We start from the raw sequence: 106,109 nt of genomic DNA, 5'->3' as shown, positions 1-106,109 counted from the left end.
TTTTGGGAGGAGAGATTTGTGTGATCAACACATGGGGTTTTAGCCAGTTGCATTCAAAATGATCCCAAATTGAGTTCAGCAGGAGCAGTAAGGAAGCTGACCAGAGAAATCCAAGTGTGGATGCATTGGGCATGGGCAGATGCTGCTGCTGATTTAGTGGAAAATGTGAGTCCCGTTGAAGTGAACGCATTGAAAATCAGTTGGCTGTAATTGTTTTGAGCTGCAACCAAACCGTTGTGAAAGGCCAGGGACCGCGCTGTGTCACAGGCTTCTCTCTTTAATACAGCTGCCTGTCTTTGACGTGAAATGGAAGGAGTGGTGGTGGTTACTCTGATTGCTCCCTGCACACACGTCTTTCTGCACTGCTGTGGTCTTGCCCTCGTGCCATTTGTGTTACTGGGATACGAGAAGATGTGCGGTTCTGGATACAGAACAGGCAACAAAATGTGAGGCTGAGACAGTTGGGGTTGTTCAGCCTGGAGAAGAGAAGGCTCTGGGGAGACCTTAGAGCAGCTTCCAGTGCTGAAAGGGGCTCCAGGAAAGCTGGAGAGGGGCTCTTGGTGAGGGAGTGCAGGGACAGGACAAGGGGGAACCGTTTTCATCTGAAACGGGGGGGATTGAGATGTGATCTTAGGAAGAAATGTTTTCCTGTGAGGGTGGGGAGGCCCTGGCCCAGGTTGCTCAGAGCAGTGGTGGCTGCCCCATTTCTAGAAGGGTTCAAGGCCAGGTTGGATGGGGCTTGGAGCCCCTGGTCCAGTGGGAGGTGTCCCTGCCCATGGCAGGGGTGGGACTGGATGGTCTTTGAGGTCCCTTCCAACTCAAACCATTCCATGATTCCATGATTTCAACCTTTGCATGCTAATAGCCATTGTGGGAGAGCATCTCCATTTTGCAATGTCTAAGTTTAACAGCGTAGAGAGATATTTGACTGATGTTATGATAATTAGCTAATTACTTTTTCCACCAGAAATGTTGTAGCATAAATCTTGTCAGCCTTTTGGACAGGAGGTGCAGGGATGGCCACCCAAACCCACATCTCGTGGCGTTAGCAAACAGCTGCTGGGGCTCCCAGCAGGTACAGCTGGGGGCGGTGTGTGGCACCGAGGGGTCCCAGGGCATGTGCAGGATTGCTGGGAGAGACCTGGAACTGGACAACACCCCGTGAGTGAAGGGGGCTCTGGTAAGTCACTAAAGAGTTACTGGGGAGGGAGTTGAATGACAAAATGTCAATGGGTGAGCATGGAGAGCTTTGTTGGTTATTAACATTCTGGGCGTATTCACGTGGGAATGCTTGGTCTGTCCCAGTTGAAAATTCGTCTGATCCCTTAGAGAAGAGGTAACCAAAAAACTTGCAGATAGTCCCAGTTGGGCCAGGATTGCCCCACCAACGGTCCTGCAGGATAAACCCTGCTCCTGTTTTCCCTGCTGGCTCTCGGCCCCTGTCCCTGAGTTACCTCGGCATCAAACCACCTCCTGTGTGGAGAGGCTGGCAAGCCTGTACCTGTCCTCAGGCAACCACTGACCTGAGCGAGAGAGGGACAGCGTCTGCCGAAGCCTGTTTGGGAAGAACAGAGACCCCTTTCCTTGCTGTAATTCCCTCTCCCCAGCTCACGCAGTGACTGAAGCCCTTTGGGGCTCGGCTCCTACCACTGCCATCTGCAGGGCCCTGTTCTGCTGTTTTGCCAATCCCCTCCTCCCAGGAGCCGTCATTTCTGAAGTCAAACATTGAACCTAGGGACCTTCTAAAAGCAGCGAGTTGCCCTTTTGCTGTCTGCACTTTGAGGACAGCTGTCACAGATGGTTTCTGGTGCTCCATAGCCTTCACAGGGGTTGGTTAAAGAGAGAATTGACAGCTGCATGCAGTTTGCTGCCTTTGTACTCGCTGGTGACTCCAGCCTCTGGTCCCTTCTAAGCTGAGCAGAAACTGAATTATTTCATGCTTTGAAAAGCCAAGATGGTCATTCTGTGGCAGACGGACACGGGACATAAACCCCGGGAGGCAAAGCTGTGGGACTGACCCTGGGAAGGTAAGGCCCAGCCCTGATTTGGATGAGAGAGGCGGTGGGTATAACAGAAGGTGCCACGGATAGTTGGAGTTATTTCTTGTTGATTGCCCTGTGATTTCTTCTCGCTCCTGTGCAGGTGTGAACGTTGCAGCCCATCCGTCTTCCTGTGTTTGCCAGAGCAGTGGCTTCCAGCTCCATGCCTGGGCCTGGATTTGACAAACCTGACTCTTCTCTGCATGGTTTTAAGGGCTCTGCTGCATTGAGATAGATGCTGACACACGTTCTGGTGCTCTGATGAATAAGGCACCCCCGTGGTTTTCCAGATGTCGCTGTTTCTTCTCCACCCCACGTTTACCCTGCTGGAGGGAATAATCTGTTTCTGCCCCCACAGATTCCTGGCCGACAGACCTCATGCTGCTGGAGTGAAGCTCATAGCCCTTTGTACCGTCACACTCTGATGTGTAGGCTTAGCCTTGGTTTTCTAAATATTCCATTTGCTAGAAGGGCTTGTTTGGGTGATTCTAAATCCTGGCATTGTGTTGGGGTGGCCTGCTCAGAGGTGCTGTCACCCAACGCTCCCTTTACAGCAAGGGCCGATGCTCTCTTTCGCAGCCCGGTGCAGTCAAGGAGCGTAGCGAGAGCCACCCCTGTTTTCCTCATGCACAAAGGACTTCAGTCTGCTCGGACAGCCTCGCACAGAACCGATGGGTCATCCTGATAGTGTGCAGCAGCCTCTGAAGGAGTTTGGTTTGCCAGGCAGAGTCTGCAGCAGAGCTGAATTTATTCTTGATATAAGCTGACAGATCTTATCTGAGTCAGGGGAGCTCTGCCTCCTCTGTATGAGGAAAAAGTGCAGATAGAGGCTGCACATTGCACTTAGGATAATTCTATCTGCTTTTTCCTGCTGCAGGAGGAATCCTCAACCATAAAGGTCCTCCAGGTGGGTGAGATGCCTCCTAAGGGAGGCTCAGTGAGTCAAATGCTGCTCACGCTTGTGATGCTGGAGCAGATCAGAGGAAAGAGTGAAAAAGCGTTGGCCGTGGGAGTGTGTGGGGTTCTGTTCTGCTACAGGACCAACACACCGTGCATCCTGGTCCATTTCCCACGGTTTGCATGGCGTGGTGGTGCTGAAATGTCCACGAGTGCCGTGGTACCAGCAGAGCCGTGCGAAATGCTTTATGTTCTGCAGAAATGAAGGCTGAGTTGATGTGTGGGGTTGTGGATGAGCTGTGGGGCAATCTGGGAACACTCGCTGTAAACTTCTCTCTCTGTTACCTGTCCAGCAGACAAAAAATCAAGTCCAAGCTGGGCCCGAGGTTACCTGTGGGCTACTGGTAAGGACTAAGTGGAGCTACGGGAAGACAACCAGCTCGTGTGAGAGTTTAACCAGTACCAACAAGCAGAAAAACTGCTGGAACGTTCCTCAAGGGCCCCTCCTAATCACTGCTGTGGAGCTGGTGTTGGCAGGCCCTGTCTCCTCAGCTCAGTGCCTTTGGTGTTGGTGGGTTTTAACACCCTCCCCCCAACATTAATTCTTCAAAGTATTTTCACAGTGGTGTCTGCGCAGTGACCCTGGTCCGTGCTGCGCTCAGCTGGTCGCAGAGCCGGGCCACTGCTTGCAGCCTGCGAGATGCATTCCTACTCCTCTGTCTGGATTTCCCCACTGACTGCAGATTCCGCATCTCGATCTTGATTTCTTGTTTTCTTTTCTAGACAAATACTAAATGAGGTGGCTTCTCAGTTCTCTCTCACAGGTACCACTGCTGTGTTTGTCTGAGACAGCACTTGGATCTTGTTCCTTGTGCTTGGACCCAGTTCCTTGCAGGAGCTGAAGGAATTATATTCAGAAAGAATTAATTTAATGAGTTTTTTGTTGTTCTTGTTGCCCTTCCAACTCTTGTCTCCCAAAGTGAATAACCTCCAGCCTCTCAAAGAAGCGAGATGTTTTCCCTCTAGCCTGGAGGAAAGAAGGGGATATTGGTAATTCCAGCTCTGTGTCGCTGGGATGGGTCAGTGCTCAAACACTGCTGCTCTTCATATCCCTGTTCCAGCCTTGTGCTGTCTCTGCCTGGGTCTGCAGTTGGAAGGGATGGCAATAGTGTCCGGAAGAGGATGGGAGATGATTCCTTTGGCCTCGTCGGGTAAGGTTGCGGGCAGTGGCCTGAATAACCACCTGTGTTCTCTTCCCAGGCTTCCTTCCCTGCAGTGCTGAGAACGTGAGTCCTGCTCCGTGTGGTGGGTTTGCAGTGGCCCGTGGTGTTCAGGCGGCCCTTGTCACCCAGGGGGGTAGAGGGTAGGTTCCCTCTTGCACAGGGAGGGAAATGGCACAATTAAAACTTGATTAAAGTCCATAGCGCTTTGGCAAACAGGTAAAGCATTGCACCGTCCTCTGTCTAAATCGGTTCAGCGCATTGGATGCCTTTAGTAGCCACCGTGAAGCGAGGGATTGGCTGGGAGCAATGGAAGGTCCTGCAGAAGCGACGTGGCCCCTCTTCGTGGTCTGAGTGGAGGGACTGGTGGGCTGTGCCCCTGAGATCTCCTCTCCTGCGTGGTGCTCCCAGCGCCCGACGGCCCCGGTATTGTTGCTGCAGCTGGTGTTGTGAATCAGGCCGACGGCAAGCGCATCCTACTATCCGGCTATTTCACTACACCAGGGTTGCATCATACCACTTGCTTCGCTCTCCGGCTGGCTGCTGGAGTCCTGTCTCTCCTGGAGCATCGTTGACCCTGCTGTGTTTGACTCCCCCATGATTCCTACTGGTTTGGGCAAGTTAGTGGTTTTTGCTGCTCTGAGGTTCTACAATAAAGCCGTTTCTGCTGGGCATGAGTCCACTGATGCATCTGCTGGTTTGGGAGCGGAACCTGGTGAGCACTTTGCAGGAGGGGCTGCACATGGTGCTCGAGCAGGGCTGATTCCTCATCCCCTTCTCACCCTCCCCCGTGTTCGCACGGCTGGGGACGGGGGACGGCAGTGGTACCGCCTGCGCCGGTGCATTTTGTGCTGCAACGCCCAGGCGTTCCAAGGGCTGCACCACGTGGATACAAGAGAACAACTGTCCTTGGCTTCCCACGTACGCGGCTGGATGTCGGCCTGCGTGGGGCTTCGTCTGCTCCCACCAACAGCACTGGGGGGCTGAGGCGAGTCCTCGACGTGCAAAAGAGCCAGAGGTGCAGAGCGGGCAGCCCGAATTTTCCATTAACTTGCAAAGCACGGGGGGCTGAAATTCCAGTGGGCTCTGGTGCTGCCCTCAAATTTTATCGTCTGCTGTCTTCAGCGATCTTATCTGGAACTGCTGTAAGGGCACATGTGACACTGGCTGTGGAGGTACCAGAGGCGCCCGTCCCTCCCCTCGTCCTCACCTGCTGGTGGCCTCAGCCCGTGTTTTGTGTGAGGTGCGGAAGGGTTTAGGTGACGGGGGTGGGATTGGAGGGGAATCTTGAACCATAGGGGCTCGGTGGTTCCCCCTGCCCAATCCTGGGCAATCCTGGAGGAGCCGTGGCTGCTTCTGCTCCGTGTCCCCTGGCCTCTGCCTTCCTGATCCCAGCCCCTCAGCATCAGATCCCAGGCAGGGGCATCCCTCCAGTCCCTCGATGTCTCGCTCCCACCTTTCCGCTGGTTTCATGGTGAGATAAAGGGGCTGCTCCACCCCCGTGTCGCACCACGGCTCAGCGCTGCGGGCAGCGACTCTGAGGGGGGCCAAGACGGTTTACGGGATCTGCCAGGTCTGGGCCAGTATCTCAGGGAAGGGTGAGGGTGCGTGGGAGTCTTGCTCCCATTTTCCATAATAAATCCCAGTGGGAACTGAATGTTCCTGAGTCAGGGCCGGAGGCAAACTCAGCGCTGTGTTTCTCTGCCGATCTGTCCTTGGGAATTAATCTCAAATCCGTTATCATCGTGCCCATCAAGTGCTGGGAGTCAGCGATACTGATTACAGCGGGTTTGATATCCCTTCTGGCTATTTTTTTTCCCCCTGACCAGCTTGGGGTGGTTCGAGCCGATTCCTTTCCCCCGCTGGCAACAGCGGTGAGTGGGTGCCGGTTGCCTCGCTCCGGTTTTGCCGGCTATAAAGCCGGCGACCCCTTCTTTGCCCCATCCCTCGCCCGGCAGGCACCGCCAGCAGGGACAATGGCCGAGCTGCCTGTCCCCGAGCTGCCGGCCACCCTGTCCCGCTGCAGCGGCCGCTTCACCATCAGCACCCTGCTGGGTGCCGAGGAGGGCTGCCAGGGGCCTTACGCCCCTGCCGAGGGGCCCGGCTGCGACAGCGCCCACCCCACCCAGCTCTCCGGCAGCACCCTCTGCACCAGGACCTTCGGCTACAACACGGTGGACGTGGTGCCCGCCTATGAGCACTACGCCAACAGCGAGGGGGACGCTGGCAAGGGCAGGCCCTCGCTGGCCGACCTGCACTCCATCCTCAAGGTAAGGTGGGCTTCGCCCGCGCCGACGGCCTCCCATGGTCTGTGGTGTGGCACTGGGCGCCATGTCCGGGTGTGGCCCCAGGAGAAGCCAGAGGGATAACCCAGCTGTTTCCAGCTGTGCACTCAGTGCGAGCTCTCCCCTCAGCCGCGCTCCGCAGGGCCGCCATCAGCCCTTCACTCCTTCTCCTTGCCCACACAGCCCGACCCAGGCCACCTCTGCGCCCCCGCATCCGACCCGCAGCGGAGCAATGGCCTGCCAGAGGTCAGCTCGGAAGAGGCGGAGGGGGAGCCAGGCAAAGGCCCTGTGCCAGAGCCTGTCCGCTTCGGATGGGTGAAGGGAGTGATGGTGAGTGACTCGTCCCATCGGGATCATTTTCCTGTCCTCCTGCCCCAAAAGCCGGAGCGCAGCGTATTCAGCCCCCATTGTCACATAGAAGAGGGACCTGCAGGGCGAGGGAGGGGATCCTGACACCTTCCCTGCAGCCCTGCCTTCAACTCTGGAGTTCTCAGCACAGGGAGGACATGGAGCTGTTGGAGCGAGTCCAGAGGAGGCCACGGAGATGATCCAAGGGCTGGAGCACCTCCTGTACGAGGACGGACTGAGAGAGTTGGGGTTGTTCAGCCTGGAGAAGAGAAGGCTCCAAGGAAACCTTAGAGCAGCTTCCAGTGCTGAAAGGGGCTCCAGGAAAGCTGGAAGGGACTCTGGATCAGGGAGGGCAGAGATAGGGTGAGGGGGAATGGTTTTAAGCTGAAAGATGGGAGATTGAGATGAGAACTCAGGAAGAAATGTTTTGCTGTTCAGGTGGGGAGGCCCTGGCCCAGGTTACCCAGAGCAGTGGGGGCTGCCCCATCCCTGGAGGGGTTCAAGGCCAGGTTGGATGGGGCTGGAGCCCCTGATCCAGTGGGAGGTGTCCCTGCCCATGGCACGGGTGGGACTGGATGGGCTTTAAGGTCCCTTCCCACACAAACCCTTCCATGATTTTATGACTCACATCTTCTGCACGACTCTGCACTCTGAACCATCCCCTTCTCTCTGTGGTGCAGTGGATTTAGCTCAGAAGAGAGGAGAGCCAGTGCGGTGCTAACAGCCAACCCCCCTTTCTGCCCCCTAGATTCGCTGCATGCTGAACATCTGGGGAGTCATCCTCTACCTGCGCCTGCCCTGGATCACTGCCCAGGCCGGAATCGGTGGGTGCCGTGGCACTTTGTGGGTCAGGTGATGGTCAGATGGTGGAATTGGTCTTGCTGTGGCCTAAAACATCCAGAGGGAAGAGGGGGCAGAAATCCTGGCAGCGTCAAGAGAGGCGCAATGCCCGAGAGTGTGTGGGGCCAGGGGTCTCGGGAGGACGCAGGAACGAAGCAGTGCCCTCTCCCCGCAGCCCTGACGTGGCTCATCATCCTGATGTCTGTGACAGTGACCACCATCACTGGTTTGTCCATCTCTGCCATATCTACCAACGGCAAAGTGAAGTCAGGTAGCGCAGGCCCCCAGCACAGCCTCCAGTCACCCCAGTGCGGGGAGCAGGGGCCCCTCTAAAGGGCGAGGGGAGGGAGGCAGCTAACCCGTGGGGTGCTCCTGCTGCCTCAGGGGGCACCTATTTCCTCATCTCGCGGAGCCTGGGCCCGGAGCTGGGCGGCTCCATTGGGCTGATCTTCGCCTTCGCAAATGCTGTGGCCGTGGCCATGCACACAGTGGGCTTCGCCGAAACTGTGCGGGATCTGCTGCAGGTAAGAAAGTGGTGTGTGGTGTGCAGGGTGTCCCCTAGGGCCACTCCCCTCCGCCTCCTCCATCACTTATCAATAATTTTGTTAATGTTGGACCACCAATAATCAAATACTGGCTGCTAAAACCTGTGGAAACCCTGGTGGTTTGGCAAGAGAGAGGGATATTTCCATGTTCTGGATGGTTCCTCCTCCCCAGGAGCACAACTCCCTCATCGTGGACCCCACCAATGACATCCGCATCATTGGGGTTGTCACTGTGACAGTGCTGCTGGGCATCTCCCTGGCTGGCATGGAGTGGGAGGCCAAGGTAACCCTCATTTCTTCTGCTCACCTTATTCCCCTGGGCTGGTAAGAGCTGTTCCCTCTTGCCCACTGGTCATTTGAGGAGCGGAGGGTGCCCAAAGGTCCCCTAAAATGGGTGAGGCCTTCTCCTAAATCATTAGCCACCCTGTCGGTGCCTAAACTCGAGCCCCTCAGCTGGCTTTTCTGGTCTGGCAGGCACAGATACTGTTTTTCCTGGTCATCTTGGTTTCCTTCATCAATTACCTGGTGGGAACAGTGATCCCGGCCACCGCAGAGAAGCAATCAAAGGGTTTCTTCAGCTACCGAGGTGGGTCCACCACGGGTTGGGGTTACAGTCAACAGGAGCAAGTGCATTACTGGAGCCTGGCTCTTTGCTGCTGTTATTGGGGGAGAGGTTTGCCATGGGAAGGTGCTCCTCACTGAGAGATGTCATTAAAAGCATAGAGTCTTCCTTCTGCGGGACACTTGCCGCCAGTGGCATGCCTCCACCCAGCACAGAGACGCTTCAGCCAGGAGAAAGGTGGTTGGGAGGCACGAAATGCTTTTCCTCTGCTTCCTCCCCAGCCGATATCTTTGCCCAGAACTTCGTGCCCAACTGGCGCGGACCTGAGGGCTCCTTCTTTGGGTTGTTCTCCATTTTCTTCCCATCAGCAACTGGCATCCTGGCTGGGGCCAACATTTCAGGTGACTTGAAGGTAAGTTTTAAGCGTTGCTGCCTGGGCCACTGTTCCTCAGGGCTCAAGCCCCGTATTTCCCAGGGCTTTGATTTTGATCCAGCTTTTAGACTGTATTTTATTTCTCCTGGAAACTTTGGGGAAGGCTTAGCTGGGAGATGCTTTGCAGCTTTGTGTCAAAAGGAATTAGAATTCCTCTTGTGTAGCAGTGACAATGAAAATGCCATTTTAGCAGTGCCGCCAGAAAGCTGCCTTACATCTTTCTGCGACTCCTTTGGACAGGATCCTGCCGTGGCCATCCCCAAGGGCACCCTGATGGCCATCTTCTGGACCACCATGTCTTACCTGGTGCTTTCCGCTACGATTGGTAAGCAGCACATTCTCGGGTTGATGAGAACTGGGCAGGCTGGGAGGATGCAGGTGGTGGGATCTGGGAGCAGACCATGCACACCAGCGCCAATCCTCCAGGATGCCCAACCTCGCTCCTGCCCCCCTGGGTGCCAGTGTCCTCCTGGGTGGGCAGCACAGCTCACGGCGTTGCTCCCAGCCATCATGCTGTGCAGCAGCCCCATGGCAGGGACCTGGGAGATGCCGCAGGTGACAGGACGTGGGGCTGGGATGTGTCAGACTATGGGGAGATGCCAGCCCAACTCCGGGATGGCACGGGCACAGGCAGTGAGCAGGCTCTGCACTCCTCCAGGCTCCTGCGTGGTCCGGGATGCCTCGGGCAGCCTGAACGACAGCGTGGCGCTGGGATCACCGGGCTGTGAGGGACTGGCCTGCGCTTTTGGCTGGAACTTCACCGCCTGCACCCAGGAGCAGAGCTGCCGCTACGGGCTCAGCAACTACTACCAGGTGGTGCTCAGGACCACTGTCCCCACTCCAGCCCTGCTCCTGCCCCAGTTGGTGCTGCGCAGGATGGGTTTCATAGAATCATAGAATAGTTTGGGTTGGAAGGGACCTTAAAGATCATCCAGCTCCAACCCCCTGCCATGGGCAGCTCCCCCCCCCCGCCCTCCTCCCAGCATCCCTGGAGGCACCCACCCCTCTGAAAACCCCTGCCGTGGGGATGCGCTGGGGAGCATGTCTTCCCTGGGCTTTTGGACGTGGCTGGACTTCACCACCCAGATAATGTTGATGGGAAATGGGTGAGTGCTGAGGGCAGCGGTATGGGGTCAGAGGGCTGGAAATCCCTTCGGGCCAGGGCGGAGGCTGATGCGCTGGTGCTGCCGGGCTTTCTGACCGCCTGGTTTTGGGGCAGAGCATGAGCATGGTGTCCGGATTCGGCCCCCTCATCACAGCAGGGATCTTTGGAGCTACCCTCTCCTCGGCACTGGCCTGCCTGGTCTCAGCCCCCAAAGTCTTCCAGGTGAGGGGATGGCACATCCGTGTCCCCCAGCTCCCACCCCTGAGCCCAGCAGTGGCTGTGGGCAACTCTCCTGGGTGTGCGCTGGGTCCTGTGGGGCTTTGCAGCTGTCGGCAGCCCTGGGGACAGGAGCTCACTGCCATCAGCAAACACATTGAGGCACACTTGCTCGTCAGGGTGCGAGAGCTGCCACAGCTCTGCCACCTCTTGTCCCCGGCCCTGCTCGCTGTCCCTAATCCCTCTCTTCCCCACAGTGTCTCTGCAAGGACCAGCTCTACCCTCTCATAGGCTTCTTCGGGAAGGGCTATGGGAGGAACAGCGAGCCCATCCGCGGCTACGTACTCACCTACGTCATTGCTGTTGGTTTCATCCTCATCGGTAGGTGCTTACTGCCCCAGCGCCCTCCTGGTGCCCAGCAGCAGCCGGGTGGCTCAGTCCCCGCCACCACCAGCTCATTCTCCACCTTCTCCTTACCCCAGCGGAGCTCAACGCCATCGCCCCCATCATCTCAAACTTCTTCCTCTGCTCCTACGCCCTCATCAACTTCAGCTGCTTCCATGCCTCCATCACCAATTCCCCAGGTGGGCTGTGCCACACCAGGCTGTGCCGAGCAGGCAGCTCTCCGTCCGGCTCCCCGTCCTGGCAGCAGCTGCTCTGTGTGTTTGCGTGCAGGCTGGCGACCCTCCTTTCGGTATTACAGCAAGTGGGCTGCGCTCTTTGGGGCTGCCATCTCGGTGGTGATCATGTTCCTGCTGACCTGGTGGGCAGCTCTCATTGCCTTTGGCATCGTCATCTTCCTCCTAGGATACGTCCTCTACAAGAAGCCAGGTGCATGGTGGTAATCTGGCACTGGCAATGCCCCAGGAGGTGTCTGGCTCCATTACTAATCCATCTTCCCCACGTAGACGTCAACTGGGGCTCCTCCATGCAAGCCAGCTCGTACAACATGGCCCTCAGCTACTCGGTGGGGCTGAGCGAAGTGGATGAGCACATCAAGAACTACAGGCAAGGGCAGCTCGGCGCAGTGCTGGGCATGGAGAGAGCGGAATGTAGAGTCAGCCGCTGCAAAACCAGGATGGTTTCATGCCCATGGCCACCTCCTTGCCACCATCCTCAGTAACTGCAAGCCTTGGCAAAATGTATCTGTCTCCAAAGTCCTCTTTGCCGTATGAGCACAGATGGAAAGCAGGGCAAACCTTGCCTTCCTTGTACCAGGCAGACACAGAGGTGTTGGTCTCAGGTGATATGAAACAACTAAAGAATGAGGCTGGACCCTCAGCCACATGATTTGGTCTCATCCTAAATACATTTCCTGTTGTTGCTGCTGACCAGGCACAGGAGAAGAGACATGGCTGCTCTGGAGAGGCTCTGTGCCCCTAAAGTAGCAGCCTTCACCTCCTTCTCTCTCCCTGCCTGCAGACCACAGTGCCTGGTGCTGACTGGCCCTCCCAATTTCCGCCCGGCCCTGGTGGACTTCGTAGGCACATTCACCAAGAACCTCAGCCTGATGCTCTGTGGCAACGTGCTGATTGTGAGTCACCTACAAAAGCCAGTGGGTTCCTTGTTCTGGGGGTTGTGGCCACCCATGGGCAGTAGCCTAGGAAATCCAGCTGTGTCCTGCCGGGCTCACAGCGTGGGGACTGAAATGCGCTCATTTATGTGCTGCCAAATGATGAACTGTTTCATCTGGAAGCCTCTCCAGCTTGTTCGGCAAGATTGACGAAGCACAGGATGCCCCTTTGTGTCAACAGCTTCCCCTTGCCAACTAATTGCCAAAGCAAAGATGCGATAGGATGGGACAGTTGCTCAGACGATAGGGTGGTCCCGCCACCTTGAAGCCTCAAAAGCAACTGGAGACACATGGTGCAGCAAACGCCAGCTCTTCCGCAGCCGTGGGACTGCTGGCATTGTATGCTGTTGACTCCCAAAATCTGCTGTTCTTGCTGTGATTGCAGCCTCCCATGTGAGCAGTGGCTACCTCCAGGTCTTGCCAATGATTAGGGAAGATCAGAGCTGGAGGTCCTTCATGGCAAGACTACCAGCTGGAAGGGACCACCTGAGACCCTGCCCCTGCTCCCCACAGGGACCACGGAAGCAGAAGATGCCGGAGTCCTGCCTGACAGCAGATGGCCACACCAAGTGGCTTCTGAAAAGGAAGATCAAGGCTTTCTACACGGATGTGGTGGCGGAGGATCTGAGAAGTGGTGTCCAAATGTTAATCCAGGTAGACTTTGGCCATCAGCCATCAGGGCCCCTCCTCTTCCATCAAGGCTTGAGGGGCTCTGACCCCTCTCCCTGACCCCCGGGCACCTCACTTTGCATCACTCCCCTGCGGAGTCTGTCTGTCCCTGTATCTGTCTGTCCCTGCAGAGGGGTCTCACGGGGACACCTATCCGTAGGCTGCCGGCCTTGGGAAGATGAGACCCAACATCCTGGTGCTGGGCTACAAGAGGAACTGGCGAACAGCGTCCCCACAGAGCCTGGAGGACTACGTGGGCATCCTGCAGTATGGCCACATGGGCTCCTCTGGCACGCTGTGGTGGCCCCGCGGTTGGGTGCGGGGACACTGCAGCCACATGCTCAGGGTCTGGCTGTGCTGGCGGTGCTGCCCGACACGAGCCAGTGACCATTAACTGCCTTCTCCTCCCTCCTTCCAGTGACGCATTCGATTTCAAGTATGGCGTGTGCTTAATGAGAATGAAGGAAGGGCTGAACGTCTCCCGGGTGATGCAGGCTCACGGTAAGCAGTTTGGGTCACCCAGGGATGCTCGGAGCCACAGGACGTGCCAGCCGGCACTGTGTCTGCAGGCAAAGGCCACAGTGCTGGCAGGACATCCCTCCTGGGCTGGGACCGAAGGGGATGGGGAGACGGGAGGCTGCCCTGCTGCCCATGCTCTTCTCCTCCCTTCCCAGTTAACCCCCTGTTTGAGGCAGCGGAGCTCCCAGGGAACGGCACTGGCACCAGAGCAGCCCTGGGCACAGGTTGGTCCTGGCTCGGAGCATCCCTGGCTCTGAGGATTCTTTTTATAGAATCATAGAATCCCTAAGCTGGATAAGACCTTTGAGATCATCAAGTCCAACCGTACCCGTCCACTATTAAATCACATCCCTAAGCACTTCACCCACCTGTCCTGCAAACACCTCTGGGGATGGGGACTCAACCCCCTCCCTGGGCAGCCTCTGCCAGCACCTGAGAACCCTTTTGGGGAAATAGTTTTTCCTGATGTCTGATCTGAACCTGCCCTGGTGCACCTTGAGGCCATTTTGGGGGAGTCGGGTTTGCAGGTAGAGGCACGGGGAGCAGAGCTGGGGCCAGGAGGGAGCGGTGCCTCGGCTGTAGCCAGCAGTGCCACTTGCCGACACCAGGACCCTTGTACCCTGGCAGCAGACTCTGCCACCTTGACCAGTGTGCAGCAGGCCAGCACCGTCTTCCAGAGTGAGCAGGGCAAGAAGACCATTGACATTTATTGGCTCTTTGATGATGGAGGTAACCTTTATCTTTGGCTGCCGTGGCTCTTTGCTGCCCATCTGTCGAGCTAACGCGAACCCAGCACCTCTGTCGCAGTGCCCAGCCTCGTCCTGGGGAGCCTCCAGGGTTGCTGCTGCCGCGTGTCCCACCGGGTGTTTTGGGGACAGGTCTCACGCTGCTCATCCCGTACCTCCTGGGGCGCAAGAAGCGGTGGGGAAAGTGCAAAATTCGGGTGTTCGTCGGCGGGCAGATCAACAGGATGGACGAGGAGAGGAAGGCGTAAGTGGCAGTGACTGGGTGTGCCCCACAGTCCCTCTTGGCCGTGTAGCCACTACCGCTGTCCCCATGGGTGGGTGGCAGGAGCTGCTTCCCACCCTGGTGCCCCCAGGCTTCACTGTAACGGGCTCTGCTCCGGCTGCTCTGCCTCGGTCCTCAGAAATGCAGTGTGATTGCAGAGTGGGAAAAACCCCAGTGCAAAGCAGGGATGGCGGCAGGGGTTTGCCAGGGCAGATTCCTGCTCGAGCCACCATGCCCTGCTCGTCTTTGGAAAACGTGTCCTTTTCCTGCCGGCAGGATCGTCTCTCTGCTAAGCAAGTTCCGCCTCGGCTTCCATGAGGTTCACATCCTCCCCGACATCAACCAGAAACCCCGGCCGGAGCAGTAACCACCCTCCTCTCCTTCTCCCCACCCCAGCACCCCCAAACCAGCCCGGACCCCCTTCTCTGACCATCTGCTTGTCTTGCAGCATCAAGAGGTTCAATGACCTGATCGCTCCCTTCAGGCTGAACGATGGCTTTAAGGATGAGGCCATGGTGCATGAGATGAAGCAGGGCTGTCCCTGGAAGATTTCTGACGAGGAGTTTGATATAAACAGAGCCAAGGTAGCACGGGTGCTCCCACAGGACCTCCTGCTTTTGAGGTAAAATTCAGTCTTTTTGGAAACAGTTACTTTGCGTTTGTCAACCCTCTTTGCTTCATAGTCGCTCCGACAAGTGAGGCTGAACGAGATCTTGCTGGATTACTCGCGGGACGCGGCGCTCATAGCCATGTAGGTGCAAGCAATGCCCTCGTGCTGGTTTCTTGCCCCACAGAACTGGTCCCTGTGGATATTCCTCCCCCCACCCCCTGTCCTGCACAGGGACACCCTCGAGAGACCCCAGCACCACAGTGGGATGGTGCAGCACCTGGGGGAAAGCTCTTGGAGGGCACCAAGGGGTCCATCTTGGGTCCTGTTGTGGGGAGGACGTGGTGGTGCCCCTTCTAAGGGAAATAACCTGCAAATTAGCACCGGGCTGATGGAGGGGCTAAGGATGAAGCTCAGCTCGACAGGGTGGAGGGAAGTGTCCGTGCCTCACCCGGCCCCTTGCTGCCGCTGCAGCACACTGCCCATTGGCAGGAAGGGTCGCTGCCCCAGCTCCCTCTACATGGCCTGGCTTGAGACCCTCTCACAGGACCTGCGGCCCCCCGTCATCCTCACCCGGGGAAACCAAGAGAACGTGCTGACGTTTTACTGCCAATAAAGCCTCCAGGATCTCTGACGACTCAGGCTGTGAATGTTTCAGGCCAGTTTTGATCTCAGAGCAGACTGGACTCACCTGGGGGATCAGTGAAGATGTGCGGTCACCAGCTCTCAGGCGGTGCCAACTGCATGCAGCTGCCACCCTCTTACCGAGACTTGTTTTGCGAACTCAATTGTTGTAGGTTGTACATAGATATAAAATAACACAGCTCCCAGCGTGCAGGCATCCCTCCAGCCATGGGTCCAGCCTGAGCCACACGGACAAGGTGTGGGGTCCCACCCTAAGAGCAGCAAGGACACAGCGGGACCCCTGCCTGCTCCCCCATGGGATGGCAGGAGGATGGTGCCAGGAGAGGGTTAGATAGGACATAAGGCAAAGGTTCTTCACCCACAGGGTGGTAGAGCACCAGAACAGCCCCCAGGGAAGCAGTCATGGTGCTGATGATATTCCAGAAGCGTTTGGACAATGCACTCAGACACAGCTGGGGTTGTCCTGTGCATGGACAGGAGTTGGATTCAACAATCCTCGTGGTCCCCTCCAAGTCAGGACATTCTCTGTCTATGGCACCGGCAAAGACCGCGTCCCAGGGTGGGAACGGGAGCGCTGAGCCCAGGGGCTGTGGGGACCCTGCACGTCCACTTGGGTAAGGGGACTCCCAGGGACTTGAAAGAGGAGCAGCCCACTGCCACCGGCTGAGCAGGAGCATGGTGTCACCTCAGGCACTCGTACAGCCTCTGACAGAGAGCAATTAACCACCACACTTCCTAGCACAGAGTGCTGGGGGCAGGAGAAACCTACCCCATGCAAAGCAGGAGCGAGGCTCATTTCCAAACGAGCAACCCAGGCCCCCTTTTCGCACCACAGGAAAAACATACAACTTGGTTCACCTTGATCATTACAGAATTTACTGCTAATCACCACCAGGATTAGAAGTGTCAGTAGAAAAATAAAATTTACAGAGTTTTTCTATCATACAAAGATTTGTTCATGATAAACGCAGTCATTAGTGAGCTAGGAACCTGACTGGTACCTAAACCAGCCCAGCACAGAGGATGTTTGCACACAGAAAGCAGGGCCACGACTCAGCTCGAGCAGCAACGTTTCTCCGGGGCAGGCACCTTCTCCAAGAGGTGTTTCCTCAGCCACCGTTCCTGGCTGGGCTCCCTGGCCCGGGGCTCCCCGTGTTGCCTGGCCCAGCACACCTCAGCGCTGATGTTTTTGCAAGCTCTTTGCAGCTTTTGGCATGTTGGACTGAGCAAAGTCTACTGACACCTACTGAAAACTTAAGGGATTCCTCTCCTCGCTCAGGATAAGGGACACAAAGGACAGACAACACAGTGAGGGGAGGAAACTGCTGGCAGTGATCAATCTGGTGCACCAAGACTGCTCCTCCTCCCCATCTGGAACTGATTTTACCGGAGAGGGTGGCTGGGAAGGCAGCCAGGGGAGTGGAAGGTGACACAAAGAACTCGCCAGCAGTGCTAATACCTGTCAAGACAAGTCAGCAGCTGAGCGTTCACCTTCCACGCAAACATTCCTTGACAATTTTCCAGGGCCTGGACAAAGAGTGGCACCACCAGCTCCAACCACTCAACTTACAGTGGCCAAGCTGCTGATTCTTCAGGTAAAGCAGAACCCCCTCAAAACTGACTTTGGGAGACAACAATGGGTAGAAAACAGGTTTTCCGTTTGCTCGGCACCGAGTGATTCTACTGAGCAATTCTCTTTCATTTGTTCTGAGCTCTGAGCAGCCCGGATGCGTCCTGCGTGCCTCGGCCCCACCACTGCAGAGGGACCAGCCTCGTGCCCTAGCACACAGCACGCTGATACAAGTGCTTTCCCAGCACAAACGGCTTAGTCTGTGCTACTGAGGGATGCCAGGCACTGGGGCACGGGGAATGTGGAACACAGGGGCTGCCCAGGACACTGGTTTCTAGCATCACCTGGAAGGCAAGGCCAGACCTGCCCCCTCTAAGTCCCATGAGGGACTTTTAATCCATCCAGAAATGCACAGGATAAGTCATATAAACTAAACCAGGCATTCCAGACACATGCTGTGTACGCAGCCGTTTGAAATAAGAAGTGGGGATGAAGAAAGATCTCTAGAGAGACCATTATTCCTGTTTTTTCAATGGGGGCAGAAGTGAAGAGGGGAGGAGAGGCCTAACCTTCTCCCAGGGGATGCTGTGGTAGGAAGAATGGCTCCCTACAAGCAGCACAGCCTGTGGGATGCTCTGAAGATCCAGGGTTTAGTTTATGTTACGCTTCTTGGACCTCATACACCTAAGGGGAAGGACACACATTAAAGTCTTTCCTAAAATGCATGGCTTTATTCCCTGAACTAAAAAAATACCAGCAAATGGGCTAAAATTTAGACTAATCTCAATAAGCAGCTCCTGAAAAGCACCTCTTGCCAATGGCTCCACTCCGCAGAACTTAGTGCATGGAGAGAAATTTTTTCATAATAAGCACAGGGCTCTGCTGGGGTTTGTTTCAGCACAGAGGATTTGGGGTTCATGGCAGGCAACCAGCCTAACAAAACCTCGCAGGTACAGAAAGGGAGCTAGTTTGGAAACCAAAGGATTTGGGCAAAACCACAGGCTGGACACAGACGGTTCTTTGCCTTGACTGCCCCTGCAGTAGTCAGCTGGTAAGGAACATGCAAAGCCATGCCACCCACCTGAGTCCTCGGGGTTCAACCTCAGCTTCCCCAGGGGCCCTGAAACCCAGCTCCTAACAAGCACCCAGGTAGCACCCCAAGACCTCTGGTGCACGGTGAGAGGGCAGATGGAGGAGTTATTTAAAAGTCACTTAAAACCAAAACAGACTAAAACAATTCATCAGAGGAGATAATGCTGCCTGCAGGGAAGGGTTGGGCTGCAGCTGCCTTCACACGGCTCATCCCTGACAGACGCAGGAATCACCAGGCTCTTCCCAGGACCCTCACAGGCGTCCTACCCACCGGTGCACTGGGGGCTGGACGCCAAAAGCGCTGCGCACTCCCTGCCTCCACACTCAGGAAGCCCCAAGTTGCAACAACCCAGCGCCAGCCACACAGTTCACACCAGCGCAGCGCGTGAAGCACCAGCATGCTAAATTCTGTACGAGCCGGCCAGCAATGTTTACAGATCAGCAAAGACACCCATATCCGCCCCTCCAGTGTAAACATGTTCAGGAAGCGAAAGGAGAATGGGGAAGTTTAAAAATACACATCTCCAGAGCCTGTGAGCAACAGCACACACACACACAGGCGCCCTGGGATTTCTCGCATGGGCAGCGGAGCAAGGTGCTCATGCGGCTGAGCGTCACCTCTCAGGCAGAAGGGATGCAATGCCAGACAAGTGTCACCATCATAAAATTCATAAAACCAGAGATCCTTTTTACACTGCTGCATTCACGGTCACAGCTCTTGGCCACAAATCCACACTCCCATCTGCCTAAAAATTATTTTTAATTTTGCTGCTCCTAAATTAACTATGGCCAAGAAAATTTGGGCCAGGGAGAAAGCAAACCAAGTTTCTCATTTAAAAAATTCACATTAAAAGAGCTTCAGGTTCACTGCGAAGAAAGCAGCAAGAGGTCAAAGCATTAAGTGAGCTCTGAAGACACCTCATCGCTCTGTTCAACTGTTTCTATCCCAGAACAGCCAGCATCACATCTCAGTTCCATCTTGCTGCTACAACTCATCACTGGTAAAAGGTACCTGGGCCTTCCCCTCCAGAAGCCCTTTCCTTACCCTCCAGAGACTTAAAGTTTCACTTGGCACTTAATGTTACCAAAAAGTAACAAAATTCACAATGTCTAGCTTAAATTCAAGCCACTCTGGGGGCAGGAGCAGGTCTTCACGTATCCTTTAACCAGCGAGGCACGAGGCACGCCTCCAGCTGTGCTCCCTGGTGACTTGCTCCAGAGTCAGCGCAGGGGCAGATCCTTTGCTCTTCCACTGATTTGTGCTCTCCAGCGCCTGAGGAAGAGCTAGAGAGTGGCTAAAATGCGCAGAAACGAAACCACCACCACGCAGAACGTCTGCCCCACTCCCAAAATGAGGGCTTCAAAGGGAATCATTTTTTTCCCTGCAGCTCTGTAAACTCCAGCAATGGCAGCACCTGCGGAGAGGGGAAAAAGCCAAAATGTGACTGCATGATCGACCACCGTGAGACAGACACGGCTGTGCCACAGGGACGAAGGGAGACGTATCTGAGGACTTGAGGCTGGGGCAGAGAACAGGAGGGTTAGCAGAGGGGGCTCTGAAACCCCCTGTACTGGCCTCGGTTTACCGTGACAGACCTCAGCCAGTAACCAACACGTGCTGGTATCAGTGGGCAAACCAGTGGGGAAACTCAGCTGAGGCTTCCAGAGGGTGTGGAGGTTGGGCAGTTTTGGACACAAGCTCCTCACAACATGCTCTACACCACAGCTCATAAGCAGCAAATGTTACCTGTGTTTGGACAGACACCAAACTTGTAGAATCATGGAATGGTTTGAGTTGGAAGGGACCTCAAAGCCATCCAATTCAACCCCATGTCATGGGCAGGGACACCTCCCACTGGATCAGGTTGCTCAAAGCGCCATCCAACATGGCCTTGAATGCCTCCAGAGATGGGGGAGCCACCACTGCTCTGGGCAACCTGGGCCAGGGCCTCCTCACCCTCACAGGAAAACATTTCTTCCTAAGATCTCATCTCCATCTCCTCTCTTTCAGCTTCAAATCGTTCCCCCTTGTCCTATCCCTGCACTCCCCGATCAAGAGCCCCTCGCCCACTTTCCTGGAGCCCTTTTCAGTACCGGAAACTGCTTTGAGGTCTCCCCAGAGCCTTCTTTTCTCTATAACCCTAAACTGCCACAGTCATTACTGGCATTTTTACTGGCTGAGGTTGGTATTTCACCTGCCACAGTTGAAGTGTGGGGCAAGAGGGGGATGTAACCCAAACACTAATCTCCTTTCTCCCCTAAGAAACACGCCGGTTCAGCACATCGTCCCGAAGGCAATCCCTAATCCCTGCGGAGCCACCCCACCCCGACTGCCAAGAATCTACCGTACTCGTCAGGATGCCTGCGGTGATGGGTCCCACGATGCCCATCAGCAGGAGGCTCACGGACATGAACCGGCCGTACTTGTGGTGCCTGAGCGTGAAGAGCGCTAGCAGAGCGGCGGGGACGTGGAAGGAGAGGGAGGAGACGAGAGCCCATAGGAAGACGCCATACCACATCTCTGCAGAGGGAAGGGTGTTGAGGGTGACTCGAGGGGCCGGCAGGGTGGCTTGGTTTTAGAAGGGACAGCTCAGGGGGCCAGGAGTGGCTTGGGGGACCACGGCGACAGCACAGGGGCAGCACGGGTGGCTCAGGGGGGCAAGAGGGCAGCTTGGGGGACAGCGGGGGTGGCTCATATGGTGTAAAGGCAGCTCAGGGTCCACGGGGACAGCTCGGAGATAGCAGGGGTGGCTCATATGGTGTGAGGGCAGGTCGGGGCACTATAGAGGTGGCTAGAGGGGCTGAGACGGCTTCTCGGGAGGGCAGCGGAGGTGGCTCAAGGGGGTCATGGGGCAGTTGAGGGCGCGGGAGGCCGGCTCGGAGAGGCATGGGGACCATAGGGCGGCTCTGGGGGCAGCAAGAGCGGCTCTGGGGAGGGACACAGGAAGGGGTCTCGGGGGGCTTGGGAGCGTCCCGGTCCCCGCTCCCGGGCCGGTACCTGGAAAGGTGGCGAGCGGGCTGGAGTAGGTGGTGCCGTTGCCCACGCGGGGCACCAGGCGGAGGCTGAGGATCTGCTGCAGGAGCCCCCCGCCGCCCGGCTCGCCGCCCTCCATCCCCTCGCCGCCGCCGCCATCCGCCGCCCTCCGGCCGTCGGGCCCGGCCAACTGGGAGGCGCCGCGCCCTCACCGGCAGCGCCGCCCGCCAATGGCCGCCGCCCGCATAGCACGCCGGGAGCGGCCGCTTCCGGCCCGGCAGCTGCGGCAGGGGGGCGCTCTAGCCTGCGGGAGGGTCCCCCATCGCTGGTCGCCGGGGCGCGGGGGGCGCTCTAGCCCGCTGGAGGCTGGGCCATCTCTGGTTGCCGGGGGGCCGGCAGCATGTCGGGCTCCGAGCAGGGCTCCGAGCAGTATTCTTCGGCCGAGGACGAGGACTACGTGCCCTCGGGTGAGCGGCGGGGCCACGGCGCCCGACTCAGTCCGGTCTCTTTACCGGTCTCGGTCCTTGTGCCCGCCTTTTTCCCTGTCCCTTTCCCAGTCCCGTTCCTTTCCTGGTACTGGTCTTCGTCCTTTTCCCGGCCTCGGTCCCTTTCCCAGTGCTTTTCGTGGCCCCAGTCTCGGTCCCGGTCCCTTTCGTGGTCTCTCGTTCCCTTTCCCAGTCTTGGTTCCATTCACCGTCCCCTTTTTTGTCTCAGTCTCTTTCCCAGCCCCTTTCCTGGTCTTGGTCCCTTTCCCTGTTCTAGTCTCTTCCCCAGTCTTGGTCCCATTCACTGTCCCCTTCCCTGTCCCAATCTGTTTCCTGTCCCCTTTCCCAGTCTTGGTCACTTTCCCTGTTCCAATCTCTTCCCCAGACCTGGTCCTTTTCGCTGTCCTTTTCCCTGTCCCGGTCTTCTAGCCCCTCTCCTGGTCTTGGTCCCTTTCCCTGTCCTAATCTCTTTCATGGTCCGTGTCTTGGTCCTGGTCTCAGTGCTGACCAGCTGTGCTTGCAGGTGCGGAGTACAGCGAGGACGATGTGAGCGAGCTGGTGCGGGAGGATGAGGACACAGTGGTGGCCACCAACCCACTGCCTGCCCGCAGCAGGAGGAGCCCCTGCCACCCCACCAGCAGGTACAGCTTCCATAGGGACACATGTTCCCCAGAGGGAGAACCCACCTTAGTCTGGCCTGGGGCCACCAAGCTGCTGAGGAATGTGATTCCTCATTACGGTTTAGCATCAGAGTTGGAGATCCATGCCTGGAAGCCTTCACAGCAGTTGGTTATTCCCCTTTTAATGAGCCTTTTTACCTGCAAACTGCTTCTCACTTCTTTTGAGCCCCTCACTACAAGGACATTGAGGAGCTGGAGCACATCCAGAGATGGGAACGGAGCTGGGGAAGGGTCTGGAGCAGAAGGGCTCTGGGAAGTGGCTGAGGGACCTGGGGCTGTTCAGCCGGGAGAATAGGATGCCGAGGGGAGACCTCATCGCTCTCTGCAGCTCCTGGAAAGGAGGCAGGTGCTGTTCTCTTCTCCCAAGTAACAAGCAATAGGATGAGAGGAAATGGCCTCAAGTTGCACCAGGGGTAGTTTAGATTGGATATTGGGAAAAATTTCTTCGTTGAAAGCGTTCTCGCGCCCTGGCTGAGGCTGCCCAGGGCAGTGATTGAGTCACCGTCCCTGGAGGTATTTAAAAGACTGGTAGATGAGGTGCTCAGGGGTATGGTTTAGTAGTAGGCAGGTATGGTTGAACTCGATGATCTTAAAGGTCTTCTCCAACCACATGATTCTATGAGTCTCGGTGCCGCATACACATTGTTTGTTTGCATTTGCTTCCTGTCCTGCCCAAGTTCTTCGCGCCTCGTGTTCCCTATGATATCCCAGAGTCCATTATATCCTTACAGATCCCTGCACACACATGCCAGGCTGCTTCTGTGGCTGACCTGCCTCCCTCTCCCTGGATTTTCTGAACAGCATCACCTTTCAATTAAGTAGCTTCATCCCCAAGATTAGGGGAAACCTCCCAGGTGGGATGTCATAGTTAGAATATGAAATACTGTGTTGCTTCCCACATGCTTATGGATCAGCTCTGCGATAGTGTTGCAGCACCTCAATATGTTTATTTTTTGCGGCATCCACTTCCAGGAAGAGGAAGAAAGGACGTCTCCTGCTAGAGCCAGAGGAGAAGGAGGAAGAACAGGCTCAGCAGAATGAAGAGCAGGAGGAAGAGGATAATGCAGAGCAGGTGGAAAGAAACAGAGAAGAAGAAATAAAAAAGAAAGAAGATGCTCTTTGGGCCAGTTTCCTTAGCGACGTGGGACAGAAGCCCAAAGTAACACAAGCTAACAAGGTAACGGGGCCTTTACCCTGGGGGTGCGGGAAGGGCCTGGCGCTTTAGCACTTGCAGTGTTGATTCTAGATGTCAGTCAGAGCTGGGAAGAGGCTGGGTTTACCCTGCCCCAGCTCTCTGGAGCCCCACCCTGGTGCAAACTGTAAGCTGCTGGTTTCCTTCCAGCTTGGGAGGTCTGTGATCAGACATTGCTGCTCTTGGAGCTGCTTGTCAGCATCTCTGAGTGTCCCACAGAGCCCTCTTGGCTTCTCTTCCAGTTCTGGATTCCCCCTGTGTCATAGAAGCAGCACAGTGAGTTTTGGTTGGAGTTGTGCTTGTGGGCGCAGCTCTCCCCTGAGGCTCGTGCCTTCCCTGATGCTCAAAACCAAAGGGAGACTGTGTGTGTGAGTGGGGAAGCAGAAGAGCCAGCTGACACCTCTGCCTTGACCTTCAGCCGCGTGTAGTGAAGGGGTCTGGGAGATGCTGTGTGTTGGCATGGACAGGTGTAACAGGAGTGAATACAGCTTTCTCTGGTCACCTTTATTAACTCTGTTAATGTCCTCTCATTGTCTGCAGAGGTTTTCTGTAGAGAGAGTTCTGTGTGTAATCGGTTATCAAAAAGGATTTGGTTCTTATCAAATGCTTGTATGTGCCATGCAAGACCTTTCACACTGAGGGTGACGGAAGGGATGAAGGTACCAAAACTAACCCTCTGCTGCTAGAGTTGTCTTTTGTTTTTCCTGACTGATCAGCCAAAAAAGTGCTTTGTAGCAAAGGTCTGGACTCTTGACTGGCTAGTGCCTGGCAAGTACTGTGCAAAGCTCCTTTCTACAACTGTTGGGAGGTTGCAGAACAAGTGTGATTGTGTAATCTTTGTGTGCAGCTTTTAGAAGAAGAGTCCTTTTCATTGGAACCCTTGTGCTTCTCTCCACCTTGGTTGTTACTGGCTGAGCAGCTAAGATGGTTACTGATGGAATTAGAGAGGAGGAGAGAGGAAAAGTTCTCTTGAGAGCAATTCTGCTTTTATGGGCAGATTGCTGGGATGTGAGTGGTCCTTGAGAGTTCTTCCATGGCTTAGAATAATTTATGGAGAGGTGCAGTTCCTCTGTTCTCTTTGTGAACTTCTTTACTTGGATGTAATGTCTGCTGGAAGATCTCTGCAGTGCGTAGTTGATTTAGAGCAAGAAGTTTGGGGTTTGCTTTGATTATTTATAGAGTTTGAGGGTTTTTTTGTGTAGGCTGTTAAAATCTGTAGCTTTGACTGAGTAAATTAAGAGGCATTGTTAACAAATGGCTTAATAATGATAATTCCCTGTCACATCAGAGAGATGTTATTGACAAGTAGCTTAATATCTTCAGGGTTCTCTGTGAAGATCAGCTTTGCTTTTCCTACTGATGGGTTTTGTTGTTCTACATGCTTGAGTGAAAATAAACCTGTTTCTATGTAATCCACCCTGGCAGTTTTACTGCCTGGTGGTGCTTAGCTTAAAAGGACTGAGTCTCAGGCTTTTGCTTTCTTTCTGAATCACAGCCACGTAGTATTACTCCTTCCTACATTTAAGTACAATTTCACTTCTCATTTTGGGTCTATTTTAATCCTTGAGCTCCACTGAGAGCCTGGAGCCAAGGTGGAGAATTTTCTCCTGGTCGCAGGGGCGTTTGTTTCCTTCATCTTGTCTGTGTGGACTTGTTTTGACCATCCAGCCTAAGTCTTAGTGCTGCCCGAGGTCTGCCTCGGGTCCTTAGCCCCTTGAGGTCATAATTTGGCTTGGCCTCACAAGTTTTGCTTTCTCCTTCATATGTTTCACAGGCTGAAGAAGGGAAGAGTGGGAACAAGGTTCAGGAGAAACCGAAAGAGTCTGAGAAGCCAAAAGATTCAGGAAAAGTGACAATCACCAAAGTGTTTGATTTCGCTGGTGAGGAAGTCAGGTAAGCTGGCAGATGTGATGTGTCTGCTGCAGGCTCGGTGCAGACTGGGCAGACTAGAGATGTGCTGGGAAGCACAGTGTGTCCTGTTTCCTTTGCACTTTGTTTTTGTCATGAGAACACACAGACCTCAAGGAAAACGAGGCCAAGATTTTTCTGCCTTAGGGCTGCGGAGTGTCCTTATATCCAGACCTCAGTCTTCCATCAACTTTGAAGCATGCCTGTAAATTCACTTAGGCCTCCAAGTCTGGACAGTGTTGAAACTGGTTGGCAAAGCCTCCTGGTGGCAAGACAAGGAGAGAACCGTGCATGGCCCCACAGGGATGGCAGTCATGTATTTTATCCCTTCAGTCTAGTCCAGGCCCTGTGCTGGGGGCAGGATATTTGCTGGAACTTTCCCTGGTGATGTGCACAACCACTACAAAGATGCAGGCAATAAGAGACGTTTTGCTGAATGGACTAATAACCGAGCGATTTTACCTACGAAACAGTGGCAACAAAGGTGATGGGCAGGGTAAAATCATTCTTTAGGCTGTTTGCCTTGCAAGGTGCCTCTCGGGATGCGCTGTGAAAAGGGGCAGGTGTTTTATAAATGCATAAGACTAGAACTGAGGGGCCTGGGTGGACCCACTTGAGATCTGAATGCCCAGTGACCTTGTGGTTATTACTGTGGCAGGTAGGTTTTTGTCTGTAGTTGTAAACCTGGTTTTGTCAGAGGAGAATTTCCTCTCTGTGTTGTGTGGCAGCAGAGGGCAGCAGCTCCCAGCAATAACACCCAGCGCTGCCTGAATCTGGAGGAGGAAGCAGAGCAGGGGCTTCCGCTGCTCTTGCTTTTCCTGTCAGTGCTGCTGCCCGACCTGTTTGAAAAATCTGAAGAGAACCGTGAGTCATAGCAGCGACTGTCCTATTTCCCTGCACGATCCAGGCTGTAGGAATAACCTTCATTCGCTGGAGAAATTGCAAAGAACAGTGCCGCTGAAGCTTTTCCGAGAGACAGCATCCATCTGTCAGCGTGCCCTTTCTACAAAGGAAAGGGCAAGTCTTTCCCATGGATGGGGTAAAGTCTGTAGCAGAATTACAGACAGAAATCCGTCTTCTGATGTACACACCCCTCCTCAATTGCCAGCTTGCTTATTCCCAGTTTTCCTTTTTTTTTTTTTTCTGGTTCAAACACAATGTCTGACCAGGTGAGAATGGATGAGGCTGGAGGATAATCAGGGCTGTCATACAAAAGCCTTGTTGGGTTCTGACATATCACTAGATGGCATCCAGCAGGGCTGCTGCGTTCCTGGTGATGTGGGTTTGCATGAAACCAGCAATCTTACTGAAGTCTGGACGTGTCCATCTGTGTGTTGTGAGTGAGTGTCATGTCCTAACATGAGGATGGAAGTGTATCACGTAAAGGAGGGTTGATTTACAGGGAACCATGCCTTGTAGGCTTGCTTCAGAGCACCAGTCCTCCACTTGTGGGAAGGAATTCTGTTTGTACAATGTTTTGTGAGGCACAGGACCCTTGAAAGTAGGGAGCTCGTGAAAACATCTGCCTTGAACCTTCTTGTTTACCTGCCTGTATAAAAAGAAGCCCCAGATAATTCTGATTTAAGCATAGAATTACCCAGGTGTTGGTTCAATCCTGGCATTCAAGGTTTTGTGTGGTGGTTACAGATTTGCTTTACCAGTGCTGCACTTGCTTTTATTGGTAATATTCATTGGAGGGGTGGGGGAAACTTTCTGTGCTCCGTAAAGGGTCATGATCCCAGGGCTGGAGAACCTCCCAACCGAGGACAGACTGAGAGAGTTGAGGTTGTTCAGCCTGGAGAAGAGAAGGCTCATGGAAGACCTTAGAGTGGCTTCCAGTACTGAAAGGGGCTCCAGGAAAGCTGGGGAGGGGCTCTTGATCAGGGAGGGCAGGGGCAGAACTAGGGGGAACGGTTTTCAGCTAGACGAGGGGAGATTGAGATGAGATTTTAGGAAGAAATGTTTTCCTGACAGGGTCGTGAGGCCCTGGCCCAGGTTGCCCAAAGTGGCTGCCCCATCCCTGGAGGGGTTCAAGGCCAGGTTGGATGGGGCTTGGAGCCCCTGATCCAGTGGGAGGTGTCCCTGCCCGTGGCAGGGGGTGGGACTGGATGGGCTTTGAGGTCCTGTGATTCTGTGCACAGAACTTGTCCAGGGCTTCCAAGACTTCCAAGAGTTTGTGCTTTTGACTGCAGTATCTTATCTGTAGTTTTTCATAACTATAGTAAGTAAAGTTTCCAAGTCAGATAAAGGCATGTTTTTCTGCACCAGTTGCTTTCCCTGTGTCCTTTGTGGTGCTCAGTACTGACTGTTTCCTTGGGGAACTGCAAAGGAGTAGATACAAGTTCCTACTTATTTTTGATTGAAGAGGCAGAAGCTGGAGCCTGGGTGACAATGAGACTGCAATCCTGCCAACCACCAAGGCTGATGTATTTTTTGTTTACGGCAGATATTTTATCAACACTTTACATCACCAGCAATAGAAAGTTTGCAGCGAGGTCTGGAGGACTGTGTTCTGCCAATTCCAGAGTTACAACATGTTACCTTCTTTATCTCTTTGGTAACAGAATGTATTCAATGTATTTGCCCCCTTGGTTTTTCTGATATTCAGAGCTGACTCTTTTGTGGTGTTTGCTACAACTTGCATCTCTAAGTGTGTTACACTCTTAGCTGTGGGTGGGATATAAAGAGTTATCAGTGCTTACAGCTCCTGGCACTTCCCTGTAGCAGCAGCAGGTGAAGGACAGCCATTTCTTTAGAAGAGCCAGAGGTTGTCTTTTCACGACCCTAGTGTCTGCAGATGCTTTGCATACCAAACGCTGGCTTCATTGCCTGGGGAAGCAGCTGGCAAATTGTTAGTTACAAAGGCCAACACACGGTAGTTGTGTGTGTGTGCGTGCGCGCGTTTCTGAACTGAAATAACTGAAATGAGAGAGGTGCCTCTGTTGCTCTCCTTTCTACGTGATTTGAGGCTGCTTCTGAGTGTTGCTCTTTTGAAAGCTTGAAGATCAGTATTTAAGCACTGATAGATTCAGGGCACAAATTTCAACAGTCTGCTCGTTGAAGCTTTTAACAGAAGATCATTTAGTCCTGATCTCATGTTGCACAACAGTTTATTTTCTCCTGTGTGGTATATTCTCTCTGGCTTGGTTTGAGTAACAGACGTCTTCTGAAAGGAATCTCTAGCTACGGGGTTGTACTAGAATAGTGGAAGACTTTCCTCTTTAAGCTGTCAGCTTCCCTATAGGTTATTGTTGCACTTAATGTCCATTTTGATTAGTCTGTGCTTGTACCGGTTGCAAATGCTAAACATCAGGTTCAGAGTATTCTAAAGTACCCATTAGCAAATAAAGAATTAAATGTAGTTGCTTTAAATTTTATAAAATACATGATTTACTATTACTTTGTAAACCTAAAGCTGTTGAATCCTGGAAGCTAGAAACAGCCTCTAACTGATTTCTGTGTTTTCTAGTTGTGACTTTTCTGTTTGCTTTTCATTCCTCCCTGGTATTAAATAGATTAGGAGCAGCAGGTGACTGTCACCCGAATGGCTGTAATTGTGGTCTGTGGGAGCAATTTGCAGGGGCAGTTCAGCATTTAAGTGGAAGTTCAAGTCATTTCTCACTGGCAAAGGAAACTGAAGCTCCTTTGAAACCTCTGTTTTATGAACTGGCCTCGTGATGCAGGGCGTGTCGTTGCATTAATAGGGAATCGGATCCCTGTTGCCAGTGTTTATCTGTTGCAAAATGTGATTGCTGTATGCTGAGGTTTATTTTCTCTTCAGCAATCCAAACTTGTCTTTAAACTGCTGCTGTGCTCAGTGTATCAAAATGGTTCTTCTGCGCTCCTTCCGTGAAAGTCAACTTTGTGTCCGCCCAGGACTGCAGCAAGACACAGCGCTCTAGCCCTCTGGTGTCAGTCCCAGTCAGCGTAACAACGTGTGAGGAGAGAGCAAAGCTGAGTTATTGAATGCCAGCAGGAGTAGGTTTTAGTTGGAAACATCTGCTGTGTATCCTCATAGGCCTTGTGAGAGGCAAAACTAAGCAGGGGAGTAATGTGGTCTGGCCTAGGTGCCAGTTCGGTAAAGGGAGGCTTGTGTTTAATGCCCTGATTTATTCCTACGTTACAAATTCCAAGTAGAGCACTCAACACTAGAAGCTTCTTATTTCCGTGCATATGTGCTTTGTTTGTGTGGTTTAAATCCAAAGCTTTTCTCGCTTGTGTTATTCTTCTGGTGGGAATGCTGTCCTGATGTTGCGGAGATGCTGTGTGGTACTGATAGCATTGTGTTGTGGTGGCAAAATCATGGCTTGTGCTGCTTCAGTGACCCTTGGCCACTTTCTTGCATGCATGGACCTCGCAGACAAGCCAAAGTGAGGCCATGGTAGTGCTCCACTCTCCGTCTGTCACTGGGAAGCTCTGCTCTTTTCCTGGAATCTGGCAAGGCGTTCACGTCACAGCTCCCTTTCCTTTCCCACAGGCTGTCTTCTCCAGGAGTGCCAGTTTTTGGGATGCAGGACTCCCAGCAGGCTAGGTAATGGCCTCAGACCTCTTCACTGGTGTCCCTTCCTGCCCGCTCCTGGTCTGTGGCAAATAGCTAACTTCTTGGAAGTGATTGCTTCTGACCCCTGGAGGACTTGTGGATTAGATTTTGCATTAAGGTTTTTTCTTGAGCTCCTCCACTGTGCTTGCTCCCTCTGAAGCTGTTTCTTTCAGTGCTCTCCTGTGCCTGGCAGGTTCTCCTGTGATGTGAGTAACTCCTGGCTTCTCACCACATCTGGGGCAGGAACTGTCATGACAGCTGCACGGCTGCTGCCAGTGTGCTGGGCCTCGATCCATGTAGAAATGTTTCATGACGATGTGTCAAGATCTCCTCTCCGTGTCTGCAGTGCGAGCTCCCTGCTGCTGTCTAGATGCTGGGATAAGCAAGTGGAAAGATCCAGCCAGTGCTTTCTTGCACGCTGTGTATCTTCCTCCTGCCCAGCAGCCAATAAGTGGTGAAGGCATCGTTCTCGCTGATGTCAAAAATTGCAGGGTTGAGAGAGGTGGTGAGGTCTGAGCCTGACCTGTGGTGCTAGCTGGGCTGCTAGACCCTTCACCTCGCTGAGCTACTCAAGAGAGCTGTGCAGAGCTGATTTATTCCCTCGTGGTAAGGAGAAGTGCTGACCTGTGCCCAGCAGAGCTGAGGTTATAACTCAGTGCTCTGCAGTTGTAGAGTGCAATTCCCAAGTGCTTCTTGGGAATTTCTTGATGCTGCCTCTCATGGCTGAAATACTGGTTGTCTTTTTTTAATCTTGGCTCATCTGCCTGCTTTTTGAGTACAAAGCTAGCACTTATGTCTTAGACCACTCACTGTTTTAACCCCAGATCTGCTGTCCTCTGCTGTCATGAGACATCACCTATGTTCAGTTCAGCTCAGGAAGGACATGGAGCTGTTGGAGTGAGTCCAGAGCAAGCCACAAAGATTGTCTGAGGGCTGGAGCACCTCCTGTACGAGGACAGGCTGAGAGAGTTGGGGTTGTTCAGCCTGGAGAAGAGAAGGCTGCAGGGAGATCTTGGAGCAGCTTTCAGTGCTGAAAGGGGCTCCAGAAAAGCTGGGGAGGGGCTCTGGATTGCAGGGATAGGTGAGGGGGAACGGTTTTATGAGATACAGATGAGATCTTAGGAGGAAATATTTTGCTGTGAGGGTGAGGAGGCCCTGGCCCAGGTTGCCCGGAGAAGTTGTGGCTGCCCCATCCCTGGAGGTGTTCAAGGCCAGGCTGGGTGAGGCTTTGAGCAGCCTGATCCAGTGGGAGGTGTCCCTGCCTATGGCAGGGGTTGGGAATGGATGGGGTTTAAGGTTCCTTCCAACCTAAACCATTTTATGATTCTGTGATTCTATGATTCTTCCTGAACTTCAGCCCCTTGATCCTGACGCTATTCAGGAGCCAGCAGGTGTTGGTGGCTGCAGAAGCAAGTCAGATATCTGAGAACAGCTCAAGCTTTCTAGAGTCCCTGTTCAGTGTCTGATTCCCTTCTGGGTGAGTGTGATGTCCTCTCTGCTCGTTACATGACAACTGCGTGCATCTCCTGCGTGCATCTGTTCTCTGATGCTTCAGCATTTCCTTGGGGAATCCTACTGTTGTGGGATGCTGGTGGCACAACAGTGGCCCGGACATGAGGTTGCTAAGCACGAGGAGGAGCTGTGTTGTGTGCTTGTTTGCTCACTAGGCATTTGCCTTTCTCAAAGACAGCTGCATAACTGTCCAGAACTCTACACCAAGGACACTTGCTTCTGAAGTAAATCGTGGTGTGATCTGGTTAATATGCTTTGAGAAGGGGAATGGCCTGGTGGAGAACTTGCATCGAGGATTTTTGTTTGTACATGTGCAGATGGGGCAACCTTAGATGGGGAAACCAAAGCACAGAGGGACTGTGACTTGCAAAGTGCCGGCTTTTTCCAGTGCGTTGTCTGGCACTCATCAACATGTTGACTCCTGTCTTTGCCCTTTATATTACCCTGCGTTTGAAAATCCCAAAGTGGCTGAGCAGATGTCCACCTGAAAGTGCTTCTAATATGTCTTGATGCTTTTAAGGAAATAATTGAGGTGTTTGTGCTGGCTTCATTTGTGAGGTTTGCTGGTAATCAGCGTGATGAAAAAGAAGGCCCAGCTGGGATCTCCAAAGGTTGGAGGAGTCTCAGAGCATCTCTGAAATGATGGCTCAACCTCCAGATTCACTTGGGCGTTTCTAGAGCTTTCGGACCTGTGATATCTGGTTCCCATCAGCTTTGGGAACTGGATGACCAACTGTGTTCACCTGTTTTCAGGTTCTTTCAACTCTTTTCTGTCTGTGTTGCATGTAATTAGTGTGGAAATACTGAACTAAAAATCCCACCCTTCCCCAGCAAGTAAGGGACGAGATGTTATTTTGGTGTCTGGCTCTAGGACAGTGTCCTGACTGTTAAAAATCAGGAAACAGAAGGTGCTTAGTGACCTAGTCAGGTCTCACCAGGGCTCTTTTGCTGTTAGCAGGAGGATCTTTTGTCCCTCTGTCCATGTCTTCATCGCCGGAGCCTCAATCCAGTCCCGGCGTTTTGCTGTTTGCCCGGTTTTCTTTGCTTCCAAGTTGCTGCCTCATTCCTAAGAGCTCCGGGCCCAGAAGGGGGCTTTTGATGTCTGGTGAGATGCTGGCAGAGCCTGCTTGGCAGCCCTGGGGCCTGGGTTTCCCCTGCCGGAAAAGTGCAGCTTGTAAGATAGAAATCTTTATTTTTCTTTTTGTAGCTAAGAGGTTCTGAAGCAGGAGGGTTTCTGTGTTAGCCTGAAGGGAAGGCAAAGCTGTTTGCTGCCTTACTGTCTGATTAACATGTTACAAACCGAGTCAAGCTTAGTCTGGCCTTTTCCCTGTGGGGATGCTTCTGCTTTGTAGTGTGTGTTGGCTCCTGCTCTGATCTGTGTAACTTCTGTGCCCAGCATTGATAGCTGTAAGCACATTTTGAAGCCCTGTCTCGTGAGAGCCACGTTTCTCCTTCCCTCAGCAAGAGAAGAGATCCGCAATGGGAACACTGCACAGCTTTGCAAGAGTTATGGGACTGCAAGGATCTGTCCTGCTTTTGGCATGCTTGGAAGTCATGGTTAACAGGGCCAGAGGACCATCACGCTCACATGTACAGCACCTGGATGGCTCACCCATAGTTTGAAGTAAATCCTTATGGGAAGTACACATAAAAATGATGGGATGCCTCAAAGATTGAAATGCATATTTCATGTTGGGATTTTGGGCTGGCCAAGGGAATGGTTATCCAAAGAAGCAAGCAAAGACACGATGCTTGGAGATACTTAAAACTGGGATGGACAAAACTCCAGTCAACAGGGAGGTGAAGGCTTGTTTGATTGGCTCTACCTATTGCAAGCCCCAGTGGGAGCTCAGTAACGGGAGTGTTGCTTCCTTGTGGGTTTAGAGAGCCTTTTGCGGAAGTGGCAAGCAGCCCAAAAGGGGCCTGACACTTTGGTTGCCATCTCAGATGGCAGCACCATCCAGATGCTTTCTTCACATCTGTCGTCCAGGGGGTGATGTAAAATTGATTGTTTCCTTCAAGGCTTACAAGGTTAAGACGTGGATGTCAAAAAGCACTTTTTATGCATTATTGATGTTAAAATAGCATTCATCGCTGCTTGTTTTCAGATGAATCGGTTTGAGATGCAGCCTGGGCTGACTGCGTGGATAGCAGCACCCACCTGCTGTGCAGAGCAGCACCAGGCAGACAGCTTGGCCCTTGCCTGCATCCAGGAGGGCTCTGATCAGATTGGTTTCCTTTTAAAAAACAGCCAGCAGCTTCTGTGCAGATTGGCAGCCACAAAATTGTCAGTCACTCCAGCCTGGTTGTGTTGATGTTGCTTAGGGGAACAGGCTCGGTTTCCCAGGGAACAGCTTCTCCCACCTGGTTTGAAGAGCGAGGTTTGGAGAATGTTGGGTGTTTCCTGAAAGGGAGAAAACTAATGTTTTACTTTGAAATTAGAAAAGTGATGGGAGCCTATTTAATTTTAAATTAATAGTTTTAAATTCTCTTTGCTTTTCAACAGGTAATGCAGCATAAAATGAACATATACCCAGTGTGCAGGCAGATGAGGCCTGGAGGTTCAGTCAGAATCATGGAATGGTTTGAATTGGAAGGGACCTCAAAGCCATCCAGTTCCACCCTCTTGCCATGGGCAGGAACACCTCCCACTGGACCAGGGGCTCCAGCCCCATCCAACCTGGCCTGGAACCCCTCCAGGGATGGGGCAGCCACCACTGCTCTGGGCAACCTGGGCCAGGGCCTTCCCACCCTCACACGAAACATTTCTTCCTAAGATCTCATCTCAATCTCCCCTTTTCAGCTTAAAACCGCTCCCCCTCATCCTGTCCCTGCCCTCCCTGATCAAGAGCCCCTCCCCAGCTTTCCTGGAGCCCCTTTCAGTCCTGGGAGGCTGCCAGTTATATGAGGACCTGATTGTCTCCTGGAAGGTACTGAACACATGCACTCCCATCGCTTTGGGATCTCTTCTCTCATACACTCTCTGTGGAAGGCACCCAGGACATGGCAGCTCAGACACAAGAGCCCATCAAAACAGTATGTTGATGAAATATTTCTCTTAGCTTAGAAGGGATTAGTTTTTTTACAAACCCATGTGGATGAGTATCGCTTGCTCCTTAAGTGATCATTCCAGAAAGCTGGAGGACTACTTAATGAGGCTAGACACAGATGAGGAATATTGAAAAAGGATAATTAGCCCCATTATTCCCCCCTGCCTTGGTCTGTCATTCCCCAGGGCTAACACCGTTAAGATCATGTGGCAAGTTTTATAATTGTGTCAGGTCTAAACTGGGCCAGGTTTCCCAAGGGAGGACTGCGTCCTTGGTATGAGTGGTAAAGAACTGGCATTTTCCAAACCTTCCACTCTTGCTCTCACTTTCTCAGGATGGAGGTCAAGGGAGATGGTACCTTTGTGCTGCTGCAATTAGGGGTCTTGACCATCTTCTCTGCTCCAAGTCCCCTTGTGCCCAAGTACCAATGTGTGCTTTCTCAGCCTGAAGTGCCCCAGGCATCAGGAGAACGCAGTTGTGTTAAGCCACCTGGGGATGAGTTGAAGGGATTTTGACAGCAGGTGTTACACAGAAGCCTGTGAACCTTCTTGATGTGGCTGCTGGTCTTTCCCAGCTTCCCCTATGCTGCCTCCCAGACCCTGCCTCCTTTTCCCCTCCTTGCTGATGTACTTCTGGAAGGGTTTGCAGGGCGCTTTGCTGCACTTCCCCGACACATCGCACCCTTGGCATCCCTTGTGCTGGTTCTGTTTCATGCAAACAGGAGTGGATTCAATGGTGCTAGAGCAGAGGCATCTGACCACTGCACTGGGGTGAATCCTGGGGGATGGATGTTGTGCTGTGGCGTGGTAGCAGGAGCAGGATGATGGGATGGATTGGGACCCCGCTTTTCCTATCTAGTAACTACACCTGGTATGAAGACCAGAACACAGGGGAAAAGCTGGTGTTTTAGACTTACTTTGCCACTGAAACGAAGCATGAATATTTGGGTTTAAGCAGCTTTTACAGCTTAGCTGGAGCTGAGTGAATGGAGTGCTCATTTTAGGCTGTATTCCTGCTTCCTTTTAGCTGCTCATATGGCCAAAGGTGACCGCTGGGAGCAGGTCAAGTGATTTTTCTTGAGTATAGAATGCTGCAGTTTAGAACTGTGAGTGCTCTGTGGAACAGCTTTTGGGACATCCCGTGGGAGCATGTGGGTTGTCTTCATGTGGTTTGGTGCCCTGCGTATGTAACTGGGACCTCGGCATATAGGTTGCTGGTTGTACCAGCATTTTGGTTGGTAAGTGTAAATGGAGGGGCGAGGAGTCGTGGAAGCTGGATAGAACGTACCCACAGCTGGGCACCGAAACAGCAGGCTGGGTGGATTTGGGTGTGCTTAAATGCTTGGGTACCACTTTGAGCTTGGTGCGGAGATGAAGGGACCTAAGGGGGACACCTGTAAGTGTTAGAGACACTTAGTGATCTAGTTTCTAGCATGCTTTCCTTTTAATGAATTTGAAATATGGAAGATCTTTCTGTTTCACAGTGGCACAGCACCTTGTACAGTAGCTTCGTCTGTGCTACCAGGCTCCAGCACAGTCCAAAAAATTAATAACTGTCCTGTGTTTTGGAAGTCTTATTATGTAATTTAATTGCATGGCAGTATAATGAAATCTTCACAGGAAAGTGATGAGAGTGAGTGGTTTTCTGTGTGAATTACAGGGTCTGCAAGTTGGCGAGACACTAGCTACTTGTTTTATTGCTGACAATATCCTTATTTTCATGTTTATTCCTGGATTACAATATGTGAATAGCATCCCAGTAAACAGTCAGGCAAATAGTTATTTATCAAGTATTTAAAAGTGAAAGGTCTTTTAATTTTCCTTAGTAATGACTGTGATTTCTTCCAGCTGGATTAATGGCTCTCGTTTCTTCCCATGAAGAACAAGAAGCGTTTTGGTTTCTACATGGGGTGTTATTGTCTTACATAATAATACAGACCAGAGGATTTTTTGTTCCTTCCTGGCCTGGGATCTGGGAAAGGTTGAAAAATGTGGAACCTGAATTAATACCTTGTTAAACCTTTTAATATTCTTTTTTTTTTTTTGTCATTCCTGTTGGAGTGGTGCAGGAGCCACTGCTGGCATCAGCCCAGCAGCAGTCTGCCTCCAAACTGCTTTTATTTCAGTTTATGAGGCAATCAGTGGGTCTTGTGTTGGAATCGCCTTGAAAGGGCACTTGTAATTATGTTTCTGACGCATTCCCGTGTCCCTAGCTGGGCAGTCCTGGTCGAACAGTTGCCTGCAGCTTTGCAGCTGAGCTCCTACAGCAAACAACTTAAAAAATGTATGGGGCAGGTGCTGGCAGGCTGAAGGGAGCAAAACAATTTGGACAAAGTGTTCTATTCTGTGCCTGGCTGTTGCTGCTGGTGCCCTGAGCTGGTGGAGGACACAAGTACCAAAGCATGGAGTAATCCCTTGGTAGCAACCTGCCTTGTGACCCTGGGTAGCAAAGTGATGTCTTTGGTGCTGAGGTTCTCTGCCGTCAAAGGGCTGTACCATACCCTCCCTGCGTATCACATTGAGGGGCTGCGGGAGGTAGAGCTTTCTCCTTTCTTACCCTTTCTGGGATTCAACGTTTTCCTGCTCTGAGAGTTGTGACTTGTAGTGCTGGTCCAACCAACAGCACGCTACTTCTGTCAGGTGGCAGGCTGGCTGGAGTGGTTTTTCTTGTGCATCTTAGCTTTGTGTCTTCGTTTATCTTGGCTGGTAAGGACCGACATCAGTCGGTTTTGGCTCTGGGTTGTAGAAGGCTGAGGGTACTCTTGAGGTCAAGACCATTTGGATCTTAGCTCTACCACAGGCTTTGAAGACTTGCTTTCCATCGTGCATGTCCAGATACTGTAAGCTTTTTAATTGCGAGATTCTCTGCTCTGTTCTCGTGAGTGCTCAGATGGAGCCCTGCATTCAGTTCTGGAGTTCTCCGCATAGGAAGGACGTGGGGCTGTCGGAGTGAGTCCAGAGGAGGCCACGGAGATGATCCCAGGTCTGGAGCACCTCCCATAAAAGGACAGGCCGAGAGAGTTGGGGTTGTTCAGTGTGAAGGAGAGAAGGATCCCAGGAGACCTTAGAGCAGCTTCCAGTACTGAAAGGGGCTCCAGGAAAGCTGGGGGGTGGGGGAGGCTCTTGATCAGGGAGTGCAGGGATAGGACGAGGGGGAACAGTTTTAAGCTGAAAGAGGTTGAGGTGAAATTTTAGGAAGAAATGTTTTCCTGTGAGGGTGGTGAGATCCTGGCCCAGGGTGCCCAGAGCAGGGGTGGCTGCCCTGTCCCTGGAGGGGTTCCAGGCCAGGTTGGATGGGGCTGAAGCCCCTGATCCAGTGCGAGTTGTCCCTGCCCATGGCACAGGTGGAACTGGATCGGCATTCAAGTCCCTTCCAACCCAAACCATTCTGTGATTCCTTTCCCAACTCCTGCCTCTTCTTGGTCCTATGCTCAAGTCCCAGAAATGTGCAGAGTTTAACAGCTGGGATCTAACCCAGGAGCAACTCCTGTGGCTGTATTGAGGCCATTGTAGAGGGGTTTTTTTCCAGGCTTTGTGGTTACCACACTATGCCTCTTAAATTCCTGCATGCTCAGGGTCTGCCTGGTGTATCTCACGGTGGCTCACATGCTCCCTGCACGTTTGAGGTGGACCCTGATGGCATGAGAGTGCAGGGGTGACAGGAGGACGGGGACCGTGCTGGGAGCCAGCAGAGTGCATGGGAAACGGTGCTGCTCCCTGGCAGGCAGGGGAAAGAGCTGGCCTTTTGGATGCTGCATTTGAAAAGAAATAGGCTGTGTGATTGTATTAATCTGAACCCATCATTTGTGGCTCAGGATGGCTCTGTGGGGAGCTCTGGCTTAACTGCTGCATGAAGGCACAGAGTTTATTCTGTCAAAGGAAGTTCCTGGACGTAGAGTAGCTTTTGGCATCCTGCTGCTGCATGATGTGACCGGCCTTGCCAAGAGCTCTGGCTGGGTGGTGTGTCTGGCATGCCCTAAATTGTGATCATGCGGTAGTAAAGCTTTTGTTTCTTCTTGAACTGATTTTCCCCTTTTCCCACCTCACCCCTTTCCAATCTGATCAGCAAGCACTTCTAAATATTCATAACGTGGGATTTATCTCTATCCACATGATTGCCGCTGGTTTGAAAGCATGTGACAATGGAACAGGGGAGCAGGGTTAATCTCCTGCGCTGGCAGAACAGAACTAGTAGAGCACAAGGATTTATTCTTATTTCTGAACATGCCTTTTGTATGGTATTTGCTGTCCGCAGGGAAGGAGGAAGGACGGTTTCCCTTCCCTAACCGCTGCTTCAGATGCTGATTCACTGTGAGGACAGGGACATGGGTGCACTGGTTTTATGCAAGTGGGATTTCAGGGCATCAGTGCCTCCAGGCATAACGAATAACTCCACAGCGCTTTCCTTGCTGCCAACCCAGCAGTAACCCAGCTGAGTTTGCAGTTCCTCAGATTTCTCCGTGTGCATCAGCCAGTTTCTGCATGGAAGTTGCTGGCTCAGGTTGATGGGTAGTAGGCAAGCAGCAATTAGCCTGGCTTGTGAGCATGTCAGATCCAGACCACGGATGAGCCTGCCCGCCCTCACTGGCAGCAGATGTGGCCAGAGGCCCTGGTGTGGGATGGTGGGATGGAGGATGTGCCCTCTGGGCTGGCTGAGCCTTGGATCACGCTGGAGGAAGGTGGGATGGAGCACCGTGTGTTCTGGGCTGGCTGAGGCATGGGTCACGCTGCCTCGGTGTCCACAGAGCTGCAGGGCCCCAGAAAGGCTCACGGATTTCTGCTCCAAGGGAGAAAAATTGTTATCTTGGCAAACCAAGGCAACCTCATTAAGAGCTACGGAGAGCATGAAAAGCGTGTTGCTGGAGGCAGGTCATCGTAAATGAGGGGGCTAAAGTAGCTGGGTGTTTCTAACAATTAATTATTGAGTGGCTTTCTAGAGAGTCTTTCTCATGTTTGTAATTCATTCCCTGCTGTAGATGCCATATTGATTTATAATTTTTTGAAGTTCAATATTTTGCGCCCTGAGGGCCTCAAACAAAAATTAACTAGAAAATGAGCACTAATTTCTGTGTTCTGCCTTGTCAGAGCTTTCTCTCCCGTTCCCCATCCCCGGAGCCAGTTTCTGTGCTCTGGTTTGGGTTGTAGATGTTGCCAAGTCTGTGTGCCGTGGGTGGCAGAACAGCTGTGGCAGAAGAGCTGCCTCGCTGACCGACTAATGAGGAAATCAAGAGCCTGGTTAAGAGCTTGAAATTGCCCCCAGTGACCTGAGCAGAGCATTCAGTAGCTGCTGGTGAGACAGGCCTGTTTGAATGAATAAGCGTTCCTGTTCATTTGAAGAAAATATTCCCCTCCTCCCCCAGCTCTAATTAGCTACTCTTTTCCTTTTTTTCTGCCATGAGTATGGAGTGTTTGTCACTGGAATGAAATCTTAACAAGATGCATGTTCTGCAGCTTGCAGCTGATGGAGGTGATCTCGGTGCAGGGCATGTGGGGACTAGTGTACCTGCTCTCTTTGTCTCCTTGCTGGATATTTGGGTTTGCTTTTGTGATCGTTTGTGAATATGGCTCATCCTTACCTCTGGTTCATCTTTTTTCCTCCAACAGAGTTACTAAAGAAGTGGACTCGAACTCAAAAGAAGCTAAATCTTTTCTGAAGCAGCAAGAGAAACGGCAGTCAGCGGCTCTAGCTTCCCTCCCTACAGGATCTGGGTGAGTATGTGTTTCTCAGCCCAGGTATGGACCTCTAGTGAGAAAGGCAGCACTTGAGCCTACGTAGGCCCTGTAGTTTTAAGCTGGTGGGTGTTTGTTTTCTGCAGGATTTCAGTGGGCGCAAGGCCTGGAGGGCAGGATGGTTTGGAGAGGAGGGAAGCGGAAGAAGCAACCCGTGAGTCTCAGTGACTCACGTACTAGGTTCAGGCTTGAATTTCTCAATCCTTATAAATCGTTCGTCCTAGTGAGGAAATTTTGTTCTGAATGCCTTGAGCAGCCTGATGAAACTGCAAGTAGTTGAGGAACATGCCTGGGATTGCCTGCAGTTCCTCTGGGAAGTGCTTCTAGGGACTATAAAAAGCCATGACGGGTTGGGCTGTGGCTTCTTATAAACTTTGGGGGAGCATTTGTATGAGAGAGGCTTTTGCCTCTTTGATGTTCTGTAATATCATTTCGATGTGGATTTGTCACTTTCCGTTCGAGCCCTAACACCTAATTCTGAGATTATCATAATGCTTGTCAAAGATAAAAAGAGGTCGGATCCCCTGTGCATCTGACATGACACTCGTGTGGCTCTTGATGGGCTTGGGAGATCACCCGCTCCTCAGGAATAGAGGAGATGCTTCTGTGTTCCAACAATGATTTTTATTTAAGTCAGTCATTTGCATTTATATTTGAAAGACATAAGCTGCGTACAATTTGGTCACATAGAAACAACATCCATCAGATGAATACATTGTCCTACCCATCTGCTGAAGAGCAATCCTCCAGTGTGAGTTAAGGCTGCCTTTTCCCGAGATAGGCTGTTATTCAGTTGCTGCAGCTGGATTGTCAGTCATTTTTACAGCTAAGCATTGCGTAGCTTATAGTCAGATCAGGGTAGTGAAAGCATAGAGTGCATGTGTGTGACTCTTGACAGCTGCTGTTCCCCGAGATGAATGGATGCATAGATGAGCATAGTCTTGTTGTTGTTCACGCCACAGAAGGGTTTGTCCCTGCAGAGCTCATTAATTGTAACCTAAGTGTTGTGTATGGGGTTTTGTGCTGGAAGAACTTGCCTTGAGTTGGACTGGAATTCTTTGTTCAATCTGGGCGGCCACGGAAGGGGTTCGAGTAGCAGCTGAAGCCAGTGCAGCTCCACTGCTGGTGGTCTCATGACTTCAAGCTTGCCTTCCAGTTCCCCCAGCAAATGCCCTGCTGCTCTGAGTGCGAGCAGGTTTGGTAGCCCACTGGGAAAGCCCCACAGGCCGCTTGCTGCCTTGTTCTGCTGAGATCTGTGTTTCCTCCAGCCCAGGGGAGGAGGTGGATGGCCAGTTGGCCTGCACAGCCTGGTTGTGCTGGAGTTGCACAGCTGCTTGTGCTGGAGCTCTGATCACTCAGGAGAAACAGCCAGAGCCCTGTTTGAGTTAACATTGCAGACAGAATCCACATCAAATGTAGAAAAAAAGGAATAAAAATCAATATAATAAATAACAAGTTCAAGGACTCCTTTAACTTTTTTCCAGTGTGATTATTTTGGAAGCAGCTTAATTAGGTCACTGTTCGGATTGCTGATATGTGATGTCCTACTGACAGTTGCCTGCCCAGGATGTGTGGTGGCCTGGCTGCAGCAAAGGCAGGGGAAAAACATCCTTGGCTTGTATATGTTGCCTTCCTTCAGAGCAGCAAATCTTGGTGCAACACAGCCCCGTGTGCCTTCCCTTTCACAACCTGCTGCAGAATATCCTGCTTTTGTGCAGTGATGCTGCAGGTGTTGGGCTGACGGTTGGACTGGATGATCTTAGAGGTCTTTTCCAACCTTAGTGATTCCATGATTCTGTTTGATCAACATGTGGAACAGCCCAGTGCTCTTGAGGGTTTAACAGGACAGCCTGACCAGTGTGTGCCCTCTGGTCTGAGAGTGCTCCAGGGAGCCTTCTATCCTGGAATGGCGTTCAAGACTGATCCCTGAGACTGCCAGCAAACATGCTTGTCTTTGGTGCTTCCAGCTGGGAAATCAGGCAGGGTATTTTCAGGCAAGAAAGTTACTAAGTCTTGCAGTGTTCCTTAAAGCCAGAGGTGAGTCCCTTATGTTAAGACAATTACAAAGGTCAGGTTTTAGACTTGGAGCCAAGCTATTGTCAAAGCCCTGCTCCTCTGGAGCAAAGAGTCACAAACCTCCGTGACATTCCAGAGCTGCGCCTGGGGACCAACGGAGCCTGCCGTAGCCTGATGGCTCATTGCTGGTGCCCTTTGGCTACGTAAATTAGAAGTTTTGTGGGACAGGGTGCATTTCTCCCTTGTGCATTACTGCAGAGCCCCAGTCTGCGTCAGCATCACTAGAAGGCAGTGAAAAACATGTGATTTGGGATCCTAGAGGTGCCTGTGGACACCCACTGTGTCAGCCCTCGGGAGCTTTGTCAGCTATTGAAAGAAGAGCCTTGCCCTGTGTGCGGGGGTTTCAGGCAGCTGAGAGTGGCCTCTCCATCTGATTTTTCTTGCTTCACCTTGCAAGCCGCTTGTGTTACTTCTGGATGCAGCCAGCTAGTCTGCGTTTATTTGGTTTCCCTTCTCTAAACAGACAGAAGTAATCCAGGAAAGCAGCGGTCACAAAACCAAACATCCGGTTCCACATCTCCACGTTACAAACCCTTGCAGCCCAACGGGTCCAGGGGAAGGGATGTTTGGGGCTGAAAGTGCATTTCCTGAATGTGTTTAACATCCATACAGGATGTGCTATAAAAAGCTGGATTTGTGCTTGTGAGGGGCATGGGGGTGGCTGTAGGAGAATAACTTAAACGCTTGGCTGTAATTAAAGCCAGGAGTACAAAACAACCCACCCAGTTCTCTCAACAGGCTTTGCTAGAAAGGTCAGAAGCCCTTGGTTCCCAGGGATATGATGGTTTCCCAGCCTTCGCATTATTCCCATCATGTTCCCCCTGTGACACCCAGCCAGGCAGCGGTCTGTCAGCAGCACATATCGGTTTATTGGAGGGGTTTGGGATTATTACTCTTTCTTGGGTTCTGTTAGGTTCTCATTGATGCTGTCAGAGGTATCGGATGCAGTGAGGGGATCTTCTGATCCCTACTAATTTGCAGTCACAAAAAGCAGGTGGAAGGCTCCCAGCATCCAAAACCAGCCCTCCACTTACCCTCCTAAGCCTCCTTGCCTGTCTGTGTGTTTAGGGCTTGTTTCCAACACTTCCCAACACTCCTGGGCTTTCTGTGGGCAGCAAGCGTGCTCCTGGCTGTAAGTGCTGACCTGATGGAGGGGTCAGTCAGCTGAGAGCTGCCTTCTGCTCCCTCCCTAGTCCAGGCAGGACCCATGAGCTGGGTCCATCATCCTCTGCGCTAGTAATCCTATTTTGCAACACCGTTTCCTATTCAGAGGATGCTAAAGCAAATTAAATCCTCCGCAGAGCTTACTGGAGAATGACTATATGCGTGTACTTGTGCATGAGGGCCGTAAGACACAACGAGGGGGGTTGAACTCCATGCTGGGAAATACCTGCACAGACCTGAGCCCTTCGGTGCGCATGGCTGCGATCTGCCCGTCGGTCCTTGCTGCTCATCAGAGCATGGCGGTGTTGCATAGGGAACAGAGCACTGTGGCAGTCTTGAAAAGGAAAAAAAATTGTAGTTGATGGATCTTTGAGATTCTCCCCTAGGCATCGGTTTCTACACTGCCTGAACAGGAGCCAGGAAGAAAAAGGGAGGTTTCTTACTGGCTTTGTTCTCGCCTTTGCCTATTACCAAACTCATTTGTAATTAAACATGGACTTGCTCACTCAGCCCAGCTGTTGCTTTTCTGTTTGATCCTGCCTGAAATTACAGTGGTGGATGCGTGACCTCCCAGGCCTTTTCATGCCTCGTAGGCTGGTATAAACACAGGGTAAAATGTGGCTTTGAAGCAAGCAGGCACCACTCCCACAGAGTTCAGGAGGTGCGGTGCTTGCTGACCTCTGGGCTGAGTTTGGTCTGCGAGGGTTTGGACCTCAGTGCAAGACCCAGCAGGAAGAGGCGCTGCAGGAAGACTCTGACCTGGAGAAACTTACTCGCCCTGAACACAGAAAGATAAACTCTAGCCTGTTCGTTGTAGATGCTTTTCTCCCCTAGCCCACAGTCAGAGCAGCTTGTGTGAACTGACCATTATATGATGTGAAAAGAGTCAGGCCTGTGCTTTTAGAAGACATTTATTCTGCCACTAGCTAATTTGGGAGCAGAGGGACTCCAGCAGGATGACGTCCATCCATGGCTTCTCTCCCATCTTCAGTGTGCAGGAGGAGGCGTGGTGGCAGTCTTTGTGGGATGATGTGGGTGGTGGGTGCACCTTGAGCCTGTCTGCAGCATCCTCACATGTTGCTGTGATTTCTAACCTAACCTTCCTCTCAAGCCTGGTTACTCCTAGGAGCTGCTTCGCGTCCAAAGCTTTTTCTTGCCAAAGATGTTCTTTCTGCATGACTTAGCTGGAGCTAATCAGATCCCTTTGCTGTCATAACCAAAACTGGTTACTTGAGATCTAAAGTGGACACTGGTGGGAGGAGCACAGGCTCTCGGCTTCTGTAAACCTCAGATGATCTAGAGCAAGTGCTGCTGCACTAACGTGCCTCCAGGGAGCAATTTCATTTCACAGCAATCCCACAGGCTTTTTTTTTCTTCAGGAATTTACAATCTGATTTCAGCTCAGTGACAACTGTGAGTGGTTATTTAGCTAAAACTCTTGCACCTTTTGCTTGTATGGGCTGAACAAGGGTACAGGTGAATCGAATAATCTAGACTTCAGAGGGAGCTGGAGGTGTGGGTTTTTTCAGTAGTCATTTAAACAATTGAATAGCTCTGTTCTTGCTGGCGATTTCAGGACCTCTCAGCTTTCTGCTGCGCTTCCCTTGCTGTGCTCCAGAGAGTGCTGTTCTCCCAGACGGAGAGATCCGGCCCCTTGCACCATGGCCAAATGTCTGGGTATGAGTAGTACATGACATATTTTTCTGTGCACAAGATGAACCAGCCAGGGGCAATATTCGTGTGCCCTAGAGCCAGTTTTACTTATTTCCTGTTCATACACTTTGGTTTTGAAAGATTAAAGGTGGTGGTAGCTGTTCCAAGTGAGCAATTTCTCTTCAGGTCTCAGATCCTTTGTTATATTTATTTCTGTTTTAATTATTCATTATTAGTGTCTGTCTACTGGCTTATGCATATCCACTCCTTGGATCAACATGGTATGAAAGCTGGATGATTCTTTTTTTTTAGTATCTTGGTTTTATTTGCTAGGAGGACTGAAATTAATGACCTCATGGGGATCAGCGTGGAGAGGTGTGTGCATGGGGAAGGGGAGGCTTGTCGTTAGGAAAAGTGGTGGCTGGTTAGGTCTGCAATAGAAGGGTTTCCATCAGCCATCGTGAATAAAGATGCTGATTGCAGCACATGTGCCAAACAACCTTATCCTCTAAAAATCTACCTGCCCTCTCGACGTCAGTGTGGTCTGAGGCTGCTGGTGTCACTCAGAATCAGACCCCTCGCAGAGCCCGCAGCAGTGAGGCCACCGATCTCCAGCTGGCACAGGTTTGGCAGCAGCAAGGACACCAGCTTGGGCTTTGCAGCCCAGCTGAGGAGCAAAGTAAGTCAGGCTCTCCAAGCTGTGACCCGTGGCTGCAATACCACAGCCCCTGGGCTAGGGACGTGACCACTAGCTGCAGACAGGCTTATCTAGGGCTGCGGTCACCCCAGAGCCTGAACCGTGTGTGGGAGAGCTCTGCAGGTTTGGGTCTTTGCCCCTTCTCAAGACAGTTCTTGCTCTTGAGCTTATGTGAAGCATTTTCTTATAAGAAAGAGAGCTCTGAATGCGGGAAGTTTCGTTCCCACTCTCCCAGACTCAAAGCAGAACGTGCACTAAATATCTTTCTTTTAAACTAGTCTCTCAGGAGCAATCCTTCCTCGTTCTCAGGCTAAATGAGTCAGTGCCTTCTACCCGAGCCTCTATTTTGCAATAGGAATGAATGAGACATTTTTAGCTCCATTCTGTGCTTTCCTGCGGCCATGCAGGGGAGCGTGTGGGTGCTTTTGCTTGGGGCAATGGTAAATTGTTGGAAGGAAATTTAGCAGTGCCTGCATGGCTCTGTGCCTTGCTTCTGTCCTCTGTCTTGATGTGGCTAAGCTGGATCCCTGGGCCAGGCTAACTGGGATCAGCTGTTTCTTTTTCTAGTCTTGTTGGAGGTTCAGCAGAATGGAATTTCAGCTATTTGAGGACTTATACTCTCTAAAGCATCTGTCTTATAAAATACAAACAACCCCCTACTAGTCTGGGGCTTTTGATAATTCCCCAATGAAAGTTGTGGGGCAGTTTTCCCTTAGGGCAGTACAGGTTTTATGAGGCTTATTTTCATTTGCTTTCATCTTTTTAGATTGTGAGCATTTCTCTTTCTCCCTCTGTGAAAGCGATTCAGGAAATTAACTGTTAATGGGGAAAGAAGCCAGCTGTATTTTTACTCCAGACTCCTTGCAAGATTGCGAAGGAAAACCCTTGCATCTTCCCATGTTAGACTGGGTCTGGTTGGCGTGAGAGGTGAGACAGGCAGCCTTGCTTTGCCGTGGAAACCTGGGACTGGAGGTGGATGCTAAGAGCTCCTGTTCCCAGCTGTGCCATGGCTTGGGGGTGTGTCTATCAAGATTTGTTTCCACTCCTGTCTTATTTTGCTTTATAGTGCTTCCTTGCATATTAACTGAGCTGCACAATGTCCCTTGAGTGTCTCCCCCATACCAGATGCTTGTGTTACATCCTCTTGCTTTCCCACACTTGTGTTCCTCCCTTTTTCTCATGCCAAAGAACAAGTTCAGCTGAATCATTCTTCATAAAATATGAAGCAGCTAAGTCAGGCTGGGTGGCAGTCAGAGCAGAGTGCTGTTCTCTGCTCTCAGGCACTCTTGTTGCCCCAGGCTTTTCACATACTAGTGGCTTCATTCATGGAAAATCACAAACTGGTGGCCTCATTCATGGAAAATCAGCACACCAGTATTTTCCAGCATGTTTATTAGCCAAAACTTTGATTTGCACGCAAGGTTGTCAGCCTTGTGCAGGACTGGGCTGAGAAAACAGGCATGCCCAGGCTGGCTGGCTTGATATCAAGATGTGAAGTCAAGCAATTAGGGTTCATTACAGACTGGCTTTCTCCATTCCTGCCTTTAAGGAGATGTTGGTGTGTGTCAGAGCTTTTGAAGGGCGTGGGGTGTTTCTTCGGAGCGCCAGCCTCTTTGGATGGCAGCAGGCTCTGCAACTGTTGTTGTTTGTTTCCAGAAAAAGCCCAAGAGAGGCTGAGCAAGTGCCTGCCCCAGCCACGGGGATTTCCTCTGCTGGTTTCTGGCCATGAGGATGGTTAGCACGGCTGGGGTTCACTTCAGCTATTGCTGTCCCGGTGTGGAGGTGGCACCTCTCCCCCTATTTCTCGCACTCCCTTACTTATTCCTACACGAAACCCAGAGGCTTGAGTAAACTAGTGTGTGGGCTGAGCTGAAAGGGCACCTTAAACAATCTCCAAACTGCCTAAAGCTCCCTAGGGTGCTCTAATCCGGTCTGCCAAGCCATGGAGTACTTTATTTCCCTATCCAAGGAGTTTCAAAGACTTCATGACATGTTGGGTTACAGCTGAGTTGGCTTTGTCCCGGAGCCCTTGCCACTGCGCTCTTAACAGCTACCACAGTGCTTGGGGCGGTTGCTGTACCGTGGGACCCTCTGCGGAGGCAGATAACTGGTGTCACATTGGCAGCAGCCGTGCAGACGTCCCGCTGGGTGCGCGAGGACGTGCATGAGATGCTCTTGTATCCGCTGAGGAAGGGAGTGTTTTATTTGAAGTTTCTGTTGGAGACCGCTCTTTTTACTGGGAACCTCAGGGGAAGATGCATTTTGTACCATCTCTTCTCATACATCTTCTATCGATTATCAGCAAATAAGTGTGGATGTATGAGTTTGAGCTGGCCTTGCACAGTAGCTTTTGATACTCTCAGGAACTCCTACTTCAGTGCAGTTGCTGTAAGCCTCCAGGCAGCCGGTGGACAATACAGACGCCTGTTCATCGCCTGACTGCCTCGCTTGAGAACAATGATGGCATTTCGTGAAGTAACAAGTCCTGGGCATGTGCAGGGTTGGATTGTAGCAGTATTTTTTCCCTTTCAGTGGCAGGCTTCAGAGCAGCAGGCTGGGCTGCAACACCCGTGAGCGTAAGCGCAGAGGCAACTTGCACCTTTTGGAAAATGCTTCGCTGAAAGAAACCAAAACAGCATGACCAGCGGGTTGAGGGAAGTGAGAGCTCACCTGGAGCCCTGCATTCAGTTCTGGAGTCCTCAGCACAGGAAGGGCATGGAGCTGATAGAGTGAGTCCAGAGGAGGCCACGAAGATGATCCGAGGGCAGGAGCACCTCCCATATGAGGACAGGCTGAGAGAGTTGGTGTTGTTCAGCCTGGAGAAGAGAAGGCTGAAGGGAGACCATAAAGCAGCTTCCAGGACTGAAAGGGGCTCCAGAAAAGGTGGGGAGGGGCTCTTGATCAGGGAGTGCAGGGATAGGATGAGGGGGAACAGTTTTCAGCTGGAAGGAGGGAGATTGAGATGGGATCTGAAGAAGAAATGTTTTTCTGTGAGGGTGGGGAGGTCCTGGCCCAGGTTGCCCAGAGCAGTGGTGGCTGCCCCATCCCTGGAGGGGTTCCAGGCCAGGTTGGATGGGGCTGGAGCCCCTGACCCAGTGGGAGGTGTCCCTGCTCATGGAGGGGGTTATAGGAACTGGGCGGGCTTATCTCTTCCAACCCAAAGCCTTCTATGATTCTGTGAAATGGCTGTTCTTTAGGTGCTTGCTTGTGTTGCCTCGTGGCTGAGTGCGCCTGTGCTGTGTGTCACTGGTGTGTGTATGGTGTTAGGAAGACGGTTGAGATGCTTGTTTGGCAGCAAGGAGGGGGTTAAAGTGGACCCACAAAGGCTGGCTGATTGCAGCTCAAGGCTTTCATAAAGAAAAGCCGTTGGGAATTCAGCCAGAGGCTTTGGTCTCCCCCTGCCCCCCTTCCCATTGCTAGAGGCGGGCTAACCTTCTTGACTGGTCTTGAGCTGCATCCCTGCCAGGACCACTCGCATAGGGAAGCTCTGCGAAAAAAGCATGTGAAAGATGAGATTATTAAACTTTCTTGGGAGAGCACGGAAAGAGTAATTTTCCAGCGTGGTTGTGCTGTTTCCTTACACGAAGGCTGGTGTGCAGCATGCCGGCCTCTTCATCCGTGACCTGCAGATTTCCCATCGCAGGATGGCTGGGGAAGCAGGTGGTACTATGATATCTCTTACTCCCCAGAGACTGGTATGCAGGGATGTCCTTGGCTTTGCCGTAGGCTCTGGATGATGCACGGTAAAGTCAGTTAGGCCAGAAAAATGTGAAGGTGGTTCAGCAGTGGTTTGTACACCCATCATGCTGACCTGTGCTGCGGCCAGGAACTGTTCCTGCAGCGTGTGCCCTGCTTCCAGGCTCTGCGACTTCCTGTACGATGCATATTTTGCGTTAGGGGAGTGCTAAACAGACCATGCCACCCAGGGCCTTTTGTTGTACAGCGTTCACTTTAAGGACAAGCACCATCACGATATTTTTCCTAATGTGTAAAATCCCTTCTCACTCCCTGCTGTTTGCCATAACCCTTTGGAAAGCTGGAAGGGCTCTCGTTTCCTTTCCTGCTCACACGCGTGTGCTTGCGAGCCTTGCCAGCACTGTTTGGCTGTTTGTCTTGGAAGGGGGATTTTTTTGTCCTACTTTCCCAAGTCGGAGAAGAGTGTGTAGCATTTGTTTTGGAAACAAAACAGCTTCTGGAGTTACATGGCCTCTGCGAACAGATCAGTACAAACCAGGTTATGTGCTTTGGGTTTTGAAGGCTGTACAAGATAGCTGGCTCCTTCCTCACTTTATGGTTTCACGGCTACTGCATTTAACAAGGATTCTTAAGAAACCTTTGAAGGAGTAGTGTATCATCAACTTTGCTGGTCCTGTGGGACAGTCCTGACACTTAGCAGCTTTCCCCTGGCGATGCTGCAATTGCAGGTCAGGGTTTGTATCTTTTGTGGGGGTCTGTCTGCGCTCAGACCAATGGGTTGGGTTTTTCATACGGACTTTTCTTCAGAGCCTTTGGAAGTAAAAGTGTCGGTGGATATTAGTGAGAGGTTGTTGGTCATTGCTGTTGAGGGACACTACAATGTCTTCAGCTTCCGTTGCTACCAATAAACATCTCCTGGGGAAAAAAATTGCTTTCTGCCTCCTTCCTTTAGCACCCGCGAGCTGGATGAGAAGTTGAGAGTGCTGCTGGTAGTCGAGAGTGCTTTCCTGTCTCTGTGTGGCACAGGCATCCTTTGGTCAGCTTTGATGCCTCCCTGCTCCACAACCTGCCATGCTCGCATTGTGCTGGGTCGGTAGATAACCATGCTGCATTGTCCTTATTTGCTGGAGTTGCCTTTAACAAGTGTGAGACTTGGTGTCAGGTCTGGGGTAGCTTGGGAGGGACAGCATTGGCACCACAGTCACCTCTAAACAAATAAATGTCATCTTTGGCCATCGATTTTCTGGCCGCGCTCGCCATTTAGGAGGCAATGAGATCATATTGGCAGGGCTGAAAGTATAAATCCATGCAGGCTCTGCCACAGGTTGTGGAAAACCTTGAGTGTGGTGTCCTGGGGCTTAAAACCCAGGCAGAAATTGGCACACTCCCTACACATGCTCATCTGTGCCAGAGCTTCTGCTTTGCTTGATGTATGACAGGCTGGGAAGGGAAGTGGCTGGATAGTAGCCATCGCAGTTATAAAGTCTGCATTTTCTGTATCAAGCTTACAAACTAAGGGAGCCTCGGGCAGTCCTGGAAACTCCAAAGTACTGCTTTGTCTAGGATTTCCAAAGCAAACCCTGCATTTGTCTCTTCTCTCATTTGCCATGCTTTTCCTCTCCGCCCCACACCTCCTCTGTTGCACTGTAGCATTGATTGCCAGTTAACAGATCCCCATTCGGTGCTAGGGGTAACTTGAGCCCTGGCAAGGCAAGCTGGGTTGGCTTTCCAGCAATCCCAGTCTCAAGGGTGACAGGGGAGGCTTGGAGGGTGCCTGCGTGTGTGGTGTTGCTTGACTGGTTTCATGGTTTACAGCAAGGTGTAGCACACAGGAGGAAAACCCTTCACCATATGCAGATTTACTGTTACTCCCTGCTCTGTAAGACTTGAGGGCTCATGGGAGAGTGTCCCCGCTGTGGAAGGGCTGCAGGAAAGCTCTTGATCAGGGAGGGCAGGTATGGGGTGAGGGGCGAGGGTTTTAAGCTGAAAGATGGGAGATTGAGATGAAATCTGAGGAAGAAATGTTTTGCTGTGAGAGTGGTGAGGCCCTGGCCCAGGGTGCCCAGAGCAGTGGTGGCTGCCCCATCCCTGGAGGGGTTCCAGGCCAGGTTGGATGGGGCTTGGAGCCCCTGATCCAGTGGGAGGTGTCTCTGCCCAGGGCAGGGGGTGGGACTGGATGGGCTTTGAGGTCCCTTCCAACCCAAACCATTCTATGATCTGAGCCCCTCGTGAGCCATGTTGGAAGCTGGAGATTCAGGGGGCTGAACCCTAAACCCTGCTTATGCTGGGATGGGGACCTCAGTCAGCTCCTATACTTCTTAGCCAGTAAAACTGCAGGGTCTCAAACAATTCCAAAAGATTATTTGAAGTCAAGTCTGTGCTTGGAATGAAAGGAGGGCTTTGAGCACAGTCCAGTTTTGTCCACGCAGGCAGACTAAACCATTGCAAACTTCTTAGCCGGGAGCAGCTTTGGGCAGTCTGTACTCAGCACCTTTACAAGCCCACCCTGGCCTCTCACTGCTGCTTTTTGAGGTGCAATGAAAAACTGCAAACCCTCAGTGGTCCCTCTTTGCCACAAGCTGTGTTTTGCAGGAGGGGGTCTTGGTTCTAGATCATTTTTAAAGGCAGGTTTGAGCCCAACATGAGTGCTGAAACGTACCGAAACCACTTCTGGAATGGGTGAAATGTTTGGGACAGCTGTCCAGTTTGCTACAGCCCCAGAGATGCCCTTTGCCTGGTCCTCATCACTGCATGTGGTTCCTGCCTTCATCCTATTAATGTAGCAGTGAAGGCACCAGAGGCTGGCTTGCCGAGGTTACCCAGGAAGTCTAGCAGATGAGGTTTTCCCAGACCTGAGGCTGTTTCCCAAGCCTTCTGGGTTGCCTTTCTTGTAGTACTTTGCTCTCTGTGTAGCCTTCCAGTCTGCTGCTGCTTCTAAGTGTAAAGGCTAGCTGTACGGGCAAAGAGGTTTTTTAATAAAACAACAAAATCCTTTTCTGAGTTGTCCATGCCCAGTGCAGCAGGCCTGCAAAATTGCTCTTTAGTCAAGCACTTCAGCTCCAGCCTCTGCCTGCCTGCGGAGCTGAAGGCCAGAAACGCTCATGACTTCATCTGGCCTGAACTCCTGCACAGCCGCTACAGTGCCAAACCAGCGGCCTTTGTTTGGCCTTTCTGGTAATGGATTTTAGCTAATCTTGAGTGAAAGACCTCAATAAATGAAGAATCTCCCCGTTCTTTGGGGTTAATTAGCTGTGGCAGCTAATTGTGGAACAAATTGTTTGAAACAGTTACAAACACCAGAACTTCCCAGAGTACAGCAAATTGCTTGAGTTCTGCTCTCGTGGGTTTTACTTAGGTGGCACTAGGACACGTTGTGTTTATGCCTGTTTAATTCAGAGGAGTCTGCTGCTGCCTCTCAAGCTCTGCAGCTCTCTTGAGGTGCCTGTCGCTATTTGAGGATGCACGGAGGCTGATTTATGACATTTACCAGCTTCACCAAGGGCAAACTCCAGAGCCGTTATAGCTGGAGTGATTCATCTTTCCTCTTGTACGTGGAGATAAATGTCAGGATGGATGTCAGCTGTCTGGCCGATGCATGAGTGAATCTGTTTTCCTGTGTGCACCTTGAGCCCAGAGTATGTGTGCATATTTTTACCGTTTGTGATAAACCTGAAAACGCAGATTGTGTTGGAGGAAGAGGGCCTTCTGGCTTTAAATATTGATACCAATATAACAGAGCTGTGGCTGTGACAATCTGGGAGCCCTGAAGCATTAGCTCAGAGATTATGCCGAATGCCATGGGGAATTCAGTGTTGTGCAAAATAAAAGAAAGGGCTTTGCAAAGTGATAACATGCTTCAGATGCAGAAATAAGGACAGGGTCCTCTTGGGTCCACAAGCTGGGCTGAAAGTGGGAAGGGAAAGATTCAGACTGAGGGCTGGGAAGAGGCCCCTGAGAGAGTATTTAATTTTACTTTGATTTGCGATGTAACTGAAAAGAAAGCAGCTGCCCAGAAACCAGGCGCCTATGGACTGATTGCTGTGGAGGAAGAGGTGAAGACCCGGTTCCTTGGAAACACTCGAGGCATGGTGAGGATTTGGTAGGTCGTCATCATCTCAAGTGCCTCAGTTCAGAGCGTACCAAGTAGTTCTGCTGTGTGGTTCTTCAACAGCTAATCAAGTGGAACAGTCATCCAGAAGACGCGATAAGGGCTGAGAAACTTTATAAAATAACTTCAGTGTTGTTCTCATCTCTGTGATCCTTTCAGGACTTGGAGCCACATGCAGAGTTAGTACACAGTCAGCGCACGCTGGGTTTATTCTGTGCACAGTTGCCCCTCCCGGGGCCTGTGAATAAACCGGAGCAGGGGCCCGTGGACCCCTGCGCTGGCTCCACACAGAGCATACCTGCCACTTCTTGGAGGGCTTCCTAGCGAAGGCATGCTTCGTGCAGGCCTGACCCTGTGCTGCTTCCAAATCCAAGCTGGCTTTGTGCCTGGCTGTGCCTGGTCTCATAAGCTCTCTCCAAAGCGGATTTGCTGGGCAGTGCCTGTCAAGGCACATGGGCTGGCTGTGGAGCAGTGAGCAGTGGTCTCACCTTTGTCTGGGCACTGCAGCCCCCATCCTCCCCTGCTGCTGTGAAGGTGAGGAGCTGACTGGAGGCTATTTTCTGCATCTCAATGCCAGCTTTTATGTTTACCACTTGTAATAAATGTAGTCTACACCTTTGCTTTGTAGTTGATGGCTATTCAATTTTTTGCAAGCTGTTCCAGTGTAGGATATAGCTTTTTAAAATACAGGGGCAGTTGCTGGTGAGGGTAGGAGTGAACAGCACAGCACAGCTCGGACTCATCTGGGTGAAGCTGTGCAGGAGAGGACTCGCCGTTTGTCCTGTGCCAGAGGAGTTTCAGCATCTGATGCATCAGGTGGTGGCATGGGAGTGCATTGTCGTGAGTTGGTGTGCATGCCAGTTGCACGTGTTGCTCTGTAGAGTTTGAGCGTGTTAGGTTGGTAAAGGAAAAGCAAGCTTATAAAACTTTAGGGTAACTTATCTTCATGTAAAGAAGCAAATCACGCCAAAGGACTGCAGGGGACGGAGAGGAGGTGGCAACCCATTCTTTTCATTGAACTGAAGTTTCACTTAAAGTGGAGAGAGTATGAAAGGAAGTTATTTTTCTCTGACAAGTCCTTTATTTAAACATAAAATCTTTTCCTGGCTACTTGCAAAAGACACCGTTAGAGTGGTCCTGTACGTGACACTTCTTTCAGGCTGAGTCTCCACTGCGGCGTCAGCCAGAAGATCTTGCCACTGGCTGTTGAGTTCCCACTATTCTTCTCACATCCATGCTTGTTGGATCTTTTTGCTGAGCTCTTTTGGCGCACATAGCTGAAACTAGCCTGCCTGCCAGCATCGCATGCTAAACCAGCTCTGCAACAGCCGAGTGCTGGAGCCAATGTCAAGGAAGAGATGAATGGGGTTTAAATTGTGAGGGAACTTCAGTCTTAGTTAAAGATCTTCATCTTTCCCAAATAAGCTTGTTTTGCTGAGGCAGGAAAGATGCAACGAGGAAGGATCATTTTACACTTCAGCATTCATGTTGCATGTGTGCTCTTGGGCAGTGCTAGAGACAAGGCCCTGGTTTAGACGTGACGATGGATGACTTGCACTATCTTCTGTTCTGGAAGCTGCTCTACATGTGCGTATATTAAGGTGACTGTTAGGATAACATCATCACTTGTTGCATAGAGTTGCAAGAAAAAACTGTTTTGTGTCCCAGCAGAGCAGTGCTGCCGTCACATACAAGTAACTGCCGGTGCCTGTGGTCTTTGCAGTCATAGCTCACTCAGACCTACAGCATTGTGATACCATTTTCTTTAGCTTTTTATTAAAGAGAAGCTCAAATTTATCGTATTTCTTTCCACATTTCTTCAAAGCTTTTACGTTGACGTCCTTCTCCCCCACTTCAGCTTTGCCCGGTAGATTATAGACTCCTGGAAAACACAGAGCACATTGTGAAGCCCACAGCAAAAGCTGACTCAGTGATCTTTCCCATTTAAGTTCATGGAACAGGAGGTTAGCCTTAAAATACTTCTGCCAAAAAATAGTGCTGCTCTAATGGAACTGGTGCCCGTTTTATTAGCTGTTGCTGTGTCCTCTAACTTAGTTTTTTAAAAAATGTAGCCTAGTGGTTCCTTAATGCTCTGGCAAGGAGAGCTTTCGTATGCTGGAATAATTCTGATTTTTCTATAAGAAGCATTTGGCGTTAAATCTGCAGATCTTGGGAGAAAGGCTCTGTCTTAGGCATGGTTCATGTCACTACTAACAGCGGCTCCTGTCCTTAAAGGATTTCAGATCACGCATATTGAAGTCCTGGGAGCCGCTGTATGGGAGGGAATAGGCCTTGCTTATGACATGAATGTTGTCATATGGGTATGTCTTTACGGATTCAGGTCCACCTGTGGTCCTGTAGATCAATCTTTCTCTCCCCCATGGGACTTGCCAGCTTGCATTGGGATCTACAGAAAACCATCCTCCAGCTTTCTGCTGGGGACTGTTTCAGCTTCTGGAAGGAGGGAGGATTTGTCTTGGAGCTGCTAGACCTAGTTCCTATTTGGAGCATCTCCCTAGGTCTTCCACGCTTTGTGGTGCTGGAGGGATGCATCACTGCTCTTTTCAGGAGAGGGGGTGGAAGTGGTGCTGGGTGGATCCCTTTGGAGCAGGCATGGAGCAATAGAGGGATGAGAAGCCTGACTTATTACTCCCACCATCCTTACTACCTGGAACAGATCCATTCATGACGTTGGAGCAGGTGGGTGTCAAGATGTGTTCCATGTGCATGAGTGTGATGCTGGTAACATGTATGAAACTGGGTGCAAACACAGCAGCAACGCAGGACTAACCAGCGTAATGAGGTGCTGCTAGAAAGAGGAAAGTGAATCTCATCAAGTTCCTTTGTTCTCCATAAAGTACTCACTGACAATTTGGGGCAATATTCCAGGGAGGAAAGTGTGGTTTTGAGAGGGGAGGCTGGACAGAGAGCCATGCTTCACATGACATAGTGTGGGAACTAGGGGTGTCTGTCATACCCGGAGTAACACTCGAGTGCCTTTTTCCACCAGGGAATTAAGAAGTTATGCAGACTCAGCCTACTTTCATTAATGGATTTAAAAACAGGTTTTGGCAGAAGGCAGCCAAAGCACATCAGGAAGGGAACAGAAAATATTCTTCCTGAGTCCAGTAGCCTGGAAACTGCCTCTCACTACTCAATCACACCAGCAAGTGACAAAATGCTGGTTCTCACTGTTAGTCTGAACTCTTCTCATTTTTCTCCCTCCCCCCACATCCATCGTGCATAGGCCTATTTATTAGCAAAATTTAAAGCCACAGGCATAAGACTATTATGGGAATCCCCCTAGGTCTCCTGCCAGGAGGAGGCCACATGTTTGCATTAAAAGGTACTTACCAAGCAGCTGAATTTAGTCTCTTGATTGCCTTGGCTACAGCTCCAGATACTTACTCATATTTCTTCCTTTTAACCCTTATTTCTTCTCCAGTCTGATTTGCGTTTTTGATAGGTGATTATTATTGCTGAAAGAGCTGACAGCTCTGGTTGTCTCAAGTGCTGCCGAAGTCCTGATGCTTGTTGTAATGCACACAGGTTGGTTTTGAATATTTGGAAAGACAGGCAGTAGAAAACGTGCACAGTACGATACACTTGCCTGTGCTGGTGCGAATGGGAGTGGTGCGTGCTGCTCTGCTGGAGCAGGACCTGTCTGGTCCCAGAGGACCCTAAGGCCACAGGGCGTCCTAGATCTCAATGGGGAGCCCTTCTAGTTGTGAAACCTGGAGCAAAGAAACACCAACAGCAACTAGACAGCTCCTTCTGTAGGCGTTGATAGCATTTCCCAGCTTTGTCTTCAGAGCTGGTTTCTAACCCTCCACATCTGGGGCGATTACCCTCTCAGCTTGTCATTCTCCCAGGTGGGCTTCCCTAGTGCCCGTGCACCTGCATGGAGCCCTACATCAGTGACCCCAGCTTCTGGGTTTGCTTCTCACAGCAGGTGCCTCTTACTAAATTCATCTTTTAGTGTGTGATCTGTGACTTGTTTGAGTTCAAAGGAGAAGCTTGTCAGCATCAAACCCAAACCCAGGCTGTCAATGTGTAAATGCCTTCATCCTCTACTGGAAGCTTGTAGGGACACTCGGACAGTTGCTCAGGATGTCTCAGTTAATCCATGTTCAAAGCTCAGATAACTCTCAGTACTTCAAGGCTTGTTGATGGGAAGAATATTCTACCGTGATGGATGATAGGAGTCCTGGTGGAAAGCCTCACTAAGGTTTCAACAACTAGTGAATATTGGGATTGAATGAATTTCATAAAGGGCCTTATTTTAATGCCTTAATAATTGATAGAGACAGAATTCTTTGTGGTTGTAGCTGCAATTTGGCAGGTTGTAACAGGGCGTCACTGTTTCCATACAATGCCAGGGCTGGTTTATCCTATTTTTACTACGAGTAGATGTAAGCTGTGAAAGTTGTTTTTCTAACGTGCTGTGACTCTTGCTTGCTTCCCCACCCTCAGACTCGCATCTGTATACTTCAGAATAGTAAGAGGAAGAGAGCAGAGAAAGAACAAAGGCTTGTAATGCAAATGGAAGGAAACTAGGGAAATTCAGGAGGAAATGGACAGTGAGAAATACGAAAAGATCCAGCTGCGCTGGATGCATGGGGCATGAGTGCACAGGGATACTTTCTGCTTGGTGTTCAGAGCTCAAGACCTGCATTGTGGAGCTGAACTTTCCTTTGAGTCAGTGACCTATTCAGGCACCTAACAATGTCCATTATGTACAGTCAGCTTGTTTATGCCCAGTGCTGGGGTTTCTTACCTCTCTTCACGTACAATAAAACAATATCCTACTTGGCCAGACCGAGATAGATTTTGCTGTGCAAGGGCTTGACCGTCAGTTTTCAGCAAGCATCTTGTAACTTAAAGATTTCAGAACAACTATAATGATAAGAAGATCAGGGAGAACATCTGGTGATGAAAACGCTATTCTTGGTTGACTGATGGCAACTGTCTCCCTTCTTTGAAGAATGGGATTGAAAAAAGAGGTCGCAAGAGGTGGATCCCTGCCTTTCTGGGGTTGTAGTGATTAAATTGGCCGCCTGAAGTAAAAGGTAAATCCAGAATAGTGTTGAGGCTTGGTGGCAGCGTGAGAACAGCCTGCCAGTAATGCTTATGCATCACTGCAGGGTGAAAGGTGAAGTCCAGGGAGCTGGAGGAGAACACCTCTGCTGTGGAGAAGCAAGCGGTACTGCTGCAGCTTACGTTCTTGCTGCAGAATAGGTGGGGCTGTCAGCCCACGTGAGGGCTCTGCTTAGATTTGCTCTACAGCTGCAGAGAAACCAGCTGGCCCAGGTTTAACGTACAAGGGGATCCCCCGAGAGGCTTTGTATGCTCTCTGTGGAGTTTGAGGCAGCAGCAGCAGAAGTGCTCCACAAAGAGATATTCCCTGTGGCCTCAGGCAACCCACGATTTTAGCAGTGTGACTTGGAAACAGCTTCCATCTCCACTACAAAATACAATATAAGTTGTCATTGGATGACGTGCTCGCTCTGATTAATGTGAGACCCAAAGTACAACTTTTGGGTTAGGAAGAATTCTGTATGACATGACTTGACCTTAGCCTGTAGTTTTCTGTATGAGGCCATCACTCTCAGTTGAGGGAGGTGCTCTTTAACCCAGCCCACCGAGAAGCAACCATAAGCAGTGAGTGAAAGAGCTGGAAATAAGGTATATGTTTCATGGTGAAAGTAATTTGGGTATTGGGGCAAGTCTGTGCAGGCAATGATGCTTTCTCCTTCTATTTAAAGAGAGAAAGCATTTTGGCAACTTGCGTGTTCCATCTTACACGCTTGTTTAACCACTGCTTATTCAGTTAGAGCCACTTAGCAGCTTTTAATGCATTTCTTTAGGGAGAAAGAATGAATTCTACACGTTCAGGAAAACATCTGTCATCATTCAGAGCAGAAACTGTGGTTAACACGGTCCCTGGAGCGTGTGGGATAGCTCCAGTTCCTTACTGCCACTGTGCAGCACTGTCAGAATTAGCGAGGTGGGAGTTGGTCTCTTCTCCCTGGTAGCCAGTGACAGGAGAAGGGGAAATGGCCTCAATATGTACCAGGGAAGATTTTGGTTGGATATTAGGAAGAATTTCTTTACTAAAAGGGTTGTCCAGAGTTGGAACAAGCTGCCCAGGGGGGTGGTTGAGTCACCATCCCTGGAGATGTTTAAAAGACAAGTAGATGTCGTACCTGGGGATATGGTCTGGTGGGGGACTTAGCAGACTGGAGCAATGGTTGGACTCAGTGATCTTAAAGGTCTTTTCCAACCGAAACTGTTCTATGATTCTGTGGTCAGAGAGCAGAGCTGGCTGTAAAAAGTGAAGAAGGTCGTTGAACAACATTGCTCCACTTGCAGAAAAATCTAGCGGTGCCTCTTTGAAGCCTCGAATATTTGTGCAGCACATGACACAAGAAGTGGTTTTATTCATGTTTGGTCTCAGGAGATTGTGTTGCTTTGCAAGCTGAGCCCCTTTAAGAGTTTGAAGTTGGGCACCCCAAAAGCTGGACTTCAGCAGGCGCTTCTGGAAGCTGTCAGCCTGAGCTGTGTTTTCCCGACTCATATCCTTGCAGTAAGAACTGAGGAATGGAGCATTTAAATAGAAAAAAAACAGAAGCTCCGGTGCCACTAGATAATGTCAATCTTGTTGTTGCTTTTAATATTCATTGCCAGGCATGGGGATCAAACTTTGTCAGTTTTAAGTTAAGCAACCCTTAGTCCTAGTCAGCTTCTGTCTGTGTACATGAAAGGGATGGCTGAGCCCACAGCTGCTAAAAGCATCTCTCTATTACTTATATTTCACTAGGTATTTAAAGATGAGGTCAGGGCGTAGAGGATGAAAGGGGTTTTTTTCTTTATCTTTTCATAAGAAACTTGTATTTGCAGATATGAAAAAGAGCAAAGAAGGATCTAACGTGCTCCTCTTTTCCCTGCTGCTTCCTTGGAGCGGGGTATGGGCAGGGGAATGCGTGGAGATCCTGCAGGGAATAAAACCATGTCCTTATTGGTCTGTTGCTTACCACAGCCCTGCCCTAGTTCCCAAAATTGATGGGTAAGGATGTGCTTTGTTGGAGTTCTCATGACATAGCCTTGCTTGCAATGCAGGAGACTGAGCAATGTACGTGGGAATTAAATATATGAGGCTTTGTATGCTATAAACGTGAACAACAAAGGGAGGAGGAGGATCTCTTCTCTGTGCCTGTAATCCGAGAAGCTTTGAAAGATTCCTGTAGGCACTTGCTTCTGGCTGTCTCCACTATCAAACCCTTTTGGGGAAAGGAAGTCTTCATTAGCTGTGTGGCGCTCCAGCCTTTCTCTCAAAACATAACCATCCCAGAGTTCTCGGGGGAATTATCTGGCAAAACCAGGGAGGACCAGGTTAACATTGTCCTAAACTAAAAAAAGAAGGAAGCAGGGGAGAAGAGTTTGGACAAGGGCTTCCAGCTGTTTTTGTTTTAAAATGTGGGAACCAGGGAAGAAAGGCATGAATCCCTGTATAAAGCAAACCCAGCAGCTTTAAGGTCCCCTTCAAGGCACATACATGTGGCAGGAACAAAGATGGTCCCTTTGCTGTAGCTCACACCAGCGCGTGCTCAGGAGAAGGGTATGAGTGGCTCCCACACAACTTTCTCAAGGGCAGCCTGAAACAGTACGTAACGTCCTCCTGCCAGCCGCTCATCTTCACATCGGCAGGTTGAAACAAGCGGTGGAGTTGCTTCGAGGTGAGGTGGTTGTGTATGGCATAACAGACTGAACTGACGCCTTGGGACACTTGCTTTGTTAGCAGCTTAACTGGACAGAGAAAGCTCTGCCGTTGTGAGCAACGGAGGAGAGCTGAGCACACCAGACCCAGCACCCTCTGTATCCCCAGATACGTGATGTGGGTGAGGAGGACATGAGAAGCTTCGGCCCAAACCGAGGCAGTGTGTCTGCGTGGTGGAGGGTGGTTGAAGTGCCAGGCAGACCCAGGCGCAACGCCGCTTTGGGAACACTGAGTGAATCTGTGCATCCTGCTGCTGGGTTGGGTTTTGCAGGCTTGGGTTTTCTGTGTGGCTCTGGGTGCAGCCACACCATGAGTGGTGAAGGCCTTGGGGAAACCCTGCAGCTTAAAGTGCCCTTTGTTACTTGCCTGATTTTGCATTTGGGTTGTATGCTACCTGTACGTACAGCTTGGCTGTGCCGTGGAAATGCCAGTAACTCAGCTGCGTGCCTAATCCAGATCAGGGGGGTTTGTTGGTGTGCATTGATTCCTTTGCTTTTTTATCTTATCTGCTTGCAACAGCCTCAGGGCCTGAAGGCAAGGAGTGCAAGGTGAAGAGGAGCTGATCCCAGTAGTTGTGGGTAACTTGTAGCCAGTACCCATCAGCCTTCCCTTAGCCCTACCTCCAAGTTTGCTGTGAGACTTCATCTCTCCGTACAGCTGTTTCTCCCCCATCATCCCAGAGCGTGCTTCAGTCACAGCCATGGAGGGCTGAGGGATTATGCCTGTCCTCTTCTGAAGTGCAGCTTCACTCCTTGCAATGGTTTAATCCTAAGAGTTAATAACTCTGAGTCACCTTTCCTGATATAAGCCATCATGACCTGTAACTGTGGTCCCTCTGCTCATGTGTTCGTGCCTCAACAGTCTTTTGCTTCTCCTGATGTTTGGTGTTTCGTGCCTTCATTTCAACCAAATTTGCAAGGTCGGGAAGCCAGCAGGGAAATTATGCCTCAAACTTAAAGCAGATAAACACTGCTTTCTGAAATGGTTACTTGGGATTGTACCAACTCAGACTTTCCCATCTGCTCTGTTCTCCACAGGGTTGAATGTGGCAGTGTCTGCTCAGGTAAGCATCACCCCAGCTGGGAGATGTTCCTGCAGGATTTTGCTATGACGGAGAAGAAAATTGAAGGGATTTTTTGTTCATAACATAAGAATCCTGCTTCGAAGCTGTGCCTTTAGGCATATATATAAATGGAAAGAGCTGTCAGTATTTCTTCTGTCAGAATTTGTTCTTCTTGTTGCAGCATTCAGGCCGAGGCTACACTCTGAAAAATGATCATCTCTAGGGGCAGCTTCACTCCACAGCCTTTTGCCATTCAGAATTGGCCGTGTTTAGCTCTGCTGCTGAAAAAGCGTGTTCAGGCAGTCTTGCTTTGCTTTTATTACCTCTGTGCAGAGTCAGCATGACAATGATAAGAGGAGAAAGTAAACTTCAATTTCTCCTTGCACATTGTCACCAGACTGGCTGTCAGGCTTTGGGCATCTTTGTGTTCTCCCTGCTTTTGAAGGCAGGACAACATTAAATCAGAGTCCCCAGGGTAGGTTTCAGCCTGCAGAGATGTTTGTGGTAACCCACAAGCTAGGAGGAACTCTAATTTGACATGCAGACACTTTTGCGTTGCCTCTCTGCTGTGTCCGTGGGTTGTTTGTGCTGCATCAGTGGAGCTTTTTTCTGAAATCTCTGGAGTTTCTGTCCTGCCAACACTGCTGTGCCGGCATCGGACAGTGTTCATACCCTGCTTTGTCCTGCTTCTCACTGGTATAGCCTTGTTCTTCTGCAGCATGCCCCATCCTGGACGTGTTCAGGGGACAGGTTGGATGGGGGGCTCGGAGCAACCAGATCCAGGGAAAGTGTCCCTGCCCAGGGCAAGGAATTGGAACTGGATGGTTCTGAGGACCCTTCCACAGCCCAAACCCATTCCATGTTCTATGATATGACATTGCACTGCACCTCCTCCAGCACAGAGGATTTTAGAGGGTCATTCATGTGGTCCATCATCACAACATGGTCATTCAGAGTCCACAGACAGTTCAAGCCTGCAGTCTCCCTGCTGAAACCCTTAAACAGGGACTCAGTGATGAGCACTGATTTGGTGGCATAACCCTTTCCATCAGACTGTCCAGGCTGTGGATCACAGCTCTCCTCTACTCTTAACCAGCTGGCACAAGTCTCTTGTTGCAAATCCCAAGTCCTCCAGTGTGACGTTTGGTAGATTGTGGGAAGAGGCGATGCTAGCTTTGAATGAACCGCCAAGTCTTTAAATGTTTGGCAAATTTTCCTCCTAGTGCACAAGTCCTGGGGGGAAAGCGCTCAGGTGAGAACCTCAGTTTCTGCCTCTTAATGGCCAGAAGGAAAGGACAGCCGCTCTGGTTGGCTTCACCTGAGGCTTACACACTAGGAGGCAAATTAGTACTGTTTCTAATTTTCTTACTTTTCCACAATGTCTAGGTTTTAATCAAACCTTGACTGGCAGAGGTGCGGAGGCTGACTCACGGCTTTTGAACGCCGTCACTGGCAGCTCGAGAGGAGAGCTCCCATGTGCTCTTGGTTACACCGATGTCTGTGTGCCTATGAAATCTGGGCGTGTGCTCCGGTTCTCAGCACTGGTTGTTACCACCATGTGATGGATGGAGGTGGCCTGCCCCCAGCTGCAATCTGGCTGGTGCTAAGGCATCAACGCTATGCAAATCTGCCTTGAGTTAGCTGTTTCCTATTCCCAGCTGTATGGCGGGGCATGCGAGGTTTAGGTATTCGGATCTGCAAGGGGAGTCACTGCTGGAGGGTTGTAATTCACCCTGGCTTAATTACGTGCTCAGAGACGAGGCTTGGTATTGAAAAAATTGGGGGTTTCTATTGGCTTCTGAGTCCATCCAGTCCCTCTCCAATCTAAAAATCATGCTTTTTATCAAGAATGTCCTGTCCTGGAAAAAATTGCTGGTGACTTTTAGGGGCATCCCAGTCATCGTTAGATGGGCTGAAAGAGCGGATCAGCTGGCTTGATTTAATTGCAGAAGTAGAGGAAAGCTGATGGTGGTGTGGGTTTTCCATCTGCAGTGATCTTTAGCTCAGAAGAGCACATCTCTTCTAATTGACTATTAAATGAGATTGCTCGCTGAGGTGCACCGTCTTGCCATTTCAATCCTTTAAGGAATAAGTCTCTGATCAGCTGCACATAGGGCTATTAAATATAATCTGCCTAATGACTGGAGGGCTTTGACCTTCTGCTATTAAGGCGTCAATGTTTTGGGTTACAAACCAAACCTTCGGGGTGGGGGGGCTGAGCAGGGGTGGATTTTTTCTGAAATGGTAATGTTCCAAACAACAAAGCCTGCGTTTAATCTCAAAGTGAGACTTGGAAGCAGCACAGAGTCAGCCTAGAGATAAGTCTCTTTTAGCTCAAGATTTCTAGGATTACATACATGTTAGCGCACGTCTGGACCACCGGTTAGACACCTACCTGGCCACAGATCCTTTGTCCTATTTGCTGTGCATGCAAATAAAGTGTGTTTGCGTGTGTTTATCCAGTTTGGAAAAAATCTACGCCCTGAGGATTTGAGATTCCCTTTGTGTTATGAAATAGGCCATGCTGAGAGCCAGCTGAAGTAACGCTCGCTGCCTGCTTTGCAGAGACACTGCAGGCTCCGGGAAGGTTTTGGAGCTGATGCGCGTGATGTTGGAGGAAGCACTGTTTGTCCTATTGGTTCAGGAGGATTCCCACTGCCATTTTAGAGAGCTCTGCTGGCTGACTCCAGAGGGAATCCCAACCCAGGTCTGAAAGACAGCAGCAGCTTGGGGTCACAGTCAGAAAGGGCTGGGCGAAAGGAGGGGCTAGCTGCAAACAGAGGCAGGCTTGCTCTTTCCCTCTTCAAACCCTGCTCTGTTTTGTTGGCTCAGCCAGTCCCTGGCACCATCCTCCACAAACAGGGATGTAGAGGAGGAATGCTCCTTGTCTTGGGAGGCTCAGGGCACCCTCCTCGAGGCGTGGGGAAGGCACAGATTATTTGGATGCATTCTGTTCTTCCCCCACCCCAGCTGGTTGATATACATCATCCTAAAGCCTTAATATCACCTAGCGATTGACACAGCAAGCTGGAAATGGGAAGGGGGACAAGACTTACGCTTGCTCTGCTGCTTTAGAGTAAATGCTGCAGGAGCAGTTGGGATTTCATTGCCGATATTAAACTGGCGTGTGGGGAGAGAAGGGAGAATGTGGTTAATGGGGAACACCTGCCTCTGACAAATGCCCAGACCACTAGAGACCCCACAGTAATTTTGTAAATCACAAGCAGGTTTTCAGCCTTCCCAGCAATGCACGCTTCTAAACGCGAGCCGTCAAATGGACTAAATTACCAATCCAGCAGAGTAGAGGTGGTCTGAGACCAGGGTTTAGTACGTGGTGTGTAGTTCACTGCTCTCCATCTCTTTGTTATTCTGACCTGACAAATAATGCGGCCTCTTGTTTGTGTTACACTAAAATATATTGTAGGAAGGCCGTTTAAACAGGGTCTTTCTGACCTGTCACGCAGCGTGTACCGGCGGGAGAGAGGGCTTCTGTGGGCAGCAGCACTGCGAAGTAACTGGGATGCTGTGAGTAATGAGTGGTGCCCAGGGCCTCAATATCCTGCCTGTTTTCCCTGCCTGTCTCTTCCTTTCTCGTTCCAGACACTTATAATCAGGGAATATTGAAGGTTTGTTGTATTGCTCATCATTAAACCTCAAAGCAAGGATGAGCCATGGGAACAATGTATTCCTGCTGTAGCCTGAAGTGAAAGTAAAGCTGCTTCTGCTGCTCATCCCGCTGAGATGAGTCAAGTTGCCTCTTCTTTCTAAGGTGACATTACAGGATGCCTGTCTGCAGACTTTGGCCTTTTATTTGGGAGGGGAGTGGAGGGAGGTGGTTTCCTTTGCAGCAGCAAACGCAAAATAGGCTTTTAATAAAGCTTAAATTCTGCAGCTGCTGGCTAAGTTAAAAAAAGAAGTGCTGGCATGAGCCTTTTCCAGCTCTGCCATGACCCAGGGATGTGAGCCATCCCTTCTGTTCTTTTTGCCTTTATGCCACTTTCTTGGATGAAATTAATGGAAGAGTTTCTTCCCTTGGCAAGGCTTCACCCTGCGTGGGCTTTTCTACTCACTGAGATGGTTTAGGTTGGGAAGGGAAGGAAAAGAGTCTCAGAAGGAGAAATGCTGTAGCAGAGACATTCTGGTGGGGGCTGTCACTTTTTATTGGCTATAAATCGACTCCTTGGGTCTCTACAGACCCTGAAGAGAACTAGAAATTCAAAATACAAGAGATAAGAAAAGGGGGAACAACTTTGTATATGATACAACAAACCTTTCCACCGAGGTGCATGAGTGGATCCAGCTGAGCACTGCTAGAGATCAGAGAGCAGGCCCGCTGAAGCACCAGGCTACAGTCCAGATATGGACGAGAACGCTTTAGCCACATATTCCAGTCATTGAGGCAGATGAGGGAATTGCTTTGTTCCTGCGGGAAGTTTCCTGTTTCATGCTGGTCTCCTGGGATATTCAGCGTGACCTCCTTGCTGTTTGCAGAGCCTGGTTCTGGTACTGGAGAGCCCTGTGATGTCGTTTGCAGTCAGGGGGCGATGCACAGCTCCTGGCTGCTCCAGCTTCCCAACAAGCACAAGCTGGTTTAGGTGGACTTCGGTGAAGTGTTATCCCTGCTTCTTCCCTGTTATTCCTACCTCTTCCTTCCCTTCAGATGTATTTTTCTCCCCCTTTGCTAACAGTAGCCTCTGAAATGCATCAGAATTATTGCAGGCAGATTCTCCACTGGAAACCACCCAATGTTTTGGAGCAGCTTGAGGCATCTGGCTGGACAGGAGAGGGCTCCGAATACCCTTGTAACTGGGTAAGCTGAGCATCATTCAACACACTGAGGTATGTGCTTTAGGGTATCCTGAGGCAGCTCCTACATAGACCCTGACAGCCTTGACCCTTGATGCCATTGTCACAGATTGAGTCAAAGAAAAGGAGGAGTTGTGCTATGGGTAAGACTCAGTCTCATCTCTCTTGACAAGGAGTCTTCTCCTGGAGCTGAGAGCAGGCAGGGTGGTGGTGGAGGACCAGTCTCCGGTAGCATGGCTCACTGAGTACCACATTCTGTGGAGGCTTTCGCTGGTCCTTATCTGGGAGTATCATGAAGAAACTGGTGCCCGGAAGCAGAATCTGAAGCAAAGAGACAAAGTTTCACCAGGAGATCTCATTTGTAATTAATAAACCCAAACCCAACACAACCTGCTAGAGGGGGGACAAGGTTTACAGGGTTGCTCGACAGGCCTGGTCAAAGGGAATTTAGCTGGCCTGGGCCAGGCACAGAAATAGCTGAAAACTGGGCTGGGCAGAGACAGAGTAAAGGAGCATAGCCAAGAAAAGTCTTGAATTGCCATGGCAAGGAGCAAAGGGCAGAGATTTTGTAGGTCTGTAGCTTGAGGTCAGAAGCGGCCGCTCGGGCACCCAGTGTGAGCTCCTGCTTTCACTGGGGTCATGGCATTTCCCTGAGAGCTCCCTGCGAGCGCTTGTGGTTGAACTGCAGCCTGCATATTTGAAAGAGGCATCCATTCGCAATGGAAAGACTTACAATTTGGGATCCACCACATCCTTTGGGAAGCTGTTCCCATGGTTAATGCATTTACCACGTAACCGTTACAGCTCCCTGAAGGAGTTTGAATCCTCAGCTGGCAGCCTGCCTGCCTTGCTCAGCACTGCTGCATAGTGCTCTGCCTCCGGAGACAAAAGCCTTGCTACAAAGGGACTAAATGATCTCCCTGGGGTCACGAAGCCTGGGAGAGCCAGGGACCTGAAGCTGCTCCCTCCAACCAAGAGTACAGCACTGAGTTTTGTGAAGCGTTTGTCTGTTCATTCAGCAGCAGCCCGCTGATCTTGTCTCCTCTCTAGATGATGTATGCCTTGCTGTTTTGCCCTCAGCAGCTGGTAGGTCATGCAGGATTTGAGAAACAGCTCTGGCATTGTACCAAGGAGAGGCTGTGGGACATTCACCAGCGAATTCCGGAGATAATGTGTCATGAAAACCCTGGCCCTACCACCCACCTCTGCACGGGGCTGCTGGAGGTAGTGGGAGCCCTGCCGGGTTGCAATCCCCACGTTCAGTGAGAGCAGTGGCTTCCCAGCAGCTTCTGGTAGCTGGATGTTAGCTGCAAAATCTGCTCAGGAGCCTCCTGCTTTGCGTGGGCAGAAGGGAAGCCTTACTCTTACCCTTCTGCCTGCCTCCAGCTGGAAGATGACAACTGAGCTTGTGGAAGGGAGAAGGCAGCTGTTTCCACGTTCTTCCTCTGGGGATTTGAAATCTATTTCCAGTGAGGTGGGTCCCTGGGAAGAGGAAGGGCAGCTCTTCTAAGTGGCTGCTGCCAGAGCTGGGAGGCACCCAGAGGTAGCCTTGCCAGCCTCAGGCATTCAAAACACTTCGGTCAAGCCCCAGAAAAAAAACATGGGGTAATCTTGATTTTTTTTCTCATGCATTTTGGGCTCTCTGCTCTGTCCTCTGTTTTGTTGCTGAACTTCTTCTGCAGCCACCAGCCTTAGAAAGTTGTAGCTGAGAAGCAAAGAGTGTCTTGTCATCAGTTACCTTTTTATTGCCTGCTTTCTCCTGGGTTGGGCTTCAGGTTTTGTATGACAAACATCTTTAAAGCTTTTAGGGTATTTCCCTCCTTTCCTTACCCCCTAAAATACCATCTTTGGTCTGGATCATTTGACCAGCTCTTAATCTGCAATGGAACAGTTTCATGGAAGAGAAGGTAATTGTGATGGATACTCTGGTGATGTTACACTTCCCAAAAGCAATTAAATGTGATCAAACTCTCATTCTTGATTTATGGCTGCTTGTGGCAGTGCCCAAATGTTTATTGTCCCCTGTAGTCCCACATGCTGCCAGGCCAGGCTTTCCACTGGAAGGTAATACGTTATATTCATGCTGTTTATTAACTTGCATGACACTAGAGCCCAGTGGCACAGGCGCTTTGCAGTTTGTTGCTCGTTGTAGCGATGCATTTGTGCTAGGGAGCCGGCACACTCGTTCACCTTGACTTTATTTCCAGAGAATTTTCCCCTTGTCCCAGGCTGCTGAGCTTTGCAAACATGTGCTAGTGGAAGGCAGTGTGCTGCTTTTAATCAGAACTTCTTAAAGCTATCAGATTAATTGCTGAGGGAGGAGAGGGAGTGCCTCCCTGCTTTGTCCTGGCTTTCTCACCTCATTTTGATCAAAGCCTGGCATTTATCTGATACAGTGGGAAGCTAATCAGGACTAAACGCTGGGCCTGTCTCCGAATTCCAGGGACAGAGCCAAGGACTCTGCCTCGCTGGTGGGGGGACGCTGGGGTTGTTTTCTCATGGCGAGGGTGGTTGTGAGGGTGGTTGTGATGCGAGATCCTCCTTGCATGGCACACCACGCTCTAAGGAGCAACCAGGGAGCTACGCCAGCTGCTCTGCCGTTCGCAGTCATTCACTCTGAAATCCGTTTAGCGCTGGAACAATTCCATTAGCAGCACTTCTTAGGCATGATTTGGAGTGGTTTCTCGGCCGATTAAAACCAAGTCCGCGCACCAGTCTGGGGGCTCATCATCACCAAGACATTCCCTGCGTACCTCGGGGCTTCTCGCAACTGAGATCCTGAACAAAAGATCTGCTATCAGACAAAAGAGGAAGGAGTGAGCCTTTGAAAAGAGGAAGAATTTCTCCTCTGTTTGCCAGCAATTTTTTTTCTAACTATTCTTTTTTTAGGGATAGGTCACCAATTAATCCGTGTCATTTTGCAGACAAAGCTGTCGACGGTTTTTAAGGTTGCACGGTGAAATAACATCAGGGCCATTGGTTCTAGGAGCTCTGAATGTTCTCAAACAAATGCCTTTTAAGATAAAAATGGTCTGTACTTGGTCCCAACCCAGAGTTCTGGTCGTTATTGTTTTGTTTGAAACATCTCAACTGAACCCAGTGAAGTCAGTGAGAGCTGCAAGTGTTTGAAAGTCAAGTCACACATATTTCCATGGCTAAATATGGGCGTAACACAGGGTGTTACTCTGAAATGCTCCAGTGTGTGACCCGAACTGTAGCCCAGCAAGCATGCTGTATGCCACAGCCACTGACTTGCAGTAGCTTCTGGCAGCTTTCAGGTCATCACCGTGTTAGACATGGGTACCAAAAGTATCGTGCCTGCTCACCTTTATCTTTGCTTTTGCCTGCATTTGGAGTGCAAGATGCCTCACAGTCACATCGGGGTGTAAGGTCACTGCCAACCTGTACGTGTGTGCATTTTCTGTGATTTGAATTAGAAATGAGACCAGCAGAAGCAGGGCACCTTCCCCACCTGTCGCACGTACACGGCGTGGATTGTTGCAGCTTTATACATGGCATTTCTTGCCACTTGTCAGTGGCAGAGCTGAGATACCAAATTAAATGTAGCCGACCACCTTGCAGTGGAGTGGGTTTCTGGTTCTGTGCTGATGGAGAAAAATCTGTCTGGAACTCACGTTTATTATCCCAAAGCACTTACAGAACTTAAGAGCAATATAAAACATATACGAAGAGCATGCATAATGTTTTTCCATAAAAAGAATAAATGCAAGCAGTGCTGTGCAGGTTCAAATTAGTCCGTGTGGGAACAGTTTTGGGAGTTCTGGTGCATGTATGTGGTCCTTCAGTGGTAGAAGCAGGTCTGGTTTGTATCTCATGGGTGCCCAGGGCGGTGCAGAGCTCACATGAGGAGTTGCTGGGAAGGGACGACTCTGTCAGCACTTGGCCGCGGCTGCGGTGCTGTGCTGAGTTAACAGAGGCGTAGCTTTGGCTGCAGACCAAGCCCCGAGTTACAGGTCCTTACCCATCTGCCGAGCATCGGACAGGGCTGGTTAGCACTGAGTTAGAATAGTTAACGCCTTCATAGTATCAGAAGTCATTTGAATGCTACAGCTCTTTCAATTAAGCTCCTGTTGAGCTCCATACGCAGATATTGTAACGTAATTGGCTGGCCAGCCAAATGCATGAGGAGAGTCTGCTGCTGAAACAGCCTCCGCCTGTGCTCAGGGCTGGAGAGGAGCCAAAGCGAGCCCTGGGCTCCACACAATGTCATACTGATTAGGAGGGTGCGAGGTTCGGGTTTCGCTAAAATAGTGCAGCCAGTCCAGCGCGGCGGGCAGCTGCAGTTATACTGGTACAGAAGGGCCTTATGCTACTCTGAATTGTCCCCTGCTCTGGGCGCAGGCAGTGATGCTGCCCGGAGCACCTTTATGCTGCAGTAACAGCCCGTGCGTGGCGTGCGCTGCCCGTCTCTACAAGCCCAACTCTATTTTGTTGACAACCAACCCATGGCAACTCTGACTCAGGGGCCCAAGGAAAATATTTTGCTTCCTCTGGCTGTTAGGAAGCGGGTTCTCCATGGCAGCAGGCCCCTCACAAAGGGTTCGGTCCTGCACAGGAAACCCTGGTCCGTTCCCTAATGAGCCCTTCCTGCTGATAAGGGGACCTGCGGGCCAGGGGCTCTGCCGGAGCCAGCCAGCTCCCTGAGAACTGGTGTGCTTCTTGAGGAGCGTCTCCTCTAAAGCCTGTACAAGGGGACTCCAGCCTGTGCTTCTAGGCCAGGCGCTCTGGAGAGGTGGCTGCACACCTGGGTGCTATGGGATGGGACCTGCTTGAGGAAAGGCCAGTTCTGGCAGAGCTGTGCACGAGCATTACTGATGCTGCTCTCTGCTATTCCTGAGCCCTTGCATCCCATGTCTCCCCTGCTCAGCGAATTTGCTTCTTGGTATACATGAAGACCCAGTTTTATACCTGGAATAAAGGACAGGCTGAGTCAGGGTTGTTCAGCTGGAGAAGAGAAGGCTCTAGGGAGACCTTAGAGCATCCTTCCAGTACTGAAAGGGGCTCCAGGAAAGCTGGGGAGGAGCTCTTGATCAGAGAGTGCGGGGATAGGAAGAGGGGGAATGGTTTTAAGCTGAAAGATGGGAGATTGAGATGAGATCTCAGGAAGAAATGTTTTGCTGTTCAGGTGGGGAGGCCCTGGCCCAGGTTACCCAGAGCAGTGGGGGCTGCCCCATCCCTGGAGGGGTTCAAGGCCAGGTTGGATGGACCTTGGAGCCCCTGATCCAGTGGGAGGTGTCCTTGTCCGTGGCAGGGGTGGGACTGGATGGGCTTTGAAGTCCCTTCCATCCCAAACCAAACTGTGAATCTCTAACTATATTCCTGTGTGCAATATGACTGGGTTGTTCCCCAGTTTGGAGAACAGGGTAGTGCCACATCTGTGCTGTCTTGTTTTGGAGCAAAGCAGTGTTTAGGTCTGGTTTTGCAGCCCTGCACTTTGCGAAGGCCTATCCTCACAACTGGTGACATGGAGATGAGCATGAAGTGGCTATGTATCTTTGGAAGTGAAAGAAGAGAAGTGACTGACTGGGATCTCATGGCATGATGCTCTGCAAGCCCCTTCACCACCTGCCGCTTTAGTTTTGCTGTTCTTAAGCTGGTACCATGACACTTATTTCCCTCCTGAAGGTGAGATGCATTCTACCAGAGCAAAGCAGCATTGTGCAACTTGTAAAGTTGCACAGAAACTCACTGCACTGGATTAATAACAAATCCAGCAATAAAACAGTAGGTGGAATGCCAGAGCGTTGCCTTTTGGTGGGCTGTTGCTCGCTGCTGCTGGGAGGTGGGAGTGGTGAGGTTTTTTCCCTGTGACAAATCTCTGTTGCCCACTGTATTTAGACCCAAGTGCATCCAGCATCAGCTGAGCCTGTGGCAGCTCTGCCGCTGCCTGCAGTCGTCCTCACCAAAGCAGCATCACGCGTGCATTTAGTCTGTGGCATCCACCCTTGCCTCTCCACACTGATGAAAACGACATGATCTCAGCCAGGCTTTGATCGACAGGCGGCTGGGCTGGAGTGGTCGCCTCTCTTTGCCTGGCAGTGCCTCTTTTCTGCTTTTCTCCATAGACCCCAACAGTGGGAAGGTGAGCTGTCATTTTCACCTCTTTTAGAGGTTAAACTTTCTGTTCTGTACACCTGACACATGCTTATTTTAACAGTAGTTCTGCTTTGTGCTGTGATCCCGGATTACCTCCTCAGCTCAGCACAGTTGGTGTCAAAGACTCCCTACAATTGGACAGAAGTCATTAACATCAGTGTTCATGTAGAGGTCTTCACCATGAAGCTATCCTGAGGTCCCAAGGGATATGGAGTGACATCAGAAACTAGAAAGGCTCTCGACTTAGCTCTTCCAGTTGTGCAAGCTTGCATTGCAAAGCCAGTGGTGGTAGAGCAACTTGGGGTTAACTTGAGTTGGCAAGCCTGAACAAAAGCCTGATAAGAGTTAACTCATGCTGTTGACTCGAGTTAAAACCCACATTTCCTTGTTCATTGTAAGTGTTTCGAGCTGGCCCCACTGCACTCAGACCAGCCGCCTTCTGCAGGGGGAATTGTTCTGGGAGTATTTTCACTGGGAGCTGCCAACCGCTCCTGTCCGTGAAGCCCTTCACACAGAAGATCTGTTTCCCCAGTCTGTTGGCAGGATCACAGACAGGGTAGTTGCGTTTTGCCAGTATGTTTGCGTCTCTTGCTACCTTTGGGTGTAACTGCCTGCTCTGTTGTGCCCCATGGCACCACTAAATGGGTTTTGCCCAAGCTGTGGCCGTTTTTCCATGGAGGTTTGGTGCAAGAAGCTTTATGATCTTCAGTACAAAGATCAAAAAGTCACTGCTACTGCTAGAACATTTCAGGCAGGCTCTTTGGCTCAGTTTGTGTGCTTTAGGGTATAAATGCTGAGTGTCTGCTACCAGCTCAGCAAGCGGAATGTATGGACAGGCAGCGCTCTCGGAGCTGGCAGCGAGCGCCTCGCCCTGCGCTGCCCTGGCGGGGCAGTGGGAGTCAGGCAGTGCCCCCCAACCTGCCTCAGTCCTGGACGCTGCTGTCCAAAGAGAATCGGCACCACCCTGCCAGCCCTCCAGCAGCATCCACCCTGCCTTTTATTTGTCTTCATTTCCGTGCTTGCTTTCTTTTTTTCTACCTGGGATTTAAATGTTTGTTTGTTTGACATTGTGAAGGCTTTCTATTTTGTTTTTTTTTAAAATACCTGTTGTGACAGGCAGGGCTGAGAATGAGCCAGGCTGCTCCAGTGCCCTGCCACGTGGGGAAAACAAAAACAAGTAATGCAGTTGCATTTGGCCTGAGAGATTTTTCTGTACTCAGCTGGTTATGCAAGGTGAAAGATGGGAAGAGCTGGTCAGTTTTAGGCTATGAAGATGAAGACTTCTTTCATCATGCTGGGGAGGGTTCCTGCAAGCTGGCAATGTCATTCTGCTCCCGTCTGCTCCAGCTGGACAGACCACCCTGACCTTGAGGAGCAAATGTCACCACCTTTCCCTTCCTGCCCTGTGCCCATCTTCCTCCCCACTAGTGTTTTCGTTCCTCTGTCAAGGAAGATGGTCTGGAGAAGCCAGAAGTGACCAGCAGAGCTGGCACGTGGGCCACCAGCCAGGTCTCTGCATACAGCCGCTTCGTGCCATGTCTTGCATATTGTTGTTTGAAGGGAGGACAGTGGGGCGGGTGATCTGTGGTGCGCCGGGCAGGAATCTTCCACTTTATTAAAATGGAAGTATTTACTGGCTGCATCAGTTGCCCAGCTGTGGTTAGTTTGTATGAGAACCATTTCCTGCCACTAAGGAAACTATTCAGCTTGACAGCAGTTCGTGACAGGAATAAATATTGCTGTTTACTAAATCTTGTGCCCTTCTCTGTACTGAGTGGCAGTTTCTCACCTGCATCCTTGCCATTGAAGCGCTTGGGGTGACAAGAACAGAGCTGCCATCACTGTGATGCAAGTAAATCATAGAATCATGGAATGGTTTGGTTTGGTTTAGACCTTAAAGATGATCCACTTCCAGCGCCCCTGCCATGGGCAGGGACACCTCCTGCCAGATCAGGTTGCTGATCTCTCAAGCTCCGGTGGAGAAGGGAGGTGGGCAGGAGAGGAGCTGCAGGAAAGCCAGGGCTCTGATGATGAACCATGTACTTTCAGGGCTGTGTGGCCAAGATGCCACCTTTTGCTCTCAGTGATGTTTACTTGCCAGTATCCTGTTCTGACAGTGGGATCTGATGTGCTGCTCTGCATCACAGGCAGCTGGCAGGGAAGCAGTTCGTGTTATCGCTTATTTTTGAGTTGGGTTCTTCTGCATGAAGATTTGCAAAGCTGCTCAGCTGTGCTGGAACCTGTGAGCAGATGCCTCCTGCTCATCCGCTTGTGCCAGGCAGCATAAGCGCCCTTGCCTGTTGCAGCAGTCCCGTCATCTAACACACAACAAAAATTATCCGTCCTGCCTCCAAACCTTTCTCGAGGGTGGATTTTTTTAGGTTGTAGGTGTAACCTGCTTTATTTGTTGTTAAGTGTTAAAGGTGATTTCTTTGATAAACTGTGTACAAAGGCTGGGGCAGGAGATACAGGTTTTATCCTGGCCTTGCGAGGTTTCTTTCTGGTAGAATCGTGTTATCTCTGTGACTCCAGATATATTTCTGCAAAAGGAAAGGTTGCTCTGCAACTCTCCTCATGGAGAATCACCAGGTGTTTTGAATGCATGCTGGAGGGTGATAGAGAGCACAGCACCAAATCCTCTCCACTCTGGGACATGCAAAAGCCTGCGATGAGGCCAGAGATGTCCTGCTCTGTTGTCTTGTCTGCTCCACCACGTAGCTGCAGGGTGTGCAGGATGCCTTGGGGGCTGTAATTCGTTAAGGGGGGGAAAAAGAAGAGTCTCACTCATCCTTTTCAGTGTATTTGCTCACACTCCTTCCCCAAAACATGACATGACAAGAAGGGGTTGGGGGAATGTTGAGGCGTTAGCTAAGCATCAGTAACATCTTATTTTGTGTTCAGTGTTCGCTTCTTACAAATTGAGCCTTTCTTAAAAGTGTTGGTAGAAGGCAGAAGTAGTTCCTTCCTGCTACAGAAGTTGTAGTTATCCACAAGGAGGGTGATATAAGGCGGATGGGGAAGCAGTGTGGGGTTTGCGATCCGCACGCTCCCACGGAGCCAGCAGAAACAGAGCAGCTGAGAGGTTGAGATCCCTAATGGGATCAGGCTGCAGGCTGGAACGAGGGACGCTACTTGCTCCTTGATGGACACCTGAGAAGGTGTCCTTCCTTCACTGGAGTCAGACAGCAAGAGCTGTCACAGCTCCTCCTGCAGTCTGGCCCTGCTGGTCCCTGCCTGCTTCTGGCCATCATTCTTGATCTTGTGTGACCAACCGGCGCTGGTTCAGCTGCTGACTTGTCTCCGTTGGTATTTCACAAAGGCAGGAGGTGCTTTCCCCCAAGTTACTCTTCAACAGCTGTGCCCCGGGTGTTGGGAATAGGAGGTGCTGATTTGCGAAGGCATCCGAGATCCACTATGTCAAGGGAGACATGAGGGCAAACAGGAGGAACGGCGCAGAAGGACCGGTGCTAAGGTCTGCCTTTGGGTAGCAGTAATCATCTGCATGGATCGAGGAATGAAATAAATGGCTTGGCAGCAACGGAGCAGACACAAATCTCAGTGAATCACAGGCTCGACATGAGTCAATGCAGTCACACGGTTGTGAAGAAGGCACACGTCACAGGAGGCCGTGTAAGGAGTTACGTGCTCTGCAAGGCATCTGAAGTATTCCTTCTGCTCCTGGTGCCGGTAAAACCATGGCTGGAGCCCTTTCCCATTTTGGATGCTGCATTTTGAGGAAGATGTGGGCCAATAACAGAGAGCCTGGGGAGAGCAGTGAGAGTGGTCAGAGGGCTGGAAACCGAGAAGAATGAGAAAAGCTTGAAAGGGCCCAGGATTGTTTAGTCTAGGAAAGAGCAAGCTGAGCGGAGGGGGGATTGGAAAAGCTTTCAGAGACATAAAAGGCTGCTGTGAGAAGTGAGGGAATGATCTGTTCTTAGTAGCTACTAGGAAGAAGATAACAAGTCATGGTCTGAGCAAGGAAATTTAGTCATTGGGGAAAACTTACATAAGTGAAAGGCTGATGAAGTACCGAAACCTCCAGTACATGTGGGGTTAGTGTTAGGAGGCCTTCAGAGCTCCCATCTCTGGGTGGGTGAGAAAGGAACTCATCTTGCTTTGGCTAGCAGAATGCACTGTGAGACCTTGGTAACCATGTTTTTTTATTGCTTATTTTATATATTTTATTTTAAATTAATTAATTGATTATAAAATTATTTTATACAGCTGTGAGGGAGTCTGCCTTTTCGGAGGCAGGCACGTAGTTCCCAGCCTCTGCCAACCTTCGTGTTACCAGACGGTCAGGGTTACATGTGGCAGTGACACTTTATCATTGCTGTAGCAGATCCAAGATCCTGGTCGGGCTGCAGGCTCACACTGAGATGGGAGGAAGCCTTATTGTTAAAGACAGGAATACAGAGCATGTTGGCCTGTGGTGGGACGGCAAGGGCTTGCTGTTTGTCCCTGCATGTGGCAGTGCTGGGTGATGCGCAGGCACGGTCCTTGGCCTGAAGACACTAGATGGGTGCCCAGAAGTCTCCCTGCCAAGGCAGAGCTCACCAGCATGCTTATTTGCTGGTTCAAGGGCTGATTTGGGCTGTGCATTTTAATCGTGGAAAGTAAGAGCCCGTCTTTGTGTCCTAAATAGGCAATTGTCCCGATTCTCATCCCTGGGATCCATTATGTCTTAGCAAATTACTTTCTCCCTTTTAAATGCCTTAGTGATTAAAGATGCCACAGCAGATACCCTTAATGAGTACAAAAAGGGTAATAATTCCTCTTGTTGGCACTGAATGCAATTAATCAGGCCCCTTTACTTGCTTTTTAAACAGATGAGGCATTTAAGGCCAAGCAAGTTTCTAATTGGACTTTAATGTCTCTCATTTACTTCATTTTGGCACAAACATAGGAATTCCCACCCCCAGGTTTGCTGTTGGGTTTATTCAGAGTGATGAAAGGCTCGATGTGGAGCAAAGACTCAGCAGCAGACTCAAACATGCCCTTCAGCCCGTGCTTGGCCCCGTCTCATTGCATGGCCCAGGCTTAGTCCTGCTGCAAACAGCATGATTCCATGGGCAGGAGCAGAGCCAGGTCATCCAGCCCAGGGACCACCTCCAGCGTGAGGCTGACACTGGATTTTAGCAGTATCTTTGGAGTAGTCGCCAACACAAGGGTGCAGCACAGCCTGCCCTGTTTCGTTAGGTTCCCTTGCTTTGGAGGGACTGCTGACTTGCAAGTGTTCCAGTGGAAGGCCTTGAGGGAGGTCCATGTTCATAACCTAAACTTTAGCTTCAAACATGAGGTGAATTGTATCTTTTAAGGGATATTCCCGAGATCCATGGCCAAGAGGAGATACAGAGGCCTTGTGCACTGTTACAGATGGATGTGTGCATGAGAGGCGTCGTTGCTTCACACCAAGAATTACCATGGGAGAAAAAATATGTGACAAGTGACCTTCATCTGGCCCGCAGCCCCTGCTACCTGCTGTGAAGCCAGCACTGCCTCTGCTTCCACTTCTGGCCACAAACCATCCTGCCTTTGGTTCCCTTCCCTTGTATATCTGTGGTATGGGGATGGCAGTGGCCTGCCGGCATGTCGCAGGCTGTGCTTCGTGCAGGGACATGTGCGGCAGCCAAGCCTGGCTGATTGGCCCCATCCCAGCTCAGCTCTTCCCCACCAGCAGCTGAGAGCCCAAGGTTCGGCCAGAAAGGCATCAGCCTTGGCATGTGCAAGCCTGTCTCTGAGCCTGCTTGTCACTCTGCAAGGCATTTCTCTAACACCCAGGAGAGATCCTGAAATTGCTTGAAGTGGATTTTCCAGGTGTGCACTGTGTCTTCTGCAGAGCCAGGCGTGTCCGTAGTGCAGCCGTACAGTGACCGTGCGCTCCCACCCGCGGAGGAGCTGGTGGGTGCAGGTGAGCTGTGAGTGCTCTTGGACAGGTGAGATGGCTCTTATGCCATCTGCGTTCTTTGCCCGAAAAACAAGGGACAACAAGGGACAAGGGACAACACCCTCTGTTTCTGGATCCCTGCTTCTCTCACTTCAAAGGCAAAATTGTAAGAGCAAGTGAATCCAGAAAGTTAAGTGTGTTCAGAGTAATTTGTTATCAAATATCTTCTGTTAATTTAAACACCTTCTGTCTGCCAGCCCAGAGGGAGAGGAGAGCTGCCAGCTGGATCGGCCATAGCCGTTCTCTAGATCTGTCTCGAGGAATCTTTAAGTCCTGTACTAAAACCTCAGGCCTCCCAGTGCAGCGCAAGGCCCTGCCGTGCATGAACACCAGGTGCTAAAGGGGATGCTTGCCCAATATGTTGTTTGGTTTTGCTTCCTTACTTGTATCTCCTCCCACTCCCTCACAACTTGAACCTGCATCTGATAGTGGGTTGGGTGGTTGTGCAAGGCTCCCGTGTAGTCCCGGATAGCCAAATGCAGGAAAGGAATCTCTCCTGTTTTATCCTGTGCTGAGGACATCTTGACACGTTTTGCCCTCTTGCACCTCTTCCCTGCCACGTGCAGATGAGGATACTCGGAGCCATCGTGTCTTGCATAAGGTAGAATCGGAGGCTGAGTGAGGATTCAGGTTTTCTTGCATGGTCATGATGTGACGGGCCATAGACATCCTGATGAGAAATTGAGGGATAGGAGTGAAGAAAAGAGCCTCCAGTTTGCTCCGTCTCCCTGCAGAGTGAGAAGTGCTGTCTGTCTGCACGTCCTGCAGCGGTGGACAGGGACTGAAAGAAATAAGAGAGCCAGGTCTTAGGACATTTCTGCTCCTCTGGCTGGGCCTTATGAGGATGGGCAGGTGACTGTGTCCAGAGGCTATGGAGCCTGCCAAGGTGCCCTTCATGCAGAGATTATAGCCAAATATCTCTATATCAGAAAGCTGCAACCCCAGATGACTATGGAGAGCCATTCTCACATTGAGAATCTTCTGGCTGAGGTTTACAAAGATGTCATTTTCTTTGATTTAATTCCATATAAACTGCAGAATTATTTTCCTTTAGAGGCTTGCAAATTATGGGAGCATAAACCACTCTAATAATCCGATAAGGACAGCTTTGGATGCATTCCCAACAACGGCTGCCCCTGGGCAGGACATGCTTGGAGAGAACTGATGGAAAGCAGTCTGCCACACTCACCTGGTTGCCTTCCTTGGCCCCCCTCCTCAAATTCCTCCATCTCTCAGGAACGAGAATCATTTCCTTTCCAGCTTCTTGCAGAGGCAAAGGCCCTGCAGACCTGAAGTTATCTCTGGAATGTGTGTAAACACGAGTTCAATGGGATGTTGTTTGCCCCCCTCTCCTGGGAGGTGTTTAAGAAGGGTTAATATGAGTTTGTTTTACAGGTTCCTAGCCCTGAGAACTGTCTTCCTTGGAGGGTGACCTGGCTGACCCGAGTCCCTGTGTGTGCATTTCCCAGCATAAAGGGGAGATTCGGGGGCCCCGCCATGCGGGTAGGATTTTGGTCCTCTAAAAACAAGGAGATGAAAGACCAAGATGGTCTTCCTGCTAAACAGGGACTGTGAGATGGTGTGGGATTGCAGTGCGCGTGCACTGGGACGCAACGTGATGGGATCCTTGGACAGAAACAGATTTGCGATCAGGAGAAGGCTAGGGGTTGCATGCAGTTCTGGTGCTCCTGTCTTCAAAGAGCTTTGAAACATAATCTGGGGGACAAAACCTTAGAAATTGCGTATGGGCTGGGACAAAATCCATGTCAATAAGAGGCATAAGGAGCTCTATCTCTTTGGCCAAAAGAAATAATTCAGGTGTAAGTTCATTATGGTGTACAAGCCTGTTACTAACAAGACCTGCCTGGGCACCAAAGGACTCTTGGGTTTAGAATAAGTGGCGGCAACCAGAACATAAAGCTAGGTGAAATCAAAACCAGGCACGTTGATATCAATGAAATGGTTAATTCCTAGATGTGTTGTCAGCACTGGTGACGCATTGAGCCTGGATCCCTTCCAGAAAACAACACTTTAAACTGAAGACAAAGAACCAGGCTTAGCACGGAGGTGATCAGTGGAATGGCTTGGCCTGGTATATACAAGAGGTCAAACTAGATGATTTAATGATCTTGTTTGGCCTGAAAGCTTTCTGTTCTCTTAAGAAGATAAATTAAAAAGCCCTTTCACAACAAGCAAGCACTTGAGATATGTGTGTAATGAACTCTGCTGCTTCCAGGGGAACGGTGAAGCAGGATCTGCAGGAAGCGTGACCTTGCCGCTTGCAGGCTGCCTGAGGTTGGTGGCCATCTGTTTAGTGGAGCTGGCTCACCACCATCAAGGCCACCACTCTCACGCCTGATGTTTCCTAACTCCATTTTTGATTGCTAACTGACACAGTCTCCCTGCTTTTAAGTAACATTTGCCCCCTTATCTCCACCAGGGTGAAGAGGCCAAGCGGTATGAGCACCCTCCTGGGGAAGATTAGCTCCAAAAAGCAGAAGATGAGCACACTGGAGAAATCCAAACTGGACTGGGAGAACTTCAAGGAGGAGGAAGGCATTGTGGAGGAGCTGGCAATCCATAACAGAGGGAAAGACGGGTAAGAAGGACTTTACCAAGTGCTAGTACTCCAGCATTTCCTACCACTTTCTATACATGTAGGTACCCCATCGCTTGCTACAGAGTTCGTCAAACCCGTGGGATTTATGCTCAGGATACATAAAGCCAGTAGCTGCTCTAGGTACTACAGGGAGACAGGTAAGGCTGCAAGCACCTATCTCTCCCTGGTAACAACTTTGTGAGTTTCTCGAGCCCAGCTAAAGTAGACATTGGCTGTGCTATATCTTCTCTGCTGCTAATGGCACAGATCCAGGGCTCCCATGAGGAAACACAATTGCCTGTGCCCTGTTTTCTTTTTCTCTAAAAAAGTCTTAAATTGGGAGGTGTGGTTTTTGTTCCATTCTTCAAATTACGTCTTCGGGCTGCATCTGTCCTCCCTGCTCCTGCATGAAGATGTCTGCAAACCCAGAACAGCTGGCAAGGTGCTATAAAGATTATGGCAGCACTGGGCGTTGATTGTGTGCATCAAGCAATGTTCACTCCAATGAAGTTAATGGAAGTATCATAAAAGTAAATGGCGATGCTGTAAATAAAACAGAAAGTTAATAACAAGCACTGCAGGGAAGGATAATAAGATCAGAAGCGGCGTTTCTACTACAAGTGCTTTGCTAAGCTCTGGGAAAATGTAATCGGCTTACTGGACAGCTCATAAAATGTATTTTTATTGTAAGCTGTTCTTTCGGTCTGCGGGAAAAACTCAGAGCTTTTGCATTCCAGCAGACTGGATTCTGTGTTTCAAATAGGTCTTTCATAACTGCTGGGGAGGTTTCAGTTCGGTCTTGCACCCTTCCACAACAGATCCGCCCTTATCTGTCTCTGGACACTTACCCTTGAACAAGTAGAGCAGTTTGGTAGAAGTGCTGGATCGGGGCAGGGGCTTCTCTCAGATCCCTGAAATCCAAGGGGGCGAGTGATTTAAATCATGTACAGGTGTGGCAGAACACGGGTGCACCAAATCATCACTGTTGCTGTCTGCGGTATGGTGAATGTCGTGGTCAGAGCCCTGTAAGCGAGGTTTTCCATTGAAGTTGCCCATGCTGGGAGTGTGGAGGCAGGACCAGGCCGTGTAACAGGCTCTGTCTGAGGTGGAGGAGGGTGAGCTTCTCCCACGAAGCTCTGTCAGGAGCTGCAGGTGGCTTTGGGAGAGCCCACCTTCAGGCAAGGATCCTGTTTTGGTGTCTGGCACCTGGGTGGATTGTCCCAGTGGGATGTGGAGTGAGAATTTGCCCTGCGCCCATGTCCTGAGTTGCTGCCAAGTGTGGTAACAGCTTTGGGCCTTCACTGCTCTGGACTGGGCTGATGGTGGGTTTACCACCATTAAAAGCCAGACCATCTCATGTGGATTGCTGGGACACACTGCTTCTTTCCACAGTGGTTGGAATTGGCCTGAACCAGGGTCTATCGCTCAGCTGGACTGTACACACCCCAGACAGCCTGGGGTGCCCTGGGTGAGCATTTTGTGTCATCTCTTGCTTGTTCACACCTAGTATGTCACCCTTCCTTGGACAGTGCCGTTTCCTTTCCACCCCGTACAAGCAGGACAGTTTGCTCTTCATGCCAGGCAAACCTTTCTGGAGATGCTAATGTAAGAAGGCTGAGGGAGGGATCAGGACATTGAAAAGATGAGCAAAGTAGAGCAGCAATTTTAAGAGCATCTGTAAGCTTGGGCAGCTTTGGATTTTGCTGCCTGTCACATCCCAGGCTAGAAAATCCACTGGGCTGTTAACAAGTGTTTTGTTTTCATTAAACCAAATGGGAAATGGGATGCCATGATAACGTCAGTCACGGTTTACAAGTCTGTTTGCACTAGTCAGGCAGGTAATGGGAGGGGATCTGCCGAGCAAGTGCTCACTGTGGATCACATTCACCTGCCAGGAGAAGGAAGGGAGAAAGGAGGGAGGAGGGAGGAGCACTGATGGCTGTGCAGCAGTGCTGTGTGTTTCTGCTTACAGGCCACCTGTCAGTGCCCGTGGGCAAGGGCTGCACCCTTAGGGAGCAGCCAGCCTGCCTGGGGCGCAGATCGTGCAGACCCAGCTGCCGCCAGCTTCAGGTCATTTCGCAGGAGCTTTTGCCCCTTCTGTGTCTGCCTGTTCTCCTTTAATAATGCAGGCCCTGCTCACCCTTCAGTGGGCAATCATTTACACATCTCTATAAAAGCATAAGGAGCCGTTGTTAACCCTTCAACCCAGGCGAGAGAGCGGGGCGCTGCCTTTATCCCTGGTGCCGACATGCGTTAGAAACCTCTGATCCCTGCATGTCCTGCTTTGTAGTTTTAAATGTCTGCCTGGTGAGGAAGGCCACAGTTTGCCCCTGGAAGAGTCTGCCCACCACCGTGCACAGAGATGGTCACCGTGTGTCTGGAGGAAGGCAGGCTGAATTTCTCTTTTTTGTGGTGACCTTGCAGAAGGTGCTGTTGGCAGCGCAGAGCGCCGTGTGCCCTGGACCTCCCTGGCCCTTCTCTGGTACAGACACGTGCTGGGCCAGCAGGCTGGTGGCCAGCTAACAGGGCCACGACATCTTCCTGCTTCTGATGCCGTTTGTCAGCCAGCTGCAGCCTGGCCCCGGGCTTCCCAAGGCAGAGGGGATGCGTGCTGCCCCACAGCTGTGTCCACCCTTGCCTCTGATTTTTCACCTCTCACAACACCAGGCTCAGATGACGATTTAATAATGGCTCTAAACTGGAGAGGGGAAGATTTAGGCTAGACATTAGGAAGAAATTCTTCGCGATGAGGGTGGGGAGGCCCTGGCCCAGGTTGCCCAGAGCAGTGGTGGCTGCCCCATCCCTGGAGGGGTTCCAGGCCAGGTTGGATGGGGCTTTGAGCCCCTGATCCAGTGGGAGGTGTCCCTGCCCATAGCAGGGGGTGGGACTGGATGGGCTTTGAGGTCCCTTCCAACCCAAACCATTCTGTGATTTTATGACTACGATTTGTATTTCCCCAGCAGCAAGATCCGGGCTTGCGCAGCCTGGTTGTGTCAGATCCCAGGAGGGGCTGAAATAAGGAGCAGAGGCAGCTATCCCCTTTGCTGTCAATCTCTCTGGTGTGCTTTATAAATGGAATTGTGGAGCGGCCTCTTAATTAGGCCAGCTTTGTAGGGCAGCCGCAGTGGGGGAGCAGCCCCGCTCTGGGTGCAGGGCTGGACCCGTGCTCTGGTGGCTGATGGGGCCTGGCAGGGGACAGGCAGCGCTAATGAAACCCTCCCTGGAGCAGTTTGCAGCTGCCCTGGTTAGCTGGGACAGCCTCTTCTCTCAACGCATGTACTATCCTCCGCTGTGGATCACAGCTGCCTTGTTTCCACAGGAGCTGATGATTTACAGGAAGGTATTGATTCAGGTAGCAAAGGTTATTTAGACAGGATGGGCGTTCCTGCCGCGCTTGTGCACTTTGCACTGCTGTTTGGCAGTGCCTTGCTGCCGACTGCAGGGGCTGGGAACTAGAGACAGCCACGGCTCAGGCGCGGTGGGCCATGGGGCTTGTAGGAACCCTACGGACCCACTGCTTCCCTGCTTATGTCCATCGACACCTCCAGCCTCTGTGCGTGCAGTAGAAGTCAGCCAGGCGTGTCCCATAAATCCCAGTGTACGCACAGGTAGTGCCTTACAGGGTCAGCTCTGACCCCTGTGGTGCTTTTTTGTGGCCACCCAAGGACAACACCACAGGGCAACATCGCAGTTGGTCCTCCATGGGGTCTGCTCTGGCCCCTACGGAGCTTTAATGTGGCCGCCCAAGGACAACGCCACAGGGCAGCGTCACAGTTCCTCCATGCAGAGCCTTGAGACCACATTCCTGGTTCATGTATCCTATCGATCCCTCAGGAACCAGTTCCTGCCCGCTTGAGAGGCACCACAGCCATGGAGGAGGAGGAGGAAGACACTGACCCCTTGCTGGAGTTGCAAGAAGGGAGTCACAGAGGGGCTGAAGGAGCTTCAGATTCAGCAGCGTGGGGTGTTGATGCCCGGGTGGTCACGGTGTTCCCAGGTTAACAGTGGGAATCCCTGTCCCTCGCCTTCTCGGCTGTGGTTGCGGTTGGTGTTTAGCCGCGGAGGGGGAGGAAAATCACACGCTCAGCAATATGACACACTGTACTATACAACGTGACCCCCTCGACTTCCTTCCCGTGGCCTCTCGGAGCCCAGCCCCAGGGGCAGATCACCTCCCTGCTTGTGGGGATGAAGGGAAGTGACACTCCCCTGCCTGCCTTTCCTGAGCCAGCGTGGGGAGGGGGCCTCAGCACATGGCCCTCCTCCGACCGCGAGGGGCAGGGGGCTAGGAAAATACCTCCTGGCAGCCAGCACATGGTCTGCGGTGCGCTGAGCTGCGCCCGTGCCCCTCGCGGCCAGCGGAGATGAGCTGACCCAGTTGTGTCAGGGCGAGATGGGCTCAGGCTGCGATGGGTATGGGGTGGCAGCAGGGCTGTTCATCCACTCGGGGACAGAACTGGGAGGGGGATCACTCACTGAAATGATTTTGGATTAAATGATTTCCAGTGATGGCTGGGTAGGCAGAAGTTCCAGAGCTATGCCTTGAAGCAAGGGCGAAGGCACTTTGGTCCTGGGAGCTCATTCAGTGTCCGTTCAATAGTTGTAGCATAAAGCAGGGCCCTTGTCACCAAAGGCAGAGCGGCCCCTGTGTCCGAGAGGGAACCACAGCTGGTGCTGGGAGGGAGCTTCCACCTAGCTGGGTCTTAGGTGCCTTTGTGCACACTGCCAGCCACCCTGGAGCCTGGAAAACCCAAAGAGCCTGTGATGCTCATCCTCCCTGCAGCCTTCAGTCTTACTTTCGGGCAATGAGCTTCTCTGATTACCAGCAAAGAGAAGCTGAACGCAGTGGCTCATGCATCTCACGCTGGTGCTGAGCGTAGTGACCTTGTCACGACAGCCAAGTGTTTGCCACCTTGCAACAAATGCAAAACAATTGTGATGATTCAATTACAGCTCCTGTTTTGAATTGCAATTTCACTCCCTCTGTAGGTTAATTAGTAGCACAGCCCCGGGCTATCTGTGGCAAGGGTTTGCAGCAAGGTACATTAAAATTCAGCTGCATGGCATTAATGAGCGGCAAGGTGCTTTTCCAGGCACATGCGTGCTTGCCTTCTCCCTTGCAGCACTCAAGTGCCTTGCTGAGAGGGAGAAGTAAATACTCAGCCATGGCTAGGAGCTGGTCTGTAGCTGGGAAACCCCTGGCCTGAATCCCTGAGTTGTTGAGTGAAGCTGTTTGCATCTTTAACATTCCCTGTGCCTCTTCCCAGCTTGTATCGTGGGCCATGCTGCTGCAGTTGAGTTTGAGAGATGCTTTGCTGGGGAGGTGTGGGCAGGGTCACCTGGGCAGCCTCAGAGCTGCCTCTCCCGACGAGGACCTGCCCTGAGCCTGTTCAAGTTGCTTGTGAAGGTCATCTCTCAGCCACGAGGGAAGAGCTGGAACCAGAAGCAGCCAGCATCACCCCAGGCCTCCGCAGGTCCCCCGGGAGACATCCAGCAGGGCACGGTGTAGTTTTGGTGTCTGTGGGAGATGCTCAGTGCGGTGATCAACTCAGGGAGAGAGGAGAAAGGCAGATGGTGCCTTCCCTCCCTGCTCATCTCTTTGCGTCAGCTTTGGCCAGGCTGGGGTCAGCATTCGCTGCTACAAGCACCGATTACAGCTTCTGCCTCTGTCTCCCTTGCAGGTACATCGAGAGGAAAGCATTCCTGGACCGTGTGGATCACAGGCAGTTTGAAATCGAACGCGACCTCAGACTGAGCAGGATGAAGCCCTGATGTGCCGGAGGTGGCCGCAGGGGATCCTGCTTCCTTCTGCGCCCGATCGCTGGCTGGGGGCTGACAGCCACCGCCGGACCACCAGGCACAGAAATCATTCTCTACCCAAGACTCAGCCTGTATGTCTCAACGTACGGGTTTTTCCTTTTACTGTAATAGTTTTCGGAGGGTATTTGTCAGTGGGCAGGGGGCACTTTGAGGGTTGAATGGTCCAGCAGGTGACAGAAGAGACCGATGTGATTCTGGCAGGTGACTTTCCGAGGAGAATTGATGGTGGCACCCATCCTTTGCCAACCCTGGGTGCTTCTGGCAGCAGGAGGAAGCCCCGATGCTGGGGGAGTGCTGGTGCCTGCGTTACGGCTCAGCTGGTGTATTTGGTTGAGAGAGGAGCTGCAGGAAGGTTTTGCAGCTGCTGTGCGTGCACAGGCTGTGGGATTCAGGGCTGGAGCCCTTCATGCTCTGCCAGCCCTGCAGCATTCCCTGCCCCTCCATGCTGTGCTCCTGCCTGGGCAAAGCCAAGCTGTCTGTACTTGTTTGTGGGGTCTGATGATGCCAGGGAGGGGGTTAAGCAAGCTGATGAAGAAATCCTTCCTTGTTCACACTGTCAAGAAGATGAGAGCAGCTGCTGTAGGCAGGACGGGCCAGGATCCGAGTCTTCATGCGAATAAAGTATTCCATCCTGACACTCTTGCATGCTGGCAGCATGGTTTGTGTGGAAGAAATAAAGGGTCACGCGCAGTAAAGAATATCTGACTGCGATCATGAAAAATCCCTGCTCAGAGGTGCCCAGTAGCACCTCGGTAGCAGCCTGAGGGTCAGAGCAAGTGCTTGGATCTCTTTCTCTCTGCAGAACCGGGGCTGGTGTTGAGATTAAATCCAGAATTGGGAGGACTCATCTTGGCCACCCCTTCTGCTCTGGCTGGCTGAGTTCAGCACCTCCCGATGTTGGTGCACATCCTCGGAGCAGAGGTGTTCACCGGCCTTTCCCCACAGGATGCTCTGAGCCCACTCGGTGGGGCAGCCCATGCCAGCGCTGTGCCGGGGGGAAAATGGCACAAGCCCCGTCCTTTCTGCTAATGGGGCAAGCGATGCCGCTGCTGCTGCTGCTGGCCCCTCGCCCACGGCTCAGAGCATGGTCTCAGCTTTGGACTCAAGTGTCGGCTGCTGAGTCAGCCCTTGCTCTGCGGCCGTGTTGCAGGATAGACAAGAACAAAACACCACGTGCTGGGGGAAGCTGCAGCCTTTGGCGCCCGGTTATGTACAGAATCAGCTGTTACGGACCTGCTTAAACAAGCCTGAAATTGGACAGAAACAAAACATTAAGGGTGATGACACATTTTCATCTCCAAACACTTCCAAGCCAGTTGCTGCTTTGGTTCTGTTTGTAAAAAACAACTGGAGTCCTTGTCCAGGGCACCGTATGGGGAGGTTTCAGCTTGAGATTCCTGGCCGGCAGCAAGGAGCCCCAGGCGCTGGGCTGGGGAGGCAGCCGGGTCCTGCTTGCGGGGTCACTCCCAGCAGGGACCCCAAGCCAAGCCGGGCTTGTTTGGCAGCAGGTCCTTGCTGACCCCAAGACGCACAGGCGGCAGCTCTGCCAGGGTGGGAGCAGGCAGCAGGGGAAATGATTTGCCTTTTGTTGTACTTTGCTCTGCTGGGGCTGAGGAGGAGGGGAGGGGATCCTGAGGACCTTCTCTGCGCTCTGTCCCCCCGTGACTGTGTCCTGGGCAGGATTCCCCCCAGTGGGGGAGGGTCATGTCACCCCCAATACGGGCTCGATCTCCATGTCCTCTGGCTCCAAGGGAGCTGCCAGCCAAAATCCTTTCCATGGCACAGGCGTCCCGGTGCTACTGGGTGCCGCTTGCTGTGTTGGGTTGCATTTTAGGGCTCATTCTGCTCCAGCAGCTCAGCGGCATCTTGGGGTCTAGAAATGTAAGATAATTCTGTGTGTTGTGTTATAAGCAAGAGCTGAACGGAGATGCAACAGGAGAACCTTTGGAGATCCTGAAGGCCAGAAGTGTCAGTCCCAGCCCTCCTCTTAAAAGCCTTAAAGAGCTCCAGGCTGTGCGAATTCTGCAGCAGCATCAACTCCAGCCAGCCTGAGAGATGGTTCGGGCTTTACATGTGCGCTAGCAGTGTGTTAGTGGGATCCGAACAGCACAGCCTCCACTGGCATATGGCTAATTGGGACAAATAGGTGACTCCAGCGTAAGGGGTCCTGCCTGCCAGCCCAGCACTGCTCTCCAAAACTGCTCCAGCCTCTCTTCTCTGGGTTAATTTTTCCTTCCCTTCAGCTGAGCAAACGTGGAAAATTTTAAAATCTTGGAAGCAACCTGAGCTGCTGGAAAAGTGCAGTTTAACAGCAGTGTCCGAGAGCCCGCGCTCTCCTCTCTGCCGGGCTCCCCGGCTCACGGCAGTGTGGTGTGCCCGGCTCAGCTGGAGGATGCCAGGCTGCGGTGCTAGCGCCTGGCAGGCTGGGGCAGGCTTGGTGGGACGGCCGGGAGGCAGCCTGGGGCTGGTTCCTGGCTTCCTCCACACACGCTCCCAAGCGTCCTGCGTTTTTGTTTGGTTGGATCATGTATTCCTCGCCTCTCTTTCCTGAAGATGAGGAGTGATTTACAGGTCTCCAGAAAACAATTTGGCTGCTTAGGAAGAGAGGAAAAAAAAGCCCAAACGCCAGTCCACTTGCTATTCCCGTTGCCCAGCTGCTTTCCTATGAAGGGGGATGGCTTTAGTACCCGCCAGCCCTCGGCATCCCTGCCAGCTCTGAGCTTTCTGGAAGGAGCAAAGCTGCCAGGAGATGTGGGTTCCTCTTTCGAGATGCTCCCACCTTGAGATGTCTTCTCCAGGAAGCTCATGTGTCCTTCACAGGTTGGGACCCAGACGGGGCATTTGATTGGGATAAATTTGGCCCTCCGAGGAGTCCCCATGGCCTGAACATCACCTCACCCCAAGGAGCTCCCCCTTCCCTGGCCGCCTGAAGGGGCCCCTTGTGCGGCTGGACCCCGAACAAAGCAGCGATTGTGCCTGTGTGCCCGGACAGTCGGGGCTTCTGCCGCAGCGCTGTGTTCTGGAGTTGCAATAAAACCGGCTGCGTCCAACCCGCGCCTGCGGGCTCGCCTTTATTGAGCTGTTCGGCAGCGTTGGGGGAGGCTGTTACAGGGCCACGGGAATTGTGAGCGGGAAGGTAATGTCACGCAGTTGAAGCTGCTTCGGTGACAGGGATGTAGGAATAAATGTGCGGCGCTCTGCGTGGGAGGAGGTTGAGAGCCGGCTGCCCGGGGTGCATCCCGTGGGCAGTACCGTGAGCCGCAGTGGGATTCGGGGCTGGCTGAGCTGCTGTGGGGCAGAGCGTGATGGTGCGTGGGGAAGCGGGTGGCAGGAGGGGAGAGGAGCAGGGCTGGCCCCAGGGGGCAGCTCCCCGCACTGGGGCAGCAGGTCCCTGCAGGGACCCGGGCTGGGAAGGGCTGATGCCCGGGAGGTGACGCTGCAGCCGCTGCATCCTCAGCTCTCACTGCTGTTTTCAGCCTCTGCCATCTCTTTTCCTCCCGGCAACGTCCTGTCTGGCAGCACAGTGGGGTGGGACTAACGGGGACTAGTGGGACGGCTCATGGATCTCCCATGGCATCCAGGGTCATCACCCCAGGCATCCTCGTGCTGGTGGCGGGTGCTGGCACCCACTTTTGAGGTTCAGCTGGTGGCAGTGGTGCAGCCAGCCCATCGCACTGCCAGTGGTGAACCCCAACCGGGGCAAGGATCGGCGCCAGCCGTCGCGGGGGGATGGATGGGGAGATGAACAGAGCTGCTACTGTTGGGGCAGCCCGAAGGCCACGCTCCGCCTCGGCTTTTCTGGAGGCGAAGGGGATGCCCCACCATCCTGCCCTCCGGAAAAGCGAGAGGCTTCCCCCACTACCTCCTCTCCACAGCTGAAAACCAGCCCTGCACCATGGAAAAGCATGGGATAAATCCTTGTTGTGATCCTTTTGGGTCCCGTGATATTACAAGCCAAGAGAAATGTCCTCATTATTTCCAGAATATTGAAGTCTAATAAATCCCGTCCTGCCTTATAGGATTTATTTCTCCGTTCATTGCTAGGAGACTCAGTCCCGTGTAATCCTATTGCTGCTCCAGGAGGAGGGAGGCAGCTTTCTGAAGCACAGATCTGGTGGGGCGGGGATGGCTCCAGCCCCACAAGTGTCCCAGGATGTCCCACTGTTCTGGAACTGTGCCCTGGTGAGGATTCACTGAACTCCATCCCCTCTGATGAATTAGCCATTTAACACGGCATGGCACAGCCTGCTCCCCTGGCCCCATGTGTTCCTCCAGAACCCATTTGGGGCTTCCAACACCTTCCCATGCTAGGAGCCAGTGGGAAGAGCCAGGTCCGGAATGCAGTCCCCGCAGATGTGGCTCACTAGCCGCCCAGGGACTCTCCCAAAGACAATGACAGACACAGGAATATGGCTGGGAATTTCACTAACAGCGTTTTCCATAGTAACCGTTGCTGAGGCAACCTGCATCCCAAGCAGCATCCATCCCAAAACACTCAGTTCCGCATCCGCCGGGGCGGTGGAGAGCCATGGTGTGGTACCAGCGACACGGGGATGCTCCAGCTGCACCAACGTGGCTCTGAGCATCCCCAGCGCCGCAGGGACCCCATAACACTCTGCTTTTAATCTCCTTTTTTAGGCATTTAATTTTCTTAGAGGTGGGAGAAGCCGAAGGGAGACCTGCTGGTGCCTGTTGCCCCTTGGGCTGTTGGCTGTGGAGGCAGCGGGGTGCGGGAGCTGCTGCCAGCTCAGGGTGCGAACAGCACTTTTGGCTCTGATGCACCGAAAGTGGTCGGGATTGAGTATCGACAGGAGATTTAAGTATGGAAGGGGGGAGCTGGTGGCCTCTTGGTGGCCATGTGATGGCAGGTTCACCCTGGGGACACCCTGGAGATCCCGGAAGAGATGGTTGTTGTCGGCTCAAGGTCTCCAAAGCAAACCCCCTGTGTCTGGGACTGGCTGCAGTGGTGGGAGAGGCCCTGGGGAGCTTGGAGCCTGTCCTGGGGACACCCGTGGGGCTCGGCCCCTGCGCTGTCACTGGCAAAAGGAAACCACAGCCCTGTGGCTGCGCCTTCTGGGGTGGCTGCGGTTTGCGGGCACAACCGCAGTCTCAGCTGCTGGGAACCTCCTACCCTCAGCCGTGCCTCAGTTTCCCCATCCATCAGCAATCCACAGGGGAACCTGCCTCCCAGCAGGGGAGGTTGCTGGTGGCGGGGGACAGCAGTGGTGGCCTTCGGGGAGCCAAGTGGGCACTGACTTTTGGGGAAGGGCACACGTTGCAATCTGGCCTTGATTCCGCGTGGCCCCAAGGTGACCCCTGAGGACACACCAGAGGACACCGGCACAGGCTTCCTGGCATGTCGTGGCAAACCGTGCTCGCTCTCCGGCCCCGTGGCTCTCACACCGGCGACTCTCGCTGCCTGCTCACACGTGCACCCGCTCGGCCCCGCGCACGCTTCACGTGTGCGTGCACGTGCACAAGCTTCGCAGGCTCGCTGCACATCCTGCCCCGCCGGCTGCTTTGCCCATGCCCCACGCACGCCCCTCTCGCACACCGACGCCGCTGCGCCGGGCCAAGGTCGCTTGGCGTCCGCCTGCGTGCAGCTCGCACCCCTCTGTGCAGCTCCTGCGCGGCCCTGCAGCTCCTGCACGTCCCGTGACTCCGTGCAGCCGTGTGCGTGTCCCACAGCTCCCGCGTGTCCCGAGGCTCCGTGCAGCTCCATGTGTGTGTCCTGCAGCTCCTGCAAACCCCTGCAGCTCGTGCATTCCCTGCATGTCCTGGGGCTCCGTGCTGCTCCGTGTGTGTGTATCCCGCAGCTCCTGCACGGCCCTGCAGCTTGTGTGTGTCCTGCACACCTGTGACAGGCCCGTTGCATGCCCGTTACAGGCCTGTTACCCGTTGCACCCCCGTGCCATCCCCGCTGCCTCCCTCGTGCCCGCCCGCCCCGGCGCCCCCCCCGTGCCGCCCGTAGCCCCGCCCCGCCGCAGCCCCGCGCCCGAGGGCCGCGCAGCCAATGGGGTGGGCGGGGCCAATTGAAATGGGCGGGGCCAATAGGGATGGGCGGGGGTCAACGGGGTGGTGCGGTCAATGGAGCGGGCGGGTGCAGGTAAAGGTGGGCGTGGTCAAACGGAATGGGCGTGGGCATTGCGTCGGGCTCAGTGGATGGTGGGCGGAGCCTATATGGGTGAAAGTAGCCAATGGAGTGGGCGTGTCCGCTTTGCAGGTGGGCGAGGTCAGAGGAAGTGGGTGTGAACAACGTTTACCATGGGCGTGGCCAACGGGGTTAACTCAGCAAGTGGGGTGGGCGTGGCAAAATGAAAGTGGGTGTGGCCAGACGGGGCGCAGTGAATGACGATGCGCGCGTTCAACGGAGTGGGCGTGGCTACAGGGGAGGGCGTGGCAGACTAATCTGACGTCGCGTGTGGGGGCGTGGTCAGTTAGAGGTGGGCGTGCCCTTCGGGAGGGCGGGGTCAAGGCTGACGCAGCCGGGGTGGGCGTGGCGGGGGCGTGGCCGGCGGGGCGCGCGCCGCGCTGTAATGCTGCTCCCGCCGCCGCCGCCGCCGCGCCGCCCGCCCGCGTCGCCACCCCCGGCCCGGCCCCGGCTCCGGCCCCCGGCCCTTCGGCGCTAGGGCCGGCGCGCCCTGCGGGAAGATGAACTACCTGGTGAGCGGGGAGCGGGGGCAGCCCGGGCTGCGGGCGGACGGGGCGGGTCTGGCGGGCAGGAGCCGCCGTGACCTTGTCCTCGGCTCCCGGCTCCGGGTCCCGCGGTGGGGGGGGGAGGCTCGGGGCACGGCGGGACGTGGCGGCCCCGGCTGAGTCACCGCGCTGGCACTTCCTCCGGCGGCGGGGAGGGCGGAGGAGGGACCCCGGCCCGAGGGGCGGAAGGGCCCGGCCCCTCCCGGCACCGCCCCCGGGAGCGACGGGGAAAGGCGGGCGGAGCGGGGACAGCTGCTGGGACCCGAAAAGGCACGGCCACCGGCGTCCTCCCAGCGCCGGGCTCCATCGTCCATCCCGGCCCCGGGCACCAGCATCGTCCCGGCTCGGGGCACCGTTGTCCGAGCTCCGGCCACCAGTATCCCAGCCCGGGGTACCATCGTTGTCCCGGCTCCGGGCACCGGTATCCCAGCCCGGGGTACAATCCTTGTCCCGGCTCGGGGCACCGGTATCCCAGCCCCGGGTACCATCGTTGTCCCGGCTCCGGGCACCGGTATCCCAGCCCGGGGTATAATCCTTGTCCCGGCTCGGGGCACCGGTATCCCAGCCCGGGGTTACCACCATCGTCCTGGCTCTGGTGACTGTCGCCCCAGCTCCTGCACCCCATCGCCGGGTGGGATGACGGCCCAGCGGCCGGCGGGGCCTGGCTCACCGCCCCGGCGTGGGGCTCTCTTGCAGAACGTGCTGGCCAAGGCGCTGTACGACAACGTGGCTGAATCTCCGGACGAGCTCTCCTTCCGCAAGGGCGACATCATGACGGTGCTGGAACGCAACACGCAAGGGCTGGATGGCTGGTGGCTCTGCTCGCTGCATGGCCGGCAGGGCATCGTCCCTGGGAACCGCCTCAAGATCCTGGTGGGGATGTACGACAAGAAGCAGCAGCAGCAGCAGCCGGCGCCCGCCGCAGCACAGGGGCAAATGCTGCCGCAGCCTCCGGCACCCCAGCCAGCTCTGCCCTTCCACCACCAAGGCGGGTACACCCCGCTGTCACCCGCCTCGCAGTACACACCCATGCACTCTGCGTACGCCCCCCAAGGGGACAACGTCTACCTGATGCCGGTCCCCAGCAAGGGACAGCAGGGTCTCTATCCGGGCCCGGCGCCCACCGGACAGTTTCCGCCTGCTCCGGCTAAGCAGCCGCCTGCCTACCCGAAACAGACGCCTCCCCATGCCTTCCCCGGCCAAGAGATCTACCAGGTGCCCCCCTCCCTGGGCCAAGCGGCAGAGGCGTACCCCGGGGGCTCTGCCAGCCCCCCCCAGGACGTCTACCAGGTTCCTCCCTCGGCCAGTCAGGCTCAGGATATCTACCAGGTGCCCCCGTCATTGGACATGAGGAGCTGGGAAGGGCACAAGCCCCAGGGAAAGGTAGGATGGGGGCCTGGGGGGTGGCAGCGCGGCTGCGGGGTGCTCTGTGGTTCTTGGTGGCGAGCAGGTGCCAGGGATGTGCGGCTTCCGTTTATCTACCCACTACTGTCTCTTGGAGTGGAAAGTCATTGTGTTCATCACTGGGCTGCGGGCAGGAGTGGGTGCACAGCGGTGTCCCTGCGGTGGCTGAGGTGCCTTGCTCGGTGTGGGCTACCCAGCTGGGAGCTGGTACAGCGTTTGGTGCTTGGGTCCTCTTGGTCTCTCATGTGGGCTCTGCCGGTATCACTGAGGGCACGGCAGCCGTGCCTGGGGTGGGCACAGGGTGCTGGTAACGCAGGAGCCACTTATCTGGGGCCTGCAGCTATGGAGGCAGCTGTGGTACCAGGCACAGGGCTGAGATGCTTTCTTCCTCCGGGAGCGTGGACAGGGGCAGGCAGCCAGAGCTAACGTGTCCTGACCGTGCCAGGGAGCCCACCAGCGCTTGCCGCTTGGGTTTGCTGGTGAGCCACCAGCCTGTCCCCAGCATGGGAACCCTGTCCAGGGCAGCCTAACGGCTACATCCTGGACACCGGGCTCCTCCTGGCTCTGCCTCTTCACGGGCATGTCATCCCGGGGAAGAGGAGTGAGGTGCTTTTGGCGTCGTCTTTTCCGGGAAGGCTACCCTGACTCACATCTCTGGGAAGCAGCCAGTGGAGGGGAGCCCTGCCAAATCATTGCTGGGGCATAGGGAGCATCCTCAAAGGCCTGCTCAGCCCTTCTCGTGCCCAGCATCGGCTGGGCAGGGTGCCGTGCCCCTCTGGTTTGGTTATTTGCCGCTGTTGTGTCCCTACAGTGCGCCAAGGTGGGCACCAAGCCACAGGCAGGGATCAGTGAGTGCCCTGCGGGCATTGGCAGATCCGTATGGACCTTGGCAGATCCCTGCGCACGGTTTGGTGCCCGAATCGGCCATTCCCTTCCGCACGCTGCAGCCATGCCGGCTGGGCTTTGTCTTTTGCCGAGGCTCGCCGCTATAAATAACTGGTGATATCATCCACCCGTCCCCGGCGTCACTGGGAGAAGCGTGCACGCCTGGCCAGGGAGCGCCCTCCCGTGGGCACCGGTTTGCCCGGTGCCGGACAGTCTGGTACGGCATCCGGCACCCATCTTCTCTCCAGCCACATCACTGGCATTGTGGAGAGGATGATGTGCAGTGGAGTCAGACTGGATATGCTTAGCCGTGCCCACCTCGTCCCTTTCCCTCTTCCCAGGTGCTGGTGCCCACTCGTGTGGGGCAAGTGTACGTCTATGACTCCCCCAAGGGTGAGAAGGATGAGTACGATTTCCCTCGCCACCTCCTCTCCACGGGCTCCCAGGAGATCTATGACGTGCCGCCTGTCCGAGGAGGGGTCCCAAGCCATTTCAGCCAGGAGGTGAGGCTGGTTGAGGGATGGGGGTGGTCCCTGGTTGCATCCTGTGGCATGGGAGATGCTCTGGCACAGCCTGGGCTCCAAACCTGGGCAAACTACCCCCAAAGCTGGGCATGTTACGGGCCTCAGGACTGCTTCTGCCAGTCGCGGGGAGGAGGTAGGTGCCCATGCCAACCCTGACGCACTGTCCTGTGTCCCCCACTCCAGGTCTACGACACCCCCCCTATGGCAGTGAAGGGTCCCAACGGGCAGGACCCGGGGCAGGAGATCTACGACGTGCCCCCCAGCGTGGAGAAGAACCTGCACCAAACTGTAAGCGCTGCTGGGAAGCTCCCAGCTCTCCGTGTGTGAGAGACACATTTTACAGTGAGAACAATCATTCGCTGGAACAAACTCCTGTTAAGCCTCAACCACGTCCCCCCTGGTTGTGGGGTGGGTGGGGTTAGGACATAACAACTCCCCAAGCGGTGTGGTGGCCTCCCTGGCACTGGAGACTTTCAAGATACAATCGGACAGGGTGCAAGATGATCTTATCTAGGGGATGAGGTTGGACCAGGTGATCTTTCAAGGTCCCTTTCAACCAGGGCTCCTCTAGAATTTTGTGATTCCCACCCTAAAGGTGTTCAACGCCAGGTTGGATGGAGCTTTGAGCACCCTGATCCAGTGGGAAGTGTCCCTGCCCCTGGCGGGGTGTTGGAACTGGATGGGCTTTAAGGTCCTTCTGACCCAAACCATTCTACGACATGGGAGGGCAGGAGTGCTGCAGCAGGGCTGTGCCAGCTTCCCTGAGGGCAGGGACAGGCCTGGGGTGTGTGGCTCCATCCAGGTGCACACCCAGCACTGTCTTGCATGCCCAGAGCTGGCACTTACATGCACAGCGGCACGGCACAGCCCTCCTGCGCGTCCACACGTGACGTAGGCTGGCTCTCCCGGCGGCGCTGATGGCTCCTGCTGCTGCCCTTGCAGGTGTACGACGTGCCCCCCTCAGTGAGCAAGGACGTGCCAGATGGCCCAGCGCGGGAGGAGACCTACGACGTGCCCCCTGCCTTCGCCAAGCAGAAAGCCTTTGAACCCTCCCGCCACCCCGTCATCCTGGCCCAGCAGGAGCCCTACTTGCTGCAGGATGTCTACGACGTGCCACCAGCGGCTGGGAAAGGTGCCCCCGAGCCAACGCTCTCCCACGAGATCTACGATGTGCCCCCCAGCCTCAAGAAGCTGGGCGGGTCGGCCTTCCCCTCACAGGAGGTGTACGATGTGCCCCGGGACCTGCATGCCCCGGGCAAGGGTTCCCTGGACATGGAGGGCGAGTACATCTATGACGTCCCACCACAAGTGGACCGTGAGGCCAAGGGCACTGACACCAAGCGCCTCTCAGCCTCCAGCACGGGCAGCACCCGCAGCAACATCTCCACATCCTCGCTGGATGTGGTGCCCGTGAAGGAGCCGGCCAAGGGAGCCGGCAAGGAGTTCTCCCTGGACTTGGATGCCGCCATGGAGACGCTGGCCAAGCTCCAGCACGGTGTTGGCGGTGCTGTCTCCTACCTCATATCCTTCATCGGCACCAACTGGCGCAGCCCTGAGCACATGGAGGCCAATGCTGCCAGAATCCGTGGGGCAGCCGAGGACGTCCGGACAGCCCTGCGGGACCTGCTGGAGTTTGCCCGGGGGGCGGTAGGCAATGCTGCCCAGGCCTCTGACCGTTCCCTTTATGCCAAGCTCAGCAAGCAGCTGCAGAAGATGGAGGAGGTCTACCAGGCCCTGGCACGGCACGGCCAAGCACTGGACGCTTGCCACTGGGCCCCAAGCGCCCTGGCCGGCGGCAAGCCGGGCACGGATGACTTGGAACACTTTGTCATGCACTCGCGTGGTGTCCCCGATGACACCAAGCAGTTGGCCTCCTTCCTGCATGGCAATGCTTCCCTCCTCTTCAAACGGACAAAGCCGGCGGCGGAGAGCGGTGGCCATGGGCCCCCTCACCCCTCTGACAAGGCCAGCAGCATCCAGTCGCGGCCTCTGCCCTCCCCACCCAAGCTGCTGGCGCAGGAGTCGCCCGATGGGCCCTACGAGAACAGCGAGAGTGGCTGGATGGAGGATTACGACTATGTCCATCTCCAGGTGAGTGCGGGCAGGGGGGCTGCTCCCCACGGGTGGGTTTTGTGCTGGTGGCTGCCCGGTGTAGGGGCGTCGGGCAGCTCAGACTGCAGCGGTACTTCTGCCACCTGCATCTTGCTTTTACCTTCCAGCTTGAGGACTGTGGAGACCAGGAGTGTCCCAGGGCAGGCAGGTGCTTGCGTCTGGCAAGGCCGATGTTGCTGACTCTTATGTCATGCCCCTTCCTTCCCCACAGGGCAAGGAGGAGTTTGAGAAGACCCAGAAGGAGCTGCTGGAGAAAGGGAACATCATCCGGCAGAGCAAGGACCAGCTGGAGCACCAGCAGGTAAAGGAGCTGGGGCAGGTGGGCATGGCTGGGCACAGCTCTTGGGGTGCACAGCAGGATTTTGGCTCCTGTTCCCTTTGTAGCCCCTGCCGCCAAGCTGGACCTTGGGCCCGGCCTGTGTGGCTGTCCCCGAGGTGGGTTCCGGCTCCCATGCCAGTGCTGTGCCAGCGGAGAGGGGCAGCAGCTCCTTGCTCCTGAGAGGAGCCTGGCGCTGCTCTCCTGCAGCTGGCACTGTCCCTTGCTGTTTTTCCCAGGGCACAGATGTCACCCAGGGCTGGTGGCTGTGGCCACCCATGCTGGTGGCTCCAGGGAGGGCAGTGGGCGCTGGTTCACTGTCTGTCCTGCTTCACACCCTTTCCTCCCACAGCTGAAGCAGTTTGAGCGGCTGGAGCAGGAGGTGACGCGTCCCATCGACAACGACCTGTCCAACTGGAGTCCTCCCCAGCACTACGGCCCCACACGGAGCGGTGGCACCTTGTGTCCTGCTGACCGCCAGCTCCTCCTCTTTTACCTGGAGCAGTGTGAGGCAAACCTCACCACACTCACCAATGCTGTCGACGCCTTCTTCACTGCTGTCAGCACCAACCAACCCCCCAAGATCTTTGTGGCCCACAGCAAGTTCGTCATCCTCAGCGCCCACAAGCTCGTCTTTATCGGGGACACGCTGTCCCGCCAGGCCAAGGCGCAGGACGTCCAGCACAAGGTGATGCACTACAGCAACCTCCTCTGCGAGATGCTCAAGGAGATCGTGGTGACCACCAAGGCAGCTGCCCTCCACTACCCGTCTCCTGCTGCCTCTAAGGACATGGTGGAGCGCGTCAAGGACCTTGCCAACAGCACGCAGCAGTTCAGGATGGTGCTGAGCCAGCTGGCAGCCATGTGATGGCCTCAGGCTGCTGTCCCCTCCCAATGACCTCCACCCTGTCCCCAGACACACATCCCCCTCCCCAAGAGCCCTTTCTGCCTGGTGTAAGTGGACATGTACATAGAGACTCCTACGTACACTGGGGGCCTGGGGCCATCATCTTTTTTCCTCTTCATCCTCCTCCTGGCCAGAGGACAGCATTGGTTTCAGAGCCGTGCCCGTCAGGAAGCCAAGCTGGGAGGTGGATTTGTGACCGCTCCCTCCCTGCTGCCCTCTCCATGCAAAGCCACGGGGTGTTCCTGGCATGGAAGCCATGGGGGCCATGTCCCCATGGAAGCAAGAGAGGGACGTGCCAGGTAATTCAGGCCAACGCTGTGGCTGTTCCCCTCTTGGGGGAGGCTCCCAGCTGGTCTCTGGTGGCCAGCAGATTTTAATGGGGTGGAAGCCACCCTGTGCAGTGGGGCAGGGATGGGTTGTGCTGCTCCCTGTGCGACAGGGGCTGTGGATAAGGATTCTCGAGGTGGGTCGAGGCAATGGGGAGATTTGGAGCAGGAGGAGGCTGATCTGTGCATTCTCATGTCTCTGGTATTGCTATCGGACCAGCTGTAACTGAAACGCAAACTGAAATTGGTGCCTTTTGAACACAGCGGAAGCTTCTGCTGGTTCCCAGAGCTACGGAGTCGCAGCCCCCCGAAACTCAGCCCCCTGCCGCCCGGCAGCATAAAGAATTGCCCAGAACCCCCCCAGCTCCTGGGTATCTGCGAGTGCCCGCTGGGGGGAGGGAACCCTGGGCAGGGGCTGGGGCACACTGTCCCCCAAAGACATCTCAGCGCACAGATGCTGCGGGTGCACAGGGGTTTATTGGGGGGTGGGGGTCCCCACCTCTTGTGTGTCCCCATGTCTAGCCAGGAGTCCCACAGCCCTCCCGGCGGTCCCCATCCTTGCCCATGTCCCCATGCCAGGACATGTGTCCCCATGTCCAGCCAGGAGTCCCACATATGGGTGGAAGTCCCCATCTCTCCTCCTGTCCCCTAAGAAGGGCACGTGTCTCCATTTCCGTCCAAGGGATGCACAGCCAGACAGGGGTCTCAATCCCTGCCTGTGTCCCTCCCACTGTCCCCGCCAGGCCTTGTGTCCCCAGGCCGAGCCAGATGTCCTCACTTCCTGGCCCTGTGTTTCTGCACATGGCCCCGGGCTCAGTGACCCTACAGGAGGCCACGCATCCCTGTGCCTCCTGCCCTCCCAGCCTTGTCCCAACGCCCAGGCAATACCCCCAGCCCCAAATCCCCATGCCCAGCCAGCTCTCCCCACCTCCACGCCTCCAGCTGTGCCAGCCAGGTGTCCCTATGGCCAGAGAAGTGTCCCCAAGCCCACCAAGTGCCCATGTCCCCCACCCCATCCCACTTCCCCGTATCCCACAGTCATTCCCCTCTCCAGACCCTTCCCCTCCACATGGCCCTTTCCCAATCCAGACCCTTTTGCTCCCCACACGCTTCCCTCCCTCATGCCCCTTCCTCTCCCGTTCCTCTTCCTCTCCCATTTCCCATTCCCTCTGGGACCCTCATCCATGGCAGAGCCCCATTCCCTCTGGGACCCTCATCCAGGGCAGAGCCGCTCTGTTCCCTCTGGGACCCTCATCCATGGCAGAGCCCCGTTCCCTCTGCGACCCTCATCCATGGCAGAGCCCCGTTCTCTCTGGGACCCTCATCCATGGCAGAGCCCCGTTCCCTCTGGGACCCTCACCCACGGCAGAGCCCCGTTCCCTCTGGGACCCTCACCCACGGCAGAGCCCCGTTCCCTCTGGGACCCTCATCCATAGCAGAGCCCCGTTCCCTCTGGGACCCTCATCCATAGCAGAGCCCCGTTCCCTCTGGGACCCTCACCCACGGCAGAGCCCCGTTCCCTCCGCCCCCCGTGCCCCCATCCCACCTTGGAGCAGCACCCCCGGCGCCCCAGGGCCAACCCCAGCCCCGCTCCCCGCCGCAGGGCCATGCCGGGCTCCGACGGGACAGACGCGGCACTGGGACTCTGCCCCCTCCCCGCCCCCCGCCTTAAGGTGGCTCCGTGCGGGACGGGACCGGGACGTGTCCCCGTGCCCGGCCACGAGTCCCACAGGTGTCCCAGGGGTCTCTATCCCTTCCCATGTGCCCCCCACGCCAGGACACGCGTCCCCGCGCCCCGCCAGCAGTCCCACGGGGGGCTCTATGCTGCCTGTGTCCACCCCACTGTCCCTGTGCCTTGCTAGGGGCCTCCACTCCTGCCCGTGTCCCTCCCACTGCCCCCACGCCAGGACACGTCTCTATTCCTGGCCAGATGTCCCCGCTCCCTGACCCCGTGTCCCCGTGGGAGCACACATGCTCCCAGCCCCGGTCTCCTCTCCCCACACCCAGTGCAGGGCCAGCTGTCCCCGAGCCTGCTCGAGTGACCCTGCACCTGCCGTGTGCCCTCACCTTGCCCAGGGGTCCCCAGGGGAGGCCATATGTCCCCAGGGCTCCTCAAGCCCCTCTGGCTGTCCCTGCCTGCTCTGGTTCCCTGCCCTCTCCTGTGTGTTCTGCACCCAGCCAGGGGGCTCTTCCCCAGGGGACACCACTCATCTCCATGACTCTTGTCCTCCCGGCCAGGTGTTCCCATGCCCAAACAGTGTCCCCATACCCCCAGTCTCATGTCCCCACCCCCAGCCTCATGTCAATTCCCCCCAGCCCCAAATCCCCATGCCCAGCCAGCTCTCCCCACCTCCACGCCTCCAGCTGTGCCAGCCAGGTGTCCCTATGGCCAGAGAAGTGTCCCCAAGCCCACCAGGTGCCCGTGTCCCCCACCCGTTGGGCTGCCCCACACCCTCCCTTCCCGGGGCAGGGGCCAGGACACAGTGCGTTGGGGTGGCAGCGTTTATTGCCGGCCTCAGTTGGCCGCCAGGATGGAGTCGATCCAGTCGCGCAGCACGGTGACGCGGGTGTAGACACCGGGCACTTTGGGGTCACAGGTGCCGCTGCCCCAGGAGACAATGCCCACCAGGGTCCAGACGCCATCCTTCTGGCACACCAGCGGGCCCCCGGAGTCGCCCTGCGGGCAGTGGGTAGCGGGTGAGGGCAGGGGCTGGGGGGCAGGGGTGTCGGGGGGCAGGGGGGGTTCCACGGGCACCTACCATGCAGGAGGAGGCACCGTCAGCGCCGGCGCACACCATCATGTTGCGGATGCGGAACCCCCAGTACTGCTTGCACTGCTCGTTGGTGAGCAGGGGCAGGGCCACCTGCTGCAGCACCGCTGGCGTCTGCGAGGCTGTGGGCGAGAGGGTGGCATCAGCGCCCACACGGCCCGCGGTGCCCAGGGGACGGGGACGGGGACGGGGAGGACAGCGGGCATGGGCAGGAGGAGGGGGATGGCGGTGGTCAGGAATGGGGGCTTGTGTTGAGTCAGAGGACGGGCTGTGGGGGTGACGATGGCAATGGAGGGTTGGGGTGGGGATTGTGAGGAGGAGGAGGAGGGCAGGCATGGGGACTGGGGCTGGAGATAAGGATAGGAATGGAGATACAGACGGTGAGAGGGATGGTGCTGATTGTGGGGCTGGGGATAGCGATGGAGATGGCCCAGGGACGGGGATGAGAGCAGGCACTGGGATGAGAGCAGGGACGGAGACATGGATAAATATGAGGGTGGGAATGGGAAAGAGGAGGGCAGCAACAGGGATGAGGACAGGAATAGAGATGGGGATGAGGATAGGGTCAGGCATGGGGACAGTGATGGAGACAGGAAGGTGTGGCACCTTTAGGGTCAGTCAGCCCCCAGCCGGTGGTGACACAGGTCATGCCCCCTGGGAAGTCCTCGTTGGGATCAGGCAGGCAGACAGGGGACACACGGGCTGACAGATGGGCCGGGGTGGCCAGTTTGATCAGGGTGATGTCATCGCGGATGGTCAGCATGTTGAACTTGGGGTTCTTGAAGACCTGGAGCCAGCAGCACCATTCCCAATGCCCACACACACAGGCAGGGTGCCGGGCACTGGGCACCCCACAGGGACTGAGGGGAATCCCAGGGACTCATGGGGACCTCAGGGACTGACAATGACACCGGGGACTCATGAGCATGGCGAGGAATGGCCCTGTGGGTCCTGGGCCAATGGGGTCCCGATGTGCAGATCCCAGCCCCTGAGACAGAGGAGCAGGGACACACGGGGGCCCAGGGGGCAGACCCCAAGTCCTGGGAGCAGGTGACGACCCCAGGCAATGATGGGTCCAGGGAGCAGGAGTCAGACCCCAGTCCTCAGGAGGAAGGGGCCTCCAGGGAGCCCACGTCCCACCCGGGGTGGTTGTGGGACAGAGACCTTGGGGCTGCCCAGGACCCCGCAGCCCCCGGCCCAGAGGCACTGGGCGGCAGGGACACCCGTGGTCACATCACCCACAGTGACTGGTGGAGCTGGGTTCTTGACCCTCATCCCTCGGGGCTCCTGGGGATGGGCCTGAGCCCTGGGAAGAGGGGCAGCAGAGACACCCCAGGGCGTCCAAGCCCAAGGGATGAGGGGACATCCCAGGGGATGTGGCCCTCAGGATAAGGGGATCGGGGACGCGACCTGTGGGACTCGGAGGACTCAGACCCCTGTGCTGGCAGTACCTTTGCGATGGTCAACCTCTGCTCATCAGAGGAGGGGTCCTCCTGGTCGTACGCTCCCACCACCACAATGTCGGTGGTCCTGGACATGGACAGGCACTGAGCACCGGCACAGGGATGCGGGGCACCACCGTCACCGTGACCGCACCTGGCCCAAGGCTGGTGGGCAGCAGAGCCGGTGCCTACCTGACGCCGCAGTGGGCAGCAGTGACCACCCAGTCCTCGCTGATGAGCGAACCGCCGCAGAAGTGGTATCCGGTTTTGTCCTGGCAGGGAGAGCTGCTCTCAGCACCCGGCACCACTGGCACCAGCGTCGGCTGCTCCGTGCCGGCACCCAGCCCGGCTCCCATCCTGTCCCCAGCCCCACAGTGGGTGCTCACCTGGAGGGAGACCTGCCACGGCCACGACCCCGGCACCGCCGGCTCGCCGTTGACGACACGGGTGTAGCCACGAATGACGGGTGCAATGGCGGGCACACCGCAGCCTGCAGGGCACGGGCAGCCGTGGGACAGGGGGTCCCCAGCCCAGCGCCCCCCCAACCGCCACCACCCACCGGAGCCCCTCTCCCGCCCCAACGAGCCCCACGGCCTCACGCACTCGCCAGGGAGAGGGTGGCACGGGCAGAGCCCACCAGCGCCAGGCAGCTCAGCAGCCACAGCAGAGCCATCGCCACTCGTGGGAACAGATCCTGCCTGGGGCTCAGCGCCTTTTATCCCCAGGGCTGGGCACAGCCCCACCGGTGGCCTTGTGGCTGTGGCCTCGGGAGATATCGAGGCACCCGGCACAGTGCCAGGACAGCACCTGGGAGGACAACACCTGGAGCCCACGACCTTGGCCAGGTTGGGGGACTGCTCTGGTGGGGTCTAAGGGCTGTTTTCAAAGTGTTTGTTGGCCAGGTGCATGGTGGGGGCTGTCACCAGTCACAGGGTGGTTGAGGTTGGAAGGGACCTTGAA

General features: G+C 53.2%; 5 protein-coding genes across 21 annotated transcripts; 3 read left to right on the top strand and 2 right to left on the bottom strand.

Moving 5' to 3' along the window:
• Positions 1-5,880: 5,880 nt before the first annotated feature.
• SLC12A3 (solute carrier family 12 member 3) lies at positions 5,881-15,618 on the top strand. Of its 15 annotated transcripts, none has more exons than XM_054078829.1 (26): positions 5,890-6,426; positions 6,625-6,771; positions 7,538-7,613; positions 7,805-7,900; positions 8,014-8,153; positions 8,347-8,457; positions 8,649-8,760; positions 9,018-9,148; positions 9,410-9,494; positions 9,828-9,982; positions 10,389-10,496; positions 10,748-10,871; positions 10,973-11,074; positions 11,166-11,321; positions 11,399-11,498; positions 11,913-12,024; positions 12,577-12,717; positions 12,893-12,999; positions 13,151-13,233; positions 13,407-13,475; positions 13,879-13,980; positions 14,130-14,241; positions 14,536-14,622; positions 14,708-14,843; positions 14,943-15,010; positions 15,248-15,618. In XM_054078829.1, the coding sequence occupies exons 1-26, from the start codon at positions 6,133-6,135 to the stop codon at positions 15,480-15,482; spliced, it is 3,189 nt and encodes a 1,062-aa protein (XP_053934804.1). In that variant the 5' UTR covers positions 5,890-6,132; the 3' UTR covers positions 15,483-15,618. The 15 variants fall into 15 exon arrangements, 12 of the variants coding, with proteins under 12 accessions (XP_053934801.1, XP_053934800.1, XP_053934797.1 ...); XM_054078833.1 differs by having other exon boundaries at positions 5,891-6,426; positions 15,341-15,618; XM_054078831.1 differs by lacking the exon at positions 13,407-13,475 and having other exon boundaries at positions 15,341-15,618.
• A 774-nt stretch (positions 15,619-16,392) lies between these two features.
• TMEM170A (transmembrane protein 170A) lies at positions 16,393-21,411 on the bottom strand. Its single transcript, XM_009557136.2, has 3 exons — positions 21,172-21,411; positions 20,524-20,694; positions 16,393-19,588 (listed from the first exon to the last, which is right to left on the bottom strand). The coding sequence occupies exons 1-3, from the start codon at positions 21,284-21,286 to the stop codon at positions 19,458-19,460; spliced, it is 417 nt and encodes a 138-aa protein (XP_009555431.1). The 5' UTR covers positions 21,287-21,411; the 3' UTR covers positions 16,393-19,457.
• Positions 21,412-21,433: 22 nt separating this feature from the next.
• Positions 21,434-91,714, top strand: CFDP1 (craniofacial development protein 1). 2 transcript variants are annotated; one of them, XM_009557138.2, is made up of 7 exons: positions 21,450-21,614; positions 22,156-22,273; positions 23,285-23,489; positions 25,279-25,397; positions 40,118-40,222; positions 81,788-81,946; positions 87,628-91,714. In XM_009557138.2, exons 1-7 carry the CDS (start codon positions 21,548-21,550, stop codon positions 87,716-87,718), a joined length of 864 nt encoding a protein of 287 aa, XP_009555433.1. In that variant the 5' UTR covers positions 21,450-21,547; the 3' UTR covers positions 87,719-91,714. The 2 variants fall into 2 exon arrangements, with proteins under 2 accessions (XP_053934815.1, XP_009555433.1); XM_054078840.1 differs by lacking the exons at positions 81,788-81,946; positions 87,628-91,714 and adding an exon at positions 62,452-62,595 and having other exon boundaries at positions 21,434-21,614.
• A 2,541-nt stretch (positions 91,715-94,255) lies between these two features.
• On the top strand, positions 94,256-101,304 carry BCAR1 (BCAR1 scaffold protein, Cas family member). Of its 2 annotated transcripts, XM_054079127.1 has the most exons (7): positions 94,256-94,429; positions 95,159-95,845; positions 97,093-97,254; positions 97,459-97,563; positions 98,218-99,366; positions 99,599-99,688; positions 100,056-101,303. In XM_054079127.1, exons 1-7 carry the CDS (start codon positions 94,418-94,420, stop codon positions 100,569-100,571), a joined length of 2,721 nt encoding a protein of 906 aa, XP_053935102.1. In that variant the 5' UTR covers positions 94,256-94,417; the 3' UTR covers positions 100,572-101,303. The 2 variants fall into 2 exon arrangements, with proteins under 2 accessions (XP_053935102.1, XP_009555434.2); XM_009557139.2 differs by lacking the exon at positions 94,256-94,429 and having other exon boundaries at positions 94,721-95,845; positions 100,056-101,304.
• A 2,043-nt stretch (positions 101,305-103,347) lies between these two features.
• LOC104054242 (chymotrypsinogen B) lies at positions 103,348-105,825 on the bottom strand. The gene is made up of 7 exons (XM_054078911.1): positions 105,753-105,825; positions 105,536-105,639; positions 105,342-105,421; positions 105,159-105,237; positions 104,314-104,494; positions 103,696-103,829; positions 103,348-103,613 (listed from the first exon to the last, which is right to left on the bottom strand). The coding sequence occupies exons 1-7, from the start codon at positions 105,820-105,822 to the stop codon at positions 103,452-103,454; spliced, it is 810 nt and encodes a 269-aa protein (XP_053934886.1). The 5' UTR covers positions 105,823-105,825; the 3' UTR covers positions 103,348-103,451.
• Positions 105,826-106,109: the final 284 nt, after the last annotated feature.

This window comes from Cuculus canorus, chromosome 13 (genome assembly GCF_017976375.1).
Source record: "Cuculus canorus isolate bCucCan1 chromosome 13, bCucCan1.pri, whole genome shotgun sequence".
NCBI classification, from domain to species: Eukaryota; Metazoa; Chordata; class Aves; order Cuculiformes; family Cuculidae; genus Cuculus; species Cuculus canorus.
This window is presented reverse-complemented; position numbering and strand designations above follow the sequence as displayed.

Coding starts and splice junctions, on each gene's coding strand:
- SLC12A3 (XM_054078821.1), top strand. CDS start 6,133: ATGGCCGAGCTGCCTGTCCCCGAGCTGCCGGCCACCCTGTCCCGCTGC. Junction 6,427..6,624: donor ACCTGCACTCCATCCTCAAG/GTAAGGTGGGCT, acceptor TTGCCCACACAG/CCCGACCCAGGCCACCTCTG. Junction 7,901..8,013: donor CAACGGCAAAGTGAAGTCAG/GTAGCGCAGGCC, acceptor CTGCTGCCTCAG/GGGGCACCTATTTCCTCATC.
- TMEM170A (XM_009557136.2), bottom strand. CDS start 21,286: ATGGAGGGCGGCGAGCCGGGCGGCGGGGGGCTCCTGCAGCAGATCCTC. Junction 20,695..21,171: donor CCCGCTCGCCACCTTTCCAG/GTACCGGCCCGG, acceptor TTCCCTCTGCAG/AGATGTGGTATGGCGTCTTC. Junction 19,589..20,523: donor CACCGCAGGCATCCTGACGA/GTACGGTAGATT, acceptor CCCTCTCCGCAG/GTGCTGCCATTGCTGGAGTT.
- CFDP1 (XM_009557138.2), top strand. CDS start 21,548: ATGTCGGGCTCCGAGCAGGGCTCCGAGCAGTATTCTTCGGCCGAGGAC. Junction 22,274..23,284: donor CCCTGCCACCCCACCAGCAG/GTACAGCTTCCA, acceptor ATCCACTTCCAG/GAAGAGGAAGAAAGGACGTC. Junction 25,398..40,117: donor TTCGCTGGTGAGGAAGTCAG/GTAAGCTGGCAG, acceptor TTCCTCCAACAG/AGTTACTAAAGAAGTGGACT.
- BCAR1 (XM_009557139.2), top strand. CDS start 95,099: ATGACGGCCCAGCGGCCGGCGGGGCCTGGCTCACCGCCCCGGCGTGGG. Junction 95,846..97,092: donor GGCACAAGCCCCAGGGAAAG/GTAGGATGGGGG, acceptor CCCTCTTCCCAG/GTGCTGGTGCCCACTCGTGT. Junction 97,255..97,458: donor CAAGCCATTTCAGCCAGGAG/GTGAGGCTGGTT, acceptor CCCCCACTCCAG/GTCTACGACACCCCCCCTAT.
- LOC104054242 (XM_054078911.1), bottom strand. CDS start 105,822: ATGGCTCTGCTGTGGCTGCTGAGCTGCCTGGCGCTGGTGGGCTCTGCC. Junction 105,238..105,341: donor GCTGCCCACTGCGGCGTCAG/GTAGGCACCGGC, acceptor GTCCATGTCCAG/GACCACCGACATTGTGGTGG. Junction 103,614..103,695: donor ACGGTGCCTCCTCCTGCATG/GTAGGTGCCCGT, acceptor CACTGCCCGCAG/GGCGACTCCGGGGGCCCGCT.